Here is a 144,179-nt window from a genome sequence, read left to right on the forward strand (position 1 = left end):
AGGTGGGCACAAGTCCAAAGTACACTTTTTCTTTCATGAGAAGGCCTAATATTTAGAAACAAAGTACCCTCACCAACCTTTGCCCGAAATGTTATGCCCTACTTTAGGAGCCCGGTCGATTTTCAAGCTCTGTTCTGTATACTGGATTATTAATCCGGGATTACAATTGCCAAAATAAAAACTTGGAGTGGATAAACAAATCACCCGTGGAACTGAAAAATGCTCTAGCTCTGCTCATGGGGGGACAGCGCCAGAGCACACAAAATAATTGTAAACGTGGTAGTCTAAAAGTGAAACAGATTATCATAATTAGGCTTCCAGAAACACCATGTAACTGGAAAAAAATGCCATTTTTGGACTTTTAATGCGAAATCTAATAATTCTTGGTGTCACACAATTGATTCACTTCAATAGAATCTGGAGTACCAGATTACCAAAAGATGTAAAAATCAAAGCTCTGGACTGGAGCATGCTGTCTCTGATGACAAGAAACATGGTATCACTTTAGCTATCCTTTGTAGCTGAAAAATGTAATGCCAGCATTTTTCAAATCTGCATAAACTGCAGTTAATGGTCAGAAACTTTGGGAGCAAGAGGTGGTCTTGTGCTTCAATTTTTCCGTGCTGGCTACAAATCATACTTTTTCTATTTTTAGGTCTTGTTTTGTTATGTTATACAGATTTATAAAGCGCTTGGCTACCCGGAGGCCTACCAGCGCTAATGACAGAACACTTAGAGTTTGCAGAAAGTTAAGCTTTAAACATCCAGGTTTTAAGAGCCTTCCTAAAGGATAGTTCATGGTTGATAGTGCGAAGGCTAGGTGGCAATAGATTCCAGAATTTGGCCCCTTGGTATGCCAGAGAGCTTCCACCCCATCTAGACTTCTTAACCCTAGGGATCACAGCTAGACAAGCCGTGGATGACCTAAGTTGTCTAGTAGGTATTTAAAAGGAGGCCAATGTTCTGAGAAGATGAGGGCCTCTCTTGTGTAAAGCTCTGTGAATGTAGCACAGGGTCTTAAATTCTATCCGTCGTGCCACAGGAAGCCAATGAAGAGAAGAGATTGCTGCTTTTACGGAAATCATACCTAGGTATATTAAGAAGCAGACAAGCCACAGCATTCTGTACCACCTGCAAAGTTTTAATCACAAACCTGGGGGATCCAATGTAAAGAGCATTTTCGTAGTTCAACCATGAGCTAATCATGGCCTGTATAATGAGTCTTTTAGCAGTAAGAGGAAGGATTTTAAAAACCTTTCTCAAAAGCCTAAGCAAGCCAAACGAGGTAGCGGCGATTTTGTTGAGCCATAGTAAGTTGGGGGTCAAGCCAGACACCCAGACCTTTAATAAGCATTTTAAGAGGGGAAGATTTCCCAGACCTTCCAGCACCAAAGGATTAGATCTAGGCTGTGCCTGATGTCAAGGATCATAACTTCGGTCTTATTATCATTAAGTTTCAGCTTACTTTGTGACATCCAAGCTGCCACCGCTTGAAGGCAGGCAGCAAGTGTCGAGCCGTTGCCATTGGGATTTGTCGAAAATGATACTACCAACTGTGTATCATCCGCATAGGAAACTAAGGACATCCCAAATGGCTTGAGGACTTCCGCCAGAGGTAGCATATAGATATTAAACAGTGTGGGGCTGAGAGCAGAGTCCTGTGGCACACCGCAACTGTTCATGACAGGAGATGAAAAGTAGGACCTGTCCAGTACCTGGTAGGATCTATCTTTTATAAAAGAGGTGATCCAATCAGGGCAGATGATGATATTCCAACATCTCGTACTCTACCAAGTAGTATAGCTGGGTCTACAGTGTCAAATGCCGCACTGAGATCCAAGAGAATAATCGCTTGCAGTGTTGCAGTACCAGTTGCCGCCCATGTGTGGTGCTGCACTTACTCCAGCTCTAAGATGGAATACATTCATTACTGGTTTTGGTCATTTTTGCTTGTTATAACCTAGCAGTGCAATTTGTGACTAGTAGGGGGCATTCTCGTTTGTGGGTGGGTGCATGTCCCTCCCTGAACCCTTTCGGAATCCTCCCTAAACTTCTATTCACTCCTTCCTTAACCTCTCCCATTTAGTCCTAAGTATTCCCCATTTTCCAGCCACTTCCTCTTGGCCCTCTCACAGTTACTGCTAATACGTATACCTACATGTGCAGAGACCTGTGCAGTCGGGGAGGACATCTTCACACATAAAATATAGTAAAAGAGGAAGCACAGAGCTCCGTAAGTAGGTTAGTGAATAGCATTTTGTAGTATGTTTGTAGTACTACCACAGTATGCAGTATGTGAATAGGCCTCTTACTGTGTAAATACTAGTACTTCAATTGGGCTTTGGGTCAGCCCAGTTCTTAACATTAGTTGGCTAGATTGTCATACTCATTTGCTTGCTTCTTAATCAATGGACTACCTACATCTTGTTTGTGTTTCTCTCCTGGAACATTGCTTCTTTACCATTCTTTTGCTTAGATGACCTAAATCCTCCTCCCGCTTAAGGTCTGGGAACTACTTTTTTCTTTTTCTTTTATTATTACACATGAGTTTGTGTTTTCTTTCTTTCTGTCTCTCTTCCCCTTCACATCATGTGTCTTGCATGCTCTGTCTTACTTCCCTACACCCAATCTCCTCTGGCTTTCTCCAACCAGTGCTTTTTTATTAATACACCACTTCTCCATGCTCCCCCACCCCTCTCTGCCATTCATCAGTGGCGCTGACTTACTTTACTGGTTCCTCCCAATTTTTTTTTTTTTTTTTTTTTTTTTTGCTATTTCAGAGAGTCCAGTAGCTTCAATTTGCTGCCAAAGCCGGTAATTTTAATGCATTCCGTTTTGCACATATTCTGCATTTTTGTATTTGCTGTTCCAGGAGCTGGGCACGGCCATTATCAAATAGGTCCTGGGAAAAGGAAAAGTGATGTCACTTCCTGTGCAGATGGATGATGGTAAATCCAATTTTGCCCCTTCCTGTGCAGATGGAGTAGGAGAAACCACTGCTATCCATTCCTGTGCTGATCGATGATGGGAAATCCATTGATGTCAGTTTCTGTGCAGACTGTGCAGCTGGATGGTGTAAAATCCAATGATGCCACTTCCTGTAAGAATGGATGATGAAAATATATCTTCTTGTTTGGCTTTTTCTTTTAAAAACACTTTTTTTCAGGAAACCAGTGATGTCTCTACCTGTGCAGATGGATGATAGGAAATCCATTGATGTCACTTCTTGTGCAAATATATGGGAAAAGATAAATTCAGAGGTAATTCTGCACCTACCAATTGTGGTAACACTGTTATAGCCTTAGATTTAGTGTGGGAATCTACATGGTCTTGTTGGTACGCAGGCATGGGCCAGACTGGAAATCAAAAGCACCCCAGGAAGAATTCATAATATTGGCCACATACTGCATGCACAGTGCGCATGTCAGTACGCAGTGCAATTTGGGAGAATGTGCTTTCACACAGCTAAAAAAAAATGGATGGTATCAAATGTTCATTTTTGCTTCAGCTATTGTTATTGTACTCAGGAGCAACAGGGTATTAATGCTCTGCAACAGTTAAACCGGCACACACTGTAGCAGCCCACTGGAAACCTCACCTCGCCTTGAGTTCAGGAATACCCTCCCCATGTGTTCAAGGAAACAAAGCAAGGGTTCAGGCAGCCTACCTCTAATATGTGGGCACAACAAGAACATGTCCCTTTTTCAGTGGTCAACCCCTTATTTTCATGACTGTTATTGCTCATGTTTAGACTAGTTGCCGCATTCCTTGACCTGTCGGACTATATTTAGCCCGATGTAGGCAACGCACAGCGGAGGACACAGTGTGAGTAGACAGTTGGCCACAATGCCAGGTTTTTTAAAAATAGTTTCTTGATCTGCCATATTTTTAACTCTGAAAATCTTTACTGCTTTTATTGATGTACTTATACTTAGCACTTTATTTAACACTCGTCTAGGCTAAATCGCTTGTTTTTTTTGCTCCCCCCCCACCCCGTGTTCAGTGGCTTTGGGGGCTGGGTGTATTTGTCTTGGCCTCTTTCTGCCTGTCCTCTCCTCTTGGGGGTTATTGGCAGTTCCTGTATTAACACGGGTTTTTCACCCGTGGAGAGTGCCATTTTTTTCTCCCCCATAATAGCATGTTGCTGGCCGCCATTTTGTGTCAGTTAGCAGTCTAGTTGCCAATTTCTTTGACCTGTCGGACTATATTTAGCCCAATGCAGGCAAAGCGCAGCGGAGGACACGGTGTGAGTAGACAGTTGACCACCCTGCCAATGTTTTTTTTAAACAGTTTTTCTTAATCTGCCATCTTTTTAATTCTGAAAATGTTTACTGCTTTTATTGGTGTACTTACATTCAGTGCTTTATTTAACGCTTGTCTAGGCTATTTCGTTTTTTTGTTTTTTTTCTTTTGCTCCTTTCCCCCGGCCCGTGTTCAATGGCTTTGGGGGCTGGGTGTATTTGTCTTGGCCTCTTTCTGCCTGCCCTCTCCTCTAGGGGGTTATTGGCAGTTTCTGGAATAACACAAGAGAGTGCTATTTTTTCTCCCCCATAATAGCACATTGCTGGCCGCCATTTTGTGTCAGTTAGCAGACTAGTTGCCACTTTCCTTGGCCTGTCGGACTATAATTAGCCCGATGCAGGCAATGCGCATCGGACGCGCGCCTAAGGCAAGCCTGTCTGCACCCGTCTGCGCCAGGTCGGGCCTGCATTTAAAGAAGAAAGGAATTGTGTACTCTTCTGACTTTCTCCATGCCTTGAGGCCAGTTCCTCTGAGTACTTGCTCTCACAATTTTGACCCAATAGCCAACTTGGACTATTGCACTGAATGTTGCTGGTCTCCTTGACCAAATTTAGAAAATAAGAATCCTATGATCCAAGAGGAAAATAAGTGTACTTTCCTCTTGGCAAACTGTAGCTCTCTGGCAGTGCATAAATTAGATATACATCTGCTTTTGGGTCAGCATTCCCCTACGGTCCTCTTTCTCACTGAGTCTTGGCTTCATGCGGGATCTGCTCCTGATATTGCTTTGGCCTTACCTCAAGGGTATTTAATAAGTAGGCTTGATAGAGGTTTTGCCAGAGGTGGGGGCATTGCGATTATTTACAGAGATAACATAATTGTCAATCCACATCCCATGCAGTTAATAGGGTGTGAAAGCATGTACTTTTCGATTACCCTGAACGTCCAGTTAACCTTTTCAGGTGCTCTGATTTATCCCCCCGGTCCACCTGAAAACTTTATACACTCTCTTTCAGACTATATTGCGGAGCTAATGTGTTCTAAACCTAATTTCAGGCTGCTTGGTGATTTTAATATTCATACAGAGGATACAGATAGTTCTACCACTAGATCACTACTTTTGGATATGGATGCTCTAAACCTGGCACAATTGATCAAGGGCCCTACGCATGTGAAGGGACACACCATTGCTTTAGTTTTTTCAAATATGGTGGAGTTGACTCCTATGTCTCCCCTCCCTCTGGCCTGGTCTGATCATTCTTTGACAACCCTCAAATTAGCCATTCCCACTCCTAGAAAACTTCCACATGACCTAGTTTTACCTTACCGACGCTGGCATAACCTTAAGGCCAATGAATGGATTAATACTTTGGAGAGGCTGAAACCCCCCATTAAGGACAATAGTATGGACATGCTAGAAACTTTTAATAGCTGGATTACTAGTAGCCTAGATGTGCTTCTGCTCTGCTCTACTAAAGCCAGAGGATGTCGCAGGAAGGGCGCACCTTGGTTTTCCCCGCATATTCTCCAGCTCAAACGAGAATGTAGAAAATTGCAAAGAAGTCTTATGATGACTCTCTAAAACTAGGATACAGAATAGCCATTAGGTCCTATCATTCAGAAATCAAAATAGCACAATCTATCTATTATGCGTCCCAAAGTGAGTTGGCATCAAACTCCCCTAAGGAGATTTTTCGTATACTTAACAAGATTACCCAGTCACAAGAAAAGTCGGTGCTCAGGACGTGTCCCAAGAACATGGAAATAACCTTGTAACTTACTTTCAGCAAAATGTTCTAGACATTTATTCGACCCTCCCTACAGTTACTGCTCAGACCTTGGAGGGGATAGGTCAGAATTCCTTCTGTTCTGCCACCTTCTCAGAATTTTCTCATATAACAGAAGACTCGGTGCTGAAATCTCTCACCACTCTTAAGTCAGGTTCCCCCCTTGATCCAGCTCCTCCTCAGGTGCTGGCTTTAGGTGCCTCAGTGATAGCCCCTGTTATCACTGATCTTCTGAATTCATCACTATCTTGGAGCACAGTACCGGAAAAATGGAAACATGCCATTGTCAAACCTCTGTTGGCAAAAACCTAACTTAGATGCTACATTACTCAGTAATTACAGACCTATATCATTGTTGCCTGCTCTGTCCAAAATAATTGAAAGGCACGTCAATACTCAACTGTCCTGTTTCTTGGAGGATAACAATGTCCCCCATTCTACTCAGATGGGTTTTAGACCCCGCCAAAGCAGTGAGTCAGCTCTGATTGTAGTTACTGAAGAGGCGAGAAGGTGCCTGGATCAGGGCTTTGTTACAGCTATCATTCTTTTGGACCTCAGTGCTGCATTTGACGTGGTGAACCCTGATATATTACTTGGTAAAATACGAGAGATCGGAATATCATCATCTGCCCTTCACTTGATCACATCTTTTATAAAGGGCAGATCGTATCAGGTATTGGACAGGTCCTACTTTTCATCTCCTGTCATGAATAGTTGTGGAGTGCCACAGGGTTCCACTGTCAGCCCCACACTGTTTAATATTTATATGATACCTCTGGCAGAAGTTGTCAAGTCATTTGGGATGTCCCTAGTTTCGTATGTGGATGATACACAGCTGGTAGTATCACTGTCCACGACCTCCAGTGTCAACGGCTCACCACTTGCCCCTAGCCTTCAAGCTGTGGCAGCATGGATGTCACAAAGTAGGCTGAAACTTAACGATAATAAAACTGAAGTGATGATACTTGGACATCACTCACAGCTTAGATCTAATCCTTTTGTCCTGGAAGGCTTGGGAAAACGTCCGCCTCCTAAAGTGCTTATTAAAAGTCTGGTTGTCTGGCTTGACCCCGAACTCACTATGGCTCAACAGGTCAATAAAATCTCTGCCTCCTCTTTTGGTTTGCTTAGGCTTTTGAGGAAGGTTTTTAGAATCCTTCCCTTTGCTGCTAAAAGACTCATTATACAGGCCATGATGAGTTCACTGTTGGATTATGGAAATGCTCTGTACATTGGATCTCCCAGATTTGTGATTAAAAAGCTGCAGATGGTACAGAATGCCTTGGCTCGTCTGATTCTTAATATATCAAGGTATGAACCTGTAAAGGCAGCAATTTAGTCTCTTCATTGGCTTCCTGTGGCTCGCCGTATAGAATTTAAGTCCATGTACTATATTCACAGAGCTCTGCACAGGAGAGGCCCCCCCTTGCTTAGAACATTGGGCTCTTTTTACACACCTCTTCTACGGCATTTCTAGCCGTGGTTCCCAGAGTAAAAAAGTCTAGATGGGGTGGAAGCTCTCTCGCATACCGAGGGGCCACGTTAGGGGGACTGATTACCACTGTGAGAGTGTGAATTTTCTAATATGTTTATTTATGATTTTATTTTTATATTAAAATGTGTAATGAATTAACGTGGAAAAACAAGTAACTTTTATACAATAGTTATTAATGCTGATTTTCTGTCCCTAACGGAGCACAATTCCAACTAGAGTCAGATGAAGCAGGAGGCTAACAAGTGTTCCTGTATCAGAGGAGGGTTTAGCTATCGATTAGGCCCAAATTCCGAAGACACAACTGATGGTGCCCACTGGCTGATGTAGACTGCTTGTTGATGTTACTAATAATTGAGTAAAGTATAATATTGAGATGTTATGTGTTTTTTATATTGTTTTTCAGGTACCAGCTGCAATATGTGATATGACTGCTGCATAATAACAATAATAATATTTTTTCCCTTACGTTAATCCAGGATAAGAGTTTTTCTAAATTTGTCTTACTAAATTCTTTTCACATGAAGCTCATGATTTATCTTGAAATCATTTCTATGCTAAACTAATGTATACTTTGCCATTATTACTGGTTTTTGTATTATTAATAAGTGTGATTCTTTTGGAGATAATTTGTCTGATTGTCCTAATTAGATTGAGATTTGTAAAACGCTTTAATCAACCACTATTGGTCTTATAAGACTATCATTTGTGTTTGAGAGTTATATTTGTGACATTAGTATTGTTAATATAGGGAAATAAATTCATAGTTCTTCTCAATAAACTGGTGTGATTGAGTGTGCTTAGTAATATTGATTGTAATTGTTTATTATTGTTGCTCACCTCACACATTGATGACATCCCCTCAAACCTATGTCACTTCGATCCATCGTCCTCAAGTGCAGAATCCACTATTCAGTGTAAATAATAGCTAGGATTTCGTGGCGCTGCAGCATTTTGTGGTAGCAGATTACGGTTACGCCATTGTTTTGATGATGTCATAATGTGGTTGTGAGGTTCTCTGGTAAAAATAACATTGAGATTTGTTGTTTTTTTTCTTTCCTAAATGATATAAAAAGGTAGCAAAATTAGTTGCTAGTTGCCTTAAGTGACTTTCCCCGGTTCTTGGAGACCCCTAGGCAAAAGGGTGTGTTCTTAGCGGTGTTCAAATGTGTTGCGTAAAAGTGATTTGCGCTTGCACAGCTTTACCTAATTTGCAGACGATTGAATTGAAAGTGAGTTTAGAAGAATATAAAGTAGTTTTAGATGGAGTGGGCGTACTACTATAGATAGGTATGAGAGTAGGGAAGCGGCGTTCTTCCTTTGAGTGTGGCGCTTGATGCCGGAAAATTATCCCCGTGGTTGTTAATTACAGACCCGAGGAGAGAGGTCTGGGACTCAGGAGTATATTGACAAGTGTAGAGAGACACTTGATATGTGTTGTAATTCATTCATTTAATAGACCGATCTGATGTGATTGGTATCAAGTTTGCGAAAAATTGGTGCGAATGAAAGTATACTGAAGACTTGACGAGTACTAAGTGCACTAGACAATAATCCAAGGAACAGTGGAGAAGTGAAGTTTTGCGGGTCGAATTTTACTCACGTTTGTAGGAACTGTGAAAAAGGAGTAAGCGAAAGCTGAAGGTTACTTTGGAAAGTTCGGAAGCGTTTGTGTTACCCTACCTGTAGTAAATGAGCAAATTTGTTTTCTTATTTTTAAGTTAGCTCACAAATTAATATTGCATTGATTTTGTGTGTGGGTTGTGAAAGATTTGGTACAACAGAATTTGTCAGCGTCTCAGTGAAAGGGGGATGAATGTGTTGGTGTGACGTAGTTGGTGCTGCACTGGGATTGGCCGAGAGTAGGAAAGAGTTGCGCACGGATTTGTGAATCAGTCCGACATTAGAGTAACGCGATTGGAAGGTGAGGGGATTGAAGAGAATTGTGGGATCATAGTCACTTTTCATGATTGATTATTCTTACTTTATTTTTATTTATTATTTGTATTTGCTTAGTTTAATTGAGTTCAATATTATTATTTTTTGTGGATGCAGAGTTGGAACATTAATGAGTGCGAATGTAATTACTGTACCTGTACAATGGGTCCAGTAACTCCATTATATGCCCACATAGACAATAGTGGAGAAAATTCACTAATAAATGTGCAGAATAGATGGGGACCGAGTTCGAATGAGACAAATTTTTTGATTGACTTGTCTCCTGTTGAGAATTCTGGAACCATGTTTTATAATAATCAGGGACAGAGAACAATGGTTCCACAGCAATGTGCGAGTTCCTGACAAGAAACAGGTTCACAGGCAAATTAAGTTTCATTGAAGGGTTTATCAGCGCAAGAGATAACAAGATGGTTGGAAGACCTGAGTAGTTTGAAATCACAGGGGAATAAAGATAAGGAGGAAGGAAAAATGAATAAAGTGAGATTGAACATGGAAGGGAGCGAACTCTTAGAAGGAATAATGGGGGTGAACAGACTTGAATCCTATACTGAAGGGCAGTTGAGATACTTATGTAAGATCATTACAAAGGGAGCAGATTTATCAACAGTTACAAGATGTAGCAGATGACTTTGACATTGACTTGTCAAAAATGAAAACACTGAAAACAAGGTACAAATTAAGTTTGGAGGATGAAGATTTTACTCACATGAGATCTGCATGTATGACAACACATCCTAAAGAATTACTTGAGAAAGTGCAGATTTGGAGGGCATTAGACAAATGGGAGAGCAGATGGGACAGGAAAAGAGAAAGATCAAAAAAAGATAATGTGACACAGACAGGAGATTCAGTGAAAATGCTACCGATGAGGGAAACACCAGGAGGGAATTTTATACATGTACCTTGGAATATGAGTGATATCATAAGTTTTACAAATGATTATCCACGATTGAGCGAGAAACCAATGGAGTGCTACCAGCAGACATATAGGTTTATGAAACTTTTAAAGTGTCTATGGGAAGATTTGAATACGCTTTTTGACATTGTGGTTCCAGCAGATTTATGGATTTAATGCAAGAGGAGTATTGATTGGACGACGAGTGAACCGCAAAGGGATTTAAAAACTGGTGCACCATCTCCTGAGGTAATGAAACATTACTATAAAGTCATTGAGTTTCTGAAAACAAGAATTTCGCCGAAAAATGTTGATTGGCAGCACACAGATAGAACATCACAGGAAGGTAAAGAAGAAGTTCATGCATATTATGGAACATTGTTAAAAGTGTTCAAACAATTCAGTGGTGTAGAAACAATTGAAAAGGAGATCATGAATCATCTAGTGTTCAGATTTTTTTAAGGGTTGAAACCAGAAGTAAGACAAATGATCAAGAATCATTTCATCTGCTGACAAGCAAAGCCGATCGATGAAGTTTTGCACTATGCTAAATACTGTAGATATGAAATTGAGTTGAAGCAGAAAAAGCTGAAAGAGAAATCAATGGTGATGCAGATTAAGGCTGCATGGACAGGATTGCAAGGAAACCTTCAACAGCTGCCACAGGGAAATGGTTTGTTTCCGAGTCAAGGTCGAGGCAGAGGTCGAGGTGGAATTATGCTTCTGGCAGTCAATAGAAATGTAGATTTGAGTTCAGTGGTGAGGCAATATGAGCAGCAGAGGTAAAAGGTGTTACCTTGTCACATTTGTGGATTGGTGGGACATTGGAAAAGACAGTGTCCGATGTTGAACCAGGGAGGAATGGTTCAGCAAACAAATAGTGTCAATTCAATTCAGGGCATGAGAGGAATTAGAATGGGAGGTCAAAATCAAATTTTCCAGAACAATGTGAATAATAAGCAAGGTTTTCAGCCTTTCCAGCCTATGCAACAGGTGCAAAATGTACAACCTCAGGTACAACAAGAACAAATGCCACAAATACAACAAATGCAGCCACAGGTGCAGATGGTGCCTGTACAACAAATGCACATACGGAGGCAGGTTCAAATGATACAGAGCCCAATAGAACAGCAACAGGTTATGCTTTTGCAAGTGGTGCCAAATCAGAGTAAAAACAAAAGTGCATAAGCAGTTGAACAATTTCCTGTACACAGTGAGAGTGAAATAAACGCTGAATGGCCGTTGGACAGCTCAGATGAGGGGTATATGATGGCCGCATCATTAGAAGTGGATTAGAGAGGTCCTTATGTACAGAGTGAAGTACATGGTCATAAGGTTAACTTTCTGATTGATACAAGAGCGACACGCTTAACAATAAGACCTGTGGAAGTTCCAGACATACCTGTTTCAGAAAGGACAGTGCAGATAGTAAGAGTTGCAAATAAACATTTGGTTAACACTCTTACAGAACCAGTTCTTGTGAAAATTGGAAACTTTAGGGATTATCATAGTTTTGTTGTTTGTGATTCCAGTCCAGTATCACTATTGGGAAGAGACTTGCTGTGCAAGATAAATTGCTCGATTTTGTGTTTAATTAAGGGAATTAGAATAGAGACCAACAGTGATGATGAGAAAGATTTGTCAGTTAATGAAGGAAGAAGGGCGATGTCTTGCGAAATAGCTTTGCTAGGTGTTGAGGATGATCAAAAGATGACAATGAGCAGGTAAATGAAGAACACAATTTGGAAGACTTAATTATTTTCTTTCCAGTCTTTGAAAGAAAAGATTTGCCGTTCGATTTGCAGGAAAGAGTTAGACCAAACGTTTGGGATTTTTCAGGAAAGGACATTGGTTTGATCAAAGGAGTTGAAGGAGTCAAAGTGGCAGTGAAAGAGAATGTGGTGTTTCCGATGACAAATGAAATAATTGAAGGGATAAGACCATTGATAGAACAATATTTGGAGCAGGGATTTTTGAAATAAGTGTTGAGCAGTCTGTGTAACTCACCAATAATGGGCTTGAAAAAGCCGAATGGGAAGATTCGTCTGGTCCAGGATTTGAGAAAAATAAATGACGTAGTGGTGAAGTGTTGTCCAGTTGTGCCAAATCCAGCAACGATAATGTTTCAGATTCCATATGATGCAGAATGGTTTACAGTCATTGGTTTGTGCCAAGCTTTCTTTTCAGTACCTCTACATGAGGACAGTAGCTATCTCTTTTGTTTCAAATTTTTGATCAGAGTCTACTGTTGGTGTAGAATTCCTCAATGGTTTTCAGAATCACATTGATTTTCAATCAGATCTTGAAAAAGAACCTGGAGTCATTGGTAATGCCTTACCAATTTACTTTAGTACAGTACATTGATGATTTGTTGATTGCATCAAAGACAAAAGAAGGCTATAAAGAGGATATGATTGCATTGTTGAATTTTCTGGGAGACAATGGTTATAAAGTTTCTCCTGCTAAATTACAATACTGTCAACAAGAGGTGAAATATTTGGGACATTTGATTGAGAAAGGGTCAAGGAGAATTTCAAGAGAAAGAGTAGCAACAATAATGAAAATGAAAACACCAGGTTCACAGAAAGAGCTGATAATGTTTCTGGGAATGGTGGGTTATTGTCGCCAATGGATTCTAAATTTTTCAACCATTTCAAAGCCACTGCAGAGATTAACACATAAGGATGTTTCAGATCCCATAATGATGGATGGGGAATGCATGAGAGCATTTACTGAGCTCAGAGATTCTTTGTGTCAAGCACCAGCTTTAGGTATGCCTGATTACACAAAACCTTTCCTATTGTTTTGTCATGAGAGAGATGGATGTTCTTTGTCTGTTTTGACACAAACACATGGTGGTGTCAATCGTCCAGTAGCATATTTTTCAGCTACTTTGGATAATGTTGCAGCAGCTTTACCAGGTTGCTTATGAGCAGTTGCAGCCGTTGAGCAGAGTATAACTCAAAGTGAAAACATTGTAATGGGTTATCCTCTGACAGTGATGGTACCTCATTCAATAGAAATTCTGTTGACCTGGTCAAAGACACAATACCTGACAAATGCGAGGTTAACGAGATATGAAACAGTGATTTTGGGAGCACCAAATGTGACAATTAAAAGGTGAACAGTGCTTAACCCGGCAACACTATTACCAAATGAAGAGGAAAATTGAAATAGAATTGATGATGGTGAACATGATTGTTTGGAGGTGACAGAATTTTGTACCAAACCAAGAGGTGACATGAAAGATACCTGTTTGGAAGGCAACGATCAAATCCTTTTTGTCGATGGCTCTTGTTTAAGAGATAACAGAGGTGCCTTAAGATCAGGATATGCAGTGTGTACAGTCACTGGAATTCTGGAAGCCTCATGGCTTAAAGGAGTGATTTCTGCACAAATTGCAGAATTGGTGGCTCTTACTAGAGCTTGTCTATTATCAGATCAAATGAAGGTGACAATTTATACTGATAGTCAGTATGAATCTGGCATTGTACATGATTTTGGGCAAATTTGGTCACAAAGAGGTTTCCTGACCTCTTCAGGATCACCTGTGAGAACTGGAGAAAGAATACATGACTTGCTACGAGCTGTATAAAAGCCTGAGAAAATTGCCGTGGTTAAATGCAGCGCACACCAGAGAGGACAAGATTATGTAACATTGGGAAATGCTTATGCAGACCAGGTTGCAAAATGTTGTGCTCTGAATGGGTTTTCATTCAAGGGAAATTGGCAATTGATGTCTGAAATTGATAAGGTCTATGAAAATTTTACCATGCAAATAGTTGAGACGTTAGACGAGCTAAAAGCTATCCAGAATAATGAGCCAGAAGAGGAGCGTAATGATAGGTTGAGACATCATTGCATTCAAAGAGAGGATGAAATTTGAGTCACAGTAGAGGGGAAAGTGGTCTTGCCAAACAGTTTACTGACACAAATGGCCAGATTTTACCATGGTCAAACACACATAGGGAGAGATGCAATGATCAGGAGTTTCAAACAGTTTTGGTACAACTCAAAATTCAGACAAGTGGCGGAGCTGGTTTGCCATAGGTGTGTAATTTGCCAACAAATGAATGTCGGCAAAGGAACGATTGTCAACATGGGAAACATAGGTATGGCGGAGGTCCATTCAATAGAATGCAGACGGATTTCATTGAGATGCCTACTTGTGCTGGTTTGAAATACGAGTTGGTGATTGTGTGCATTTTTAGTCACTGGATTGAGGCATATCCAATAAGGAGAAATTACGGTCTTACAGTGGCTAAATTGTTCCTGCGAGAACTAATTCCATGTTTTGGTTTCCTGGTTTTAATTGAATCATATAGGGGAACTCATTTCAATAATGAGGTGATAAAGGTGCCTTTTTCAGCATTAAACATCCAGCAGAGACTACATTGTAGTTATCGCCCAGAAGCTTCAGGTCTTGTGGAGCAAATGAATGGAACATTAAAATCACGATTGGCAAAAGTATGTGCGTCAACAAATCTAAAATGGTTGGATGCTTTACCATTAGTGTTAATGTCAATGAGAAGCACTCCAGATAAGAAAACTGGGTTGTCTTCACACAAAATATTGATGGTAAGAACAATGAGGTTGCCAACAATTCCTTCAAATGCATTTGTTAACATTACAGATGATATGGTGCTCGATTACTGCAAAAGCCTGGCTGATGTAGTTCGGTCTTTTTCCCATTAGGTGTAAGCTGTAACAGTGCAACAAACACAAGGTCAAGGCCACAGTCTGAGAGCTGGTGACTGGGTGCTTATACGGAAGCATGTGCGAAAGTCTTGCCTTGAGCCACGCTGGAAGGGACCATATCAGATTGTGCTCACTTCAACCACAGCTGTGAAGTGTGCAGGTTTGCCAAATTGGGTGCACGCAAGCCATACGAGAAAAGTGCATGATCCAACAAAAAGAGAAGAAGAACTGTTGAGATTACCGACAGTTGGAAACTTTGGAAACAAACAGAAAGAAAAAGAGCAAAATGTCAACAATGACAGAAATGTACCTACTCCTATAACAGACGAAAAAGAGCAAAACACTGAAGAAGCAGTCTGTAAAAGGGGTAGAGGAGTCAGTCCGAGAAGAGGAGAAGACTGATTCTGATCTGAGGAGGGTGTCCTCAACTGAGAGTGAATCACAAGAATCATCAGAAGAAAAATCTGCACAGAGGAGGGTATCCTCAGAGGCAGGTGGTTTGACATACCAAACTGAAGAGAAGACAGACCCCATTGGGTAAAGAATCAAGAATAGTCCCCCCCAAGTGGATTATACTCTTCCTGAAGCAGTAGCGGGAACATCAGAAGAGAGAGGTCCAAAGGCAAGTGAAGAATCAATATTGAGAAAATTGTTAAAGAAAAAGACACTGAAAGGGGACAACTGGCCAGAAAGAGATTCAAAGGGTGGAAAAGCTGATGTGATTCCACTGATACAGGAGGAAAGAGAATTAAACAAAGGAGAACATACTACTGGAGAAGAAAGTGAAAGTAGCAGAAGACCGAAAAGAAAAAGAGTTGCGAACAAAAGATATTCAGGACCAGAATGGGCATACTTAACTACAAATAAATATCAAGAAGAATTTTTGAACTACTGTTTTGACAGAGACATTGACGTTTTTTTATTTTGGTACGTGAAAATCACAAAGAAAAGAATTGGGGAAAAGAAAGTCGTACTGCTGTGCTTAAAGAGAATGTTATAAAAATAAATTGCTGAAATGAACAACTAAATAACTGGATTTGACAAAGTTGCTATACTAAACTGACAAAGGGACTGTCAAGAGTGAATGAATTTTTGAAAAAAAATAAAGAAAAACAAATTTTTAGGAGGTGTTGTTTGTTTTGAATTTTTGAAATGTTAAGATTTTTTTTTTGGTCCTTAATATAGAAAACATTTGTAACTCATATAACCCAAACAGTAGGATTAGTTGTTGCAAAGTGTTTAGTATCGGTTTGGTGGTACTGAGTGGGTTAATATGTTTATTACTGTTCATAGGAGTGTCTGTTTACAAGATGGATGGAGCCATCCAGACTAGGAAAATTGATAGTACTTTAGATTTAACTGATACATCACTAACAAAAGATAAATTCAGCTTAGATGTCAAATACATACATGAAGAGAAAGAGCTTTCCTCTAATGTCTTCTATCGCTTATTGCATGAGTATATTGAAGTGATGGACGCAAAGGATTGTTATGTGTGCACACAGATTCTTACTTCAGTGGAAGGAGGAACTACATATCATAGCTTACCAGTGGCGTATGCTATAAGTTGCAGTCTTTTGCTAATGCGTTTCTATAATTAAGAGTATATTCAATATTTTTATTCAAACTATGACATGGTATTGTCATTCGTACCTATCATAGGTTATTTGAATAGAATAGCCAAAGAAAATAACATAAATTATGAAAGATTTCTTTGAGCCTTCTTTAACCTTTGGTACAGCTTTTCCTCGTAGAAATAACCTACCTTGTTTATTAACACCAGTAGAGAAAAAGTTCTTAGATAACACAGAAGACAGAAGAAGAGAAATAAAGGCAAAGATAGATAAGGGAATTATAAGTAGAAAGCCTGGAATAGATTATGCCTATACTGATATTACTAAAGAGGGAAAACTACCGATAGATGCTGAGCATGTAGGAAAACTTCGTATATATAGACCTTGGAGTAAAAATGACAGAGTGTTGTTGGAAAGAGTGAATGTAGACATGCTTTTATGTTTAGGAGTAAGTGGGATTTTATGATGAATGGACAGGACCCTCCAGTACCTGGGATTTATTATATTTGTGGAAGAAATGCATATGACCGTCTTCCTAGAGGATGGTATGGGACATGTTATTTTGGAATAGCCTTTCCAAAAATCTATCGGTTGGAAGACTTGAGTAAGATTCCTGAATCAATGAAATTTCAAACAAGAAACAAGCGAGAATCAATTTCTAGCATTGTCGGTGACATTTTTGGGGCTATAATTCCTTCAGTGGGAGTAGTTCTAAATTCAATTAAGATTCAGAAGTTGTCTACAATAGTGGACAACATGTTGACAATTTATCCTGGAGCTATCATTCTTCTGGATACAGAATTGGCTGCTACAAGAGCTATGGCACTTCAGAATCGCCTTGTGTTAGACATTCCTTTGGCGAAGGAGGGCAGAGTTTGTAAATTATTGGTTTCTAATCATTGCTGTTCTTATATACCTGATAATTCAGGTAAAGTTAAAAAGTTGATTAAAAATGTGACGAGTACTAATACTGAGGATTTAAAAGAACTAACAGAAACTACGGTTTAAGAAAAAGCTGGAAAAGGGATCAAAGCTGTGGGAAATTGGTTTAGCAATGTGGGAAGGAATATTATTCTGACAATAGCAAAATGGGTATCAATAACTGTATTTTGTATAATTGGCATTTGGGGAACATAAAAAGTGATAAAATGTTTTAAGAGAAGAAAAGCAGAAAGGAACAGAAAATGCAAAAATAAATGAGACAAAATTTTGAGATCAATGATAAATGAATTTATTATTGGTTGATGTGATGACGTAAATAGTCATCAGAGGAGGGATTGTGAGAATGTGAATTTTCTAATATGTATATTAATGATTTTTATAATAAAACTTGTAATTAATTAACGTGGAAAAACGAGTAAGTTTTAAACAATAGTTATTAATATTGATTTTCTGTCCTTATCGGAACAAACTTCCAACTAAATGCTGTGGTTATTTCCCATAATTCAGAGCTTACATAAAAGTGTTTTAGAAGTTCGTGTAGATGTGCCCACAGCTACCTCTAGCGGGGTGCTGCATCTTACAAGGTCATGTTTTAACCGAGCATTGCATACGTTGAAATGTCTTATTGTTTGAGAATGTTACTAATATCTGGTCTTTCCTCGAGGATGGAAGTAAAACAGCTACAGTAAAAGTTTCTTCCTGAGAAGAGGTGACCGAACGGAGATGGGACAATGGAGCTACAGACGAGTCAGAAAAGGAAAAGTTATATAGAGAAAAATGTTTCAGTCAATGTAGAATTGTGGTACTTTAGGTTATCAGTTCAGTTGTTGATTCGCTAGAGCATAACCACCCCAAGTACTAACCAATCATAAGCTTTCTAGATTTTAGTATTATAAGTTAGAGAGGAGAGAAGGAGTTTCAGGAGAGCGTTTTGATGAGGAGAGTCAGATGAAGCAGGAGGCTAACAAGTGTTCCTGTATCAGAGGAGGGTTTAGCTATCGATTAGGCCCAAATTCTGAAGGCATAACTGATAGTGTCCACTGGCTGAAGTAGACTGCTTGTTGATGTTACTAATAATTGGGTAAAGTATAATATTGAGATATTATGTGTTTTTATTTTGTTTTTCAGGTACCTGCTGCAATATGTGATATGACTGCTGCATAGTAACAATAATAATATTTGTTTCCCTTACATTAATCCAGGATAAGAGTTTTTCTAAATTTGTCTTACTAAATTCTTTTCACATGAAGCCCAACATGTTGATGCTAATTTGTGGTTAGAAAGGTACCTAATTTGAAATGCTCATGATTTATCTTGAAATCATTTCTATGCTGAACTAATGTATACTTTGCCATTATTACCGGTTTTTGTATTATTAATAAGTGTGATTCATTTGGAGATAATTTGTCTGATTGTCTTAATTAGATTGTGATTTGTAAGATGATTTAATCAACCACTATTGGTCTTATACACCTATTATTTATGTTTGAGAGTTATATTTGTGACATTAGCATTGTTAATAAGGGAAATAAATTCATAATTCTTCTCAATAAACTGTTGTGATTATTGAGTGTGCTTAGTAATATTGATTGTAATTGTTTATTATTGTTGCTCACCTCACACATTGATGACATCCCCTCAAACCTATGTCGCTTCGATCCATCGCCCTCTAGCGCAGAATCCACTATTGAGTGTAAATAATAGCTAGGATTTTGTGGCGCTGCAGCACCACCTAGCCTTCGCCTGATCAGCTATGAACTATCCTTCCAGAAGGCTCTTAAAACCTGGCTGTTTAAAGCATAATTTTCTGTTGACTCCAAGTGTCTCGCTGTTAGCGCTGGAAGGCCTTCGGGTAGCCATGCGCTCTATAAATCTGCATAACATAACTCTGCACACTGTGCCATGAATGTCCAGTGTCCAGTTCATGTGTAGCGTGAATGCTGCAGTTTAAAGCTGCAGTCCAGCCTGTCACAATAATTATTTTTATATTAATAGGCCATCTCTATGTAGACCTTGTAGAGCACAAGGTAAAGTGCAAGGCATTTGAAGGTGGGACATGTAGAAATGTAAGTGTACAATGTCCGTTCAGTGACAACCCCCGCAAACGTTATTTTGACTGTGCAATGCTTTGTCTGTCTTATGAGAAACCTAGAGTACAAGCTAAGATATTAAATCTGCTATGTCAGGGTTAGGAATAGCTAGCAAAAATGATTCATCAACAATTTCTAATTGTCATTCAAAATTAATTTCAATTGTGAAGTTAGATTTTGAATAAATATTTAAGTAATGTAACTTTTAGAAAGTAACCCTTTCTTGCCTACAGCTCCCAGTGGCTAATTTGCATTAGCCTGACAGCACCTGTCCTGGCAGTGCTTGACCTTAATGACGTATGATAACTACTCCCGGAGCAGAAACAATGGCCTGGGTGTGGGGATGTCTTTTAATTACTCTTGCAGGATGGCCAGTTAGTATGGGCCCACCCAGTAACTTCATCAACTTGTAAAGGGCCTTTCCCATTCACAAGTAAATTTATGGTGAGGCCCGTGAAAGGGAAACCTTAGTTCCCCCAGCCAGGCTGGCTCTAAACACATTGGGAGGAAAGCTTCCCCCAGAACCAGTTTTGAGTGGCCACAAAGGAGAGGGTTACCTTTTTCTCTCTGCACACCTCAGGGTGGACACACAGGCTCTTTGCAAGGGAATAAGGGTTTCCCCATATTGTATTTTAGGACTAAAGTGCACTGTGGGATTGTTTGAAGTTGGGCGAACAGGAACTGCAATAAACAAAGGTAGAGTTGCCCCTGTGAACTTTTACCTTATTGGTTATGGAGGAGCAAGTGGTCACCGCCACCCACTAGCTAGTGCTAGCCATAAATGTGGCACCCTCCTTATATCATTTTTGCCACCTGTAAAAGGATAGAAGATGGACATCGTTTGCTGATGAGACCTGAGGAGAGTACCTGCTCTTTGAGACCTGGGAAGAAAACCTGAGGGCAGTACCTGTTACCAGTAGTACCCCAGTCAAAGAAGTGGAAACCAAAGGTCAGCTGGCTGACATGCTGTGTTGCTCTGGTGAAGCAACAAGCTCCAAGAGGGCTTTTTCCTGAAGTGGCTAGTCACCAGTTGCAACTGGATAAGGACTGGACCCTTCTGTAGGCCCCTGCTGAAGTAAATGCTGTGCCTGAGGTCCTGGACACCTTAGCGGTGTCCAGAAGGACTTATTCTGAAATCTGAAAAATTGGGACTTAGACAACATTTGGATCTCTAGACCTGAACTGGTCCCGGAGGACCGGGACCAAACACCCAAGTCAATCTGCCCAAGGAGGGCCGTTACCGGGCAAGAAAATCAGGTTGTGCCCACTCTGAGCTTTTTGCTACCTGATAATCCAGTTCAGCAGACACTTGCAGCAAGCCTATCCAACATCGGTGTGACCTTCCTGCACACCACTTGTTGCATTTCAGCACTAGAGGAATCGAGCTAAAAAATGAGACCAAATCCAAAGGTAGAAATATTGAACATTTAAAAGTGCTGCCTGAAGAAAGGTTTTCCCTGAGCGTGAAATGTGACTTTTCCCACTCTCACATTTTTTCCACTAAAACCAATGGCTTCAGTAAGCTCTAGTTCAAAGCCTATTTTACTTTGAAGGGACTTTACCAAATACAGACTGTCCTTTCTGCCCAATGGAGGATTGTGACTTACAAATTTTGAGAGACTAAGGGCCTGATTTACAGTTTGGCGGACAGGTTACTCATTCACAAACCTGACAGATATCCCGTCAGCCATACTACGATTTCCATAGGATATTATGGAATTGTAAGATGGCGGACGTGATATCCGTCACGTTTGTGCTGGGGTAACCTCATCCCTCAAACTCTAAATCAGGCCCTAAATCAGGTAAAATCTTTGACTGTGACAAATCTGCTTGGCGTGTCCCACGCTTCCAAGCTACATCGTGATTGGCCTGAAATCAAGCCTAATGCCCCGTCACTCACTAACAGTGATTATTGATTGGCACGTTATTTTTTCTTGGTGCTTTTTCTCTTAAATCTTTAAAAATTCTTAAATCTGGTTCCTCTTATTGAATTTTCGTTATTTTGGTGCCATTTTGTTTATTTACATTTGTCTCTTTCTTATTGAGTGGTATATTTATTGTACTGTGTTTTTACTTTTAACTGTTTTGGTAATTCTAAATGTTTTTTTCCGCCTGCTGCTCTGCGCTATATCTACCAGGGGTTAAGCTCAGTTTAAAATTATTAGAACCTTTGTCTGGAGTGGTCAGTGCAGGTTAGTGACTTTATTACTGGTGGAGTACTACTATCCACTTTTGTTAATAATTCACTGTAGAAAGTTGGCTCTGTGTGCACTATTTCAAAGTAAGGAATAGTATGCACAGAGTCCAAGGGTTCCCCTTAGAGGTAAGATAGTGGCAAAAAGAGATAATACTAATGCTCTATTTTGTGGTAGTGTGGTTGAGCAGTAGGCTTATCAAAGGAGTAGTGTTAAGCATTTGTTGTACATACACACAGGCAATAAATGAGGAACACACACAGAAACAATTCCAGACCAATAGGTTTTTGTTATAGAAAAATATATTTTCTTAGTTTATTTTAAGAACCACAGGTTCAAATTCTACATGTAATATCTCATTTGAAAGGTATTGCAGGTAAGTACTCTAGGAACTTTGAATAATCACAATAGCATATATACTTTTTACACAAAACACATTTAGCTGTTTTAAAAGTGGACACACTGCAATTTTCACAGTTCCTAGGGGAGGTAAAGTAATGTTAGTTCTTGCAGGTAAGTAAACCACCTACGGGGTTCAAATTGGGGTCCAAGGTAGCCCACCGTTGGGGGTTCAGAGCAACCCCAAAGTTACCACACCAGCAGCTCAGGGCCGGTCAGGTGCAGAGTTCAAAGTGGTGCCCAAAACGCATAGGCTTCAATGGAGAAGGGGGTGCCCCGGTTCCAGTCTGCCAGCAGGTAAGTACCCGCGTCTTCGGAGGGCAGACCAGGGGGGTTTTGTAGGGCACCAGGGGGGACACAAGTCCACATAAAAAGTACACCCTCAGCAGCGCGGGGGCGGCCGGGTGCAGTGTGCAAGCAAGCGTCGGGTTTCCAGTAGATTTCAATGGGAGACCAAGGGGTCTCTTCAGCGGTGCAGGCAGGCAAGGGGGGGGGGGGTCCTTGGGGTAGCCACCACCTGGGCAAGGGAGAGGGCCTCCTGGGGGTCACTCCTGCACTGGAGTTCCGATCCTTCAGGTCCTCGGGGCTGCGGGTGCAGGGTCTTTTCCAGGCGTCGGGATTTCAGAGTCAGGCAGTCGCGGTCAGGGGGAGCCTCGGGATTCCCTCTGCAGGCGTCGCTGTGGGGGCTCAGGGGGGACAACTTTGGTTACTCACAGTCTCGGAGTCGCCGGAGGGCCCTCCCTGAGGTGTTGTTTCTTCACCAGTCAAGTCGGGGGTCGCCGGGTGCAGTGTTGCAAGTCTCACGCTTCTTGCGGGGATTGCAGGGGTCTTTAAATCTGCTCCTCTGGATACAAAGTTGCAGTCTTTGTTGAACAGGGCCGCTGTTCTCTGGAGTTTCTTGGTCTTTTGGAAGCAGGGCAGTCCTCTGAGGATTCAGAGGTCGCTGGTCCCGGGGAAAGCGTCGCTGGAGCAGTTTTCTTCTGAAGGAGGGAGACAGGCCGGTAGGGCTGGGGCCAAAGCAGTTGGTGTCTTCTTCTTCTCTGCAGGGTTTTTCAGCTCAGCAGTCCTCTTCTTCTTTAAGTTGCAGGAATCTAAATTCTTGGGTTCAGGGAAGCCCTTAAATACTAAATTTAAGGGCGTGTTTAGGTCTGGGGGGTTAGTAGCCAATGGCTACTAGCCCTGAGAGTGGGTACACCATCTTTGTGCCTCCTCCCAAGGGGAGGGGGTCACATTCCTATCCCTATTGGGGGAATCCTCCATCTGCAAGATGGAGGATTTCTAAAAGTTAGAGTCACTTCAACTCAGGACACCTTAGGGGCTGTCCTGACTGGCCAGTGACTCCTCCTTGTTTTTCTCATTAATTCCTCCGGCCTTGCCGCCAAAAGTGGGGCCGTGGCCGGAGGGGGCGGGCAACTCCACTAGCTGGAGTGCCCTGTGGTGCTGGAACAAAGGGGGTGAGCCTTTGAGGCTCACCGCCAGGTGTTACAGCTCCTGCCTGGGGGAGGTGATAGCATCTCCACCCAGTGCAGGCTTTGTTACTGGCCACAGAGTGACAAAGGCACTCTCCCCATGTGGCCAGCAACATGTCTCGAGTGTGGCAGGCTGCTAAAACCAGTCAGCCTACACGGGTAGTTGGTTAAGGTTTCAGGGGGCACCTCTAAGGTGCCCTCTGGGGTGTATTTCACAATAAAATGTACACTGGCATCAGTGTGCATTTATTATGCTGAGAAGTTACCAAAGATACCAAACTTCCCAGTTTTCAGTGTAGCCATTATGGTGCTGTGGAGTTCGTGTTTGACAGACTCCCAGACCATATACTCTTATGGCTACTCTGCGCTTACAATGTCTAAGGTTTTGCTTAGACACTGTAGGGGCACAGTGCTCGTGCACTGGTGCCCTCACCTATGGTATAGTGCACCCTGCCTTAGGGCTGTAAGGCCTGCTAGAGGGGTGACTTATCTATACTGCATAGGCAGTGTGAGGTTGGCATGGCACCCTGAGGGGAGTGCCATGTCGACTTACTCGTTTTGTCCTCACCAGCACACACAAGCTGGCAAGCAGTGTGTCTGTGCTGAGTGAGGGGTCCCCAGGGTGGCATAAGATATGCTGCAGCCCTTAGAGACCTTCCCTGGCATCAGGGCCCTTGGTACCAGGGGTACCAGTTACAAGGGACTTACCTGGAAGCCAGGGTGTGCCAATTGTGTAAAACAAAAGTACAGGTTAGGGAAAGAACACTGGTGCTGGGGCCTGGTTAGCAGGCCTCAGCACACTTTCAATTCAAAACATAGCATCAGCAAAGGCAAGAAGTCAGGGGGTAACCATGCCAAGGAGGCATTTCCTTACATTCACCTTCTTACAGACACCCCCCTATCCCCAGAGATTGTCTCAAGCTAGTGGTGACTGCTGAGATCACCTGAGGAAGTGGGGCACCACCTTGAGTTCACAAAGTCCTCATTGTGCTCATGGGAACTACCTCAAGATGAGGACAAATTCTCAGAGTTCAGAGACCTCATCTGTATTGTGCCGCTCACACTGGGTTGATTGAGACACTTTAGAGGTGAGTGAGACCAGCGGCGTAATGGGGATACCATGGGTCCTAATGCAAGCAAGGCCAGTGGGCTCCCATTCTACAGCTTTATTGGTAAAAGTATATATATATATGTATATATATATATAATTTAGATGCGTTGGGCTCCTCTGGCTCTGGGTGCCACTGCACCTACTGCACTTTCGGTAGTAACGGCCCAGAGTGAAACCCCTTCGAATTCGGCGAGTCCTCTTCAAGAAGAGGGAAACCACTGCGATTTCGGGGTGACTACTTGCAGCTCACGGACATCTTAACCAGTTCACTGCCAGAGCATCACCCCAAGCCCCCCAGGGTTCAGGGCGAATGTCGGAGGTCAGATAAACCACCTCCAGTTCAGGAAGCCTTCCCCAAAGGGCAGGATATCAGAGCGAGCTCGAGGAGACCAGTGCAGCTCACCGGCCTCGCACTGAGACCCCTTAGAGGCCAGGGAGGCTCCCTTGAGTGCGGAAAGACCCCCGTCTAGGCGAGGGCGGCTCGCACTGCTCGGCATACGCGCCGACGGACGCAGCCGGCAGTCAGTGGGCCGTCTGCAGGCACCGTCCGCCCACACGAGGAAGTGGTTACGTTTCTGGCAGAGGAAAGGGGAAGCGAGGCTCCCGGACAGACAGAAGTGAGCTCCACTGCAGACGGACGCCGGGCTGGGTTCGTGTCGACTGCTCAGAGTCCACGAACTGACGCTTCCCTCGGAACCATTCCCGCCTTCGCCGTGTGACCAGACTGCGCCCCCAGCCTTCAGGTGAGTGCGCTCCCCTCAGGCTCACAAGGCGCTTTATACAGCACCAGAGCAGGGGGGTCCGTCCAAAGAGTTTTATCTAGCGCCGGTGGAAATCCAAAGACCGCTCAACGGGCGGTGCTTGTGAAAGGCTGGCAGGGCTGGGACAGATTAGTGGCACATAGAGGTGTCCATATGAAGTGGGTGGTGCCGTCGAAAAGCTCGCAGGGATGGGACGGAATCAGTGAAATGTGAAAATCTTAAGGTTTGACGACAGGCGGGTCTAAATAGCTCTTGGGGTCTTGCCGTGACGTTTGCGAGTGACACGATTTCACTATAGGCTTGTGTCCCTGAAGGGCTGGGACAGAGTCAGTCACGAGTCTTACGATCTGATGATAGCATAGGTTCACGTAAAGCCCAGTTATGTATTCACATATTGTAAAGACATTAATATTCCGTGCAACAAGTATTTCGTTTCTGGTAGCGCTCAGTCTGAGGTGAATGACCTCTAGGAGTTAAAAAGCACCAGGCGAGTACTGGGTTGCCAGCACGACTGAAATGCCTTTGTATAACGGGCCAGCGCCCACAGCCTCCGGCAGGGTGGGGGTATCCTGGCGCAGGGAGTGGAACTGAGATACGCCCCTTTCCATGTGGCGCTGTGTGCAAGACTTCCGTATCTAAAAACCCGGAAGACGGTGCCCGCCCAGACAATGTGCCTAAAATGCGGCGAGGATGCTTTTTAAAGACCAGTTGAAGAGCGTTAAACATCCAATGTCATCGGAGACGTTTTAAGCATGGGCGAAGTGAGCAACTTCCTCTCCCCCCATTCAATGCCCCCATCCCCCAGAAAAGTGACCTTTGTCTCACCTCTGTTTCTTAAACCCATTCTCCAACTCTCTGCCCTTTTTCTCTCTGTAACAGGTGTCATCCGAAGGATTTTTGGGACACTAGGCAGAACATATTTCAGCTTTTTTGTGAGACCCCCCATCTATGAATGTTTAGGTATGATTGGATATTACTTGGCATCAGGTGGGCTTGCAGTTGCAGAAATGTGTACTAAAATTCAAAGTTGTTCTGAACAGGGGCACCAAAATATGTCTTGCATGGGGCACCAAAGTCCCTATGGTGTTGTATGTAATTTATTATACATAGAGCCTATTTTGCTGTTTTGTTCTACTGACCCTTGACTTTCTGTTATTTGCAAATGTTGTATTGCTTGTGATCAGTATGAGACAACAGGCCAAGTCCCTGCAGCGTCCCAAGATTGTTCACCACATTCTGAAGGGGCGCCCATCATTTTCTGTTACGCCACCGGGACAGCAATACTAAGCTATTGGCTTTCATGAGTTTTCTCATGATTTGCCATTGCTTGGATGGGATGTCTATTAAGGCCCTTACATTCTGCAGATAGATACATTTTCCTGTTTGTGTTCCCACAGGCTTTTGACGATGGAGCATTACATTGTCCAATGAAACTGCAGATATGTCATTATTTAATGTTTGCTTGCAATTTCAAGCCTGTGTGTTCTTTGATGTATTTACGTTGCTGACACATCAGCATTTTAATTGCTGATATTTGTCTTTTTGTTTAAGAACTATTTGCTTTTTGGATGATATAGCTTGTTACAAATGGTGCTATTTACTATTCACTCTTGTATTTTCATTTGTTTTACTTTGCTGTTTTTTCTCAAAAGTAAAGAAGGCTTTCTGAAACTTGCAATGGCCATTTCTAAAACGTATCTATTATAAAACGTTTTCTTCAGAAGGTAGCACAACCATTACCAAAGGCTTCCCTAACAAAAATCCAGACCTATTGGTTTTACCAATGCTTGTTTCAAATAGAAGTGTATTGAAAATGTGAACCATTAAGTTTTTGAATATTATTCAGTAACATTTAAGGCTGTCATTGTCACCTCTCCCCCCAGACCTTTTTGTACTCAGGTCTAGGTAATGAGGCATTTTGCTAAAGTTGGCGATCAAATGACCCACTCTTACATTCATGTGTTTTCATGATGAAAGAAAATATGTGCTCAATTGCTTTCTATTTTCATTAGGCTGCACAATAGCTTCCTGTTTTTCAGGTTCATGCATAAGTGTCTAATTCAGCTAATTTTTAGGTTTTGCCGAAAGTGCTCATGCGCTGTCTGCGAAAGGTATTTTTCCTAAAAGGGGCTCTGAGCCTGTACAATACTCATCTCCGCTTACCATTGGTTGGCCCTCATGTCACAGATTTCTGAGGCCAGTGTTCTTCCACTGGCCGCGGGCGCCTGCAGGTACTCTTTTTTTTTAACTTTTGGACATCAACTCTTATTGAGTGCATGTCTAAAAGTAACTCTGCTTCATCCTGCCTGTGTTTTCCCACCTCCCGCGCCCTTCATTGTTTTTCACACACGCCCTCCTCCCGCTTTCAAATGTTTTGTCATCCCCACACTTTTTTAAGTGTTGCACAGCAGCATGTGCTGCTGTGCAACATGGCTTAAAGAAACAAAACATTATGACGGGGCCAACGCTGACTGCGTTATAAAGCCTTTCTGTTTCTTACTTTAAGTGTTGTTGCACATTTAAGCTGCTGTGCAACATGCAAACAAAATTGACAAAGCCAATAGATTTCACATAGGCGAAACCTATTGGCTTCGCCAATGCTTGTTAGGCCTGGTCTTAGCAAACGGCTTTTGGTTTTACTAAAATTATATATACTATAGTTAATTAAAGGGTTTTCATTCAGACCTACTATCTTTTGGTCTGTTGTTGCGTCATTTACATTTTTCATTTGCCCCCTACAGTATGCATCAGTCGGAGCGCCCACTTCTCCCACTGGATATTTTTACCATGAATTACGGCATTATCCTCTTTCACAAGGCGCACATCCACACACTGAGACATTCCCTTCAGTGCCACTGGCTACTATGACAACGCGTGCTTTTTGAGGCCACAAATCGTTTTGCTTTTAGCCAATTATAGGGCATCACTATGGTATGTGCTGCATGAGGCCTGTAATGGCCTGTGGACATGTGGTTGATAAACAACATTGGGGACCGCTGCAAAAGAGGCAGATAGTAGTGGTTTAACAAAGGCCCCTGCAGCAGTGGATGGGGGGGATACCTGGAATTTACCTAAGGTCCAAGCGTGAACGACCATTCATCCTGGTTTTTCCTCTGTATTCTGGGACTTACAATCCCAAGTTTATAATGGGATACAGAAGCCTCCAACGGCCGCACTGCAAGGGGCTGATCATTGGCAAAGGCACAGATGTCCTGGTTTTATCATGGCTTGTTTTTTGGTTTTGCTTTTTGTAAAAATGTATAAGTGGTAATTGGCCCCCTGAAGTCTGAAAAAGTCAACATAACTGATTAATATAACATTTCCCGCCTCAGCTAAGGTGTACTGGAGACAGTACGTTTTGTAGGAGGATAAACGCCACACATGTCACCGGGATAATTTTCCTGCCTGAAAAGATACAGGAAACGTGCATGATCTATGGGCGTGGTGTCGTTATAAATTAGATATCTCTTTCACGACACTGCTTTCAATGAGTTCCGCCCTTAATTTAGAAATGACTGAAACCGCCTCTGTCTGTCCACCAGATGCGAAGCCTGCAAAAGAAACAGGGCGTTACAAGAACCTTGCGTAATACCGGGCGCTGGTTTCAAAGTCCCTTAGATGATGCATGCCTCTGAAATGTATTAAAAACAACATCTTTCCCATGGCGCTGGAAACGCTGGCCATTGCACAACTGATGGATAAACCGTGTTTATCCGCCCAGCAAGTCGAAGCCTGAATCTGGCCTTATTGGACCTGCTGTTGACAATTCTTCAACATATACTGAGAGTGTGCATTGGGTTTCTCAAGATAGTTCTCTATCACCTCATATCATTGGATGTTTGGTGCACCATTGTCCCCTCCATGGAGTGCCATAACCACACAGCAGGAGGGAATATTTGACATGCCAAAAGTGCAGTAAAGAATGACACAAGATTTTTTTTATCTCAAACCGTGTTTTAGGCAAAAAAAAGTTTAGTTTTGCTTGTTCATTGCAGTAGTTTTTTTGTAATATTTTAATTGTGGCAGCTCAGACTATTGGCCTGGCCGATGTTTGTTTAATATTATCTTATGACAAGTTTGCCTTCCATCTTTGAAAAATGGAACTTCCTTGCTCTGCTTTTGTCTTCTGGAACCCCGCAACCCATCCAAAGAATCAGTACTGATATTGAAAACACATCCTCTTCTGTATCCGAAAAATTCATGTATTCATTCGTTCGTTATCTCCAAACACTTTCTATGTTGGCATTCTCTTGCTGTTCTACGGTTATAAAATGTTCAGGAATAAATGTAATGACTTTCTCTACTGGTCACAGTCACTGATTATTGAAATTTTAGAATGACAATGTTCTTGAAATATGTGGGTTTGGCAGAGCACTTTTGTCTAGCAATGACTGGTGAGATGGGTCAGGTCCTGGGGGAGGCCTGAATTAAATGCCAGACACGCGATAAAGGTGACACATCTTGCTTTATTTGTCACTCCGTTCACACTGCCTTCGCGCCCTTTCCTCACCTCCCTTGTCACCTCCCCTTACCTCGTCACCGCCCAGTCCATCCTGACCTGGCCAGAGGGGTGGTATGGCCTTACCACTCTTGTGTTCCCCTGGTGGTGCAATCCTGCACCAGTGACGACATCACATCCCTCCCCAACGGGGAAGGGAATCTTTTAACATGAACATCAAAACTGAAACTGGAAACTGTTTACTGTGCCGGTGTGGCTTTCTCTGTTGAAACCGTTCTGGGCTCTCCGGGTGGGTGCCCTGGGGTCGGTCAATCATCGGCATAGTTCTCGTATCTCCGGGATGGGCCTGGATTGTGCCTCAGCAGGTACCTTCCCGTCTTGGACCGGTCTGATACTTGGCTCTCTTCTGCTCTTCCGTCGGATGTCATTTCTCCGCTGGGTTGTCCTCGTCTTTGCTCTGCCGTAGGCTGTGTTCTGCTGTGTTCCGGAGCATATCTCACTTCTCTACTTGTTGGTACTGGTTCGTCGGCGTCCCTGTTCAGGTCCGACCATTCTTCTGTGATCTCCTCATCTCGTTCGCCTCTCGTCGCACAGGGTATGTGTTTGAACAGTGCTGCGTTGCGTGTTACTGTCTTTGGCCCTCGCCGAGCCGTTACCATGGTACCTTTCATCGCCGTTACGGTCCATGGTTGTGCTTCGAATGGGAGGCGGAACTTTCCTCCTGGGTGGGCGGTCTTTTACCAGGACGGTGTCCCCGACTCGTATCGTCGTTTCACGGGCTCTCCGTCTCTTGGATGCTGGTGTGTGTGTGGGGCGGTGCCCCGCCTGCTGCACGTCTCTCAATGTGCAGTCGCACTCGCGCGAAGGAGCGCGTGCCTCTTCTTTCGGGAAGTGGTGCCCCGCCTGCTGCACGTCTCTCGCTGTGTGCAGCAGGGACAGGACACGCCTGCACCAGCGACCGTGTATGCTGCTGGAGATGGGGAGCGCCCGTGTCCAGATGCGATAGCTTACCGGCCGTTCTCCCGTCGCGTTGACTGGTAGGTGGGGGTGTCTTTCTTTTTCCTTGAGGCTGCCGTCGGCGTGCGCCTCCTTGTCTTGATCTGATGCGGTTTGTCTGGCGCCTGCGTGGGTGTGTCACTACCAGGGGTGGTAGGGCCAATATTCGTCTCTAATTGTCAGGTCCTGGGGGAGGCCTGAATTAAATGCCAGACACGCGATAAAGGTGACACATCTTGCTTTATTCGTCACTCCGTTCACACTGCCTTCGCGCCCTTTCCTCACCTCCCTTGTCACCTCCCCTTACCTCGTCACCGCCCAGTCGATCCTGACCTGGCCAGAGGGGTGGTATGGCCTCACCACTCTCATGTTCCCCTGGTGGTGCAGTCCTGCACCAGTGACGACATCACAAGATGCTTTCTGTCTCATGCCTATCTCATGTAAAAAAAACAAAAAACATGATATACATACAGAAGCTTTCGGCCATTGTTCTGCTCAAGTGTCATTCAGACACCTGGCGCTGCATACAGCAGCCCTCATGACCCAGTGGATGTCTTGCACTGTGAGAGATGGCATTTTTCCTTATTACCCGTGCACAACCCCAGAATAGGAGTTTACCTCAGTTTTAAGGCCAGTGTTTCTACTTTGCTGGACTAACACTTTATTTCTTTCGTTTTTGGCATTGTTTTCCTACTGCATATGTTTGCAAAAATAGAATAAAAAGATAGCATGCTCGCCAATGCCAGACCTCTTAGCGTTCACCAGTGCATGTTTATTTCATGTATTTCATACATAGCTCCAGCGAGTCAGGAAGTGCTGCACACGCTGAAGGCGGGATTTACATCACAGACACAATGAAGTGGGAGGCTAAACTAAGACTCGGTTACACATGTGGCAAGAGACCCCTAGAAACCTCTGTGTTCCGCTGCTTCAGTGTGGACTCCTCATTTGGTACAAGGACAACTTGGCATTTCACCTGTTTAACGCTTTGAGAGATGCTTGTGAAGTGCACCATGAAAACGTGGATTTTTTTTACATACTATGCACCCTGTAGGATAGGGCTGCAGTTACCATCATCACCATCTGTTTTTTAAAGTTCCAACAAACTTGCAAAAGGCCTCAAAATGCTCAAGGCAGTGTGACAGGAAGAGAATGAGCCAGAAAAGATGGACTTAGAAAGGTTGCTAGATGTTAGAAAGCTAGATGTGAAATGCAGAGCCACGGTCTGAGAATTCCAAATGTGCTGACCTGATGGACAAAAGACTTACTATATGAACAGGCACTTTTCTCCCAGGGTTAATGTTCCATCCAGACAGGAGACTTACTGGAGACTGCGGACTATTGGCGGATCTTTGCATCCCTGGAACAAAAGTCTGCTCTACGCTGTCAATGTGCCGTGAGATGTCTTCTTCAGTGTTGCTCCTGTATGGTCAGCATGTTTGCAGGGGCTTTCGCCTTCAGTGGTGGTGCTACGCATCCTGTATAGAGTATTGTTTAAGAGGGTTGAAGGCAGAGCTTGGAGGAGAAAAATAATGTCAAATGGAGGGGTTATCCCTGCTTGCTTGAAAGGCAACATTCCAGAGAAGAAGGGGCGCCGCGAGCCTTAAGGTTAATCTCATCCAAGACAGTTGTCTTCCCAGTATTTGTTGCCTGAAGTTCCCAAATAAAGATGATGCTAAGGTTTTCCCTATAAAGTCATCTCCTGCTTTGACCATATATAAGGAGTCCTAGTCTTGAGGTGGATGTGTTTCAGAGCATTCCCTCCCCAGTTTTTCGTCAGGCTCATCATATACGTGTTGGCCTTTTTGTCCAGTATTTGCTGTACATTTTAGCTGGCTATCTGGCTGGAGTTCTAGATCTGAAAGACCTACTCTGAGGTATTTCTCGGCCCTTATCACTATGGTTTTTAATGCTTTAATCAGTGCTTTAAATGGAAAAATAGAAGTGCAGGTACTCTGTAATAGAGTACCTGCTTGTTTCTGAGAAGTGCCGGTACTATCCAATTAAAAGTATTACGTTTTTCCTGAGATATGCCGGTACTCTCCCTCTCAAAATAAAGAAGTGCCGGTACTCAGTACCGGAGAGTACCGGCCCATTTAAAGCACTGGCTTTAATGAAAAAAATCACTGATTAATTCCAGTCGAGAAATTTCCAGTTTGCCAGCAGGAGTTTTTTTATGCCTGTTGTGGCTTATTCCTCCTAACTGGGGCCCTCTTAAAGAGACACTCAACACCTTCTATGTGTAAACTAAGTGCAGGATGGATTGGTCACTTCTAGGAGTGAATAGCCCCTCCTAAGGCAATCAAGAAGGAGATTTGAGAGACCATCACAGTACTCAGGCCTTGACAGATTGCAACACCAATAGCTCCAGAGGTTTGTTAACTGCAGCAACTGTGTCTTGAGACTTCTGCTCTAAAACAATCTGTAGCATTAAGGTCTACTGACACCCCTGTAGTTCCTTCAGGGTCCCCACTGAAGTGCAGAGAATTTTTATATACTCTTGATACTGCATTTTATTTTTTGGCCTACTCATTTTATTCAAAACCATACAATTAATGAGTTTACCTGCTGCACCAGCTTTGGCTTGGACAACAGCTTTAGCAACAAATTTAGAAATGTATTTGGATAGTTATGCTACCTTCTTATTTACATTTAGGAAGATGTTTGAACGCCCTGATTTGGAACATTCTGCTGAGTAAGAATTATGTGAGATCTAGGAAGGTGGAATTAGTGTATTGAGTATTATGACTCTCCTTCGTCAATTGACAACAGAGACTATTTGGGTTGATAGAACTCAAATTATGATGTTTTCTATTGAATTAAATGAAGAGATTAAGGGTGCTTTAGTTCATTCTGTCCGTCATGAATCTTTTGTTGAGATTATACTGTTTTGCTTTGTTAAAAGAATGCATCTACAGGCTAGACAATGAAACAAGTCGTGAGTCGTAACACTGAGAGTGAAAAGTGTCCACAACATAAGGCTAGGTTATGTCTGTTCTAGTCATTGTGGGAACAAGACTCATGTCTGCTCTGTACATACAGATTTGAATATCCTTCAAGCATCCGAGAAAGTGAGGAGAGAAGCTATGCATTAGCTCCCTTATATTGGATCTTCCACGAGGGGGTCAATGACCCGATTGTTTGCCTTGTGTATTGTTTTGAAGATTTGAAGAGGGAAGACTATTTGTGTTCCAGCAGCATAAGACTGCAGTGCATGTGGAATGTTTGTTGATCCTGAATGGATCCCAAAAATAATATTCCCACGAGGGCTAAAAGAAGATTATAACTGTTAGCTTCAGACATAGTAAGATAGGTTTCTCAACCATTATGGGTCTCATTTGGAGATCATACTGAAGTGCTTTATTTTTTATGTAATGTCCTCTCCTAATTCTGCTATGATTTTTGGAATTCTCTGGTTAAAGAGACATAATCTGTATCTCAGTTGAGCTATTAAGACAATCTCATTATCATCACAGTTTTGTCTTGATCATGTTATACTTACCAAGGTTATTTGTCACCAATTGAGGAGATGGAAAATTATTTCCCAAATTGTGTGCAACACTTACCACTCTGTGTGTAGATGTCAGCTCCACAAAACTCCCTAGCTGGTGCATGCTGCTGCATCTGTTGGATCAGCCTGATGGCTCCGTATGGCACTACTGCAGCATCTCTTTTAAAGTGAGTATTATCCATCTACTGATATTGACTGATCAAGATTAATGCCTCTTTACCATCCACTAAATCTGCTGGTCTACTGTGACTTGTCGTAAAAGAATCTGCTAAATCGTCATACTGGGAGCCAGTAAAATGGAAGTGAAAAAGAACCTTAATAGGTTAGAAATCTGAACTTCTGATTTGTGTATGCATATTAGGTTAACATAAGTTCCTCATTCTTCATATGAGACATTAAATCAATAGAGAGTTCCTGCTAAAGTTTGCTATTTAGAGTAAGGTAATTGTCCTGCACAACATCTTACACAGACATCCAGTTTTTCATAACTGTGTTCTTCCTTGCTGTCCCACATTAATAAAATTAAGAACGTATGGCTTATTTGAAAGTAGTACCCTCAATGTTAGACTGAGTATAAAGGAACAAATATAAAAAAGGAAGGCCCCAGGAACATCTGCATTCCCTCTGACCCGCCCTTTGCCAAGAGGTTTGTTAGAAATTGGGTCTTTAGTTGGCAGAGGTACGCTCCCTGTCCAAGTAGGGACCACAGTCCTAGTCAGAGCAAGTCAATAACATGAAATAAATTAGCCTGTGCTCACCCTCTGGTAGCTTAGCACAGAGCAGGCCGGCCTAACTTAGAAAGCAATGTGTAAAGCGCTTATGCAAAACACACAATAACCCCAGGAAATACACCACAGAAAAACACTTCACACAGATATAGAAAAATAAAGCTTGCTTATCTGGTTACTTTTCAGACTCACTACCATACAGATCCAATTCACAAATAGCAAAGTATTGGCTTTGCAGATTCAGAGATGAAGCAAGGTTGATGAGCAACTGTAGAAATCAAAAAGGGGTGGTGTCGGGGACTCCTTGGCACAGGTGTGCGATGTCCTGATGGACTCCGGTTCTGACCTAACTTTGCTTCTCTCGGTGAGTAGTGTGCAGCTAAGCTGGGCAGAGACGTCTGGGATGTCTTGAGAGTAGCAAGGGGCAAAGGAAAGCAGTGCCATTCTGGGCAGTTCACACATGCGAGCAGCAAAGCTGACGAAGCTGCTCGGGTTGAGTTTGAAAGTGGCAAGCGGTGAAGGAAAGCAGGGCTACTCCGGGCAGCTCACAGATATGAATGGTAAAGTTTGGCAAAAGCCACTCGGGTTGAAGTTGAAAGTTGCGAGCGGCACAGGAAAGCAGGGCCACTCTGGGCAGTTCACAGATGCAAGCGGAGAAATTTGGCAAAAGCCACTCAGGGTAAAATTGAAAGCGAGCGGTGAAGAAAAGCGGGGGCACTCCTGGCAGTTTACAGATGTGAGCGGTACAGTTTGGCAAAAGCCGCTTGGGTTGAAATTGAAAGCAAGCGGCAAATGAAAGCTGGGCTGTTTCGGGTATGTCACAGATGCAAGTGGGGAAGTTTGGCAAAAGCAACTCGGTTTGAAGTTGAAAGTAAAGAGCGGCAGAGGAAAGCAGAAGCCGCTCAGAGACACTCTGGGTTTGGAGGATGATTCTTGGGCCACTGGGCAGAGATCAGCAGGCAGCAGGGCAGCACAGCAAAGAAGGGCAGTAGTTCCTGAGAGCAGTCAATACTGGCAGAGTGGCAATCCTAGCACACAGCAGTCTTTACTCCAGCAACATTTTATTGAGTATAGAAGTGTACAGATTTTAGGGGGCCAGGGACCCAGTACTTATACTAGAAAGTGCCTTTAATGTGTGTGGGAGGGTTGACCACAAAGGGTTCTTATGAAGTCCACAGGTCCCCTTTTCAGGTCAGCCTCAGCCCCAGACTATCAGTAAGAGGTAATCAGCCCTTTTCTGTGGACTCTAGACACTACCCTTTGAGGTGTAAGTGTGAGCCCTTCTCAATCTCCCCTCCACGAATACCAATCAGTATGCAGATGCAGCTGGGTATCCTGTGTTGTGGGTGGATGAAGGGAATGCACAAGTGTAGATGCCACCTAGCCAAAGGCAGACGAGTACCGGAGATAGGCTGTGAGCACACAGGGCAGTGAGCGCAGATAAATGGCTACTTTCTGAAAGTGGCATTTCTGAAATAGTAATAATAAATCTAACTTTACCAGTAAAGAGGATTTATTATTACCATTCCAATGGTACTAAACATGATGCACTTACTCCTCTCAGATCAGGAATTACAGCTTAAAGGTTTTATAAGGAATTTCCAATACTGGTCTATGAGGAGGGCAGGCCTCACAGTAATAAAAAACAACTTTGGGGAGTTTTTCATTACTAGAGCATGAATACTTAAAAGTATATCTCCTGCCGTTTGTTTACATGGCACTCTGGCCTGTGGACTACGTAGGGCTTTCTTTAGAGGTGACTTATATATAGGAAAAGGGGAGTTCTGGGCTGTGGCAATATGCTGCAGACCTTAACCAAAGCATGACTGGCAGTGTCTTCTAGGGAAGTAAATACATTTCCACCAATTCGCCTTAAGTCCAGAGTCTTCCGTGTACATCTGTAGTGTACAAGGTTGAGTAGGGACTGATATGACCAGTTGTTTGATGTATATTAACATATCATTAGCATATAAATACACCCTATCCTTGGGACCAAAACCCCACTGAAATCCCTCTAGCTGTAGGTCTCACCAGACCCATTCAGCAAGTGGCTCATTCACCCGCGCGAAGGAGGGGAGGGAGTGAGCATCCCTAGTGGGCGCCTCTCTCCACTGCAAAGGAAGAAGACAAGACTCCATTTATTCTAACTTGGGTGGGTGGTTAATTAAAGTAGTAAGATGCTGACATTCTCATGCTTCTAATGATTTTGATATCTGCACTGCAAGCTCCCACTTGGAATTGGTTGGTGCAGATGTCATCAGCCAGTAGGTATAGTAGAAAGGACATTCTGTGTTCTAGCTGGCAAACAACACTTGTTTTCTAATGACTGGAATACTTTTATCTGGATTTGTGTGATTAATTATTTTATATGACTCTACTGTATACCAAAATAGGGAACATAAAGTAATTTTTTCGTCATTTACATTGATACCTTGCCCCCTCCACAGGTCTTGTTAGTGCTATGCAATCCAAAGTTCGTATTTAAAAATTATATTCCCGCCTTATGTTATGCGGTATATTTGCTTTCTTATACATTTTCTGACTGATAAGCGTTTTCATAAACCTTGATTCTATGTCTTGTTCTGATGTTGAAGTAAAACATATATGAAAAATACCTTATGTCGAGGAAACAGTTTATTGATGTGCAAAAACTTCACAGAAACGTACCTACAAATGTACTTTTTTAGGCTTTATTCTACCAGCTTTAAAGTCAATCGACAATAAAATAAAAGTGCGCGCTAAGTGGAAAAAAGAGCAACTGAGAGCTAAAATAGATGGTTTTCCTTTTTTTTAACCTCTTGATTAACCAGAGGTGGCTGGAAGGCATTAGTCACTGTTTGTGCTGGGCTCAGAGACACAGTCAGCTATTCTTAAACCTGTAGCCTGGCTGCTGCAGCGCCTTCAGCACAGGAAACCGCTTGACCACAAGAGGCTTGATATTTTGAAATGAGCTGAACATGCTCGGTTTGCATCTTTAAGTTAGCAGCTAATCTTTCGCAAGAAGCCTCTCAAGAGAAGTTACAGCATTTTCTGGCCTAGGCCACCTTCTAGGGTGGTGCATTGGAGGAAATACTAGAAGTGGATGTTGGAGCAGAAGGAAACATCCAAACAGTAGGGGACCGAGCCCTTCTTATATTGGTAATGTATTTTCTGTTACATTTATGATTAGTTTGAAAGAGGGCCATGTCTTTTATGTGAAACCATCTCTGTTCATCCTCCATAGCAGGAGCGTGTCCCCCCCCCACCCCCGGCAGCAGCTGCAGAACTTTTATTTGTAAAAACACAACAAACTCTGTTATGTTTTTCCTTAAAACGTTATTGGGGCCCCGGGCGTGACGGGACAGAGGGGGAGTGCAATGCACTCCCCCTCTGTACGCAGGCATGTTTGGCCGGCCGTCTCAGGCCAGCCAAACATACATGCGCAATAGACTGACCAACCTGGCAACGCAGTGCCAGATTGGACAGAGCAGGCAGAGGCTCCCACTCTGCCTCGGAGGGCCGTGGCTGGGGCTCCGTCCAGTCCTACCGCTGCTTTCATGCTGCCAGCAGTGTGAAAGCAGCGGTATGATTGGACGCAGGGCAGGCTGAGAGCTTTTGCCTGCAACGACGGAGCAGAGCGGATTGAGCGGCGTGACGTGGAAAAAGGGTACGTTTTAATTTTTTCTTTTTTTTGTGTGCCCCCCCCCACCCTCCCCGACACGTGCAGCGTCGCCCTGCCCTTTTTCCCTCCCGTGAGCCGCACCTGCTCCATAGCACACCGGTTTAGAAAGTCAAGCAACACATACCATGCTGGTGGAAATTAATGAAACCTAAGCAGGCTTAATATTTCAGCAGCAGAGCTAAAACATGTGCTGTTGTCTTGGGCCCTCTTCAGGGAGGTAAATCTACCTGTGGAGGAGATTTACACCTATGCCCCAAGGTAAATCTCTAGTTAATACTTCAGCAACTCGTTGGAGATTTACACTAGGTAGTAGGAGTATGTGCCCATACCCCTTAATAAAATACTACTGTAAAATTACTGCTGATAGCTTCACAGTCATGTTTTAGATTTAAGTCCTCCAAATGCGACTTTGTATAGTCCATGCAGCAACCTCCATCTACGCTATGTAAGATCTCTGCCTATGCTATGTAGAACTACAAATTGAAAACAATAGGGAAACAGGTGGGAGTGCAAATAAAGAGCCCTTACCTGTGCCAGATGTGAGATGCATTATGTTTTTTGAAAAGTCTTTACAAATCACATATTTTATGTATAAGTATGTGATGTAATAGTACAGGAGTACTGCTATATATACATGCCCAAACCTATTTGGTGAATAGGCGCGCTAAAGTCTAAATGGATGGATGGAAAGCTTGAATTAACCAAAAAGTGGTAATTACTTGGTTGCATCCTACTCCATCGTTAGTTATCCATTACTTTTTTGTATACTTCAGTGAGATGCCCTAAGTGGGACGGGTATGCCCACACGTGGGTTCTGTGCACACTGTGCCACTGGAATCAAGCTATACCCTACTGATGAGCCCTAATAAGGGGGCAACCAGTCTTGGGTTGCTTGTGTTCACGTTCAGGGAGGACCTGGCCAGGCAGTTGGGCTGGGCTGTTCTTATTGGTGCAGAGTCAAGACCGGTTTGCATGGCTAGGTCCAAACTGAGTTGGCACAGTGGACGAACTAATGATGGACTGAAATGCAGCCCGTGTAATTGCCAGTGGCTAAGATAGATTTAAACATCCCATCCTTTGAATACATGAAGGATTTGTTTTGCAGCAAGACATTTTTACAAGGATAATTTGCATTTAGGTTTCACAATAAAATTCTGCAGTGCAGTTGTCATTTTTAAAAAGGTCTAATCAGCAAGTTTGACTGAATTCTGAAAGGGAATGTGAATTGGAGCAGAGAAGTTTTTTTATTGCTTGTTTCCATTTGGAAGTGTATTTCCACAACAGAATGCCCTGGGGGATGAAATATACCTGTGATCAGGGCAAATGAGCATTTGTCAGAAAAATAGGGATGAGTGTACTGGGCCAGTGCATTTACAGAGAAGGGTGTGATGTCACTTCCAGTACTCCAGGCATTATGATGAATCAGTGCCCATGGGGGCACAGCGTGTGTGTTGAGACCCCCTGATATCCGCCATTTCAAAATCTCCTCCCATCCTGGAGGGACATGTCACCACCGCCAAGCTCCTATCAGCTTCACTGCTGGTAGTGACGGACAGACTGGATAGTGGGGTGGATGTAGAGCTAGAAATGGACTTGGTAGGAAAGGAATTTGTGGTCACTGACTCTGTCAAGAGTCTCACTATGTTTACAGAGCCGGTGGAATACACTGGTTTTGCCTTTTCCTGTTAGAGCAGGACTGACTTTGATTTGCATAAGATGATCCCTTTCTGAAGTGGCATAGTGGGTGAAAAAGGCTTGACATGCGGGTAGCCTAAACACTTGCAATGGCTGAGACTTTTGCAAACATTTTACCAATTTCCTCCGTGTTTTCCTGTATGAAATACAGTAAAAAAGTATTTGTCTCTATTAGTCGTGCTCGCCTGTTTTCCAGCAAGGTATGAACCCCTTAAAGCTGACCACCTTAATGTGGAGATTAACTTTCTTTATGTCTCTAAATTTCACCTGTGAGAGCACAAAAGTTTGTGAATTTGTGCCTTTCACTGTAGGGAGTTCAACACTTGTACTGCAGAACAACTTGGAAACATTACAGAGGCGAGGTCTGGTGCACTTTAAGTTGCAATTCACCCCATTATACGAAGAACAAAGCCACAGAACATGCAAAACTTGTTTCCACAATCCACAGGAGTTCCAAATACCCCTACAGGGGGTCATATTGCATTTTAAAGATACGATGTTGGCATTCATCAAGGAGGGAACAACATACTTCAGGTACAGCCAGAACCCAACCCAAGAGCATCCTTGGGGCGCTCCAGTAAAGCAAGTTGGAACATGTACCTACCACCTGCGCTGTAAAGCAGAGGCTCACCAAGCCATCGTCGAAGCAGGCCAGCCCTAACTCAAGAGCAGCTCTTCTGAAATGGCGTGTGCAATCGTGTGTGGTTTGTGCCATCTAGGCATGTTGTATGCCTAAACCAAAATGGTCTCATTTATGTTTTCTCTATTTTGGGAATTTATTTCATCAAATCCTAGAGGAATGCTCTTCAAACGTTTAATGCTGCTACCCCCAACTCTTGTGTAAAAATAGAATTAATTGTGACCCCCTCTGAAATTACAAGTATATTTTCTCACAAGTATTGCATACAATGTGCAGACATGAACTTATTTAACTAGCTAAACATTGCAGTTATGTTCAGTTACCCCTTTTAAAAATGTAGTCAACTGCATGATTGTCAACATTCTGTTGTGTCTGAACACTTTAAAGTATCCATAGTGTGATCTTTTTCAGAAATATGGGTTAGGGACTTTGATCCCCACAGTTTGACACCTACTTCAGCCAGGACGTGAGTGACAAAATAATTAAATGACGACCCACTATAGAGTTGCACACTGCTACTCTGTTTTGCTTTACTAAACACAGAGCATCGTTTGCACCACGGTGTTTGTCTCTGTTCTCCATCGGTGTAATAAATGCTCCTCTGGGCTGCAGCATGCCGCCTCCCCTCATATTATTTGATGCTTCCCTAGGGAGACACATCACACGTTCGAAAAGTTCTGCATTGGAGTATCTCTTATTGGGCTTCTGGTACACCTCTGACTTGATTATTCCTTGTCCATGTTACCTCATATGTATGTGTGTTTTTACTGATGTGGGCGTAGCAGTGGGTTCTATTCACTAGGAAGAGTCTTAGTAAAACCCTGGACATTATTGATTTTATATATTTTAAATGCCTTTCTAGTTTCAAGGTTGGACTTGGAAATAAATGCAGCCCCAGAAACTGTAGTAATTCAAGGCTCTTATTGCACTACATGAGTTTCAACTTCTTAAGATGGGTTTTGGAGAAGTGGTGAGAGGAGTATGATCCATTGCCCATTCTGACTATTGGAATTTGAAGGAATGTGGCATAGCGCTGGATCATTAAGTTAAGATCTGCCTGAGTACCAGGAAGCATTATTGCTCTAGGGCATGGGTACTCACAAACTTTTTCTCGGGGGCCAAAATTGCAGTATGGTTTGCGGCCGAGGGCCGCACTGAAGTGACAGCGGGGGGCGGGGCTTAGAGGGGGCGGGGCTTAGAGGGGGAACAACCACCCCACCCCCTTTTTCAAAACAATGCCCCTACCCCAGTAACGCACACAGCGCGCACACATACAGCGCCATCTGCTCTCACCCCTACCCCAGTAACACACACAGCGCGCACACATACAGCGCCATCTGCTCTCACCCCTACCCCAGTAACACACACTGCGCGCACACACACAGCGCCATCTGCTCTCACCCCTACCCCAGTAACACACACAGCGCCATCTGCTCTCACCCCTGCCCCAGTAACACACACTGCGCCATCTGCACACAGCGCCATCTGCTCCCACCCCTACCCCAGTAACACACACAGCGCCATCTGCTCTCACCCCTACCCCAGTAACACACACTGCGCCATCTGCACACAGCGCCATCTGCTCCCACCCCTACCCCAGTAACACACACAGCGCCATCTGCACACAGCGCCATCTGCTCTCACCCCTACCCCAGTAACACACACTGCGCCATCTGCTCTCACCCCTACCCCAGTAACACACACTGCGCCATCTGCACACAGCGCCATCTGCTCCCACCCCTACCCCAGTAACACACACAGCGCACACACACACAGCGCCATCTGCTCTCACCCCTACCCCAGTAACACACACAGCGCGCACACATACAGCGCCATCTGCTCTCACCCCTACCCCAGTAACACACACACACAGCGCACACACACAGCGCAATCTGCACTCACGCCTACCCCAGTAACACACACTACATTAAAAACAAATAAATAAATAACCAAAGAGCCTTACCTGACTCAAAGCACTGTAAAGATGCCACAAATGTGGAACAGCAGGCAGGCAGGCGGGCAGCAGACGTGGAGCCGGTGACAGGAAGCAGACGACCAAAGCCCCATAAAAGTTAGCTGCAAGCGCTGACTTTTATGGGGCTTTGGCTTCCAGGATCGTCAGGGCAACGCCATAAACAATGGCCGCCGTATGTAAACATAGAGGAGGGCCGCGGGAGCATGCTCCCGCGGCCCTCTTCTATGTTTACATACTGCTGCCATTATGATGTGGCGTTTGGTGTGCGTCTCGCGGGCCGCCAAGCTAGGTCCGTGGGGCCGCTGGCGGCCCGCGGGCCGTACTTTGAGTACCGTTGCTCTAGGGCTTCAAAAGTAGCCTACCTTGTTTCAGTGATGAGCGCCATGGCTGTGCTCCACTGGACCACCCCTTGTGATAAACGGATATTGAGAATGGAGGTTGCTATATGTACCTTACATTCATAGATTCAACTGTGCCATCACATAGTACACTTCCTTAATGATGTTATAAAAAAGGAGCCCAGTTCTTAGTTCTCTTTGTGTGAGGGGTGGTATCTTGGTATATCCTGTTCTAAGCCCGAGTAGACATCTACTGACAGCCAAGACCTTCCTCCTTCCAGTGGTTTAGCAAGAACACAAAAAAAGTAGATGCCTCCTCTCACTTCTGCAAATGTACTTACAGTCTGAGTGTGCGTATGGAAGGATGTGACCTACACAGTGTCAACATAACCACACATCACCGGAGCAATGTATAGACTTTTGCTTATTATTGGTCACTACAAAACAACTGCTTAGCCGGAGTGCACAGCCCTGTCACTATCATTTTATATTATTCTGAGTAACGTAAGTCAGAATTGTCAGCTGCCCAGACTGCAGCGAGATGCGAGTGTTGTATTGGTGGTACAGGGTCGCATTTTGCATGACAAATATATCTCAACCACTCTATCGACCAAACCACTACATTGCATGTTAGATCTAGTGTAAATGGATGGGGAGTTAAGGATAGTAAGTATATGCCTGGCCAGTGATGATGTTGTAGAAGACATTTTTGTAGGTTTATTTTGTCTACCTTGATTTAGTGATGTGCAGTCTCGTCAGTGATGTTTAACTGTATCTATAAGTATTTTAAGACATAAAAACTGGAAGATTTTAGGGTGGGAAGCGAGATGCCTGAATCTCTTCTTCATATGCACTGAAATTGAAAAATGACGTTTTTTTTGGGTGGCGAAAGAATGCCTAAGTGCAGGCCTAATTCCTAGATGACCGTCCTGAGAGGTAAGCCAGCCTCGGTTTTGCTGCCACAACTCTCTACAAAATTACCACAGGTGATGAGGAAATAAAATGTGTTTTTTATTGTACATCACTCACAGAGCCAATTTGATGTGCACTAAAAAAAAAAACCACAAGGGCTTTGTGATTTGTACAAAAAATGATGAAAATGTGGGCCATAAGCAAAAAACTAGGGAGTGCAGACATTTTCCACGGACTGTGCAGGCTAGGAGATGAGTGATGAGCGGTAGAAAGCCGGCTTCTTCCAAACCAACCCTATTGCCTGGCACATCTGACAACTCTTAAGGAAGCTGGTCTAGTAAGTAGTCTAGTCCTGGACACCATGCTTTACCTAAAATATGTGTTTCCACGAGTGATGCGAGCTTTACCGCGGCAGCTCATGATATGGATAAATTGGACACTCTTTAATTTTAGGGTTCCTACTTCCATTTTACATCCGGCTTGATAACTTGGTTTCCTGTAAGAGTATAGTTACCAGTCCTTTAAAATATACGTAATGCGGGCCTTGGCTTCCGCAAGAGGAGAAACGCTCTCTAACCTCCTGCCATTGGCTGCTTCGTGAATCATTCCGCCTCCTTTGGAGTGCCTGCGATACAGTTCATGAGCCTGACCCTCCGTAGGCCTCTGCGGGTAGGTTTTGTATCTGACGCCCAGCAAATGTGTCAAGACCTGAACACAGGAGGGGACAGGTGTCCTCTCTAAAACCAGGACTTGGGGCTCATGAAGCCACTCTGACTTGTGCGGAAATGTGAAGACAAGTGGCTGTGGACAAATGGGTGTATTGTTGTTAGGAGTTAAGTTTTTGGCTAAAGATGAAGTAATGCAGCAGGCGCACAAGTGAAGGGTTATTGTACACCTTACAGGAGCCCCGCACTGTTCTCTTACAGAAAGTGCACAAACACTAGGGCGTTGCCTGCTTGGAGCTTCAGAGCAGTGCTCACAAGGGGTGGGCGAGCCAGCAAATGAACAGGGAGGGGGAAGGGAGCACAGGGTCTGCTGGGCTCGACGAGCCTGCGCACGAGCCGATCCCGGAACGTATTTGGCGTACAGCACACATCTTGTAAAAATACAATAACGTTTTTTTTAGAATTCAAGAAAATTATTTTATTTGAGGAAGGATTTCATCTGAGTACATCTGATTATATCACTACAGCGAGAGGCATTTATTAAAAGTGCTAGTTTTTCAACTTTCCTGCCAACAACGCCGTTGGTGAACTAAGGTACAAGTCACTTGTCCTGTGTACGCCATAATATGCGACCTAGGCCCATTTTTATACTTTTTTAGCGCCGCATTTGCGTCGCTTTTTAACATAAAAGCGGCGCAAACTTACAGTTGTATTTTGTAAGTGTGCGCCGCTTTTGCGTCAAAAAATGACGCAAACGCGACGCTAAAAAAGTATAACTATGGGCCCTAGATTCTTAGACGAGACAACATTGTAATCTGCTGAATGGAGCGCAAAAAGTTTTCGTACAGCACACAACCCTAGAATTGCACATTTGATGGTGGTCTCATATGTGATGACTAAAAAAAGGGATGTTCGGTAAAATAAAATATTTGTCAAGGGTCATACAATTTTATGACGCAAGGTAGCCGGGATTGAACCCAGGCTTTCTAGTTCCATATCACACAATTCAGCCACTATGAGAGTTTTGCTTTCGCTCGCCAATTTCACATCAAATGTTACACCTTTGCCTATAATTCTTGGTGCTCAGGGCGGAGCACAGGTGGCAGACAGACGCCACATGCAATTGAGCTCGGTACTCTTTAGCTTCGAGGGCCCAAGAGGTGAGCAACAGCCGGGCATAGAGCTTCCAGTGGCTCGCCCAGCCCTTGTGCTTTTCTATTTTGTAAGTTTGCGCCGTTTTTGCGTCAAAAAGCGGCACGAAAGCGGCGCTAAAAAAGTATAAATATGGGCCTAAAAGCCTTGATTCCACCTCAAGCCTCCTCCATCCCACATACAATAACGTTTTTTTAGAATTCAAGAAAATTATTTTATTTGAGGAAGGATTTCATCTGAGTACATCTGATTATATCACTACAGCGAGAGGCATTTATTAAAAGTGCTAGTTTTTCAACTTTCCTGCCAACAACGCCGTTGGTGAACTAAGGTACAAGTCACTATATGCGACCTAGGCCCATTTTTATACTTTTTTAGCGCCGCATTTGCGTCGCATTTTGACATAAAAGCGGCGCAAACTTACAGTTGTATTTTGTATGTGTGCGCCCCTACAAGTCCCACCCCTTCCCTGATTTCTCCCTCAGACAGTTCTCCCGACCTTCTTGTGATGTTCGCGTGTAACAGGCCTGATGCCTCACAGACCTACCCCGCAGCCCTCCAAGTAGTGCCCTTCCAGACACTAGTGGTAGATAGTTACTGTGCCCAGCACCGCTCCCCCCACCCCCCCAGCGGCATAGAAATCTTCAATTGTTCCGTTGGCCTGTGCCCGGCCCTCGGGATGTATGTTGGCTACAGAGTATAGTCTCCCCTGTTGTGGGTCACAGTCTGAAGAAAAATAAGGCCGGGTCCACAAAAATTAGTCACTGGCTGAAATTTAACATTGATTTAGAAACACACACATAAAACAGAGCCCTGATATCTTAATCGCTTTATCAGACGTATTTGAAAAATGTTATGAAGGAGGCAAAAGAAAACTTAAAAAACTCATGCCCATATTTATAATTTTTTAGTGCCGTATTTGCGTCATTTTTTGACGCAAAAACGGCGCAAACTTGCAAAATACAATTGTATTTTGTAAGCTTGAGCCGTTTTTTCGTCGAAAAGAGGCGCAAATGCGGCGCTAAAAAAGTATAAATATGGGCCTATTGTATTTTGTAAGCTTGCGCCGTTTTTGCGTCAAAAAGAGGCGCAAATGCGGCGCAAAAAAAGTATAAATAAAAGTGTTTCCGGGAGTATCCCGCTTTCACTCGGGTAAACAAGCCAGTCTTCAGGGGAGGGGGGGAGGGCAGGGGCAGATTTAGGGCCTTCGCTCTATTTACATTCTCGCGAGGTATCAAAGTTTAAATCTTGAAAACTCCTCGAACAATATCGTGCTCAGCAGTGCTGCTCCGTGATAGCTGAGCAAAGCAAACAACTTTCTCCCGGGAGATTGAGAATTTTATTTGCAAAACAATTTCGTGTTTATAATTAAGATTTGTATTTGAGAGCAATGCCTTGCCTTGGCCTCGCCTAAGCTACACCCAGAACGCTTAGAATGCAATAAATAGCTCATCGAAGCTCAATAGCTTACCGAAAGGTGATGAATATGTGTTTTATTGTGCAGATTCACGGTACTCCATGTTCTCCATGTTCTGGCACAGGCCCTGAAAAAGGGCGGCTTTCAGATTTCTGCAAGTTAGGACTCAGTCCAGTTTATTAGGGTGCACAAGCGAGACCGCCTTCAAAGGAGCTTTCAGAGTAAATTCTTTAAATTATACACAAATCCTGGCTTGGGGCAGACCTGGTAATCAGCGCCTCAAGTATCAATGTATGGAACAGACGCACTGGGACGTAACATAGGTTGGCCAAGATTACACAGTAGATCAATGGGCAGAGCCGGGATTGAAACAGAGACATCCTAGCCACAGAGTCAGGACATTCGCCAACAAATCACGCATCCCATCCTCCATTCAAAAGTCATGTCCCAGTGCATTTATGGATAGATTCACGTAGCGCCTATTTCAAAACAGGGTGCCGAGCAGGTGTTGGGACACATCCAAAGATTTGCTCCTTGCTAGTGAATCTCGCTCTCAGGAGGTAGCCTCACCACTGTTGGGTCCTTAATCGCCTCTGTGTCTTCGACAAATTGCCACACTTGTGAGTGAGCGCTTTAGACAGAAAATGTTATGCTTTGGGGCAACACATTTAAATGCTAGCCTTTGACCTCTCTAAAACAGCGGTTCCCAACCTTTTGACTTCTGTGGACCCCCACTTTATCATTACTGGGACCCGGGGACCCCCACTGAATCATTACTGGAATCCGGGGACCCCCCATTAAGTCAATACTGAAAGCTGGGGACCTAACCTATTATTATTACTTAATTTTCTAAGTAGTCGCGGACCCCCTGAGGAGGCTTTGTGGACCTCCAGGGGTCCCCGGACCACAGTTTGGGAACCACTGCTCTAAAACGTGTGGTGAGAAATCACTGTCAGAGTATGTACAGAAAAGACGAGCAAAGAAAGCCACTGTTTAAGAAATATAAAGTTAAAATATATAATTTCTCAATAAAGAATAAAGGAACCAAAAAAATAAAAGTAAATATGTAGAAAAATGAAATATTTTAGTTAAAATAATAAAGAAAACAATAAATCAGTTTTCAATGCCTTCTTAGTTATTTAAATGCCAGGCCTTCGTCCATGTGTCATATTAAAGAGGCACGTTTAAAAAAAAGTGAAAAAGACTGCAGACCTGGGGCCAGATGTAGCAAAAAGAAAATTTGCGAGTTGCAAATTGCAAGTCCATGCGACTCGCAATTTGCAACTCGCAAATTGGTATGCAGTACGGTGTCTCAGACGTCTGCGAGTCGCTATGGGGTCGTAATGACCCACCTCATTAATATTAATGAGGTGGGTCGCAAATTGCGGCCCCATAGCGAGTCTAGGCACTCGCAAACATGGAGGCCTGCTGTCGTCAGCAGACCTCCATGTTCGTGACTGCTTTCTCAATAAAGCAGTTTTTTTTTTTAAGTGTAGCCCGTTTTCCTTAAAGGAAAACGAGCTGCACTTAAAAAAAAAACCGAAACCTTTAGTTTCGGTATTTTTTCAGGGCAGGTAGTGGTCCCTTGGACCACTACCTGCCCTGAAAAAATAGTATTGGGTCCATTCGCAAAGGGGAAGGGGTCCCATGGGGACCCCTTCCAATTTGCAAGTGGGTTACCATCCACTTGAAGTGGATGGTAGCTGCGACACCCTTTGCGACCGCATATGCGGTCGCAAATGGTATTGCATGCCACTCCGAATCGCAAATAGGAAGGGAACACCCCTTCCTATTTGCGATTCTGAAATGCATATTGTGAGTCGGTCCCGACTCGCAATATGCATTTCTGCATAGCAAAGAGGCATTTGCGCCTCACAAACGGCGATTTTCGCCGTTTGCGACGTGCAAATCCTTTGCTACATCTGGCCCCTAGTTCTAAGTAGCTGTGGAGGGATTTGCTTAGAGCATTTTTATTGTGGCATGAACATTGTGAACATGAAGTGGTGTGCTTAAGACAGTGTAGCACGTGACATTCAATGGAGACGGGATTACTGAACCAGAATGTAGTGGAGAAGCGAGAGACATATTATGGGGACAACATATACAGCAATCCACACATGTTCCTTCTGTTTAGACATACTTACATCTTGAGGCACACACAGGCAAAGTAATTTAACTTGACACACAATGTTTAGGTTTAGTGCAAACACCCGACCTTCATTACATAAAGTGCCTTGGGGACCGATGGGCATTTGTGCCCATTTTTTGCACTTTTAAGACTCTTTAGTATTATACAATGGCCCGCAGACACTTGTGCAGGCCTTTTTGTAAACTGGATCATGCTGAGGCAGTGCTTAATTTGAGACGGTGGTTGCCGGTGGGTGGGGGGGAAGGCACTGGCACTTATTTTTGAGGGGTGGCACTTATTTTTCTGTATGAGGCAATTTCTGCGAGCAAAAGACAGATATGGGACAGATGGAGGAAGAGAAAGACAGAAAAACGTCACAAAGGGAGAAAGCAGAAAGCTGCAAGATTGAGTTGAAGGGGCAAGGAGTGGTTGCAAATGGATTAAAGAGGCCCAAAATGGCTTTAGGGCTAGGCTGCCTCAGTATTCTGTGCTCACACATTTAAATGCGGCAGCCGAGTGTTTCAGAGGACAGCTTTAGGCACCGGCACGTTTTTAGGTCAAGCACGCAAGAGCTTTGTTCAGTTGTAAGCATTGTGGGCTTTTAACCTCACCCACCTCACTCCCATCACTTTCACTCATTCGTGGGCTTGCCTTTCAAAAATCCTTTGTTATCATTGGTAAATGCTTTACGTTTGTCCCTCCTTAGGGCGGTTTTGTTACCGCCTTGCAGACTGCCCCTGTTACATGGATAATTGCACGATTGCCGATACGTATGAATGCAAGCAAACTTTTTTCTTTTTTTGTCTTTCCTTCGCGCTCATGCTCATGGTGGCCATGGCACTTTGAATTGGCTTGCTTATGTCAAATGTTTTACTTTTCATTTTCAATTTAAGTGGCGAGAAAAGTCCAGTTAGGAATATACAATGCTTATAGCTCTAACTAGAGAAAACGCGAGACCCATTGCATTGCAAATGCTTGTTATTTACAAATTAACCACTGTGCTCAGGGCAGGGGTGTAGCTAACAGTGCAGTAGGTGCAGTGGCACTGGTGCACAGAGATCTTAGGAGCCCACTGCACGCCAGTTATAGCTGATTTCTACCTGCAAGATCAAGGAATGAAGGCCAATTTTCCTTGCTTGCATTAGGGTCTATGGCACCCTTTCTATGCCAGTGATACTGCTGCGCACGTTTGTCTCTCAGTGACAATACAGTGGTGTTCCCTCAATCACATGGGGGCGTGGCCTCATTAATGTGTAAACACCATTAATGCCTGTGCTGTATTAGAGAAGCAGAGGCAAATAGGCGCACTAATTGTGTGTCACATGTAAAATGGTGTTACAATGTCCCAGGGACCCCTAAGAATTGCCACACATGCAATGCAGTCACACACGTCACTCCCCAGTGGGGTGATCCCTGCCCCCTCCTCGAAGTGCTGCAGATCCTTTGCTTTGAAAAATGAGGCGGTTTAACAACTGCTGGTCTGTGTTTCATGTGAGGGTGTGTCTGTACTTGGCACAGCACATTATTATTCAGTATGGCACACTGCCCCTGCCTGGCTGCGTGTACCCAATTAAGAGTTCTCCAGGTGCAGACAGGGATATGCAACCTTTTACATAACACAGCACCTAGATTAAACCAAGGTTAACGTTTGTCAGTAACTTCGTTGCTAGGTCACATCTTTTCCTTTTGTTTAATCAGCAGTGCTGAGATCCAAATTCAACTTTAGTTTGTTTCCTAAAAGGAGCACCCTATTAAAGTTGATGGAACAAAAACAATTTATGTTGACAATGTAATGGCCTTCCAAAATCACAGGTGTCCAAGGTAGTTCCATGCTGCCAGAGACCATGGCAGATTTTCAGGCAAACAGTGTCTGTTTAAATGTTTTATATTTAGCTTATTTGTGTGTACATTTATGTTAGGTGGATATCTTGAAAATATGGCATGGATGGTCAACCTGGAGCAGCATAAGATGCCTCTGTCTTTGGTGTTGAAATTAACAGTTCGTTTCATCTGTACACTTCGTGTAAATACTGATCGGCTCGTGTAAAAATAAAGTGTGCAACACTCATTGCAGCCTTGCCCTCTAGAGAAGCCATAGAGGTTTCACTAGCCAGTGAGCTTGGGCCATGTGCAATGACCTAGCTCAGTGGTCCCCAAAATTTTGACTTCTATGGATCCCAACTTTATCATTACTGGAGCCTGGAGACCCCTACTGTATGTTTTTTGGATTATGGGGACCACCCCCCACTGAGTCATTACTGAAAGCTTGGGACCTAATCTGTTAATATTATTTAATTTTGTAAGCAGTCGTGGACCCTGTGAGGAGGATTCGCGGACCCCAAAGGTCCCCGGACCACAGGTTGGGAACCACTGATCTAGCTAATAGTTACTTATTTTGAAGTTTTCCATGAACCTGTATGTCGGGGTTGAGCCACTTCTAGGTACTGAGAACTTTAACAGAATTTGAAAGGTCTTGGAATCTATAGTCCTATTGAGAATAGTAGAGACCCCTCTTCATCCCTGACTCCTATCATGAGAAGAGTTGAGTGGGAAGCATGGTTAGATGCTCAGTTTTCAGCCATTCATCAGCACTTGTAGATCATTTCTGCATTCATTCCTGGGTTCCGGGCATTCACACATCCACCGTTTATGGCCCTGGCCTTACTCCCATGTTTCAGATGTTTGAATACACGTTGGGTGATTCGATGTGCAGCCTCTCTTTGGCACGATGTGAGATGACAATTGACGTAGGTAAATTGGAGTTCTGCCAGAGGGACATTCTGTACGGTGTAGATAACTTCTCGACTAAATCCTTGCACCTTCCTGAGGTCTGTGGCTCTCATTAAGGGCTACGTTTACAGTTAAAAGTGCATTCTGCCCACTGCTCTTGTAATCATCGCAACCTCTCGTCTTTACGTGTGCCATCACCCACGGCTGTGTTCGCTTCCAACCGATAGTAGCATAGAGTTCGAAAATTCTTCAGCCCAATATATATATCCTTGGTATATCTCTGCCAGTTTGAAAGCTCATGCCCAGTACTTTTTTAACCCAGAAAAAAGATTGGAACCTGAATCAGCTACGCCCTTCTACATCATGAATTATAATCTTTTGAAATCATGTTTTGTAGTTGCAGCCATTCTCCATGTCACAAGAGTAAGGACATTTTGATGTGAGTTCCCCATTAATCTGTAGTGCTCTCTCACTTCCTTTGTGAAACCTGTTGTGTCGTGTGCACTTGCTGACCCTGCACCTTCTCCGCAGAGGCCTCTGCTGTGGCGTGCTGGCCTAAGAAAGCTGCTATGTGTTACACATTACTTCCAGAGAGAGACGCTCCTAAATCCACAGGCATTGCATCTATATGGTGAAGGTCTTTAGAGACAGACACTGTCCTAGAGACGATCCAAATTTTTCCCTAGTCACCCAGGCTCTAGCTTCTTGGCATCCGCTGCTGATTCCAGGAGGATCTTGACTCCAGCACACCATCTTGTATGCAAACCAGACTGTTATTGTCTATTTCAGTTTTGAACCCCGAATGGAATGGACCGGTTCCTTCTAATCCATCTTCTCCCTTTCTGGAGCCTTAATATCTGCCAGGGCCCCAGTTTCTCCTTCCTCCATTGGGACCGGTCTGCTGTGTCATCTGCAGGGTCCTGGCCCCCAGAACTCACCCTGGCTCACAGTCGTTGCTGGGAACCAGTCTGCTTCTCCTGATTCTTTCAGTCTTGCAAGGATTCAGTCACTGCTATGGCCCGAAAATGTATCACCTAACCTTGATCCATCTTTTATCTCAGGAACTATGGAGGGAACAGAGTAATTTGCAGTTGCTGGTGTAACTTACTGCACTGTTGCAGGAACCATTGGTCACACACAGAGGAAGACAATCCATCCTGTTGTTTGACACATGCTTTCTCGATTTGGTTTGTCCCATATGCCTTGCTCCAGCCTTTCATTTTCCGGTGTGTACCAGGTCAGTTGCTGTTTTTCCTTTCAGGTGTCTACCAGCTCGTTTGGCCTTGGCTTGTCCATCTCTCTCTCTAGGTACATTGCCTTTGCAATGATGCCAACTTTCCTCACACATTCAGTGCCAAAGGTGAGACTCCTGCAGAAACTACAGGAGCAGCTAGGCTTTCTGCTCTTTCTCAAGTTATCCCCAGTGTGGTAGAGCTGCAGAGGGATCTTTTTGCCCCTGAGCGCCCTGAAACCCGCTAACAAGAGGATAAGAGGGAATCCATTTGCAGAAAGAAAATTGTTCATATGCTTTGATCACCGATGTGTATAGTTGTATGGAGCAGGAAGGGCAGGCCCGCCAGCTCAGTTTGGATTCCTTGAAACATCTTAGACAGGCGCTAACAACGTTATTTGATTTTCTGGAGGAGAGGTAACAGAGTCGGCCCTGGTTTCGGCGCTGGGTGCACCAGGCGACTGAGACATCATCACTCTCGGTCCTCTCTGATACTGTTGGATTTATCAGCAGCGTTCAGCACTGTTAAACATTCAGGCCCATATTTATACTTTTTTAGCACTGCATTTGCACCGCTTTTTAACGCAAAAGCGGCGCAACCTTACAAAATACAATTGTATTTTGTGAGTTTGCGCCAAGCCATGACGCAAATGCGGTTCTATAAATTATAAATTTGGGCCTCAGTGCTGCTGGCCTGTCTGCGCAGAGCAAGGGGCCTGGGGTGAGCACTGATCTGGATTTACTCTTTTCGCCAACAGTTTCCAGTGCATTGCTATGCTTAGGTTTGACTGACTAAGAAGTGAAGTTTCACGTAGTGCTGCACAAAGCTCGACCTGTCCCCATTGTCAGTCCCATTTGGAAAACATGAGCCACTATTAAGACCTTTTCTTACCTATGTGTGCCAGTGACAAAACCAGGTTCTCCTCTGAAAGGATGGAAATGTAAAGAGGCGCTAAACAGTCTACAGCTCCTAAAGGGTGACGGTGAATAACTGGGTGAATATTAGGCTAAAATCAACCCCATCAAAATGTATGTGTACGTGAATACCCATGAAGTTGGAATAGTATTTTTACGTGGCACTTGTCAGCGCTGTCTTGCAGTTTAAGAGTTGTGTAAAATATCAGGTGCCTTCCCCAAATCAGTGATGCTCCTTTTATCCATCTCGGTGGATGACAAGGACATTTGACTCTATTGCCTTCTTACTGCATAAAAAGCTTTGCAGCAGGAACATTAACGGATCCTAATGGCTATATATCAAGTGTTTATAGTGCAGCTGAGTGAGTTAAAGTGCCTAGAGCATGTATCTGTGTTTATAAAGCTTAATTCAAACTTTGGTAATACCTTAAGAAACATACATTTCATAAAATGTCCTTTGCATAGACACGCGGTTTATTTTGCCTAATTTACAGTCTCAACACAGCATATATTTCAGCTAATCTTATTGTCTCTCGTTGCTGTTCTTTACAACTCTTTTCCCCCTCTTCTTTAGGAAATGTATTGCCTTCACATAGAGCTTGAGAAAGTGTATGTTTTTCATGATTCAGGATCTGATTTAGAACTCGGAGGATGGTTTACTCCTCACAACCGTGATGGATATCCCGTCCGCCAATATTCAACTACCATAGCATATAATGGGATTTAGATTTCAGCGGATGGGACATCTGTCACCGTTGTGACGAAGTAACCTGTCCGCTAAGTTCTAAATCAGGCCCTTCGTTACCTCTTACAGTCGTATTAAGTGAGAGGACCCAGAATTGCATTTTTAGACATCCCAAGAGGATTTAGGTGTTGCGCTCTAGACCGAGATTATGAAAAAGACCTTAATTTAACAACCAAATATGACACCTTTTCTGCTCTAAGCATCTGAAATAAGGAGGGCGCTTGCTAATAGTCAAAAGTCCACACTGCGGTAGGTTTCCAGTGGAGCCTGTGAGTAAGTAAATAGCCCTTTTGCAAACTCTCTATATCAATTTCTGTCTGTGGAAATCTTCAGTTTTAGACTAGATGTAAAGTTCCTCAATAAGTAACCATTAAATGCACTTTGTATTGTATTGCAGCATTTATATAGCTCTTACTAGCCCTGACACGGAACACTGAAGCGCATGCCAACAAGCACACAGCCTATGGATGGGTATTGTCTTTGTTTTGTGATCCTATGTGGAAAGTGTTTCCATGTCATGTGTGATGACCACCTGGGTGCACTTATTGTGTTATGGGGCAAAGTGCTTAGCAGTGTGATGAATGACTGATTGTGAGTGAGAGACGCACAGTTTGTTTTCAGTAGAATGGCAGCTTAGAACAGCTCAAGCACTTCACATTAAGCTAGAGGTTTCCATGCTTTAATGTCCGTTTTCACAGTTAGCAATTTTCTTTGTGCAAATTTGGGACCATCAAGCGCTATCTGATTAATCAAACTTCACAAGTGAGGCTAGACATAAATCAATACATTTAAATAAATTGAATCTTCACACGGAAAACAGAGTGATTATCTTTTCAAGTCACATAGGCTTATTAAATGTTAAAATATTTACAGAAGGCAAACATCATCCCATTATTGTCAAGCAATCATCAGTATATGAATGCATTAGTTAATATGAAGGTAGAATCTATTAAAGTGCTATGAGGACAAACTATCATAAAGTCGCCTCAAAGGAATAGTTTAGTAAAATTAATTCTCCCATAAAGAGAGTACCTTACTCTGTTCTTAAAAAGTGGAAAGGCATATTTGAACTATAACCCACTCTGCACCAGCTTAAATCACACAGTTCTAACCGTTGCTACATCTCTACATTGTTCCCATGATGCGATCCAGTCATGTTGAAGTAAACAATATTATCTTGAGCTCGTTCGTTTCTCTGGACCACCACAATACAGTTTCTCTAAGCGTCCTTCAAACTATATTTATCTGCAACAAAACAAGATACCTAAGACTAGCTTAGATGTTGTACCGTTGCCATCAATTAGGACATTCTAGGGCCATAGCTTAAAAGAAAACATTTCACACGTGAAAAAAAGCAAATGCACATCACCTCTACGAATTTGGATTTTGGTTCGAAGCGTCCTTCAAACTTCTGATTATCTGCAACAAAATGAGATATGTAGGAATAGCTTATATGCTGTACTGTTGCCATCAAGTCGTACATTCTGTGGCTATTGTTTAAAAGATAACATTTCACATGGGAAAAAAAGCAAATGCACATCGCCTCTATGGATTTGGATTTTAGCTTCTCCTAGAAATAAATGCACACATATCATGAATGGTAACTAAACGTTAACCACATTAAATACAGGCCTATATATAGGTATGGTGCATCTAAATGCAAATAATGCACAATTAATAAAATGTGCATGTTTACATGTTAATGTCGATAGAATGCAAAAAACCTTTTTTTGCAGTTTTATGCAGTTCAAACTTGACCTGAAAGTATTGGAGCTCTTTACACAAGCACCGGTTACATTACACATGGACATTCATTTAATGTGAAAATCCCTTGCAGCCCATTGACAGCATTGAAAGGCTCAGTGCTATATTTAATAAGAATCATTTGCCTCACAGCTTTAAAAGAATTGTACATATATGGGCTACTCTTAAACAGTCCTGGTTAACCCCGCCTCTGGGGAGATTTCTAAGTAGCCAAATGAAGCGACATTAAAAAAACTGTCTGAAAAGCCATGTCCAGCAGACTTGTTAGCATTCTTCACATTCCATGCTGTGTTCGTGGTGCAGTGCCCAGTATAAAGTATTGTATTGTATGACGAGGCGTAGAAGCACTTTTGGCGAGTAGCACGCTACTCCGGAACCCAAAAGGAATTCATGTAGGCAGAATGTGTGTGTGTGTGTGTGTGGTGCAGTGCCCAGCAGAATGCATGTGTGGTACAGTGCCCAGCAGAATGTATGTATGGTGCAGTGCACAGCCAAATGTATGTATGGTGCAGTGCCCAGCAGAATGTATGTATGGTGCAGAGGACAGCCAAATGTATGTATGGTGCAGTGCGCAGCCAAATGTATGTATGGTGCAGTGCACAGCCAAATGTATGTATGGTGCAGTGGCCAGCAGAATGTATGTATGTATGGTGCAGTGCCCAGCAGAATGCATGTATGGTACAGTGCCCAGCAGAATGTTTATGGTGCAGTGCACAGCCAAATGTATGTATGGTGCAGTGCCCAGCAGAATGTCTGTATGGTGCAGTGCACAGCCAAATGTATGTATGGTGCAGTGCCCAGCAGAATGTATGTATGGTGCAGTGCACAGCCAAGTGTATGTATGGTGCAGTGCACAGCCAAATGTATGTATGGTGCAGTGGCCAGCAGAATGTATGTATGGTGCAATGCCCAGCAGAATGCATGTATGGTACAGTGCCCAGCAGAATGTATGTATGGTGCAGTGCACAGCCAAATGTATGTATGGTGCAGTGCACTGCCAAATGTTTGTATGGTGCAGTGGCCAGCAGAATGTATGTATGGTGCAGTGCCCAGCAGAATGCATGTATGGTACAGTGCCCAGCAGAATGTATGTATGGTGCAGTGCACAGCCAAATGTATGTATGGTGCAGTGCACAGCCAAATGTATGTATGGTGCAGTGGCCAGCAGAATGTATCTATGGTGCAGTGCACAGCCAAATGTATGTATGGTGCAGTGCCCAGCAGAATGTATGTATGGTACAGTGCCCAGCAGAATGTATGTATGGTACAGTGCCCAGCAGAATGGATGTATGGTGCAGTGCACAGCCAAATTTATGTATGGCGCAGTGCACAGCAGAATGTATGTATGGTGCGGTGCCCAGCAGAATGCATGAATGGTGCAGTGCACAGCCAAATGTATGCATGGTGCAGTGCCCAGCAGAATGTATGTATGGTGCAATGGCCAGCAGAATGTATGTATGGTACAGTGACCAGTATAATGTAGGCATGCTGCAGTGCCCAACAGAATGTATGTGTGGTGCAGTGTCCAGCAGAATGTACGTATGGTTCGGTGCCCAGCAGAATGTATGTATGGTACAGTGACCAGTATAATGTAGGCATGCTGCAGTGCCCGACAGAACGTATGTATGGTGCAGTGTCCAGCAGAATGTATGTATGGTGCAGTGCCCAGCAGAATGCTGTGTATGGTTCAGTGCCCAGCAGAATGTATGGTAAAATGCCCAGCAGAATGTATGTATGGTGCAGTGACCAGTATAATTTATGGATGGTGCAATGCCCAGCAGAATGTATGTATGGTGAGGTGACCAGTATAATGTAGGCACGCTTCAGTGCCCGACAGAATGTATGTATGGTGCAGTGCCCGACAGAATGTATGTATGGTGCAGTGTCGAGCAGAATATATGTTTGGTGCAATGTCCAGTCGAATGTATGTATGGTGCAGTGCCCAGCAGAATGAATGTATGGTGCAATGCCCAGCTAAATGTATATATGGTGCAGTGCCCAGCAGAATGTATGTATGGTGCAATGCCCAGCAGGATGTATGTATGGTGCAGTGCCCAGAAGCATGCATGTATGGTGCAATGGCCAGCAGAATGTATGTATGGTGGAATGCCCAGCAGAATGTATGTATGGTACAGTGACCAGTATAATTTAGGCACACTGCAGTGCCCAACAGAATGTATGTATGGTGCAATCCCCAGCAGAATGTATGTTTGGTGCAGTGCCCTGCAGAATGCATGTATGGTGCAGTGCCCAGTATAATATAGGCATGTTGCAGTGCTCAGCAGAATGTATGAATGGTGCAGTGTCCAGCAGAATGTATGTATGGTGCAGTGCCCAGGAGAATGAATTTATGGTGCAGTGCCCTGCAGAATGTATGTATGGTACAGTGCCCAGTGTAATGTAGGCATGCTGCAGTATCCAGCGGAACGTATGCATGGTGAAGTGCCTAGCAGAATGTATGTGTGGTACTGTGCCCAGCAAAATGCATGTGTGGTGTAGTGCCCAGCAGAATGTATGTATGGTACAATACCCAGAAGAATGCATGAATGGTGCAGTACCCTGCAGAATGTATGTATGGTACAGTGCTCAGCAGAATGTGTATATGGCGCAGTGCCCATCAGATTGCATGTGTGGTACATTGTCCAGCAGAATTTATGTTTGGTGCAGTGCCCAACAGAATGTATGTATGGTACAAAACCCAACAGAATGTATGGTGTGGTGCAGTGCACAGCTGAATTCATGTATAGTACAGTGTCCAGCAGAATGTATGTATGGTGCTGTGTCCAGCAGAATGCAGTTATGCTGAAGTGTCCAGCAGAATGGCTGTATGGTTCAATACCCAGCAGAATGCATGTATGGTGCAGTGTCCAGCAGAATGTATGTATGGTGCAATGCCCAGCAGAATGTATGTATGGTGCAGTGTCCAGCTGTATGCATGTATGGTACATAGCCCAGCAGAATCTATGCATGGTGCAGTGCCCAGCAGAATGCATTTATGGTGCAGTGCCCAGCAGAATGCATGTGTGGTGCAGTGCCTAGCAGAATGTATGTATGGTGCAATGCCCAGCAGAATGTATGTATGGTGCAGTGCACAGCCAAATGTATGTATGGTGCAGTGCCCAGCAGAATCTATGTATGGTGCAGTGTCCAGCAGAATGCATGGTATGGTGCAGTGTCCAGCAGAATCTATGTATGGTGCAGTGTCCAGCAGAATCTATGTATGGTGCAGTGTCCAGCAGAATCTATGTATAGTGCAGTGTCCAGCAGAATCTATGTATGGTGCAGTGTCCAGCAGAATCTATGTATGGTGCAGTGTCCAGCAGAAAGCTAGTGGCCGTACAGCCGGAGCAAGGGGGTGCAAGGGTTGAAAGCACATTGAGGGGAGTTGTTCCCCAGTCCTTACTCAGCACCACCTTCTCACCTCCAGCATTCTTAAAAAAATGGTTCCAGACGGGCCACTTCCGCCAGCCTATTTCCTTCATCCGTTTCTGCTCATGAACGACTGGAAAGCGCTTGAAACTGTCCACGGTGGCAATGCAAACATTTAACAAAATACTTGAAACATCAGCATAGTAATTATTTATTCCAAAGCAACAACTACTAACCTGTGAGCCCTAAGCAAGCTGGACTGTATTTCGTTTAAAAACAATTAAAATGGATTCTTGAAGAAGAATTCTCATTTTAATCGTTACAACCCTTCCCTCACCCTCCTAGACTCAGGCTTAATAACCACGTTGTGTAAGGTGTCCATTTCCGGTCTGGTGCTAGAAACAGACACACAGTAGTGCTGCAACACCCACACCAGAAGACTCCTCTCTAGAGGATGATGCCGAATATGTTAAAACTGCACACAAAATAAAAATATAGACTACCAAAAAATCAAAGACCACAAAAATCTGTAAATTAATAAAAAACAAGTATGTATAAAATGAGTAACATACTTATATCAGCACATTATTTTGAAAATTAAACAAGCACCTATATAATGCAAACTTCCTTAAACCGGAATCAGTGCCTAATTTGTTAAAAAATTAAGGGCCAGACTTAAGAAAAGTGACGCTACTTTTCTTGCGGCCCCTTGCGCCCTCTATCTCCATCACGTGTCCGTCATACTTAAAATACGGCGCGCCATGGTGCAGAGTAAGGGGCACAAGCATCAGAATTTATGACACTATTGATGTACTGTTCAAGGTTAGAGCCAAAATGTTAGTGCTAACCCTGAACAGTACATAGGTGCCCATTAAAAACAATGGCATGCCCCTTTTAACGCCTGCTCTGAGCAGGCAATAAACATGCAGAAAAAAATGATACAAACAAATCTTAAGGATTTCTCTGCGCCATCTTTACAGTGGGAACGCCGACTTGCATACATTATGCCTGATGAAGGCATAATGTGGCGCAAGGGGTTACAAAGTGGCGCAATGCATGCATTGGGCAACTTTGTAAATATTATGTGGCGATTTTGGCCTTGTTGGGCCACATTAGTGTAAAAAAAATGACACTAATGTGATGAAAAGAGGTGCTAAGGGCTCTTAAATATGCCATTAAGTGCCAGGGCCCAAGGTATTTCACATGGGTCCACTGAATTCGGCACAACACACATCACTTTAAACTTCACTCTATATTAATCTGGGTTTTAGAATTTTTTAAGGTGTCTTAAAAAGTTAAATGCTTCCCTAGCGAACTTCTCTTAAAAATTACACACACAACCCCATCATGTGGTAGATTCTCATTAGTGGTCTTGACAAGTAGGTACTGGTGCAGAGCAACAGAAAACGCTGGCACAAATGAAGCACTGACTGCAATCCATTTTATTTGTGCCAAAAAAATGCATAACTACAATATTCAAGATATTGGGCATATTTACAAGGAGCTAGCACCGCCGTTGCGTCATTTTGTTTTACATATTGGTAGTGCATTTTTTAGTGTATACTGCTCCATATTTATAAAATTATGCCTTAGGCCCAATGCATTAGTTATTGTAGGCCTGTATCAAAAAATACCTGTGCTGGAACCGTCTGTGCCATGCAGTTTATAATGTATGCAGGATAGGCGTTCCTCCGTAAAAAGTCACTTAGGACTGATGCAGTGATATTTACAAGTTTCTAATGTGTTAGACCATCTTTGAGATGCATCGCGCTAAGTCTGTTATGCGTCAAAATTCCAACACCTTTTTAACCTAGGTGTAGGAAATGAAGCAGTGTTTTTTAATAGGAATTTGAGCAGCTGAAGTCACTTTACACACACTAATAACTTTTAAATTCACATCCCCTCAACCAGTAGTAGGCCTACACATGTAACATTCATGTTGTAGGACCCCATGACCAACCTAGGATTATAGCACCTGACATATTAACTTCCACTGCAAAAATGCAATGTGACACTGTACACCATGAAAGGGACAGGCCAGGATTGCTACATCTCCATATAGGAATGGGACCCCAAGTCCAGCCAAACGTACTCTAACGCACAACAGGTCAGTACAGACATAAGGTAGGTAACACATTATTTGCCACTTCACATTACAATATACACTTGTATTCACTCACATTGCACTGTCACTCAGTATGTCACACATACTTAGGTAACTACATGAATATAAATAGACTATGCCCACTGTAATGTAATACATAGCCATACTCCATCCTTGCCTGTATTACATCCAGGACCAGTGTAATACAGTAAAAGGTGAGTTTTCCACCATTTCGTAATATTTTTCATTTGTCCCGACTCATAAGGATATTTCCAACAATCAAAACTGATGCATCTCCTATGTGTTTTTGACACATTGCTGAAGTTGCCCTAGTTCTAAGCCCAATTTCAGCAATGCATCACTTTCTGGGCAGATGCACTGCAGCATCCTTTCTTCAGCTGCATCTGTATTTCTGACGCATCCTTGGGACCCTACCCCACGGTGCAGCGTATTGTAAAAACGACCCATCCATGGCATCAAAAGCTGTTTTGACGCGGTTAAATAGAGATGACAAAAACATGGTGTGAATTAAGAAGTAGCTTTCAGAGGACCTTTGTTATTTTTAGGGTGATTTTGTCCTGATGAATGCAGCCAGGGATATCTGACAGCAGTTGCCAGGGTCGGATTGGTAAAGCGGGCATTCGGGCATCGGCCGGTAGGCCAGTGCCTGGGGCCCAATTCTGGTCCGATTTTTTTGCTGCAATTAGGATGTCCGTTTTGAAGGGTTTTGGGATTAGCTGTGTTGTCTGGCATTGCAGAGGCGGAGACTCTGTGGAGGCTAGTTGCCCTCTCTGGAAGCCTGCAGCAGGGACAGACGGTCTCCTCCCCATCTCCTGTGTCATTGTCCCTACCTGTCCCTTGCTGGGTGTGCCATATAGTGTGTGAGGGTGGTTTGGTCCGGCTATGGCCACACTTAATGAGTGAAAATTGATTCATGTGAGGGAAGAGAGGAACAGCTGCCTCACTGGAGCACAGGAGTGAAGAGAATTATCACCCCTCACCTCTCTGTAGGAGGCCGGCAGTGTCCTACATCTGACCTCCCCCTGCCAAGCTCCACATGAAGGGCATTGTGGTGGAGGGGCGGATGGTCCTGAGCAGCCTCGCTGGAGCCTGGGTGAGGTGGGCCATTTCACGCTGTCACCTTCCCACACGAAACTGGCTTTGTACTGCCCTGATCCCTGCCTGCCAGGTTCTATACACTTGCAGGACGGAGGGAGGGGGATGGGGGGCAGTGTTGTTTGTCCCTGCAAAGCCATGCACATAGTGACTCCCTGGAGGAAGGCAGATGGAGGGAGACGTACAAGTGATGGGGCGAAGAAAGGGTAGAGGACAAGCTGAAGGGGGAGAGTTAGACAGGCAGATGGATTGAGCTATGGAATAGATGGGAAAGAGACAGAACTATGGAAAGAGTAAGAGAGGCAAAGAAAGACAGGAAGATTGTATATTAGAAAAAAAAAAAGTGATGTGTGGGGAGGCGGTTTAGCTGTGCTACAGGAGGAGGAAAAAGTTACGGAAGAAAGAGAAACTGAAGTGAGTGGAAGAGGGATCGAAAGATTAGAGACAGTGAAAGAGAAGAATGAGAAGTTGAGAGATAGAGTGTGTGAGAGGTAGAGAATTCGGTATGCATAGAAATATAGATGGGCACCCTCCGCACTCTCCTCCCTATGGCTGGGCACCCTCCACACTCTCCTCCCTATGGCTGGGCACCTTCTTCTCTCTCCTCCCTATGGCTGGGCACCTTCTTCTCTCTCCTCCCTATGGCTGGGCACCTTCTTCTATCTCCTCCCTATGGCTGGGCACCTTCCTCTCTCTCCTCCCTATAACTGGGCACCTTCCTCTCCTCACTATAGCTGGGCACCATGCGCACTCTCACAGTAGCTGGGCACCTTCGCACTCTCCTCCCTATCGCTGGACACCTTCCTCTCTCTCCTCCCTATGACTGGGCACCTTTGACACTGTATTGCATTTTCATTGTGGGCAGTTACAAAGGCCCACACCTCCCAAGGTCCTCCTGATAAAATGACCTCTTACTCTCTTTTTCCGCACCTTTCACTTATAGCAACTGCTCTCTGTGTTTCTCTTCCTGTCTCACCACTTGCTACCTTTTTTTTCTCTCACCCATCATTTTTTATAGCATCTCTCACTATGTAATATCATCCTTCTTTACTGACCTGTCTTCTTTTTTGTCTACCTCGTTTTCACACTTCACCTCATCTGCCTCTAATTACCTCACCTCACCTCTCTCTCTCTCTCCCTTCTCTTTGTACTTTGCCTTTGCTACTTCATCTCTTTCTACCTATGTTTTTGTGCCTCATTTCTTTCTACTTCACCGGTCAACAAACCCTGCTAAAAATCACCCACTTTCTCTGCCTACCTCAACACCTTATGGCTCTCTGCCTCTTTCTCTGCCTCACCTGTCTTTCTGTTTCAGATCTCTTCCCTTTGTTCTTCTACCTAAAACCTTTACTTTCCCTCTCTCTTCACTGATATCTAGACGTTATGTACCTACCCTGATCTCTATTTCAGCCCTTTCAACCATATTTCTGTCCACCACACCTCTTTCTTCCTAATACACCTCTCTGAATCCCATATGTCTCTACCTCTGTCCCCTAGTCTGTCTAACTCCACACCCTCCCTACCCCGTTGCTACCTCAGTCCTTTTCTCAGCACCTGGCAGTCCTTTTCATATTACTGCACTGCCTTTCTCCTCCACCTGCTTTGCCCCTCTCTCTCTCTCTACCTCACCTATTTTATCTATTTCTTTACCGCCCCACTCTATATATATGTCTCATCGCTACCTTTCTCACCTATATCTCACTCTCTACTTCACATTTCATACACTAACTCATCTTTTCCCCACACATTTCTCCCTCTCTCACAATTCCCAACCCCTCAATATCTATCATTTAGACACTCCCTCTCCTCACCTCTCCACTTCTTTCTAGCTCTAATCCCCACAGGTTTGCTTCTCTCACAACCTTACTCTTTCATCACTATTTCTTTATCTCTAGCCATCTTTTTAAACTATCATTGGTTTTCTCTCTGTCATCCATCTCTTTATCTCGGGTCCACCTTTAAACACACCTACTGTGCTTCACATCTTTGGCTCTTTCTTTTTATCCATCTACTTCACCTCTTTGGCTCTTCTTCACACTTTCACTCTTTATCTATCTCAATTCCCACTCTTTTTCTCCACCTCACCGCTGTCTCCACTTCTTTTTGTTACAAATATTCTCCTTTTCTTACATTCACCCTTCTCAATCTACCTTTCTTTCTATCTAACAGCCTACTTTACCTAAACAATCTTTCTGTACCTTAATTATCATTCTGCCCCCCAACTCACAGCTGCCTCCATCTTAGATTTCGGTATATTTCTGCCTCATATTTTTACCTGGGTAATCCTGCAGCAACCCTCTTCCTACATTACCTTTGCCTCTATTTCACCCCTTTGTGTCCCCCAACCTCTTACTTACATTTCATTATTCTTGGCTCCCTCTATATGTATCTACCTCTCTACCCCACTCCAAAATATTATCTATCACTCTACATCCCTTTTCCTATCTACCTCTTCCTATCTCTCCATATCTTTTCTTTGGGCCTCCCTATCATTCTCTTCCTACCTGTGTGTCCTCATCTCACCCATCTATATCATCTCAGTTTTACCTCCCTTCTTCCTCTACATCTCACTGGAACATTCTCATTACTTCTCTGTCCTTTCAATTTTGCTTACTCAGCAGAGGAGGAGCTTACTGTCAAACCAGAGAAAGAACGGAGGGACAAGACAGGGGATGAGAATTAAGCAGATTTTTTTTTTATTTCACCCAATATAACAGTGAACATTCTCAGAGTAGTACTGTGCTTTTCATGACTGCAGCAAGAGGGAAAGTGGAGAAGAGAGATGTGTGTAAGATTGGATATATTCACCAATCAAAGTTACAATCTGAAGCACTATGTGCATATGTTTTAATGTTATGCACTGATCCACTGAGCATCCACCAACCCACTCTTACTGTGTCTTTCCTAGAATAGGAGAAACTGCTGGGTTAGGTAGAGATTTGTACATCAAGTATTGTTTTTGCTTGACAAAACCATTTCTTTTTGAAGTTGGGTCTAAATATTTTGTCAGTGCTTGTTCAAGCTTTATTTTGGTACTATTTGGCTGGCAGATGCAGGGCAGCTCCAGCTTTTGGCTGTTTTTGTGTGCCCCCGTTTCTGAAAGGAAAGGTTATCATATAATATAGTGTTGTTTGACATGATGAGGGCTTACATCACCTGAAAACTGATTTTAAAAAAATCACAGCTCTTCTGAAAAGGTGCCCCAAAATTGGTATTGCCTGAGATCCCAGAAATCCTTAAGATGGCACTGAAAATACGAAACCTGTAGGGAGGTTCCGTGTCCAGGCTGTCCCCCCACTCCGTACTCACCCAGTCAGCAAAGTGGGGTTACTGTAGAGAAGGGGGTGGGGGGATAATTAAAGATTTCCTTCCTGCCTTCTAATTTCCATGCCTGGTTTTGCCAGGCAAGAGCAATAAAGCATCTGGATTCTACAATTCCCACTACCAGCATCATTTAATCAAAACATTGCAAAAGGAGGACTAAGAAAAGAGCTAACCAGACCTGCAGGTCGACAGGAGAACCTGCTTCAATAGACTGTGTTTCTCACCATTGCTTTAACTCCTTATGTCCAGTCATCTCCTCCCTAAGAGGAAGGAATCCTGGCCTGAGCCAAGGCCTTCAGTGGCCCACTCCAGTTCCTGAGGCCCAGGCCAGGACTCACGCATCCAGAACTACTCAGGCTCACCTGGCCTTTTGTTTTCTGTAACTCTGTCAAGCCAGGAGGACCACATGTCACCAAACCCAGAGGACAATCAAATTCACCGGTCAACCCCCCACTCTGGTACCCAGAGGATTGACCAATCCAAGCTGGCTTAAATCTTAGCTTTGAGCTAGATTTCTATGATTGAGACTGCAAGTATATATTCAGCTTTTAAAGCTACAGTATTTCTTGTCTTGATCAATGTTGCTACCCCCTACGAGCTTAAAATTTACCACACATATTTGCAAAAATATTAATCCAGCAGTGTTTCGGGAAGCTGAATACTCGAATGTGGGCCACCATTTTTGGGGTGCCGGGCTTATTTTTTACGTCAATCCGATCCTGGCAGTTGCAAAATTCTTTTAGGCAGTATTAGTATTTAGAAAAAGAGAACTTGTACACCACGATCGAGTTACCATTTTTACACGGAAACGCTTACCACATTTTCACATCACGTAGTTTGCTTTTCGTTCCTCTTTCTATCCTTGCATAGAAAACCAGAATTGATCGCGCAGTGATACCGGTTGAGTGTCCGTGCCTGCATTATATCGATGTGTGCAAGCATTTTAAGGGAACCAGAAAACTGAATCCTTTTTTTAATAATCACGTTGTATTCGTTTAATAGTAGGCAGCAGCATCCACCAACAATCAAGGAATAACATACACTCGTCAAAAAATTGATTCTAAAATGTTGTTATCTGGGAACAAAAGCATTTCGCCAACTACTTTCTCGCACATTAGAAGGATGCAAACCTTTCTTTGTGGCAGATTGCTATAGAATCTGAAAAAACCTGGCTATTATCTGTGGAAAAGGTGAAATCTAAGTGTAAGCACATTTTGTTATTCGTTCTGTTAAACATTATTGACAATACTGCTGCTTCCCTTGTACACAGGTAATAATTAGAAGTCGTGTACTGCAAACATGTATTAAAATCTATTACAATAAATTAAAAAAAATCTAATTTAGGGTTTGCGGAAATCCCCAAGTAGCTCTGAACAGGAGGTAGTTCCTAAAATGTCAGGTCTCCGGCTTATGTATGGATTCAGTTACAATTTCTGGTTATTCAATCTTTTAACAGTTTTTGTACATACATAACCGGGTGCTAGCCATCTAAACAACCCCTTGTGTGTTACTGTATATTTTTGTCAGTAGTCGTTCAATGAGATGGATTTCAAACTCATTTGGTGACTGTGTTGTATATTTTCTCACGATGTCGTATTGAAGGTGTTATCATGGTGGAAACATTTGTTGCCTGTCTGATTACCTTCTTGTCTCTTCCCTGTTCTCTTTCCCAGCCATGAGCTACCACAGCTTTCTTCTGGAGCCTATCAGCTGCCATTCCTGGAACAAGGACAGAACACGTGAGTCCGTGAGCAGATAAAGACATTCAAAACAGGAAACTGAGTAGAGCAGGGTGAACAAAGTTCAGAATGATAAGGGTGCGAGGGGGAGAGGGAAAAGTTCAGGTTTATAGGGGTACTGGAGGGATGAGAACAACATTTAGAATCACAGGGGTGGCAGAATGATAGGGATACCAGATGGGTCAGAAGAAAAGTTCTGAATGATAGGGGCGCATGATGGTCAGAATAAAGTTCAGAACTGAAAGTGTGTCAGATGGGTGGGATTTAAGTTATGAACGACAGAGGTACTAGATAGATGGGAATTAAGTTCAGAATGATAGGGGTGCCACATGGGTCAGAATGTAGTTAAGAATGAAGTGGATGCCAATGTGGTACGGATAAAGTTCATATTGTTGGGGGTGCTGAATGGGCCATAATACCGTTCAGAATGATAAGGGTGCAAAGAATGGGAATAAAGGTCAGAATGCTAAGTGTGCTGGATGGATGGGTCGGTAGGTTTTGCAAAGTGTTACACTTCTGTAGGTAACCGGTGCATGACCTTTCCAATTGAGTTGTTTTTTAATTGTTTTTCTTATTTTGCAATGGTACAAAAGTGGAGTATTATGTGCTGAGGGGGTTAGTCTTCACCATGTAATACTCTCACAATACCCCAAAGATGGTCCTTGGATTCACACTAGTAAATCCCTAGCTCATTCCTGGTAGTGTGTCAAAGAGCAGTCAGGCTTTACTTAGAGGAACATGTCTTAAGCATTTCAGAGTACCAACATGGACGATAAGTAATTGACATGACTCAAAAGAAATCTGACACCAATTTATAAAAACAGAGCTTATTTGTATCTTAATTTAGACACCAGAACATGAATATAACCGGGGTTATAGATTTTTGAAGCAAAATTCAATCAAAGCAAAAATGGCACTTAAACGTTGCATTGAAGTCAATTGAGAGAAAAAAACACTAGTAGAAAAAGACCACTTAGAGGTAGAGTTACGTGGAACCCTTGCAGGGTTAAAGTTGTGCAGGTCCTGGGACCACGCCACGACAGTCAGTTCAGTTTTACCTGGCCCATGGCATCCAGGTGCAGAGTTATCCTGGCTGTCCGTGGTGCTGAGAGGGACTTGTGCTGGTGTTGATTTGACTGCCTACACGACAATGCAGTGAAGAAGATGCAAAATCTTACCTGGGGCTGGGTTGGCGATGTTGGATGGAGGTTGCACGATGTGCCCTGCAGTTGCAGCGTTGAGTGTGGGGTCAGCGGATTGGCAACTAACAAGCCTTTGCAGCTGTTGCCTAAAACACTTTTGGTGTTGGCAGAGAATGTGTTTCAAAGAAAGAACATGTGATTGAACTTCTAGCACTTGACGTATGCAAAATGACCCCAGCAGTGTCAGTTTGTCCCACAGTGGGTGCTGCCCTTTCTGTCACACATGACTATCATAGCTCACCATTGATCAGCAAGGGTGGACTGGCTCCTAACAAGGGTCTGATCTGGACCAGCTTCGCTATGCGGGGTCTTCTCCGGGGCGGGGCTTCAGCATACTGTACAGGTTGCGTAATGAGCTCAAGTTGAGCGCCTCACATTTTGTCACTAGTCACATCATGACCTGCCGACACAAAATACTGAAAAAAGGCAGTGTCGTCACAGCTCCCATTTTGCCACTGCTGCAAGCAGTAATACCCAGCACGTAAAGAAACAAAGACAAGCTTTTAAGAATTTCAGAAAGCACTAATTTTCATTGTATAACTACTGTGTATGCAAGAGATTTGATGTGGTTCTATAGACCAACCCTTGTTCCTTCTCACTATTCTCTTACGCACATGTTCGTCACTGCACAGTGATTTGTTGCGTAGTACATCCCTCTCCCAGAACAACCTCCAGATGTCGGACAGGGGTTCGCTGAGTAATTCTCAGCCACCACCTTCTTTGTATAGCTCTAAACTCTTTTCAACCCTCCTTTCCTGGTATGTGGCATTGTCTCCCGGCATATTAATTTCCACCAGACATTCTTAGGGGTCTGAAAGCCAGTACTCCAAATCAGGTTGACCCCGATAAAGCACAGTGAAGTAAGACTTCAAAATGCTATGTCCTACAGGTAGGAGGATTCAGATATAGGAAAATATGTCTGTAAATGACATATGGCATGGGTGCCTACTGACAGCCTGCAAGGCCTTATGGTCAGACGAGCATTTAACATTAACACAGTTAGTCATACTATGATGAATATATGTACGATGCGTCTTATTGAGTGTCATTTGTCTATCTTTGCGTTATTCTGAAAATCTGTAGGGTGGCACTCAAGGACTGTGGTGAGCATCCATGCTAAAAGAGAAAATTAAGCACTGACCACCTGTTTTTTTAAAACCTATAAGTAATTCTATGGCTGCGTTGGCGTAAATTAATTTAGCTATTCTAGTTAAAACCTTCATTTGTCTTCTCTCTGCTGCTCCTACATAAAGGCAACCTTTGCTGTCTGTATTGGCCTTTCCCCACATGTTGTGTATTTCCCACATCTCAGAGTGGTAAATCAGCGATGTTGGGTTACATGGACGTTAAACTGAGCAACAGAAATGGATGCCACAAGCCCCCGTTGGACCATAAAGATCAGGTCGACAGATTCTCTTTCCAGGGCAGAGGAAACACCTGGCCTTATTGACCAGAATCCTTCTCAAGTTTGCAGAAACTCGTTATACCTAAAATGAGCCAAGTGAACATCTGGATTTTGCTTAAGGTGACCAGATTTTGTACACCAAAAACCGGGACATTCCGCAAACATAGAATTAGGACAACAGTTTTGCATCAACCCAGGGGCATATAATAACTTCATTGACAACACTGACCAGTACAGAAATCACAAACAGTGAAGCACTAAGGGTAATTAAATTCAACTTTAACACCTCTTTGTTTATGAAACTGATGCCTGCTTGGGAGTGCTGACTAATTCTACACTTATCCTGTCCGTCTCTCTCTCTGTGCTCTGACCTTCCTTAAACCGGGACATGTGATTAATTCACAGAAATCTGCCAGGACAGACAGTGAAAAACAGGAACTATCGCTGCAAATCTGGGACGCCTGGTCACACTAATTCTACCTGGTGTCCGACTAAAAGTAAATATGCGAATAAATACAATTGGAGAATAGGACTTAGAATATTGTTCCATCTCATAGTCGTCGTGGCCCATTACCTGGAATCATTGAAGTATTACATTATTAATAGATATAGATTACATCTATTCATAATGTAACAGCATTCCCGGTAACCAGAAATTGGTCCTCCAGTCTGTGCTTTGTGTCGGCCCTGGCATGGCACAGAGCCGTGGTTCCCAACCGGTTTACTTCTGTTAACCCCCACTTTATCATTAGTGAACCCAGGGACCCCGACTGATTCATTACTGGAATCTGGGGACCTCGACTGAGTCATTAACTGGAAGCTGGGGATCCAGGCCTAAAAATTGTTGATGATTTGAACTGCAAAACAATACTAAAAAATACAGAAACAAGCATTCCATCAAATACATATACAAATGATAACACATTTGATTTAATTTGCAAACAAATAACATAAAGAAATATTTTTTTAATTGAAATAGGAAGGTTGGACCTTTTCTAAATTCAGTTGAAGCCACACAGCGTCCAGGCTATATTCTGTTTGATGCACCTGTACTGCTCCCACAAATACATCTGAGGATACTAATTTAATTTTTTGCCTCCAATTTCAAATTCCTTGACATTTACAGTACATTTTAAAATGTTCAGTTGTACATTTAGCCCCTTTATTTATATACATTTTATGAATCTGTTAATACTAGTTCATTTCTTAGCAGTCACTGACCCCTTAGGAGGCTTCGCGGACCCCCAAGGGTCGCAGAACCACAGGTTGGGAACCACTGGCATAGAGTGATGTACAAATAATAAACGTAATATAATAATCTGAGTGTTAGCAGTGGTGCACCTCTTTATCCTATACGGCCTCATTATGTGTTGCCTGATTAAATGACGTGGGAATACTGCACCTGGAATTACTAAACCTACAGTGCTCGGAAATTTGCACTTGATGTGTTCATGAAGGATTGCAAATTTGCTCTCTTAAAATGAAGACAAAAAAAACTGCAGAAATTGGTGTTTGGTCACCAATTTCTGAATTTTTTCTCTTATTTCAGACACTTTAACGTGTTGACATTTCCTCAGGTTTTTCTGCTGAAATTTGGGACAGAATATCACGTGTAGGTTTTCCGCTGAACTCGTAATCATGATTCAGCAAAAGAAATTCTGTTTATTTTCCAAGCACCTTGTATTGAGGCTCTCCATTTAGGTGCAGAGGGCCTTGAAAGAATAGTGTTTCCCTTCTGCCTTCCTGTGCTGGGAATCGTTTGAGATATCGTAGACCTGCCTACTACGTCCCAGCTTCTGACCGTCCAATGGGAAGTGAAGACAGAATTTGATGTGCTTTGTGGTGCCGTTTGCACATGGGTGTTTTCAATGTAAATTAGATTTAGTAGGATCCATTTGTAACTGGTCCTCTGGTATAGTCACCATGGACACTAGAACACCATGAACATGATAGAAAGATACTTACCCTTGAACTCGTATTCTCTGTGGGGATCAGAGGCCAGTCAGACATTTCTTTTTACCTCCATGAATTATTTTTTCCTTTCCAGTGGTTAGTTATCCACTCAGTTGTTTTTGATACAAAGTATTTTGATGTAGTGTAAAGTTTCCTTGGAACACTTGGAGTGATGAGTACACTGCAGTGTTTGCTTGTCAGTACTGTCGATACCACTCTTGTTGAAGGGCTCACCACATAGACTTTCAAAGCTTGGCTCATGTATTTCCAATTGACTGTAACACAGGAAGGACTCACGGCAGACAGCTTCAATGTTTGCGGGACATATCTGTTCAAACTGGTGTATTCCTGGAAGGACTCACTGCAGAGGCCGACAGTGTTTGCTTGGCATACCTGTTCAATCTGGTGTATTACTGGAAGAACTCGCTGCAGAGGTCTTCAGTGTTTGCATGATATACCTGTTCATTCTGGTGCATTGCTGAAAGGACTCACTGCAGAGGCCTTCAGTGTTTGCATGATATACCTGTTCATTCTGGTGCATTGCTGAAAGGACTCACTGCAGAGGCCTTTAATGTTTGCATGAAATATCTGTTCAGTCTGGTGCATTGCTGGAAGGTCTCGCTGTATAGACCCTCAGTGTTTGCATGATATACCTGTTCAATCAGGTGTATTGTTAGAAGGACTCGCTCATAGAATCTCAGTGTTTGCATGACTATCTGTTCAATCAGATGTATTGCTGGAAGGACTCACTGCAGAGGCCTTCAGTGTTTGCGTGACATACCTGTTCAGTCTGGGGTATTGCAGGAAGGACTCACTGTATGGACCCTCAATGTTTGCATGATATACCTGTTCAATCTGGTGCATTCCTAGAAGGACTCACAGTTTAGACCCTCAGTGTTTGCATGATATACCTGTTCAATCTGGTGCATTCCTGGAAGGACTCACAGTTTAGACCCTCAGTGTTTGCATGATATACCTGTTCAATCTGGTGCATTGCTGGAAGGACTCACAGTTTAGACCCTCAATGTTTGCATGATATACCTGTTCAATCTGGTGCATTGCTGGAAGGTCTCACAGTTTAGACCCTCAGTGTTTGCATGATATACCTGTTCAATCAGGTGTATTGCTGGAAGGACTCACAGTTTAGACCCTCAGTGTTTGCATGATATACCTGTTCAATCAGGTGTATTGCTGGAAGGACTCACAGTTTAGACCCTCAGTGTTTGCATGATATACCTGTTCAATCAGGTGTATTGCTGGAAGGACTCGCTGCAGAGGCCTTTGATGTTTGCACGACCCTTGAGCCTCAGTGATTGGTATTGCTGGAGAGCATCACTGCAGCTGCCTTGAACGTTTGCATGACATGCTGTCAGATCAGTTGTATTGGCAGAGGAACTATCTTCAGTGATTTATAATATTTGCATTACTTTTCTCTATAATCTGTTCGATTCATGGAGGGTCTAACTGTAGAGCTCTTGATTGAATGATGTACTGCCCTGTCGAGTGTGCGGCAGGAAGACCCACCATAGTGGCTTTAAATGCTTGCATAGTAGTATGGGACAATGTTCTGTATTACTAGACCTTCAATATTTCTGTTCCTTGGAAGACTTCCCATAGAGGTATTCAATGTCTGCATGAACGTACTGTGCGATGGGTTTTATTAAAGGTGAAACCCACATCAGAGGCCTTCAGTATTTGCAAGCCAATACTGTGCAATTGTTGTAATGCCACATGACTCACAGCATACATCTTTGATGTAGTCAAATTTTAGAAATTCAACATGTTTATTTTTCTGCAGAAATTGCCTTCTGCCCGAACAGCCACGATGTCCACATCTACAAGAAGGATGGCACCAAGTGGACCAAGGTTCATGAACTGAAGGAGCATAACGGAGAGGTTACAGGTGAGAAGACTTTGAGAAAACCCATACGTGGCGACTCATTTAGAGTTCCATTTAAGCAGGCTCAGAGAAGCCCTGGGTCTCAAGTTTTATGTTACTTTACTCTGTACTGTCGGCTTTAGAGTTATTACTGTTATCAAGTGCATTGTTATTGTTTGTAGGCTCTTCCGTGTGTTCACAGTAGTTTTCCTGAAAAAATATTTCATAATGTTTTAACATAGACACCCAATCAGTCTCAACACAACAATTCGTCCAGTGGTCTACTGCTGAGACACTTTTTTCCATTTGAGGAGTTTTTGTGTCCCTTCTCTTGTGTATCCTTCACCCACCTTTGCTCCACGGTACACATTCACATTCTTAAGCTTGTCCGAGCAGGGCTTGTGTTTAAAACAAACAAATTGTGGTCGCTATTTTGGGTTGACTCCAGTGTATCTGTAGCCTCATTGCCCGATGCATACTCTTGAACAAATGAATTTATTTAATTATGTATTGTTGTAAGTATGTATTGTCTGGTATAGTGCAAATGCCATCCAGATTGATTTCAGAATGCTGACTGTCAGGGGACAGGTTTACAGTGGCACCAGGTATACACGTAACAGAAGCAGCAAAGGTGGAAATAACAGGCAGTGTGCAAGGCTAGACATATTTCATTATGTAAGAGTAAAAACATGCACTATAGTCATAATAGGTCAAACAAAATACATAGGTATGGGTCAAGAGCAGCAGAATTATAAAATAATATTTTGACATTTTGGCCAAGTTAGCTGCGTGTGAAGCAGAGTTACAAGGCATCGAACAGGCAATGCCAATAGTGCAAAAAAGTCAATATTGTTCTCACAGATCAATGAAAAGTCCAAATGTAAGAGTAGCAGATGGTAAATTTTAAAATCTCTTTTCTGATAGAAAACAAAATCGGTAAGTACCTGTTGTGAATGCCAGCAGGAAGTATGATAACCGGTCTTTATTCCTAAGGGATGATGTAAAACCAAGTTATAAAATCTGATCAGTCATTTGGGCATCCAATGTGTTTTATCACAGGCGCCAAGAGTTGTGCACCGGATCCATTTTTGGGACTGGGGCTTATTTTTGATCATCAGACTTTGACCCAGAGCAAGAAGAAAGGAAGAGTATGAGTTGGAAAGGAAAACAGCGACAAAGGGAGAAAGCATGGATGAAAAAGGGCCTACAGTAGTAAGCTAAAGTGTCAGGAAGTGGAGGGTGGTGGAAGAAAGAGGCAGTGAGTTAATCCCGGATTCACGCCTTCATAGCACACCATGGGCCTGATTCTAACTTTGGAGGACGGTGTTAAACCGTCCCAAAAGTGGCGGATATACCACCTACCGTATTACGAGTTCCATAGGATATAATGGACTCGTAATACGGTAAGTGGTATATCCGCCACTTTTGGGACGGTTTAACACCGTCCTCCAAAGTTAGAATCAGGCCCCATATCTCCTATCGTCCAAGCAGTGCAGATCAGGGATTAGCAGCCCACAGGTAGGAAGTTGCCCTTTTCGGATTTTGACTACAAAAAAGGATTCTGCAGGTCTACAGGTAACATGTAAAGTTTTTTTATGGACTACAGCTTCCATGTGAGGAAACCACAGCACCTTCTAAGACCTAGAATAGTGTGCTTGGACTGTCATAACTAATCTGATAGTTAAACGAATATCATATTAGGGAACCAGAAGCTGAGCATGCTGAAGAACACAGAAGTACAATATGCATGAGAGAGAATTTGGTAGAACTGTCACGGCTAACACTGGGGCTGGTGAAGTTCTGTGTGGGAGGTGGTGTCTGCAACAGAACAAAGGTCAGTTACGTTAGCCATGGTGGCTTTGTGCGCAAGCGGAAAGTCTGATGTGAAGGAGGGGTCTGGAAGACTGAGAAGGAAGGTATGGCACTGCTAGATAGAACAAGAAATTTGCCAGTTTCTTCTTCTGCAACTGTTGTCTGGTACTGAGGGAGGAGCCATTATCAAAGGAAGCATACGGTCAAAGCCAACAAACAAAGATTTTGCATTAATTGAATTGAGAAATTCTGAGATCTAAAACTTTAAATGTTTGAACTGAGAAACCCTAAGATCCTAAAGTATGAACACAAAAAAGGCACAGTCACAAGAATTTGGTGGTGTTACTATCTTTCTATGTTAGAACGAGTGAGGTGGTGGTAGGATTGCTTCGGAAAATGCCAGAATAAATGCGCTAATAGCAGAAAACTATTATTTAAAAAATAAACACACAGGTTGGGAGCAAGGAATGGAAGCAGCCCATTTCCAGCTATAGAAAAGATACAAGGTGGGCATGGGTCACTATCTTAGAAGTAAACACAGACCCATCTTAAAACTTCAGGGAGTTCTATAACTTCACAGAAAATTTGGAGAACCCGTTTTAGTTTCATCACCAACACACTGTGAAATAATTGCTTTCCCGCCCCACCCGGAGAGGATCTGTTGCAGCTGTTTTGCCTTTCTCATGCACCACAGGGCTTCCCCCTTCCAATACAGGATCCTCCCCAGTTTCCATACCCCCACACTCCTATTTTCTTTTCTTTCCATTGAAGGGTGGTTTCCTGTTTTTTTTATTCCTCCATGCTCGTTCACAAGTTCAGCTGACTCTGTGCCTAATATACATAATTTATTTTCTCACTGTGTACAGTACGCCTTACCACCTCTAGGCACTATGGGGCTTATTTACAAGCTCCTTGCGTCGCCGTAGCCTCACTTTTGTGTGAAGCTGTAGCGGCGCAAGCAGTCCCCTACAGTGCACCACATTTACAAACTGGCGCAATGGGACCATTGTGTCAGTTTGTACAGCCCTGCGCCACTTCGTACCTGCACCAGGTATAATGTATGCAGGGGGGGCGTTCCCACGTTAAAAGCCACGCAGAGAAACTTACTACATTTCACTGCACTATTCTGCGCCTTCACAGCGTCACTTTTTTAATGCCTGTTTAGGGCAGGCGTTAAAGTAACACTGGGCTTTTTAACATGGGACCCTCCTCGCATTGCTGGAGTGGCATCAGATCACCGATGCTACTCCAGCACTGCGCCACTTTTGCGCCAACAGATGCACCAGATTTTCTGTTGCATCTGTGGGATTGTACACCATGGAGCTCTGTATCATAAATACCGTGCTACCATGGCGCCGGTAAGGGGTCAAGGGTTGACGCAAGAAAACTGGTGCATCGATGCCGATGCGCCAGTTTGTTGTAAATGAGGATCTATATTTCCATTATATACTAACTGTGATGTTAACCTCGACGTCCATACAATATGAATGTAAGCACCTGTGACTTACAGGACCATTGCTGGTTGTATATCTTACTCTTTTTTTTGGAACAATTAATACAGTCCTTTCGAAATTTACAGCTGCATTGTTTACTCATTACAACTTCTGGGCTGGATTACGGGATGCTTGGAATTGCAACTAGAAGATCCTGGGCCAAATTACCGAGTTAGGCTCGAATGCAAAATAAATGGTGAACCTGGTATTATAGGATCAATAAATATCCACATGCGATCCCTATTCTGGGCTGAATAACGGATTGTACTCTTGAATATCGGGGCACATTGATATTGTGGACAAAATATGGAGGCATAAAATATTGAAAGGTAAGTGCAGAGGGAAGTATAGATTTACTATTCTCAACTCCACATCTATGTACAATGACATTGTCTATCATTAAGGTACCCAGATGTAGAGTTAGGTACAGAATTTCTATACTTTCTTAACTTTCGATATTTTGTCCCTCGATTTTTTTATCCACGCTATTAATTTCCTACGATACTGTGGATGCGATATTCAGGAGCCACACCCCAATAATGGGCCTGCTTCTGATCCCATTTACCACATTTTCTGAACAGAGCTAGTGAAGGTTATTGAATGGTGGACAAAGAGAGGCAGAGCATAAGAAGCAAGGCTTGCTCCTTTGCTGCTGGGGAAGCTTTGTACATCCCTCTCATGGTGTTGGAGGAGATCGTTGGACCACCTATCACAGTGCCCACAGCCCCTGATAGAGCTGTCAGTTTTATTGTGTGATCTACACCTGGTAATACCAAAGTGTTCCCACACTTAGTAATAACGTGCAACTCGTAGACTGTGGGAGCGGGAGCGGTGCTGTCCTACCATACATCTAAGAGGCCTTTGTGTTGTGTTAATTGAAGGACTGGTCGTATTGCTCTCTGCCATTGGTATTATGATGGGCTGAAGTCCAGTCCTTGGTTTATTTTGCCCATCATGCGACTCTAGACACAGTACAGCCATGTGCACATTAGTCAGTCCATTGAGAGACCAACCATATGAAAATCAGATTGCCCAATAGGAACAAAGCAGTGACAATAACTACGCCAGAAGTTGACAGGGAAGGGCATTTAACTTTCTCTATTCCAACCACTACATTTACGTGTGGTTCAAGATTTTACTCGTCGGCACATTACTTCCCCATTGTAGCAACTAGAAAATACATCATTACATCAGTGTTCAAACGGCCAGTATTCTGAGCAGAATATTGGTAATGTTTCTCAAAAATAATTTTCCGTCACAGAAGGAATATAGTTAATTATTTGAAAATGATTCAGGCAGAGTATAAATATGAAAAATCGTATAATGATTGGTGTGGTCAAACTGGAAATATCGGAAAATATTGTATAAAAATACAGGCAAGAACGAAATACATTGAAATATAAAATAGCGATGCAGGCAAAGCTGAACTGTAACGGAATGTCAGATGATGAAGCAGAAAACTTAGAAAAATAGAGAAATAATATATGGTAATGTGGGCATGGGACATATAGATAATGCAGAATTAGATGGTGAAAAATAAGTTGGTGATACAGGCAAAGGATTAATATAGGGAAATAGGAGGTTAAAAAAGTGAATGAGAAGTATAAGATGGTGAAGAAAGCAAATTAGGGAAAAGAATAAGTAAATATCAGACAGTGATCGGAACAAAGGAGATACATAATTAAATGAGTGCAATGAAAATGTGAGGTGCAGTATAATAGAATGATGCGGAAAAAATTGTAATGTGTTAATAGATTTTGAAGGCAAAAGAGAAACAGTGGGAACAGCAGATGGTGAAAGTTAAGAAGGATGAAATATTGAAAAGTGCTGGCAAATCAGTCATATAATGAATATCGGATGATAATGTGGACAAAACAGAAATATAGGGTAAAATCTGGCAGTGATATAAGCAGAACAGAAGTATAATGAAATACCTTCTGATGGCACAGGCAAAGAGAATATCAGTGAATTATTAAATATTGATCTAGAAGAGGAGAAATGTGTGGAAATCTCTAATGATGATTCAGTGAAAGCAGAAATTTAGTGAAACAGTGGATTATGAGGCTGGAGAAGCAGACATATGGTGATCTACAAAATGATAATGCAAGCAAATGCTTGAAAAGTAATACATTAGAAATGGCTCGAACAGAGAACAATATATGACGACGTTAGGTGCTCATGCAGGCACCACAGACAAACAGTAAAATATCAGATGATGACCCTGGGCAAAGCTTCTGTGGGCTTAATTTCCTAGTCACTTCCTATTCTCGTCTTTGCCCTCGCATCGCTTCCTACGACATGACAGTGCTTATTCCGTTTGCTCAGACTCTATAGGTGAGAGCAAAAACATCTTGTTTTGGGGGCCTGAGAGGTCATCCATCGCCAGGTGCAAACTCGGTAACAGGTACCTTCTGAGTGTACCAAATACTTAGTGGTGTTCCTATATTTGTTATAATTTGATGATTGTAAAGTGAATTATCTGCAACTTGAATGACCATTTTGGTGCTGAGGTTCATCAAGGAGACACATGTCTTATTCGGGGTGCATCTACAACCAAATGTCCAACATTATTGCTGCAGACAGGTTAAGCCATCTCGTCTTGCCCAGATTTACTACAGAAACATGGTCCTTTTCCACCACTTTTTTCGAACTCCCTCCTGTAGCACTTCTGAATTACATGCGCAGGTCTAACATACTAGGATGATACTCCTTTTGAGCCATTATGTCTCTTCCCCGCCTTTGTAGAAGAGTTTTTTACAATGTTACAATCACATTCAGTACTAGTAACACCCGTTATTTACTGTGGGTTGCAATGGCACTAACCAGCTCATATAAAAAGGTATTTTTATCATTAGTACATACACTATCTGGATGTGGGATGTGGTATTTATTTTACACAGGATACGCAAGGACTCCTACAGTTTTAGGAAATAGCACCAATATTCTTAAATGTGAGGTGTTCTTTTTCCAGACTGGGTGGGATGGTCACCATTTAAGTAGTGCGATTGTCACAATCAACCTCGGAACATCTCTAATCAGAGTCTAAAAGGTTTGTCCTTGCTACATTGTGACCTTATTGTTTCTATTTCAGGAATTGACTGGGCTCCCGAAAGCAATCGCATTGTGACCTGTGGCACTGACCGCAATGCCTATGTTTGGACCCTTAAGGGAAATACCTGGAAGCCCACCTTGGTCATTCTGAGGATCAACCGTGCTGCCCGTTGCGTGAAGTGGTCCCCAAAGGAGAACAAGTTTGCCGTGGGTAGCGGGTCCAGGGTTATCTCCATCTGCTATTTTGAGCAGGAGAATGACTGGTTAGTCCTTTGTTAGAATTCAGCTTCCTAAAGTGCTGTATGGATAAACAGACAACTGTTCAAGACAAGATTGTAAGGCCATCATAACAAGTGTCCCCTTATCCGGATGGGGCCAGCAACAGGAGTTAACTACCCCATCTGGATTACATGATGAGGTGTTTCACTCAGAGATCTGCTGGTAACATCTAAAACCTTTGGGTGAACCTCAAAGGGAAAACACACAGAAATTGCAGTGTAAATACTGATTTCAAAATGTTAGTCCTCAAAATATAATCCTCTGATACTGATGCCTTAAGTATTTGCTGTCATGGGGTCGGGGGCATGAGTAATAGCAGGCTGTAATCTGCCTGACATGGAATCCCATCCAAAGTATGGGACGTATGGGAATGTAGAGGTGGGTGGTACTACGTCTGAACTATGCAATGCTATTATTAATAGGGTTGTGTAAAGAACAAAACAATCCACAAAAATCCCAAATCAAAAGCATAATGCAAAAGATTTCTGTTTAAATATCTGACAACTACATAAAAATACAAAGTGGATGTCGGTTAGCCTTTCTTTGTTAAAAATAGAAATTAAAACACGTGTTCTTTTCCAAACACCCCCAAAAACTACATTCAATAAAAACATTAAATTGAAAAGCTATGTCACTCCATTTTGTAGCCATGTTCTGCTCATGTTAAGGAACAGCAGCTTTTTGTCTATCCTCTGGCAGCTTGTCTCAATCCTTTTAGAAGTAAATCATCATTTGCTTCAACGCTTGAGGTATACCAGGTATAACACACAGTGTACAATTTTCATGATATCTTATTTTAAGATAATCATAATATTATTACAATGATATAATAGAAGTGATATATCTTAAGTTCATTACTATTAATGTATATTACTATTATAAAATAATTAAGTATATATCACAGAACGTTATGATTAATAGCCTACATTTATAGGAAAATATTACTATGCTGCATTGTAATATCTTAAATTATTTTAAGGCGTATGTAATCATTCAGTGCTATATTACTGGGAATATGTAAAATTATGCATGGGCTAGAGGATCACCAACCCTTTGTTTTTAGAATTCTGCATATTGGCATATTGTAGATGCACTCCTTGATAATAGTCCTGAAGGTAATTCACTATATATTTTTTGCAAAGTGAGTACATCATTTGTAATAAATGGGAAACATCTTCTTCCCTTTCTCTTGGATACCTGGTGTTATGCTCCATCTTTTGAAGGTGATCTACCAAGTCCAGATATGTCGACAACATATTAAATATATACTATAGAGTTAAAGACCAATATGCAGACCGTAATTTGTGGCTAGCAAATGTTTCAGAAATTCAAGGACTTTCTTTCCAGTCCTGTTCTCCAGCACTGTTATGACTTAACAAATAACCTTCTGAGCTAATACATCTCTATCAAGGGAGATCTCATTTGCTATCAATAAGAACCTCTGAGATCAGCTTCTGGAAAGTCTGAATGATGAAGAGAGGTCGCCATCTTTCCCCATCAGTCCTCTTTATGTTCACCATGTCATCTTTCTCCCTCTACCCTTTTTTATATGCATTGCCCTGAATCAATCCACTTTCACTATCCTATCTCTTGCTCAGCTGACTGGTGATCTTTGTGTCTGGATTCAGTGTACAAGGGTAATATCTGCACATGTCGAAGCTGTTTAAGAATATGTTTTACATTGTCCCCTCTTTGTCTCTCTGCAGGTGGGTTTGTAAACATATCAAGAAACCAATTCGCTCAACTGTGTTGAGTCTGGACTGGCACCCTAACAATATCCTGCTAGCTTCTGGGTCTTGTGACTTCAAGAGCAGGTGAATTGAAACTAAGAGTGGAACAGCGTTTACTAAATCTAACTGGGACAATCTCACTTTATTTTGAGAAAAGTCACATTGGTTTTCAAGAAATCTAACAAATGTTTATTGAGATCATAGTTTGATGGCTGGGCTTGACACAACTATTTTTCAAATAGTGGTCTGGTCCTCAGGCAGAAATGTGGAGTGGCTGAATGTCTATGTATGGTCACTGATAAGATGCCACAGACGGTTAATGCACATTTTCCAGCGATCAGGCTTCAATTTATGAGTCCTATATTGAAATACTACTAGATTTTGTCTTCTATCTGAAAGCATCAACACAAACCTGTCTTACGTTGAGTAATAGTAACAACTATTCTTATGTCAGTAGTAAAAGTGGAGAGTCTAGTTTCATTCTGCAGAGTGCTGCAAGGTGGCAGTCTCCCTCGTCTAGGAATTCTGCATTTGGTACCAATATCCCACCACCACAGATTGAATTTTGCAAGTACGGCTTTCGGAAGTGTTCTGACAGTGTTTTGTGTTCAGATATTGGGTCAATTTAATTTGATGAATCACCTGAACCAAAAAGAAATTGTGTAATGATCTTCACTGCACATCCTGTGAATATTGTTTTAATGGTACAGCGTATAACAGGCATGATGGATTTGTGAATGAAAAAACATTCATTCAATCTTGAGGTACATTCCAGTTGATGGACACTTTTGTCTAATCAGTGACAGCACATTTGGGGAGAATAGGGGCCCGACTACTTACATTTCACTGGTGGAAAGCAATTTTATGCTAGATTGAGACAACTTTGCACAGTCCTAGCAAATTTGTAATGATGATCAATGAAAACATGACTTTTGCTCTGAATGATCAGTGCAGTTACAGTTTGATCAGTTGATTATTGTACATGTTGGTTCAGAACTGGTGAAAAATTGTTGTGTGGGTACCCAGCACCAACTGTATACATATATATGTATGTGTATATATATATATATATATATATATATATATATATATATATATATATATATATGGAAAATGTCACTTACCCAGTGTACATCTGTTCGTGGCATGAGTCGCTGCAGATTCACATGCTGTGCACAGTCCGCCGTCTGGTGCTGGGCTCGGAGTGTTACAAGTTGTTTTTCTTCGAAGAAGTCTTTTCGAGTCACAAGACCGAGGGACTCCTCCCCTTTCGGTTCCATTGCGCATGGGCGTCGACTCCATCTTAGATTGTTTTTTTTCCGCCATCGGGTTCGGACGTGTTCCTTTTCGCTCCGTGTTTCGGGTCGGAAAGTTAGTTAGAATCTCGGAAAAAATAGTCGGTATTGTTTCGTTCGGTATCGGGTTAGTTAGAACAAATCGACAACGAATCTTGAAGAGCTCCGGTGGCCCTTCGGGGTAATTTCGATCCCCCGTCGGGGCCTGGTCGGCCCGACCGCATGCAACTTCAAGACTGATGGAACGGACCCCGTTCCGCTTCTGTCCTAAATGCCATCACAAATATCCGTATACGGATCAGCATCTGGTCTGTAACTTGTGCTCTCACAGTCCCAGCTGATCAGTTTTGCTTGGGCTAAACAGCCCATGAGCCCTCTTAAGGCATTTGTTACAATATTAACCGACTCAAGGTGAGAAAAGATGCTTTGATTATTATAAATTGTTGTAACATCTAATGACATCCATCTGGTGTTATGGTCATTTAGCCAAAGTTCACGCTCTGAATGCTTTTAGGATCAGGATAATACTGCTTTGAGAAAACTCTTCTGCTGATTTGCTGGAGCAAACCATGTTTTGGTTGTGGCACTGAAGATTTAAATCAATAAATGAACACACAATCTACAACAAGTGGATGAACCGGTCTTCCTTTTGTTTTTAAACATATGAAGTGGATGTGGAGGTGTGTGTCAGTTTTCATATTACACTTAATTCTAAGTGATCATGATGGGTAAGAGAAGCGATCCAAAATGAGGCAAAGCTGTTTGCTAAGGATCAAACAATTTTGTCCAAGTGGTGATACCTGGACCAGAGCTCGTAGACCATATCATACAAACTTTCCCAGTAATAGACTGTTTTGCAATGGTGCCTGTCAGATTTGTGCTAGTACCAAGCAAATCCTAATTGTATAACAGAGTATGAAAGTAAGGGAAATTTACTTTTACATATTTCATGGTAACATAGAAGTTATTCTCTCCCTAAGAATTTTCTCGGCCTACATTAAAGAAGTGGAGGAACGGCCTGCACCCACGCCCTGGGGTTCCAAGATGCCTTTCGGGGAGCTGATGTTTGAGTCAGGCAGCAGCTGTGGATGGGTACACAGTGTGTGCTTCTCGGACAGCGGCAACCGCATGGCCTGGGTTAGCCATGACAGCACTGTCTGCATCGCCGATGCCAACAAGAAAATGGCGTAAGTTAATTTATTCATATATTTATTTTTGAAATGAGAGAAAGTGGAGGAGCTATGAGTCCATCGCTTTTTGCTACTTGCCATCTCGAGAGAGGAGCTGGATTTACAGGAAAACGTATGCCAGAATATGCGGCGTTAAAACGTTTGATAAAAAAAAGATTTAGGATTATTTCTGGTTTATGGTGTTTTTACTGTGGCCTGAATTCAGAACTCTACCGATAGGGAAATCTGACAAATATCCACAGCTGGTCCCTTGTTTGCATAAGTAATGTTATGTAGGGAAATTCGAATTTTATGTTTTCGTGGTTTCAAAATATGTAGCCTGCAAAACTGTCGCCATTAACATCAGTGTGATCTGCATGTCACTAGGTACATTGCAAGGCGATATGTGTACCTATGATTATTCCTATTCCTCATGACCCAAAACCCATTTAATTGCCTTTACACAAACAGACCATCTTTGTTAGGAACAGAAACTTGCATTTTTCCTTCCTGGACTACCTTGCGTTTCTAAATACTCTTTACATGCTATTGTGTGCTGTGAAAAGAAGCCGGTGATGGCCTTAGTGCTCTGAAATCGGCCTAATGCAGGATTTCTTATGAAGTGGAGGGCACATTGTGCCCCCTGACACTTCACCCAGGACAGGACTACTGATGTGGACAGCGGTAGGCGGCCTCTGTTGCACTCGCGTCCATGCGCCTGGGCCAAGCCCAAGATCTACAGGTCCTGTATTACCGCTTACACCACTTTGTGGTTACTCACCCTTCCTTACCACCATCATTACTGTGCCACACATGCCACATTAAATTGATACACGCCAACAGTCATTCACCCACTCAACCTGTCGTCCTTGTTGCTCTCTAAATAGCCAGAGCTGTTGCTCTGTTGGCTGAAAGGCAGAGCATGAGGCAAATACCAGTTTTTAATTGTAATTTTAAAACTTAAGTCTCACTTTTACTCACATCACAATAAAATTCCATGAAATAAATCACCTCTTAATATCAGCCATCTTTATCATCCTAATTGCTAATACAAATTAATACTACCATAAACTCTACAAACATCTAACTTGTACAGAGGAAAACGGCTGCTCTTTGCAAAGACAAAGAGAGCACTCCAACTCACTCTCAATTCTTCCTGTACAGAAAAAACACTACTGCGTTTCTCTTCTAAAGAGCCACGAATCAAACCCTACCCACTCTAAACAATGTGTACAGAAAAAATACTGCTGCTGTCCCCATCTATAGAACCACCTCCTCTAAAAATAAGGCATTACTGAAAGAAATACTTCTTCATGTTTCCCTTCCTTGGAATTGTGCAATAAAGACATCAACGTGAAGAAAGTTTATTGCACTCAGACCAAAGACGGTACAAGAAATAAAGAGCATGACCATTGTACTCACCTTGAGATTAAAACTCGAATATCTCCAAGATCAGAGCAAAGAAAGATTTTCCCACTTTACAACCTGGCACAAATGAACTTTATGTTCCCCAAGATGACTCAAATCTTATATATTCCTGATAACCGACTCTCATTTCTTTACTCTGATTGCCTAACTTCTTAAATCATCAAGGTTTGAGCAAATTTTATGGGCACATAGTCCTAGCTTTACACAGTGGACCGTACAACACGAATTTCCTTCTAGAACATCTGGGTACAACTTGCCCTAACTCACACAAGATCACCAGCTGCCCCCAACCTTTTAAAGACAGCCACAAATAATTGTAAACACAAGGTACATCCATCCCACTGTTAAGGTTTCCCAATAACATGATAGAAGAGTAGAGGAGTGAGAGGCAGACCAACTGTTCTAAAAATAGATGAATTGATTTTGTGTTCTAAACGGGTGGACAATAACAAAGTATACAAATCAACTTTTTCTGACAGGAGAAACAACAGACCAGATCCAAGCATTCACAACTAGGGCAGGAAAAGTGGGAACCCAGACATGTGTTAGCAAGGGAAGATGTAAAGATAACTCTTTCTCCGCCCAATCCCATCTACTATGTCCTGATGGAATAAAGAGCAGGGGTGGCTCCTCCGCTATGGCGAAGGAGCGTCGCCCCTGCCTGCAGCAACCACTGCAAATCTTTTACAACTAAAGGATAATAAACTATGTTTATTATCCTTTCATTGTCAAAGGGGCAGGGCCATGGGGGATGACGCAGACAAGGGGAATCCAATGTGCGCTCCCCTCAGTGCGCATGTATGTTTGGCAGGCCGTCTTGGGCCGGCTAAACACACATGCGCCCTGTGCTCTCTCTCCACCCTGGCACTGTGTTGCCGGGCTGAAGAGAACAGACACAGGCTCCCAGTCTGCCTGGGAGCAGCCTGGCTGGGCGCTCCTAGCCAATCCTAACGGTGATCTGAGCAGTGTCTGGATTGGCCGCAGGGCAGGCTGGGAGCCTGTGCCTGGAGTGACGAGGGAAAGAGGAGCGGCACGGCGGCAACAGAGCAGGTACTTTTTTTTTTAATTTTTTTAATTAAATGTCTCCCCCAACCCGCTCCACCCCCCCCCCCAGCGCGTGCACAACCCCCGGCCCTTCAGGGCTCAGCGAGCCACGACTGATAAAGAGTAGTTTTGGGGATCAAGTCTGGATATTGAGCTAGGTTTCAGAGACAAACAAATCAGGTAGAAGTTATGAGGTGGTAAATCCCCCAATGTTTGTAATAATATGAACTAACAGTCACTTGTGGCTCTTTCTTCTAGGGTCGCCTCTTTGAACACTGAGATTCTGCCTCTGCTGACTGTAACCTTCATCACCGAGAACAGTATTGTGGCAGCTGTAAGTACTAACAATTTACCTTCTGGAGGTTGGAGGTCTATACTTAGTACTAGGCTATGTGAACCAGTGTATTTCTTACCTCTGGAACATTCATGTTTGTTGGTACATCTTTGTTTTCCTCCTACTTATCTCTACATCAGCTCTTGTTTTGATACTTATAATTACATATCTAATGGGACAATGCAATTGAATGACCACGTTTACGCCCTATAAATATTACTAATGGCTCCCCCAGTCTAGCGTATGTGTTATTTAGACAGCCATTTCAAGTATCACCTATTACCTACCTGAGTTAGCCAACAGAAAAACAACAAAATATCCTTAATATAAGATGAAACAAGCAAAATTAATGATGGGCATAGGTCGAAATAGGAACATTCTGCAGTAGTGCGTGGAGTACCAACATGTTACTTTAATGCTCACTGGAGATGGGTGTGGTGTAAAATTTCAGATCTATTCATGCACCACTAATGAGGAGGCGGGCACCACTAAGCCAACATGACTCACGAGTGTGGTTGTGCAATTCAGAGAAATATCTGTGCTGGAAAGCTACTGGATTAATGTATCCGTGGTAAAATGGCTTCTGTAGGGATAGCCAAGCCAGTCAACTCTGTTATGCCATATGGTTACTTGTACAACTACTATACTACCCAAATTACTTTAGGAAAGAAAAGAGGACAGGAGAAAAGAAGCGGGGGTCTGAGAGAACATAAAAGAGGGATAAATTACAAGAGAGGGAAGATAGATGTCATGTTGTCCGCTTATGCAGTTTTTATCCTTCACAAAAGTTGCTTCAAGGCTCTATGGAGAAACAGGCAGGGAAAGGCTTGGACATATGAGGGAATGGAGGGAGAGAAGGAAAGACGTTAAATAATGTTATTTGTTACTCACGGACTAGGAAAAATGTAACATTGGCTGGTCAAATTAATTGTTGTAATTGCATTGAAATAATATGTATTGCGACTAGGGTGGTATCTAGTTAGGTACAGAAGACAGAGGGACGTGTTTCCTTATCAATGGCTCATAGGTCTCCAGAGAGAGATACATTTTTAGCTCCTTCTTGAAGAATGAACCCTAATCTTTGATGCAATATTGTTCCATAACGATGGTGCATTACTTGAGGCGTGTTTGCTTGTGTTTTCTACTTTATCTGTTCATTACGAGACTGGCGATGCAGTGGCTTTGTGCATTGTATTGGCGTTCTAGGGTGTTACATTTTCATCCAAATATGTTAGAGTGTTTGTTGTTAATGTCCTGATGGTGATTCTGCACTGTCTCCAGGTGCAGCGTCACAGGGGTAGTCAGGTAACTTCCTACAGGGTTGGGGCAATCTAGTCATATTTCTTAAATCTTTGCGTAGTCATGCGGTGGTGTATAGAACACTTTTCGGGAGCCAAGTGAATGGGACATAAGCGAATGGAGTGTTAGTGCCGCCCTCGGAGGAAACTGTCCCTGAAAATGCTTAATCTCACTCTTATTTAATTTGAAAATCCATGTTCCAGTATTGCAAAAAAAGTGCATTCATCTTTCAATTTCAACAGAACTATTAGTAGTACATTTTTAGTTGTAGGTTATATGTGCCCATACTTGATGCCCAAATCATATTTCTTGTTTACAATGCTTTTTTTAAATTAAAAAATGTGATAAATCAAGCAGCTCCCAAAAAACAGCATGTGACACAATACCCTTATTCTTTGCCACCAGTTTCTTCAATTTACAACATGCAAACGTTTTTTTTGTGCCTATTTGGTACTCTTCACGCATTTTTGAACCATGAGTCTAAGTAAATGTTAAAAATTAATTTATAAATATATCACACAGGGTTCAAGCTTGATGGCAGCCCTATTGCGTTTCTCCTTACTCCCCTCTGAACCTATGGAGCATCATTGTTTCGTCCTCCGTCACGTGATCAAGCAGAGGCTTGGCGGAGGTCATCTGCTGTAGTCCAGTCAAGTATTGCGAACCACAACTTCCTACCTACAATCAGACTCCTCGTTCTCCACTGTTAGCATTTGTGCTTCAACTACTCACTCTCAGAAGGAGTAGCTGGTTCACCCGGGCACCAATGCACCGATCCCAGTGTCATCCTCCATTTGACCCACTCAAGACCCTCTAACAATCTCCTTAACTATCTCACCTGTGATGTATGATGGAACAATGCATGCGCCAACCATGCATGCAGGTCGGAACGACTGCCTTGTTTCCACGAATGCCTTTACAATGCATGCCTTTACAACAATTTTTCAATGTAAATGCATGCCTAGTAAAGGCATGTGTGGAACGGAATGCATGATTTTTGCATGCCATCCACCCCACTTGCCCTAAAAATACAAATACCCCAACCCCCCACCCACCCCTAAAAACTACCCCGATATCCCCTACCCACCCTGAGCCCTAAAACCTACCCCGACCCCCACCTGCCCTAAAAACAACTGACCCCCATCCCAAAAATAAAACTACCCCACCCCTAACACCAAAGTTACCCTGACCTGTGGAGAAGTGTGGCACAATGGTTAGAGCGGCAGACCCTGATGCAGTGATCTGGCCCGGAACCAGGGTTCAATTCCCACCCCGGCAGCTCTTGGGCTCAACTCCCTTGGACCAGATAATTCTCGCCTTGGTGCCTAATCTAATTAATGGGTCCCACTCTGTAACTCTGGGCAATAGCTTGCTTAATCTCCACAGCGGCCCTCACAGTGCTTGGATGCCTGGCTTCACCCTGGGGCTGTCCAGGAGTGGGCGCCTCACAGGGAAAAGCCAGGAGGGGTTCCACAGCAGTATGCGTACAGCGCCTTGAGACCCTAACGGGTGAGTAGTGCGCTATACAAGTGCGAAGTTTACAGTTTAACCCGTCAGCCTGCCCTAAACATAAATACCCAACACACCCACCTTCCATAAAAATAAAACTACCCCAAACCCCCACCGGCAAAATAAAACTACCCTTACCCCCCACCCGCTCCAAAAATAAAACTACCCCGACACCACCACCCACCCCTAAAAACTACCCCTATACTCCCACCCACCCTTAGCCCTAAAACCTACCCCCAACCACTCACCCTCCCTAAAAACAACCGACCCCACTCCCAAAAATAAAACTGCCGCACCCCTAAAAACAAAATTACCCCAACCCCCCCTTAAAACCTGTCCAAAATAAATAATTACCCCGACCCCCCCACCTCCGCCCCTAAAAACAAAATTACCCCGACCCCCCACCTCTGCCCTAAACACAATAGTACCCTAACGGCTCAACCTCGCCCCTTACAAAGAATAATAATAATAACCCAACCATCCCACCCTTAAAAACTACCCCAACCCTCTCCCAGCCCCACTTACCTGACCGCGTCCTACCCCGACCCTAAATACAAAATTACCACACCCCCAACCCGCTCTAAATACTAATTTACCCCAACCCTCCACCACACCCCTAAAAACAAAATTACCCGACCCCTGCCCCTAAAAACCCACCCCCACCCGCCCAAACACAAAACTATCCCACTTAACTAACCGCGTCCTCTCCCAATGCTGACTCCCTTTTTCTCTGCCCTAACCACACGTGTGCGTTGTTCAGCACACGCGTGGTTACGCTTGCATTAACAACGACGTCGTGGTTCTGGCGTTGTTGTTCAGGATGCTTACCTCTCACTTGTAGTCTGACTCATGAGTGTACAGACATTCCTTGCTCACCTTCTCATATTTACCACTTGCTCTGCCCAGGTAGGCTAGACACTATCCTCCACCCGTTCCTTCCACCACCTTGTAAAGCCCAGGAGTGACTGGGAAGAGACAACAGTGATAACAGGAAGCTGGTGAGAGCATACAGCGAGTAACTGGAAGGCATTACTAACAAATTAGCCCTGTTCACACTGGGAATGAGAAAAAGACTAGATTTTTTCATGAAGTAGTTTGTTCTAACTTGTACAGCCTGAGCAGTAACCTATTAAGGCTGATGAACAATCGATTGAAAGCAAATGAAGAGTAGCAAAGACAGAGGCCCTCATTACAACATTGGCGGTAACTACCGCCTACCGCCACGGCGACGGGCGCCAACGTACCGCCGCTGTGGCTACCAGCCATCTACGCGTATCATGACCGCCAATGGTATACCGCCAGAATGCTGGCGGAACACTGCCGACAGTCATGGTGGCAAGGCGGCGATGCTGACAGCAGCACCGCCACGCCAGCAAAACACCACCGACCGTATCATGACCAATGATACGGGCTGGCGGTGTTTTGCTGGCGGACACTGCTGCTGACAGCAGCGCAGCGGACCGTCTCCAGCCGGAGGACCCCCTGCAAGCAGGTAAGTCGGGTTCTCTCCGACAGGAGAGGGTGTTGTGTGTATGTGGGGGGGCACGAAAACCATGGCGGTAGGCCGGGTCATAATCCCGAGGGTGTAGAATCAACATCAGTGAAACCAGAAAGAGCCTGTCAATTATCCATTAGCCTGTCAACACAGCTAGTGAGTAATTTTATTTGCACTTCAACTAAAATCAATATTAAGCGGAGAAACTGAAAATGTTTTATTTGGCTTGCAAAATCATACCTTTTCATATATGACATGATGTCTGTGTACTAGGAAGCTACATTGCCTATAAGCAAAGCTACTCTTTAGTAATGAAGGACACATCATCAGATTGATGCTCCTCATTTGTTGCTCTACAATAACCCATATGTCCTCTGCAAGTCGTTCATTATGGAAAAACATGGCACACTATGCATGCTCTCTCAATATCAAAATGCCAACCCTGTTTCAAAGTATGTGTGACTGGATGTACCTTAGAGTCCTGCATTAACTGAGTCCTCAGAGATTTTATTCAGTACGCGGGGTGACAAGAGGTGTACAGCTGTATGGGCAAGTGGTGCGTATCTCTAAGGTAACTCGCAGATGATAGCTTCATCTCTTCTGAAATTAAGATAATGTAACTATACGATAAATTATATAATTGTAACTATTTTTTATAACTTCACAGATATAATTTATACTCACATGTTCTTGCACTCATGGGGCTGATACGTAGCCCTGGGTAAGATGACCGCCTTGACTGACTTTACACAAATAAGTATTTTTGCTCACATGTAGCGGTGAAGGATGCCGTGGATAATGTAATCAGAAGGGCTAAAAAAAATCCATGACCAATATTGATTCAAGCTTTTTCTTATCTTTTCTTCATGTATAAATTCAAAACTGTAGTTACAGTAGAATATTTTTTTAAATCAACATGTTCTTTTTAAACTTACTACAGTCATTTCTTATAGGTTCATAACACAATTTACATGTTCCTTCATTTACTCAGTGTCCGTGTCTTAGACTGTAGTAACAACAAGGTATGGGTCTCCTCTCTTTTTTTGTCCAGACAAATGTCCCCAATCCTTAGTGCCACAACTCATAGGATGGGACATGTTGACCATAAATAGACATAGTAGGGTCCCTATATCCCCAGAATCATCACTGCAGTGTATTTAATCTTGTGATAGGGAGATGAGATAATAAAAAATCTTCCTCTACACAATTTTAGACTCATTGACCATTTTTGTGACCATACATAAGATAGAGTAAATGTTTAACAGCTGGAGGCTCAGTGTGGACCATCGGCACATCTGTTTGTGAAACTCCTCAATGCTCTCCACAGTAACCACACTTATCATTGTTCTTTGTGTGAGTTGCTACAAACCATGGCAGTTACACAGATATCCTTTATTCCACCTTACTGATGACCATTGGTGATCACAGGTTCAACAAAAACCAACAATTGCTACAGCCATATAAAACTGAAGCTATTTATTTTATGATATTTTTCTTGTTTGCATTAACACCCATGTAATAAAAATCCCCAAGCATCTTAAAGTGAAGGACACCAGCCTTAGTTAATGTGCCTGGTCTTCTGTCTGAAAAAAACTATTTAATTGTTAGTATGTGACAGGATACTGTGCTCTTTCTTCAAAACATTATGGGTTGTCAGAGCATTAAAATAATTATTAGAGGAGAAGAGCATCCTCATGCTTGGGACCTAAATTCTAGAAGTTACTGACCCTGTATAAGGCTCAAACACGCAGTACTAACATTTAGGTGTTTTGGAACATGCCTGTTTTAGTTGAGTTTTATGCTGTTTATCCAAACCTATAGGGTTCTAGCTCCATGATTCCGTTAATGTGAACTAGAAATATATATCACTTAAGGTGTGGTTTTTGAGGCAGGTGCATGAGATAGGAGGATTACAGGTCCTTTACAGATTTTCAGTACAAAAACAGAAACAATGGCACAGGTTTAGAGCCCATCCGTTGCTTACCATCAGTTGGCTTTCCTGTCACTCCCACTTCCTTACTTCTTACTCATGCCCCAGCTTGTAAATCTTGTATTTCTCCCTCCCATGGACCATACCCCCTTTACCATCTCTTTCCTTTGAAATGCTAGCTTCTATGTTTCCACCGCTGGCTTTTCAATGACTACTTTTTTTCTTTTGGGTTAAGCATTCCATGAGAGTGGATGTTTTTTCCAGCTCCCTTCCTTGTGTCCTTCTCTCCCACTGAATTCTGTGCTGCCCTCTGGTATAGGTATGCTTCTCTCCACCTGTCACCATGTTGTGTTCATCCTTGTGTTCTTCCCCCTCCTTGTTGCTTTCTCTCCCATGTACTTCACACCTGCCCTCCCCATGTTGCTCTCTCATTCTTTGTTCACCTCACTACCTCCGCCCTCCTTGTTGCTTCCCCCATCTGTATCCTTCTTTTCTCACCCGTTGCTTCTCCGCTCTACACCCCTCCATGTTGTTTGTCCCTCCATGTTTCTTCCCCCACCCATAGTTCATTTTTTATACTTTGTTTTTGTTCGTTTTGCAGCACAGCATCAGAATGCTCTACGCCAAGGCTATAAACCATTAGCAAAGCTAGTAGGTCACCAATGCATGAAATTTTGGCTTTGCCAAAACTTAGTTTTATTTATTCTTTTGAAATGAATCTATTGGCAAACCATTTGACCTCAGCATCTTTCAATGCTTTAGTTGAACTTTGGGCAGCATTATAATTAAGTAAATGTTGAGTGCTACCTGCTCTTATACATTCCGCACTAGGTATTGTTTTCTCTTGCATACTTATTTTCATTGTGCAGGTGTAGATCAGTCTTTTCCTACCTGGTTTCCAGCCAGTCCACATCCCGGCCTGATAGCTGGGCTTTGGATTCACATTTGTCCATAGAAGGCTATTACTGATGTATTTCTTTGATGATCTTTCCTATGTGCCGTCACACTGCCCTATATAATCACTCCTCCAGGAACATCGAGTTAAAGGGCAGAGAGGTTAAGGACACCTACCTGTGGCATCTGTGTGTTTCTCATCTGCTATGTCTAGGTGGATTTCAGAACGTTGGCTACACTCCTCATCACTCAGATGATCCTTGCCCCTCAGAAGTCCCCAGAGAGCATATAATACTGTACATTCCTCTCATGTGCTCCTCTGCTCTCCTCGAGGGACCTCTATATAATAGGCACAGAATGCTGGTTCACCCTATTGCTCCTGGATAGACCACCAAAGCATATACAAAGACTGTTTGTTTAATGGCTATTGCTATAGGTTGCTCCTTTGCCACTCCTGTATGAGTCATTGCGGTTGGCGCATTCTCAGCACAAGTGCAACAGTTCATTATTTAGCAGTTCATGAACGCATACAGATAAACATTCACATAGGAACTTTAAACAAAATAATGTATTTAGTTGGCATTTGCAGTTACAGCTTGGCTTCTGAAAGAAAAGTGCACAACAGCCAAAGGAATACTTAATGTTATCATAAATTATTTAAACTGATGCCTACATTAACTACATTAACTATGGTCAACTCAAGCTGTGAAAAATCACAATTTATATTAAATGTATGTGGGGAAGATTAATACAACGTTGCGCAAAGCATAAAATAATGACAGTGTCACCATGGAAATAGTTTAAGCATTCTCTGTGCCATACACGTAGCACCTGAAAAAACTTTCACATAGGCCAAACTGCACTCACTCTCTATTACCCATACATCAGCATCTAATGCTGATGCACAGTATCCGTCACTTATATTGGCTTTAATTTTATGTCTACAGGGAGCAACAAAACAAAAGAAGAATTCACCAATCGTCCTCGCTCACAGATTGAAAACACTACCCCTGGGTTGTATAACGGAACCCCGTAGGCATTTCCCGTATGCCTTTACAATGCAGTCTCTACCATGGCTGTGACGTTACCAAGCATTACTTTACCACTCAAGTCGTTACAACTCGCTGGACTTTGGAATAGAATAAATTACTATTCTAACTCCAGTCTACGCAACAGTAAGGAAGATGGTGGACTTTATAATCCAACACCAGTCCAACAACGTGCCCCCTAAGGCAAGTCGTTGTAATGACTTGTGTGGTAAAGTAATGCATGGTAATGTCATAGTCGTGGTAGTGACTGCATTGTAAAGGCAGGTCGTGGTTCTGACTGCGTGGTAAAAGATGTTTCCCCTACCCATGTAGGACACATGACAGACACATGCACACTCTTCTGTCAAGAGCACTCCCAGTGATTAGCATGCTACCAGCCATACACAAGCTCTGGTGCCTTGTCACAGGAATGAGACACTGGGTTATTGCAACTACATTGTGAAAGGAAGACGACACTGGGTAGGAGAGTTTTCTCTTTATTCCTCTTTATCCGGGCAATAACTGATGTTATTCCACCGCCCCCCACGGTTCCACATTCCACGCAGGCCCACCATTCTACATGATATCCTATCACACTCCCTTCCTTCACAATAATAGAATGAAAACTGTGAACAAAAAAATAGCTTAAATCAACATATATACACAGATACACATGTAATTGGCGCATACCCACTAATACATGCTATAGTCTTTGAATTTCATAAGACAAGACTTCACTCTTCCTGACACTCTCCTGTCCATACTACCATCCATGTAACCTTCTCTTGTTTGTACACCCATCCTTCTGCCAACATAGCCCATTTTAGATTCCGGTACAATGGAAAGAAAAGATTGGTTCAATTTTTCCCATTTTCTAACACAACCACGCAATTTAGAACCTTGCTCACCTTTGCAGGAGAAGAAAACCTAGACAACCCCTTTCCCACAAAACCCAGTCTCTTAATCCTCACCTAGTCTCCTTCCTGAACAGCCAATAACCTGCAGATTTAACATTCATCACATTTCCCAACTTATCCATATCAACATTCTTCCTAGCCATCCATTCCTTATTTAACTTCAAACCAGCTACTCTACCTCTTAGTAATGTGAATGGGGATATCCCTGTGCTAATATGGGGTGCTGTCCTAATCCCCCACAGTAAGTTTTCAATAGCTTCTTTCTACTGTAGCCCACTTACAAGTGCCAACTGCAAATAGTCTTTTATGACACAGTTCAACCTTTCCACCAACCCGTTGCTACGAGGATGATAAAGGGATGTTAGAATGTGCTTTATTCCCAAGCCAACTAAGAAATCTGCCATCTCTTTTGAAACTAGTTGTGTCCCATTATCAGTTACAATCTCTTCCGGGAAACCTTCCCTCAGGAACACTCCTTTAAAAAATATAATGCCAGAATCAGTGTTTACGTGATCCACAAATTTCACTTCAGGCCATTTGGCCATGTAGCACACCATTACTAGGGCATACTTTAGTGCACTTCCAATTACCCCAAATGGTCCTGAGATATCAAATGCCATCTGAGACCATGGCATATTTTTAACCTCAATCAGGTTCACCGGGGAAGGATACGTCACCTGAAATTTATCATTCAATACACATATACAACAGTCCCACACATAGTGTTCAATTGCTCTATCTAACTCCAGGCCACCAGAAATCCTCTCTAACTCTATGCTTCATAGCACAAATCCCAAGATGCCCCTCGTATGCCAAGTCTACACTTTTTTCCTCAAACTGTCAGGGAGTATCAACTGACTACCTCTGTGCATTATATTCCGACAATGGATAACTCCTCTTCAACTCTTTTGTAGGAAATTAAAGCTTCTAGGGTGTTTTTCATGCGAGGCCATCGGCTTGTGATACAACTCTTAACTTCCTGCAACTCTTCATCATTCAAATATGCATTTACCCACTCCTGCTCCGGCAATGCTCCCTTAGAGACTTCACCAACAGAACTCTCCTCACACACAATTTCCAATTCATGTACCATGTCTGATTCATCTTCACACCCTGTCAAAGGTAATCTTGACAGACAATCACCCACCCGATTCTTCACACCCGGCATATACTCTAGTTTGTAGTTGAATTCCTGTAGTCTATATTGCCACTTTGCAATGCGAGAAGTGGCCCTGCCTCCTCCCTTTGTGGTAAAAAGATCTACCAATGGCTTATGGTCTGTTCTTAAAATAAATTATTTTCCCCACAGGAAATTTCTAAAACGTTCTACACTTCCCCCAAATGGCTAAGGATTGTTTTTCAATTGTAGAGTACGTAGATTCCGCCCCCTCAAGGTTCTCGAAGCACTTGCATCAGTTGAAATAATACATGTCATTAATATCAAAAGCCTTGCAGGGATGCACATCAGCTATACTCTTTTTGATTAACTCGAATCTTTTGTCACACTCCTTGTCCCATGTAAACTTGTCATTTCTCTTTAAAAGATTATGTAAACATGCTGCTATGTCTAAGTAATGATGCACAAGCTTCGCATAGTTATCTACTAAGCCAGACGTAGTTGGCCTTTGTCTGCAGGTGTAGGTGCAAGTCGAATCGCATCCAATATTTTCATCTTGGGTTCAACACCCTTTTCTGATATGTGGTGTCCCGAATAATCTCCGCCTTCCTTCATAAACTTGTGTTTGTCTTTCCTTAAAGTCATCCCACTCGACCTAATAACTTCCAACACATCCTTTACTCTTTCATTGTGCATTTCAACAGTTTCTCCAAGTATCAAGATATCGTCTTGAAAATACATGACTCCTTTTTTGTTATCAAACAACTTGTTCATCAAACGCTGAAATACTGCAGATGCCGATTCCAGTCCAAACGGCATACAGACATATCTATATGCACCTTCAGGAGTCACAAATGCTGTGTAGTGTCTAGAATCCCTACTTAACTCTACCTGATGGTATGCAGAGGATCTGTCAAGTGAGGTGTTTTTTTTTTGTTTTGCTTCTTTCAAAGTTGCCAACATTTCATTAATGTTTGGTAGTGGCTGACGATCAACCCAAATATTGGCATTTAAGTCTCTCAAATCCATACAAAGTCTTAAGGATTTGTCTGCCTTACATGCCAAAACTATGGGAGCCAACCATTCTGACCCTTCAATAGGCTCAATTATGCCCAATGAACACATTTTTTCCAATTCCTGCTTTAACTCAGCACATCTTGCGCATCTTGTGAGCCACAGCCCTGGCACCTTGTTTCAATATAATGCGATGCTGGAACCTTTTGAGCTTTTCTAAGTCCTCTGTAAATACTTCTGGGTAATCATTGATCCAATCCTTAATCACCCCGTACCAATCTTGTAAATACCACTACTTTTTGACAACACCATATCTAGGTGATTCGGGTCCAGTACGATTCCTAACTCCCCTTGTTCATCCCAACCCAACAAATTTGCACTCTCCTTAACAACATACACAGTTCGTACTGCACATTTCCCATCGAATTTCAAATTAGCTTAAAATTTTTCAAACCACGTCTACTTGCTTTCCACCGTAAGCGAACCTTTTTATGTGGGATTCATGCACTACCATATTGTCAGTGTCCTTATAATCTGTCACTTGACTTAATGTAAATGGAGAGCCTGAATCCGCTAGAAACCTCACATTCCTATTGTTCACAGAAACCACGCAAGATGGCGGTCTTCTCTTCTGCATCGCCATCATGGTTGATATCTCTACAGTCCTGTTGTCTTCCTGACTCTCAGATGAGAGAATGAGGATAACATTCTCTTCTTCATCTGACTCCACATAGCTCTTTTCAGTAATTTTGTCTGGCCCGTATTCTTTGTGATAGTGCGTGCCTTGCATACCCGGGCAAAGTGACCTCTTTTCCTGCACTTGAAACATAATTGATTCACGGCTACACAGGCTTTTGAATAGCCCATGTGAGATCTACTTCCACACCAGTAGTATGACATTTCACTTTTCTCCTTTTGGTTCCTAGACAATAAAAATTCTTGTTCGCCATATTAGTTTGCTTTATTACCTCTTGCGGTTGTTTTTGCAACTTATTTCACTTTTTTTGTCTTATCTCTGTAGACTTGACATTTTTATTCATTGCCCTCATGCAAAGTTGTGAATGTTCTATACTCCTAGCCAACTTCAAAGCAGTTTCTAAATCTGGGTCTTCTGTGGTTAATAGTGAATTGCAACTTGTTGCAAGTGTACAGAGAGCTGCTACAAAATCATCTATTGACTCTCCCGGAATCTGGGTGCGCTGAAGGAATTTATGCCTCTCAATAACTATTTTTTTGCTAGGGTTGAATAACTTTTCCAATGTGCTAATTATAGAAGCATAGTCATCTACCGTGGACGTTGATTCAATTCCTTCATCCGCTGCTGTCAAGATATTCACTGCTTCGATGGGCAATGTTTTTAATATATTCCTGCCTTCTGTACCTATATTAAATATTAAAAAGAAGTAAATGTGTCACCATCTATGGCCTCTAGGTATGCCTCAAATGTCTCTTTCCACATTTGCCAGCCAACCGGAGGTGTTCCTGACACCTGTAAAAATGGTGCAGGTGCCAGTTTCCTTTCTATCTTTAGTTTTGCATTTTCACCTTCAAAATTGTGTGCTTTCCGATTAGTTATAATGCTCCTTTTTAGTTGAATTACAGGCTCTCTAAACATTCCGATGTTCCTTTATTCCTATTCCAATAAAAATCAAATATATCATTGTGTGTTCTTAAATTATTTCCTTTCGATTTTCTGCGCATTTGTCTTTTCTTTTTCTTTTACAGTTGGTTGGGCACATTGTTTAAAATCCTCCTGAACCTGCCAATATGGCCGCCAGACATGCGCAGTACATCACCTCCAACTGGTCCAAAGTCCCTTCTCTATGTCCTTTTATTTTTTCCATAATCAATATGGCCGCCAAACATGTGCGGTCTTGGTTCCACACCTCCACCGTTCACTCAACTCTGTGAGCAGCTGCTGTCATGCCACAATCGATGTGCTCACCATACTCCACAACAGTTCACTGCCATTTTGGAACTGCTTAGCGTCTTCCGCCGCATCCATCCCCTAAGCAATGAGCCTCTTCACGCTCGCTGCATGCACCGGAATTGTGCTTCACAGTATGACCGTAAGCATGTTCTGACACTCACCTCGCCGCCTGGATTGCTTCACCCACTCGTCGCCACTGAAAGGAAGACGACACTGGGTGGGAGAGTTTTCTCTTTTTTCCTTTTCATCTCCCGTCCCGGCAATAACTGCCATTATTCCACCGCCCCCCAAGATTCCACATTCCACGCAGGGAATTGGAACCACACAGCCCCACCATTCTACACGACATCCCATCACATTGCAAAACATAACACATGCGGAATAGCTGTTTGCAAATGTGCAAGCGGTATCCCCTAACCACCTGGAGTGTGGTGAACTCCAGTAGTCACACAACATTTTAGAGTACAGTGTTTTAAGAAACCCAAAGAAAACGGTTTAATGGATGGATCTGGTAACCATTATTTGGCATTAATAATAGGATATCCCTTTTTATCTATATTGAATTCGATCACGTCAGACAGCCCAGCTGGGTAGACACAGCTCCTAACTTCAGTGAATACTTGTCCTAGAACAGTTCTGTTTTCATACGTTAGATCAGCAAGCTAATGAACCTTGAGTCTTTTCAATTGGTGTATTCCAGGGTCATGATTGCTACCCAATCCTGTATACCTACGATGAGGGAAAGGGAACCCTCTCCTTGGGGGGCAGGCTTGATGTACCCAAGCAGAACGCACAGCGTGGACTTACAGCTCGCGAGCGCTTCCAGAACATGGATAAAAAAGCCAGCTCCGAAACGGACAATGCCACCCTGGACTCATTGCACAAAAATAGCATCAGGTAAGAACAGTGTTTCGCATGAAGAGGAATGCATGTGTAGACTGCTCTTCAAAGCCAGTTGGAGGACTCTGTGATGCTGTGCTTGTTTTGATAAAGGGGGGGCCGAGATCAAATAGATGTTTTCTCCTTGTTGTAGTCTGATTGAATGAGTTTCTGTTTTCATGTGGAAACTTGCATGCACTGTAACATAACTTGTCTTAGATAATTAAATCCTTATGCACTTTCCACATGGAAAGTATTACTTAATTATTTTACTGGATTTTTTTCATCTCTTATATCTTTCATCTTCATTTTCTATTTTCCTTCCTATTTTCAAGTTATTAAAAGTTGAGTGAGGAGTTTAGACTTATTAGTAGTTAACTTTGGCATATTTCAATTATTTATGTGGTGAATATACTTTTTATGCTTGTTGCCACAAAGTATATTGTCGATTTCAAAAAGTAACCTACATTTTAAATTTAACAAAGAAGGGAAAGACGGAGTTTATCTGCTGTGTGATTCATAAATGGTGAACACTTCTGGCAACTATATGAAGTTTGCATCAGAACCTGAATGGACCCCATCAAAACATCCCTGTGGCATGAAATGTCACTTCATGGCTTGTATCTTTCATGAAAAATGAACCAAAAAAACTTGAAATGTGATTGAAAAATACATATTTGATATATATTTGCGTTATTTCAAACACATAATATCATACTGTTATCCCTGTCAGCTCTTGGCGTGGTTTCCCCTGTCTTTTTGCGATGGCGGCTAAGTGTCAATGGAGGTGGTATATAAAAAAAAAAATAATAATAATTTTAAAACTTACTTTTTATATTGGGAGAGACGGTTCTGTCTCTCTCTTTGCTGACTCCTGGAAGCACACAGGCTTCCAGACTGCCCTCCAATTACAACGCTGCTGTCATGCTTCGTGATTGGTCTGAGCGGCCTGCTTCGGCGCGCAAATAGTGAGTAGAGCCCTGTGCACTTTCTCATCCCAGCTGTTCAATTCAGCCGGGAGGAGAAATGCAAAGTGCTCATGACTGTTTAGCCGGCCCAACACGGCCAGCCAAAGCGCATTGCGCGCTTATGTGAACAAACTACTCTTCCAGCCATCCTCTTCCAGCACAGCCCACCCTGATCTAACCCAGCTCCAGAGAAAAAAATAAAATTATAACAATATTGCATTTTTCCCTTCCCTTCACTGAATAAAGCAGTGAGGCAATGCTCCCCCGCCTTAGCAGAGGAGCAGCCACTGTCTTATTGGCTTCTGACCACCCGTTTTGATCTTGGGCTGAATTTAATTTTTGCTGGCTTTAGGACTCTGGGCACTTTACCACTGCTGACCAGGGGTAAAGTGCAAGTGTTCTCTGTCTAAATTGTATTGTTGATTGGTTTATCCATGATTGACATATCTGATTTACTTGTAAGTCCCTAATATAGTGCACCATGTGTGCCCAGGGCCTGTTAATCAAATGCAGCCACTGGGCCTGGAGCACTGATTGTGCCACCCACATGACTAGCCCTGTACATATGCCTCAGACCTGCCACTGCAGTGTCTGTGTGAGCAGTTTTAAACTGACATTTCGACCTGGCAAGTGCACCCACTTGCCACGCCCAAACTTCCCTTTTATTACATGTAAGTCACCCTAAGGTACGCCAGAGGCAGCCTCATGGGTCAGGTGCCATGTATTTAAAAGATAGGACATGTGCTGGTGTGTTCTACGTGTCCTGAAAGTGAAATACTGCTAAATTGGGTTTTCACTATTGCAAGGCCTATCCCTCTCATAGGTTAACATGGGGATTGCCTTGAAATATCTTTTAAGTGTAATTTCCCATTGGGAGCAGATAGAGATGTGGAGTTTGGGATCTCTGAACTCAAGATTTAAAAATACTTCTTTTGGTGAAGTTGTTTTTTAAATTGTAAGTTTGAAAATGACACTTTTAGAAAATGTGCATTTTCTTGCTTAACCATTCTGTGCCTCTGCCTGGTTGTGGAACACACGTCTGGGTCAGGACGACAATTGGGCTGTTTGTGAATTCACTCTAGACAGTCACACAAAGGGAGCTGAGGTGTGCCCAGCATCTCCTGATGGGTCTTCCTGGGCTGGAGTGGTGGGAGAACTGACACTTGAACCTGAAGAGGGCTGTGCCTGTCCTTACACAAAGCAGTCTCCAGCCCCCGGGACTGTGTCTGGGGCCAGGGCAGGAAGGTCAGGGTCATATGTGCACTACAAAGACTTTCCTTTGAGGTTTGCCTACTTCAAAGGCAGAAATGGGTATAAGTATTCTGCCTCTGAGCCCACAAGTTTAGAATCCTTCTGGTCTGAAGAAGAGCAAGATGCTGTAGGAGGAACTGCCACTCTGCCTGTTGCTTTGCTGTGCTGGCCTGCTGCTTGCTGCTTCTGTCCTGTGAGTGAAAGGACTGGACGTAGCTTTCTACATCCTGCTTCCAAACGTTCTCCAAGGGCTTGGACTGAGCTTGCCGCCTGTTAGAAGTCTCAGGGACATTAGAGACCTCATCAGCCAGCAGCTGGGCTCTCTTGCTGAGAGTCCCGACCCTGGTGCCAAATCCAGTTCCAGGGTCCTTGGGAGTGAGTTCTGGTGTAACCAAGAAGAAACCCAGTACATCGACTCCAGAGAGACTTCAGAAACAGTACGCTGTCAGACTCCACGGTGCTGCCTGCACCTGCTGAGTGCAGCGACCAACGCCGCAGGCCCGACACTGCCTCAGCGGCTCTGAAATCCTGCTACAGCGCGAGTCCCAAGTGCTGTATCAAGGACATCCGTGACACCTGACTCCGCTGCAGCACATGTGGCCCCGTGGGGAATTATCGCGACACCGTGAAGCTGATGACTCGCGTTTTGACCTGCTGGATTTATTGACCAAGCTGGATCATAAGAAATCAATGCCTCGCCACAGATGCCGCATCACCTCCCATGCAACCATAAGGAACCGACGGCTCACCTCCCCTGCCTAGTAGTAAGGAACTGACGCCTTACCTCTCTGGTAGCAGTAAGGAACCAACACCGCACTGGCTCTAGCGACGTCTCACCTCCCTGACTCTGTGTAACATCTTTGTTTCCTCATCGTTTTCCAAGGTACTGTACCTGGGGTCCGTGCAACTCTGTGACCGGCCCGCACTCTCTGGCGAGTGGCATCAGACTGTTGAGAACGACTCCATTCAGACGTCATGATAGCCCCGGAGGAGCTATTGTGTTTCTAAGTACTTTATTGAGATTTAATCTTTAACAATTCGTATTTTTGCTTGTGCCTGTTGGATTTTAGTTGTTCTGGTCTTGTTTTGCTCAGATAAATATTGACTATTTTTCTAAAATGTGTGAAGTACTTTTGCGGTGTTTTCACTGTGTTACTGTGGGTGGGTGTGTGTGTGTGTGTGTGTACACATACTTTATACCATACTTCTGAGATAAGCCTGACTGCTTGAGCCAAGCAACCAATGGGTGAGAAGGAGTTATCTTAGCTGTGTGACTCCCTTATCCTGACTAGAGCGATGGTCCCTACTTGAACAGGATGCAAACCACTGCCAACTATAGACCCCATTTCTAACATACTTTCTGGTGACAAATCATCCTGGTGTTGAGACTGAAGAAAGAGTTTTAAACTGGGATGCTCTGAGATGACAATCTTACCAAAAATCTTAAATGTAATGCAGATGGTGCTTGATAAACTACAGTCCCTTATTTCGGATTTCAGGGGGAAAAGGCACAGATGTCTAAGTAACAAGCATACCACTCACAGAGAGAGGGAGGCCTGGGTGTCCCTAACCTACAATGTTATTACCAGACAGCACAGCTATGCTACATGGTAGAATGGTCCCGGGCCATAACCAAAAAGTACTGGTGCTTTATTGACCAGATGGTAGGGGTCATTCTGATCATGAAGGTACACTGGCTGCCAAAACCACATCACCCTTTGGGAGTGTACGTCTCCCCGGTGGTGCGCTCTATTTCGGGAGTGTGGGATAAGGTGCAACTTCGACCGGGACTTTCCACCCTGTTATCCCTGCAGACACCAACAATAGGAAACAGGGACTTCCCCCTGGCACAAAGCAACTCTGCTTTCATGGCCTGGCAAAAGGCCGACTGCAAGCAGATAGATGAACTGCTTGACGAGTCTGGCCTTATGGACTTTCCAGAGCTTCAGTCGGTCTTTGCGATCCCCTCAACAGCCCGTTGGCAATACCTGGCTATTTGCCACTGGTTGATGCAACCTTGGCTTCTCCCCCATGCTAGCCAACCCTTTGCCCCATTTGAAAATCGGCTCCTTACATGCTCCTCTGAAAAGCCTCCACCTGTCCAATATGTATGCCTTCCTTACTACCATACAAAAGCCTGTAAAGTCACCTATGAGGCGTCTTTGGGAGGGGGAATGTGAACGCACCTTTACAGACAGATTGAAGTGATATCCTTCACCGTGCCCGTGCCTCGGCTTGTAACACCATGAGCAAAGAGATGTTTTTTAAAGATCACCCATTACTGATACTTGACAACAGCCAGGATTGCCCAACGGAATATGAGAAAGACAGTGCATGTTGGCACCACTGTGGGCAAATAGGCACCCTCATCCACCTGCTGTCGCAATGCCCTAAACTTAGCTAATTTTGGAATTAGGTGATGGCTGCAGTGAATGACATGTTTGACACGGGCATCCCATGATTCCCCAGCTATGTTCTATTAGGCCTTCCTGATCCCCTGATACACCCTCTGAAGTCCATAAGGGGTTGGGAGATCACTTAGGCGTTGGGAGCTGCGAAACAGGTCTCCTATATAAGTGGGATACCAATGAAATTCTTTTGGATCTAGATTGGCTGCGCAAGCTCTTGTGGCTGCTGGGAAAATCGACTGCTGCAGTGACCCACACCTTACCCTTCTTTGTAAGACCTGGGGCCCTTTTATCTGTTATCTCTCTGATAAATTCCGAGAAGTGTCGTGCCTGCTATACCTGCGGATTCTCTACCTGACCCACCCAGATCAAGACTCCTCTGGTCCTCTGAAATGATGGTCTCCTCTGCCCCTACACTTTCCAGCCACTATGGCTTTGAGACTGGTGTCTACTTCCCCCTCCTCCTTCATGCTACCTTTCCCTTTCTCCCCTCTGTTCTTCCTGGTCTTGCCCACTGCCCCTCCTGGTTGTGAATTTAACTTGTTCCTCTTTCTAGCCCATGGATTTTTACAGTACAGGTTTTCTAACTGGCCGGTGGATGTAGGTGGGCTATTGTTCTACTCTTGTTACCTTGCTGAAACTAATAAAACAGATCTTAAACCAAAACAGGGATGCTCCGCTTATTTCCCAGCAAGAACATGATAAACTCATAATTTCATATAATGCCAGAAGAAAGTACATTTCAGGATTCGGATTCAAATCATAGAGTTAAAACTGGTACAGTCCCCCACAGGATCCAGTTGACAATTCATCACAAAACAGCTTCAAAACACATCTTTGAGGCAGCATATTGACAAAATGTTGATTAGACACTTACACAGTAAAATGCCTTTTGATAAAGCGTTAGAGCAACACTCATCCTTGTCCAAGACGATGCATGGATCTAATTAAACTCTACAGTCCAACATTGTCTAAACCACTTTGTTTGTCCAGTTCCTGTCCACCAATGAGACATGAAGGAGAGTTGGCTAGGCAAATCTATTGTGATCTGGTGGTACAAGGAGTAAGAGGGCATACAGTAACAACCAAAGTTTAACATTTTGATAAGTTAAAGTTGTCCTTTTCTATAAATAAGTAATACTATTTTCCCTTGTCTCTTATTCTGCAGTCAAATATCCGTTCTAGATGGTGGAAAGGCAAAGTGCTCCAAATTCTGCACCACTGGCATGGATGGAGGCATGTGCATCTGGGATGTCAAAGTAAGTATGTTTTTGTCTGAAACATTGTAGTGAATAGGTGGCAGCTTGTCACTTTTGGTACAACTCCTGTGAGTTATTTTTCTAATTTTGCAGCCTTTGGCACATACTAAAAAAAATAGCCACAAACTAATGAAAGTAAAAGTAGACCCTACATTGGGTGATGTTTCCTCAGTACACTTTTATAGGCAGATATGGTCCAGGATGCTTTGCTACAATCATTAATGCACCTGCTGCTGAAATATTAGAAGGTTCCTCAATACACCATGACCCACACTGTCATTCAACTAGTATTGACACTATCACTATGTGGCTGAAACTAACCATGCAGGTGCACTTGTCACAGACTGCGGTCATGTTAGCTTGGCCAGAGCGAGAACTCTGCTACCATCTCTCAGTGGGCCATGCAGGGCACTCATCTCTCAGAACTGCGCTCAATAACGAAGTTGCATGTGCTAACAAATTTGAAAGGGACAATAGGGTACTGTTCAACTAACAAGGATAAAGAACGGAGCAGTGAGAAGCCTGTACTAACCTGAAGGAAGTATACGCAATTTGTTCAGACCTGATTGGCTATCCACTATTTTAGAAATCCCCAATAGAGAGTGCCAGTGACTATTCTTGACATTTACACTATAAGTACAACTGACTGTTGTTCCATAGGAGCACCCTAAGCGTTCTCCCAAGCAACCGTTTAGAGTATTACAGAAAAATAGAGTAAACACAGTTGGCCTCTGGTATGTATGCACATTATTGCGCTGAGTGTGGATAGTAAAGTTCTCACTTTATTAAAAAATTAAGCACTGACTGGACATTGATTTAAAAACGACTACTGGACAGTTTTTTGGGTCCTGGGTCTTTAACATCATACCATATCCTTGAGTAAACCTTTGACAGCTCAACTACATTGCTACACAGAGTGACAAGTGCTAAAAAGGTGTATTTGATGCTCAGTTTTTGACTGACTGGTATGGTTAAGCCCCTGGACATCAGTGGTCAATGTTCTGGTTATCACAATCTAAGCCCTGTAGCCAATGATTGCCTTGAACCAGAAAAACACTTCTGCATGTGGGATTAATGCACATAAACACAAAGGATTTTTTTGTGATACTTTTCATTGATGTAGTTTTAGCATACTTGTCTGAGGAAATAATATGATTGAAATTTTCATATAAGTAAATCAGTTTTAATTGAAAATATGCCTTCAAAGCTCAAAGAGCCACATGGGCCTTCCTCTAAAAGGCAATACTGTCTACATTTGGAGAAGCTCCCAAGTCAGAAAAAAGTGTGTCTCCTGACTGAATGGGCTTCGACCATTACTAAGCTCCACCTTCCTCTTGTACAACAAGCCGTGATTGTCGTTCATGGTACCTCTGTTTCATACAAAGAGACCCACCCTTTCTACATAGAAACATTATCTATCAGCAGCTACAATTAACGTGATTAATCTGTGATCTTCTTCACGTTGCAGAGCCTGGAGTCCAGCCTGAAAGATCTGAAGATCAAGTGATGGAGCCCCTGCCTTCTGCTCCTTGCTTCTGAATGCTTGCTACAAAGGCTGATGCCAGTACTGCTTACCAATTGAGTTTATAACTGAAACAGTTGCCAAAAAATGTAAAACAGGAAACAATAATTGTAGTATAATAATAAGGAAAGCTTTATGGGGGTTGAATTACTATTAAAAAGTTTGCAGTAGCACCTTCTAGAGTATCCGCTGTTGGAGTTCTGGGAGTATTTTCTAATTTGTGACTAAATATGCAGGTCATACATTGCTTTAAAATAGTCTCTTAAAAAATAAAGTGCAATATTTTCATTTTACACAATGGCTGATGAAGTTTTGTAACAATTCCGGTGAACCTTTATACATAAGACGACACCCTTGCTATAACCACAGGTGAGAAGCATCTAGCGTATAGAACCAAAGGTTAGTCAATGCCGTTCGAGTTGAGGAAAGCAAAAGGTGGCAATGTAGAGTCTATCCTCAATAGCACTTTTAAAATCTAAATTAAGATAGAATAATTATGAAATCAATAATCTACGTTTGAAGAGTGATTATACTTTAGATGTAAGTAATTACGTTTTAATGAAGACTCATATCTATTTGGAAAAAAATGCTGAAATATAACTTTTGCTTGCCCTAATGAATTGTAGGGAGCAACTCCACAGACAGTACATGGACTACCAACAGCAGTGGTGCAGAAAATAAATAAAGGTTATTGTTAGCGATCCTGCTCTTCCCAGTTTCTATTGTCTGTCCAAGATCTTGTTGACAAGGTGCATGGATTGCCTGCCAATTAGTGGGAAACATGACATCAACTCTAACAGGGTTTTTAAAGCCTATGGTAACAGTGATCACCCTTTGTATTGCCATCAGTATGAGGAAACATGACATTGCAACTATTGAGTATTTAACTTTCCATTTCCTTGAGGATTACTTTTTTTAGTATTTGTTGAAAATTCAAAGCTGTAGAGGCAGTTAATTATCCTTGGAAGATATGTCTTGGTCTTCTGAAAGATGGACGCAGGAATTACAAAACTAGTAATTTGTAGAACAATATGTAAGTCCAAACTTCTTGGTGGCAAAGCGAGGCATTTAATCAACACTCATGAGGGAAATCAATCAGGTTGAAGTTCCTAAATCACCTAAAATTATTTCGATAAACATCTATAGACAAATATGTGGCCTCCAGGCACTCGAATCACCAAATGGATTTTTGTTGGATTTTTGTTGGAGCTTTGGAATTATTTCCTACTAATATTCCGTCCTGAATTTTCACCTTTGTAGAAAGTTGTTCAAAGCCCATATGTCGAGTACATACTCCTAAATATTTCTGGAACAGGAAAATCATGACTATGACTATGTACTGTGTTTGTAGAGAGAGAGTCCACAGCTGAATTATCTAGGATATCTAGTTATTTTGCACTGCACAAACAACGATTATTATGGCAGCGTACTCCCCATCATGGTGACTTTTCGTACAGATCTGGGAAGGCAAGCCATCGACCTCAAGGTAGCATAGATTAATAGTGTATATTGTGTTGGTGGTGGTTAGTAGAAAGTTTGTTGAGCTGTAGTTTCAAAACGGTGTGTGTGTCTTCGCATGATAGAGTGAGATTGATTTGGAAGATCTTTGTGCTTTTTTATGTGTGCGCCAAAAGACATTTCCATTTTTGCCTTAATGAGGGTATGATTGTACACTGCTTGACTCGAACTTGTGGTTATCTAAATCCAGATTGATGTCTCATGATGCAAATTTATAGTAGTTTCATGTGTGTTCCTAAGGTGTAGGTTGTTGTGGTATGCTGATGGTGTGTGGTGTTGTTGGATACACTATGCTGTTAGATGTCAAAGCAAGCTGAAATATGTTATTTTATATGGGTCTTGAATGTACTTTAAGCACTGTTTAATGTACTTTTTGAGCTGACACACAATGAGTCTTTGGTTAGGTTCTATTTACCACCTCCGATGAGCATGTTTGATTCCATCCATTATGGGAGAGTTTTTTTACATTTTCTATTACTTGTCTTTTTAATGTGATATTAAGGCCCATATTTATACTTTTTGATGCAAAACTGCGCCGGCGCAGTTTTGCGTCAAAAATATTACCGCCGGCTAACGCCATTTTGGTGCGCCGTACGGGCATCAGACTTATACTTTGACGCACGGCGGCGAAACAACAGATGGGAGTAATTATTTTTGACGCACACCGCGGCATCAAGTCGTAAAGGAAAACGACGTTAACGCGGCGGAAATGCCTGTGGGTCGATTTACGACACCGCAAACCGGATAGTAGCCGTTTTTTTTGACGCAATAAAAAAACACAGCGAACACAGCCATTTCACCTGAGGAGAGCCAAAATGGATCCCAGATGCCACTACAGACCCCAGGAAGATGACAGCAGACCAGGAACCAGCCAGGAGGATCCACACAAGAACCAGGACACTTTTAAGAAGAAAATAAAGTGTTGCTTCAGTGCAGAGGAGCAGGGAAATCCTGGTTAAAGAGGTGACGGAACACCAGCACCAATTGTTTGTCACATCAAAGTTGCCAATCAGTAGGAGAGAGGCTATATGGCAACAAATTGTCGACAAGATTAACAGTGTGGCTGAAGTACGCAGAACAGTCATCGAGTGCAAGAAACGCTGGCATGACTGCAAACGCAGGACAAAGGAAAAGATGGCCAGGAACAGGAAGGCAGCACTGCAGACTGGAGGTTGGAGTCCAGCACACCAGGAGCCCCTGGACCACATGGAGGAGATGGTCGCAGCCGTCATCCCTGAGGAGATCGTCACAGGGATTCAAGGACAGGACAGCGCAGACTACCAGGAGACAACGCACATGCAGGGTAAGTCGAATGGAGAATTAAAAAGCACTAATGTCAACTGCAACCGGGGGGGAAATACCTACTACACATTGCATGTAAGTCATCATATACATGGAGTGGCATGGGTAAAGGGGCACGGCAGGGGGGCATGGCCCGTTCTGAGAAGACCTGGGGCACACCATTACACAACACCAACAACAGTCCCATGGGGGCATGCTGTCATGCCAACGATGGAGCAAAGGGAAAGCCACGACAGGAGGGAAGGCCACCACATCAAACTGACATCCTGGCACTCGTCAGCCAACATACCTCCTACATTAACTAGGGCCCTATTAGCAATCCTCTAGCCAAACCGACAACTGCAATGTAACTGCGACAACAGTTGCCACTACCACCTCTGATCTGTGTGCAGCTCAAGTAGCCAATGGCAGTAACCTCCCCATGGAACATACATACCTAAATTAGGGGGTGAGGATGACATCTGCAACAATCTCCTGAAACAAGACAAAGGCCCCAGTACACTCAAATGTCAATGCCCATAGTTGTCACAAACATCAGCCAAAGTAAACAACAATAGGAGCGACACAGCACTAAGGACACACCCATGCTGCATATGTCAGGGTCCATCCTGTGCCTGGGTAACAAGGCAACATCCCAAATGTCATACTGCTCAGACAACAGCATTGAGGAGGGGACACATGTAACTGGTCACTGAAATACACCTGCACAGTCAGAGGACGAACTTACGACTATCAGGGCAATCCAATGTAACACACATTACCCAACATCAGCAGGACACATTAACAATGTCAACATCTATATCAGATCATAACATAGCCATGCATAGGATATGCAACATGTCAATTACATTTAAGCCGATGTGAACAATCAGGGATTAGGGCAGGTCCTGATAGTTAAGTGTGCTGCCAGGGCCATGAGAACACCCACAGCCAGTGAAAGGTCTCAACATGAGAATGGATATACACGGAGGGTCGAGTAGGACAAGAAGGTGGCAATTCTCGACTTGGCATAAACCAACACCTAGAGGCGATGAGGCTGACAAGTCTGATAACTCAATAACATACATGTGACACACAGGTGGGCCATAGGCCTGAAACAATGCCCATCTAAAGGACTGCAGATATTAATACAAAACAAGATCACAAAGTGAATTCATCAAAAGGCAGGCATGTCACGTCAAAATTGTCACAACACAGACACACTAATTGTACCCTGTTTCATTGCAGAGGAAGATGGATCTTCTACCGATATGCCTGTCCCAGATTTCCCTGATGACATGGATGACGAGCCGATAAACATTCCCCAGGAGACTATCCAAAAGGTCCTTGAAACCCTCCAGACACCACCTTCTGTCACAAGGAGGAGCACACAACAAGCAGCCATCGCAGAGGACCCACCCACCACCCCAATTGTAAGACCTGCCAGCTCCAATACAGCTGAGGACTCAGACGACACTTGCACCAGATTTGAGAGAACTGTAGTTGGAGTACAGCGGGAGCTGGCCAAGGAGGTGCGGGTAGGGATGCAAAATATAGCAGCCAGCCTTGAGGGGGTGCGTTCGTGCATGATGTCATCTGCAGATCAGGCAGCAGTTATGCAAGCCCTAACATCTATCTTGCAGGAACTGCAGAAAATCCAGAAGGAAATCAGCACAGCTGTAATACAGTTGACCCAACACCTACAACAGCAATCCTGTCAACGCGTGCACCAATGCAACATTGAACCCCTCAGGGCCGACCTGGCTGCCTACCATCGTGATGTGTAACTTGCCAGTCTTGCAACAACTGTACTCAAGCACTGTTCTGCAAACCACTGTATATCTTGTCACCCAGCCCAGTGATTGTCTCTCTCCTACTCATTGGCTAAGTCTGTCCCTTTGCACTGTCTGAAACAGCAACCCCAGCATGACAAAAGCATTTTGGTAAACCCTTGTGTTGGATCACTGTAGGAAGTTGGCTCTGTATGCACTGTTTCAAAGTAAGGAATAGTATGCACAGAGTCCAAGGGTTCCCCTTAGAGGTAAGATAGTGGCAAAAAGAGATAATACTAATGCTCTATTTTGTGGTAGTGTGGTCGAGCAGTAGGCTTATCAAAGGAGTAGTGTTAAGCATTTGTTGTACACACACAGGCAATAAATGAGGAACACACACTCAGAGACAATTCCAGGCCAATAGGTTGTTGTATAGAAACATATATTTTCTTAGTTTATTTTAAGAACCACAGGTTCAAATTTTACATGTAATACTTCAAATGAAAGGTATTGCAGGTAGGTACTTTAGGAACTTTGAATAATCAAAATAGCATACACAGTTTTCAAATAAATCACATATAGCTATTTTAAAACTAGACACAGTGCAATTTTCAACAGTTCCTGGGGGGAGTAAGAGTTAGTTAGTTTTTGCAGGTAAGTAAACCACCTACGGGGTTCAGGTTTGTGTCCAAGGTAGCCCACCGTTGGGGGTTCAGAGCAACCCCAAAGTTACCACACCAGCAGCTCAGGGCCGGTCAGGTGCAGAGGTCAAAGTGGTGCCCAAAACGCATAGGCTTCAATGGAGAAGGGGGTGCCCCGGTTCCAGTCTGCCAGCAGGTAAGTAGCCGCGTCTTCGGAGGGCAGACCAGGGGGGTTTTGTAGGGCACCGGGGGGGGGGACACAAGTTAGCACAGAAAGTACACCCTCAGCAGTACGGGGGAGGCCGGGTGCAGTGTGCAAACACGCGTCGGGTTTGTCGTTGAAATCAATGGGAGACCAAGGGGTCTCTTCAGCGATGCAGGCAGGCAAGGGGGGGGGGCTCCTCGGGGTAGCCACCACCTGGGCAAGGGAGAGGGCCTTCTGGGGGTCACTCCTGTGCTGGAGTTCCGATCTTTCAGGTCCTGGGGGCTGCGGGTGCAGAGTCTTTACCAGGCGTCGGGATCTGGGAGTCAGGCAGTCGCGGTCAGGGGGAGCCTCGGGATCCCCTCTGCAGGTGTCGCTGTGGGGGCTCAGGGGGGGAAACTCTGGCTACTCACGGTCTCGCAGTTGCCGGTGAGTCCTCCCTGAAGTGTTGTTTCTCCACAAGTCGAGCCGGGGGCGTCGGGTGTAGAGTAGCAAGTCTCACGCTTCCGGCGGGAAACGCAGTTGTTTTAAAGTTGCTCCTTTGAAACAAAGTTGCAGTCTTGGGTGAACAGAGCCGCTGTCCTCTGGAGTTTCTTGGTCCTTCTAGAGCAGGGCAGTCCTCTGAGGATTCAGAGGTCGCTGGTCCCAGGGAGAGCGTTGCTGGAGCAGTGTCTTTAGAAGTGGGGAGACAGGCCAGTAGAGCTGGGGCCAAAGCAGTTGGTGTCTCCGTCTTCTCTGCAGGGTTTTCCAGCTTAGCAGTCCTCTTCTTCTTAGGTTGCAGGAATCTGAGTTCTTAGGTTCTGGGGAGCCCTTAAATATTAAATTTAAGGGCGTGTTTAGGTCTAGGGGGTTAGTAGCCAATGGCTACTAGCCCTGAGGGTGGGTACACCCTCTTTGTGCCTCCTCCCAAGGGGAGGGGGTCACATTCCTATCCCTATTGGGGGAATCCTCCATCTGCAAGATGGAGGATTTCTAAAAGTCAGAGTCACCTCAGCTCAGGACACCTTAGGGGCTGTCCTGACTGGCCAGTGACTCCTCCTTGTTTTTCTCATTATCTCCTCCGGCCTTGCTGCCAAAAGTGGGGCCGTGGCCGGGGGGGGCGGGCAACTCCACTAGCTGGAGTGCCCTGTGGTGCTGTAACAAAGGGGGTGAGCCTTTGAGGCTCGCCGCCAGGTGTTACAGCTCCTGCAAGGGGGAGGTGATAAGCATCTCCACCCAGTGCAGGCTTTGTTACTAGCAATAGAGTGACAAAGGCACTCTCCCCATGTGGCCAGCAACATGTCTCGAGTGTGGCAGGCTGCTAAAACCAGTCAGCCTACACAGGTAGTTGGTTAAGGTTTCAGGGGGCACCTCTAAGGTGCCCTCTGGGGTGTATGTTACCATAAAATGTACACTGGCATCAGTGTGCATTTATTGTGCTGAGAAGTTTGATACTAAACTTCCCAGTTTTCAGTGTAGCCATTATGGTGCTGTGGAGTTCGTGTATGACAGACTCCCAGATCATATAATCTTATGGCTACCCTGCACTTACAATGTCTAAGCTTTTGCTTAGACACTGTAGGGGCACAGTGCTCATGCACTGGTGCCCTCACCTATGGTATAGTGCACCCTGCCTTAGGGCTGTAAGTCCTGCTAGAGGGGTGACTAATCTATACTGCATAGGCAGTGTGAGGTTGGCATGGCACCCTGAGGGGAGTGCCATGTCGACTTACTCGTTTTGTCCTCACCAGCACTGGCAAGCAGTGTGTCTGTGCTGATTGAGGGGTCCCCAGGGTGGCATAAGACATGCTGCATCCCTTAGAGACCTTCCCTGGCATCAGGGCCCTTGGTACCAGGGGTACCAGTTACAAGGGACTTACCTGGATGCCAGGGTGTGCCAATTGTGAAAACAAAAGTACAGGTTAGGGAAAGAACACTGGTGCTGGGGCCTGGTTAGCAGGCCTCAGCACACTTTCAAATCAAAACTTAGCATCAGCAAAGGCAAAAAGTCTGGGGTAACCATGCCAAGGAGGCATTTCCTTACCATCACAATGTAAGATGTCACTATAATGGACTCACAATCATGGACAATGTACAGATAGCACTACAGCACTTTTCAATAAATAGCACTTACACAACAAATCTGTCTCTGGGTAACACCATGCTGTGTTGGACAGAAGAATGCTTCCTCGGGGGATAACTAAGTCATCAAATAGTGCCCGCTAAATGTTGTCAACATGCAAAAATAACACAATAAACATGCCACACTAATCTAAGTAAATACAAAAAAACCTGCACAAATGAAGGTGCCGGAGTTAACGTACAAATAGGTAATCATGCCGAACTGTGTCACAAATGATGTATGAGGGTCATGAAGAAAAGAATACAAGATTTCCAATGAGAACTCATCTTATAAGGGTGTGCATGATCATCACACTGCAGTCAGACCTAAAACTGTTTTCCCAATATCAAGTCTGGAAGCACTGTTAGTGACTTTGAAAACACACTTATCAACAGAAACACATTGGGAACCATATTAACTGTGATTGGTGGTTGCAACAAAGGGTAGACACTTTGCAAGGTAGCTCTGGGTTAGCTGCCAATCGTACAGCTCAGTTGGGATTTGTTTGTAGCATTGGACACAGATGTTACAGTACAAAAGAGATGTACACGGAATCCAAACCCACAATCAAGTACCATTCAACACATACTATTAAGGGGTAACCAAATATTTATTAAAAGCTAACCATAGATGAGGAAACTGAGGGACAAATCTTACCTACCCTAATCTACCCTGACTACTCATTACCCACAACTGTCCCTAACTAACCTAAGCTACATTTATTTATCACATGTAACAAAACGTTCTAAACATCTACCCCGACCCCCCTTATGAGACGGGACACATTTAGGACAACACATACTAACCTAAACACATACTATACTATCCTAAACTTTGGTAAAACATTTTTTTATGTTTTATGCTTTTTTTTTTTTTTACACACAAGAACCCCAACACAGCCCCCCACCCACCCACACGTGTAATAAGTCAAAAAAGAAACAAGCAGGACCCCCTACCCCCCACCCACTAACACTTACTAAACTAACAGCCTATACTAACCTAACACTAAGCCCACTGAGTATAAGAACAAGGAAAGAGGAGGGAGCACTTTGTCCATCTTGTTTTCAAGTCTATTGAAGCCTGCAGGGTCAACAGCTGGAGCAGTGGCAGTCTGGGTACCGGTGGAGGAGGTCTGTGTGGGCTGTCCTGCACCGGTGGCAAGGCTGGGGCCAGGAAGTCCAGCAGATGTTGAATCAACAGAGCCAGCTGTGGGTGGGGCCACCTGGCTCTGACTGGTGGTTGTTTCTGTGGTGGCTGCAGTAGGCCCACCCTGTGGGAAGGCTCGCTATGCCCCGGAGGCACGTTCATGGTGATATCGCCGGGCCATCCTCCGGAACCCCGACTCCACCAGCAGGATGTGCTGGTATCGCATGGCCCGACGCTGAAATTCACGGATCTGGTCAGGAGTCATGTTAGCTGCTGTGAAGACAAATGCAGATATGCCACATTAGTAACTGCATTGTGTGAAACAGCACAGCAAGTTAATCAGACAATACATCTACTGTACTTCTAACAGCTCATAACACAATACAGAGCATCGAATGTTCCTGAGGAAGTACATGGCAGGCCAGACAACAAAGGTCACATCACACAAAGCACATTCATAACCCACAAGATGGGTAACAACTGGCCTTGACTTGCAATCTGACTTCTGACAGTTAACATCTAAGAATCATGCTGCATATCCTCCACCAAGAGCTGGGCTACAAATGTCAGTGTACGGAAAGCAAAACTAAAGCCACATTGTCTGCAAGTTGTAACTGGACTTTCCAGTATGGTACCAAGTGCCAAACCTGGGTGTGTATACTAGTATGCAACCAAACCGTCACTTCTTCACAGGTATGTGTAACATACTGGTAGCATCAATACTAGGTACCCCATTCACAAACCCATGGCCGTGTTTGAGGGGGGGCGGTGGATATACAACTATAATTTGCCAACAACATGTACACCGAGGAGTGTATAGGCTAATCCACACATGTTTGTCTCTACAGACACACCACAGGTAAGGTCTAACTACAATTTGGAGTCAGCAAACCCTAGAGCACTCAAAGGGTCAGACATGTCAGGAAAATCAGAACTTAGTACACAGCATATACTTCCAGTGAGGCCTGACTTACATCAGACACAGAGTTGCTAGAACACCCATGATCATGAATTGCATGCACACCTAGGCCATTACACTCAGGTTCCACAGACTTGATGCACTACATGTGGAAGTACATGATGCTAGGAGGTTCTACCTACTGTTTCAAAATTACGTAGGTAAATAGTGAAGCAGATGTCTATTGGGAAGCTATTAGCTCCACCAATCTTTGAGAATGTGGGTCTGACAGGCTGACATAATAGGGGCTGACTTCCATTGCGACTCTTGGTGATACAAGTGTCAGACACATGACTATCCCCTGTACTCACAGTGGGGCCTACAGGGATGTCCTACAATCCCTACATGATACCACTGGATACGCATTGCCTAACTCAAAACATGTGAAAACTGCATTCCCACTCATGGAACAAGTGAAAAACTTGCCCGCAGCATCACACCTTGCTATGCGTCCAACTCACACGAGTCCATAACCAGCAAACACAACAAATAACAGACATATCAACACTTACTGTAGTGGTCCGGGTCCTCAAATGTCGCCACCTCTCCCACCTTGTAGGGCGCCGGTCCACGTGTAAGGTATGGAAGGAAGAAATGTGCTCAAAATCTGTGCACAGTGCAACATTTTCAGTGTCATTTACAATGTGTAGGCTGAATAAGTAAATGGCAGCCATTCAGACATGATGGTACTGCATCTGATATTTCACGGCCAACTTGTACATTGCATGGGTCTCCTGTGACAGTTACACACATATCTGCACACATACATTGGCCCTAACTATCATGTGGTTGCAAACTTGCCCCATAATTGGTGAGCACTAAAAAATATGGAGTGTAATCGTCTCATCATGTGCATCCAAGAGAGACATCCAAAGCCTGGTTACTTGAGGACTGCATTACCATTCAAACATGCCTTGTGGCCATGACACATTTAGTGCACATAGGCCCAATGTACAGAGAAGGGGCAGGGACTCCTGTAAGCCATCCTGTTGTTACCGTATAGTCAATTGATGTGGCCCAGCTATGGTGATTTGCACCAACCATGGAGATGTAAAGCCATGTGCATACACTTAGACTGCCATCCATATTTGGATTGTGGCTCAACTGATTCCAACAAACATCTTACGATGTTAGCTGAGGGCATCTTACACCTTTACACAATGTATTCAATTCATGAACTGACATTTATCCTAAAAGATTAAGAAACACAATAATCCCACACATTCATAGTACTTCTGTGAACGCTTTCCTTCCACACTCACCAGACTCACGAGACCAATGTTTGAGCCACTTTGCTATCATAAATTGTCGTGAAGGCAGCACTCATTTTCAGCATCATGTAGTGATTCTAAAGTCAGTCTAGCAATTGCGTCAACATAGTTGGCCTAAATGTTGATACATCTGTACTTCTCTGTCAATAATACCCTATATAGGCATGATTGGCTCCTATTTTGCTAGCTGTGCTGACAGAAAGGCCGCACCAATTTCCTTCATGGTAAAGTTACCTGTAAGTTTGCAGAGCACGTGCTACCTGACAGCTAGCAATTGTGATCCTTGCCATAGTGCATCAATGATCCCCTTATATGTCCCCAAAATTACACACAGTCATCAAGTTAGCTGGCAGACATTGCACTAATCCACTGATGTCACTACAGAGCATTTAATTGTGCACAATAACAATAGTCGTACTCACCAACAGTGCCACCAATCATGATTCCCAGGTGGTCCAAGAGATCCTGCTCCCTGGTGATGAGGTCAGCCCACGGTGCTTCAGCTGGTGGTCACTCCTCTGGCTGGCATACACACGCTGCAGGTGATGCAGCACCTTTCCCCACCGGATTCTGCGCGCCTCTGTCGGGTACCCCTGTATGACCCTGCCTGGATCATGAGCAGCAAGAAATGTGTCACCAGCCAGATGAAGTCCCCCAACTCCTCTTCCCCCATCCTGCCAAGACGTGGCCTACCAGACATACTTATAATTGAAGAGAAGGAATAGGGGTAAAAAAAAATAGAAAGGGGAAATGGGTGAAAGTAGGGGTAAAAAGACAGATAAAAGGTAAACCTAAACACTAAAAGAGCCCAACTATCCCCAAATTAACACTACCCACAACAGACTCCCACAAACAATAAATCGACAAGATAAATGGACAAATGTAGACAAAACACAGTACTACAATATACACAAACAAAATTTGTTTCACAAAAGGACTTTACAGATAGCACACAGGACAAATACAGCACAAAATCTCTGGACAACACTCTACACAGCCACACAGTCTAGAAGGATCATAGACTGCAAAGTGAAAGTGAAAGTACACCCACTGTACATGATCTGTAAACAGGATATCCTATTACATCACTTCCTGAATGAAAAGTCCTGCCTTTTTCGCGTTATGCGTCATTTTTTGTTGCACAAAACTGTATTTGCGTCATTTTTTTTGAAGCACAGACGTGAATATTAACCCGCATCCACATAATGATACATGGACTGTACAAATATCTGGATGCGGGCTATATTTCACTCCTGTGCGTCAAAAAAAATGACGCAAATACAGTTTTGTGCAACAAAAAATGACGCACACCGCTAGGGACGTCAAAATTACAGTGCATTAATTGGTTTGGGCATTTTTACTTGTTTTTTGGTTATTTTACATTTGGAACACATCAGAGATTGGCTAATTGAAGACAGTAGGGTGTTGATGGTGTATGTTCACATGTGTGACATCATACTGCAGCGGAACATCATCCACTACACCCTTCACAGTATGTTTACAGTTGGCTGACGTCATAGATGGTCATAAGTGTGGCCTACATATATGTGTGGCACAAATTGTGCATGTTCGCCATAAGGACAGGATAGCAATGTGACGCACATATGTACAATACCTAATTGCCTTTGGCTCGAAGTGTGTGCTTTGACAACTAATTTGTTGGTTGACCAGGTGTGTGTGTACATCACATGAAGCATTATTGTACATTTGGTTGTATGAATGTGACGTCCATGTGTCCAACCCTAAGATGCAAGTAAAAATTGGAATGAGCAAGGGCATGTGTTAGTCATACATGTAACAACACCACAAAGTATACTTCCAAGTTTTAGGGTCACGTAGACACCACATGTGACATAGCATGCACCAGATGGATGGCAGACACATGTTCATGTCAAAGGTCCACAATTTCTACATCCTATGTCCTAAAGTATTGGTAAGAGCTTCCTAGGCACTAGTTGATGAATCCCACAGTGAGTCATACACATGTGTTGAGGAAGTGGGTACCATGTTGGTTGCACAGACAGACAAGGGTCAATCTCATATGTATGACGACACCGCAGTTGAGGCCAAAGAAGTAAGCCCCAACTATCAAGTGGCTGTGGTGGACCAGCATACAAGACAGCACGTGTCCACATATTTCCAGTGATCATTTGCACATAGGTGTCTTGTTCATGTGTGTGGTCCAATGATGATCCTGTACATTTTTTGGGATGTCATTTGTCACAGTTCGGACCAGGACTCATCATGAGTCAGTGGCAGCTATTCCTGTAACTACTGAGTATCCTTTGTTGATCAATGTGAGTAAAGTAGATGTGGACATGTGAAACAACATGTAGATGGTCCCACCCTGTCACTAAAGACGTGTAATGAGACAGTCAACAGGGCAACCTTGGTGTGCTGAGTGAGATAATGTCTCAATTGTCATGTTCCGGCAGGTGTCATTACAACATTTGTACACAGGTTGGCCTCTGCACTTCCCACTGCATCTGGGAACATCATAGCCTCTGTGCTGTTTATTCTCGCAGCTATTCACCACACACAGCCCATCACTATGTTGTGCGCACTGTGATGCTGTGTGTGAACTGTCATGGTTCTGACATTTGTGTATTATTCATGTACATTATCAGAGGTTGCTGGTTGTGCTGAAAGCCCCGTACCCATGCCCTGCCTATGACCCTGGGACACTGCCACACTTTGTCATTCATGCATAAATGCAACCCAGAAAAGGGATTGGGCATGAATTTTGCATTTCCAAGAGGATTTAACTCAAATGGTACAGTTAAAAGGCAGATGATGCTATACAATGTATTTGTGTATGCATGGTAGAAGCCCATGCCCAATGCCCTCTGATGAATGGCAGGTTTGATAACGCAAGTGTGGTACATATGTAGACACAGGGATACTTTGGTGTGACGCACAGACAGTTGCCAGTCAGACTGACAGAATGCAAGATGATTCAGGAGCCAGCTACTGGACAAGTTACATAATCAGTGGTCTGACTGAGACTGTTTGGAGGATAAACTAGACAGTTGACATGTCAATCTGTGTATGTCCTGTGTTTTTGAAGGTGACAAATGAACCCAAGGGCTGTGTTACACGGCTTAATTACTATCAATGGTTGACGATGTATTTGACATAATGGCAACTCCTATGCTGTTCCAGGCATCATCAGGGGCAGTGCTTTTTGTAATGGGTGTTGTGCATGGAGGTGATCACAGGTGTGGGCTGCATCTGTTTCTCACCAGTCCTGTAGGTGAGACTTGCATTCTAAGGGCCAACAGACATTTTCACAAGGGGAAGCAATCTACATGTGCTAACAGGGCTTTGAAATTAGAAGAAGTGTATAAATTGACCTGACATCCTTGCAGTCAGATGTTCTTTGACAATGGCATACCTTAGGAAAGGGTGTAGCACACTGGGTTGCTAATGTTGGTCTGTGTTTGTAGAGGAGGTATTATCAGGGTACACATCTTAGTATTCCAGGGACCTCTTCCGACATGTGGGTTGTGACCAGGTGCATGGGTGTGTCAGGAGTTAGGAAATGGCCTGACATGTTCATGGAATGTCATGTGCGCAATGCATGTCATATGTGTGGCACTTGTGCTGTCTATGTTCTGCTTCTATGGAACTCTAGTCACAGATATTCCTTGCAAATATTGGATGCAGTTGGACTAACTGCTGTCAAGGGTCTTGTCAGACATTCCTGTTAGTGATGCCAAAGCACGTTGACTGCCTCATGTATGAGGCTTGTTTTCCCCTTATTGAGTGATGGTGTCTTAGTTGTGTGCCATATGCTGCGTTGGACCTTGCTTTCAACATGTATGTGTGAAATAGTTGTGGTCCTCTGCTATAGGCCTTCAAAGGAGATATGTACATGATATATGTCATTTAGAGTGTGTGTGTATGTGACCATTGTATGTTAGGCATCACATAAGCTCTGGGATGTTCTGTGTCCTACTCAGTATCTCAGCAATGCTCCATGAGGCAACACTCTTATTCTGATAAGTAGAGATGAAGGTGTGTAAAAAGGAATAGCCAGACCATGATATGGTGATTATAATAGGTGTTTATTTACATTAGTTAACTAAAGTGGTGATGGTGATCATATTCAGAAGAAATTATTTACAATCTGTTGCCGCCTGCGTATACCAGCAGCTGTGTTCTGTAGTTCCCCCTCCTGTTGCAGGCCAGCATCCTCCTCTTCCTCCTCTTCAGGCATGTGTGGCTCTGGTTCCAGGAGGGGAATGTTTCTTTTGATACAAATGTTGTGCAATATTGCACATGTGAGGATGATCCTACAGACCATCTTGGGGCAATATAGGAGGCTACCACCAGTGATGTCGAGGCAGCGGAACCTTGACTTGAGGATGCCGAAGGTCCTCTCGACAATGCTGCGTGTCCTCCTATGGGCCTCGTTGTATGCACGCTCTGCAGCTGTACTCGGGTTGCCAAATGGTGTCATAATCCATGGCTGGATGCCATACCCCTGATCAGCTGCAAGATAAAATGAATGGGATCATGTTAATGTAGATGGCACTATTGAAAAGACCTTCAATGGCAGTAGTTGTCTTGTGTTGTCTGTGACTCTTTTGTGTACTAATGTGACATCCTATGCTTGTAGGCTATACCATCTGCATTGTGTTGTTTCCTTGGCTGAACAGGTGTTTGTCTGCTAACCGTTTGTCAGCAGTATGTTTTGGGATTTTCAGTTCAGTGTGCCCTCCCTAGCATTGTGACTTTTGATACAGGTGTCCGTGTGTCTTCAATGGGGGTGAGATGATAGTTCCACGCACAGTTACAATTGAAAGTGTTGTTAACACGTTCATATGAAAGTACCCTGGACATCCCATACCTTTAGACTTAGGCAATGTATTAATGTAAAGGTCATTGGGACACTTACAATTTGCAAGGTGACATTTAGGCAACCACACTCATTGACGTCTTCACATTAGGCTGTACAGTAAATTCCGATGTGTGACAGGTTCAATGGTGACTTAAGAAACATGGCTAGCGATGTCACGACCTCAGTGTGTTGCTGTTGACATGTTGCTGTTGTGGTGTATGTGTTGTGTGTCCTAGAGGGTTGCTGTGCAGTGTATATATATGTAGGTTTTCGTACTTACCAACAAGTAGTCCATTGCCATACCGTCCATCCTGGAAGTGTTGATTGATGGTGCAGTGACTGAAGATGTATGAGTCATGTACACTCCCAGGATAATTAGTGACGATGTTGGTGATCAATCCTTGGTGATCGACTATGGCCTGCACGTTGATGGAATGTGTGTGCTTCCTGTTGCGGTAGAGGTGTTCAGTTGCAGCAGGTGGCACAAGGCGTACATGTGTGCAGTCGATTGCACCAAGGACGTGTGGGAAGCCACTAATGAGGTAGAACCCCTGTTTTGTTTCCTGCTGCTTCTGCAGTGTGTTAGGGAAGCAGATGTGGCGGGGTGTCAGTCGAATGATGGCGTCCAGTACTTTGGGCAAAAAGGCGGAGAATGATGGTTGTGATATTCCGCCAACCAGGGCACCAGTTGTTTGAAAAGAGCCACTTGCCGGCATATGAAGTACGGCAAGCAGCTTTGTTTCTGTTGGGATGGTGCGGGGTGTCACCGAAGTGGGGGCCAACTGCTGTTCAATGTTTCGCAGCAGCTGCTGAATGGCCTGCCAGTTCAACCGGTACCTCTGTATGATGTCGTGTTCCCTGAGGCCCTGAAGGGTTGTTCTTGGGCGGAATATCCTCTCCTGCCTTCTGCGCTGCCTTTGGGGTTCCTGCTGGTGTTGTTGTAGCTGCTGTTGTTGTTGCTGGGCTCTGCGTCTGCGTGAATGCTGGATTAGAATCACCTCCATGTCTCCCTGTTGCTGCTCTGCTGTTTGTTCTGTGTGTTCTGATTAAATACAGGTGTGTTTGCCCTATTTTAACGCCTGCCCTGACCCAGGCGTTAATTTTTTACGCAAATCGGGCTGTGCGTCATTTTCTGGCTCCGCCTCCCGGCCGTGCGTCATTTTTGCCCAAAAGCATAAATATGACGCTTGGCAGTATAAGCCATTTTTTTGGACGGGAACGCCTACCTTGCATATAATTAACGCAAGGCGGGTTGCCACATCCAAAAAATGACGCACACGGCGGAATTTTGTCGTCCGCAGGCTCGGGCTTCAAAGTTTAAATACGGGGCAACGTTTGCACTGATTGTGCGTCAAAATTTTTTACGCACAATCGCCGCAGACGGAGTATAAATATGCCCCTAAGTACTTATGTGTCTGCCATCAGTGATTTATGTTTCTAACAACCTCAAATATATTTCTTCTCAACAATTCATAAAGATTTGTGGAAGCATTCATTAAACTGAAGCCACTTTAGGATGTTCAGCCAAGGAAATTCCCAGATCAGTTCTTGTTCTTTGAGGGTATCTCGGGTCCTACAATCAACCTCCTGTTTTAAGCCACATTAAATGGTTTGTGTTGCTTATGTTAAGATGAACACCTGTCAGTGTCTTATAATTGTGGTCATAAGCTATGAAAGGATTTTATCTAAATTAACATACATATTACTTCTTCTATATCTTTTTCCATTGTTGCTTTCTAGCACACCACCATTGAGAGGCACGTCCACAATGCAGGCCCGATCATCCAGTCAGAATTGATAGGTTTCAATTCTCTACCTTTAAAATTCTACTTTATTGTCAATTAGTCAAAACCAAAGATTTACAATACAAGAGTGACATCTACACCTGTAGCTCAATGGTAAAAATGTCAGTTTTGTCTCGAAACGATCCTACAGAGAAAGAGGGTATGCTCTGTACTGGGATTCAGATATGGGTGTACATAGCACCCTCCTTTGAGTGTGGATCCACGAAATTTTTTGTGCTATTTCCGGAGCGGGACCTCCAATAAGAGTTAGGCCTTGGACAGTAGGCTTAAGTAATATCACTGCTCTGGTCTCGGAGTGGACCCAGTGGAAGTGAAGGAACCAGATTAGGAGGCTTGTGAATATTTTTCTGGGAGTGACAGAGTTAATAATTTTTTCTGTGATTCTAACAAGAAGTTCTTCCACATTGGCAGTACAGTCCCTTCATAATCACTGTTGCCTCAAGGACAAACACATTACATTACTGCAGATTGCTCACACACCTGGAATGGCATCTACTGACAAGGTTTTTGTTTCTCAGAGACCAACTGGATAACACGGGAGTCCAAGGCACCCTTTTGCTGTGCTGGGGCTTTTCAGGAGAAAGAGCTGGACTGTTCTCTGTGGGAACCTTGAACATTTTTGCTGTACTCCTAGTTAAGCCCGCATAACTTCAGGTCTCCTGTGTACACTGCTACAGTTAGAGAAACCAAAACAATGTACAAGGCATGATTATTGTTTTTAGACTGCACCCCTCTCTCTGCTGAGTGACACTTGTCCACGAGACAGCATATTGAGTTTGGAAACAACTCCTGAGGTACAAGGTCTAAAGAAAAAAAAGTGTTGCTATTGCTCTTTTTCGGAAAGAAAGAGCAAACCCTTGTGTTCAGTCTTCTATACATCGCAGATTGATAACAAGCGTTTCAGAAAACTATGTTTAACCACTATTGATGTCAAACTCTTCTCAAGCCTTACTTGTTGATATGTCAAGGCCCCTTTTCTGCTACCGATACTGTAAATTGTAGGATGAAACCAATCAGTGCTGCAGGAGGGTCATTTTACTGAGCAAGGCACCAACCTTTGAACACCATTCTCCTGCTAGAACTTAACAATCTGGTAGAGAGGCATATCACTAGTGATAAACCTCTCACTTCCTCAAATTAATTATATGAAAAAAAATGGCTAGCCACTAAACCTCAAATTCATGCAGTAGGTTGCCATGCAACATCTTGTCCTTGTCTTCAATAGGAGATTCTCTCTTCGAAGAACTTGTGGGTAGTTGCACAGCTGAGACAGAGATGGGCCACGTACCAAAGTCACGCAGCCCAATAGGGGGTAGTCTTTAGGGTATGAGCTTTGTAACATGGTGTAGGCGATGGGTGTGGTGTAGCGGTGATAGAGGACACAAACACTGAGGTTAACTACCCTTTTCAGGGGTTTACGTGCTTTTTATTGTTCTTGGCGGCAGTAAGGGGAAAATAAACTAGAATAGTCTGTTAGTAACTCATGGTTCTGAGTTTCCTTTTCCTTTTCTTCTCTTCCTGCTCTGGTCTCTATCCGTCTCAGATGGGGTTGTTTATTTCTTCCCTTTCTTTTCCTTTCCAGATGGCGTGTTCCGGTATCCTGGCGGCAGGTTTCCTCGGAAGAACACAAACAAGGTGGCAGCCGGTAAGTGGGGAGGGTAAACACTTGTTTGTTTCTGTATATAGGGGTATGTGAGAGGAGGTGAAATACGAAAGGGGGGGGGGTGTGATGGAGGGGTTACTCTATTCTTTTAGTGGGGAGGTGAGTGGGTTTCTTTTTCCTAGTGTCAACACAGTATACGTGAATATTATGGTGCTCAGGGAACTTATCCCACCTCAGACGCTCCCCTTTTAGAAATAGTCACCCTGTCTCCCTTTCTCCCCTTTCCAATCCTCCCCTCGCTTCCTACCCTTCCCCTTCCCTGGGTTCTGCTGCGGCCCTTTACTAGAGCACGTACCTTGTCCAGCCACGACCCTCCTGGGCCGTGGCAGGCTGTCGCGTCCTTCGTCTCCTCTCGGGGTGGCTCTTAAGTCTTTTCTTCCCTCTCCCTTCCTTGGTGTCCCGGGTTGGCGCTTCTCTCCGTCTCTCCTTCTCGGTCCGGTTTGGCGCTTCTCCCCGTTTCTTCTGCGTGGTCTGGCTTGGCGTCTCTCTCCTTCTCGCGTTGGCATATGGTCTCTCCCTCTGCCTCTGTATCGCGTCCCGAGGAGAAGTCCTGTCCCGTCCCGCTGCGTCCTTCTTCAATGTCGGCAACCCGGAACTCCGGGGCCGACTTCCGTCTCCTCCCCCACGCGTCTCCATGACGACGGGGTTGGAGACCTGGCGAGGCGTTCGAGGAGCGCCAGGATTTGGACTCTTGCGGCGCCCTCCTACACATGGATTCTTGAGAATCACCTTCTGCATCAGAGTAGGGAATGAGGGAAAGCATAGTGAAGAGAATATGTCCAAGACCATACCAGTGTCGAGCAGTTCGGACTTTCTGTTCTCCCTGGAACAAAAACGTTCTATGAGAGGATGTCCCAAGGTTGGAACAAATATACATTACCTTCTGAGATGATCTGTGGCCTGCATAGGGGGACCACTGGTAATTGAATAATAAGGTATCTAGATTAACTTGACAAACCGACAGGGAGGCAAACGTCTGTCACTTAATGTGGCCGGATTCAAAGGGGACAGGTACACGCCCCACTGCAAAAACAGAACCGGGGGCAGGAATTAAAACCAGGATACCTGAAAGAGGGCTGGTTCAAGCACCACTGTAATGGTTCCATCTGGCAGTAATCAAAATGGTATTGAGATGCCATTATGCCCGGAAGAGAAACTGCTCTTGCTTTTTGATGTGAAGATGCTTCAACACTCAAAATACATCAACTATCTCTCCTTACCTAGAAAAGGCTCAAAGTTGGATGTTCTTCAGGATTTCACCTATGAGTTATAGCAGTGGCACAGGAAGAGATGGGACTTCTTGTTCAACAATCATCCAAATCTGTGTAAACTCAGATTTGTGCAGGGCAGTGTCTGCAACAAGCCTGGGGAAAGGGCTTTTCATTTTTCAAATTGTTTATTGGATTTTTAAGTAGAAAAGATAGCAGAAAAATAAACAAAAAACATATTTGCATATTAGTTGCAGCACCTACTGATCTTAAAATTCACAGAGTAGAAAATATAAATGATACATTCAAAAGGATTGCGGGCCAATCACTCTTCCACCATATGAGATATGTAGAGAGAAAAAGTATCCTCAAGAACTGGAGCATAAATGGAAACAAGAAACATGGAAATTAAACAAAACTATGATAGATCCTGAAAGAGGCACCCATTGGTCTTTTAAAACAGACTAAACTGGAGCTAGCAGCATATCCTCACTATGTGAGTGTAAAAACTCACCACAGGTTCATAAAGTATCAGGGGTAGCCTTGAAGGAGGTCATCAGGAGAGGTCACTCACAGCAACATGTCAGGAGCATAGGCCCAGCTTGTTCCACAGGGTCTTCAGCCTAAAGACGTTTAATTCACTAAGAGCCTGATTTAGGAAAAGTGGCACTGCACCCAGTGCAGTGCCACTTTCCTTGCGCCCCTTATTGCCAACGTGTGTGCGCTGTATCTAAGATTAGGGGAACTAGCATCAACATTTTTTACGGCAGTTCTGAACTTTGCAGGATTAGCATCAAAAATGTTGACGCTAATCCTTCAAAGCCCATGAGGCCCATTATATTTAATGGTGTGCCTCCTTTTACACCTGCTCTGAGCAGGAGATAAAAGCAAAAAGAAATTTCATAGATTTCTTTGTGCCATTTTTTTGTCCCCTCCCCCCCCAATGGGGGAACGCCCCCTTTGCATACATTATGCTTGGCGCATAATACGCCTCGTTGGGCCACATTAGCGTTTAAAAAACATTATGTTAATGTGGCGCAAGGAGGCGGTAGGGGCTCTTAAATCTGCCCCAAAGAGCCATGCTGCCTGCACCAAGAGTAAATCAGATCCCCATCCACCGGGTGTAAGTGGATAGGCTGTTCCCTCTATTCCATTCATATAAGCTGGCTTCAGTTCCAAAAGCAAGCAATATATTGGCAAGAAATAGGTCTGGTAAGTTAAAATAAGCTGGAAGGTATTTTTTGGAAAATACCCACACATGCATGGACAAATTCAGTGGTAAGAGGACTTGTAAGATCTTTTTCTTCATGTGACTAGATGTCAGACTAGCAGGACACATTTTTATTTCGATAGCATAAACCATAGGGGCCCTTTGGACTCAAATCTCCAGCATACACTGGAGGAATAAAAAGCCTAATTGAAATATCCTGTCTGGAGTCCAATCTGCCCTATGAATTGCCCAGTACCTAGTGTGCTAAGGTTGGGCTACTTTTGGCTGAACTTGAGAATTTCCAACTGGCTTTCCTCTGTTCGTTAAATAAGGGAGGAAGCGTTGACACAATTTGTGACTCATTCCACTTCTTTTGAGTGTTAGAAAAGGTATGATTTATCAGGTGAGAGTAATTTCAGGACCTTGGGTGCAATATGTCCAGCTTTGGGGAGCTTTCTGGTGGGCTTGGGGAAATCAGAGGGCAGTAATCGGCTTAATTTAGAAATTAAGACTTTCCGTTTTAAATTGTCATGCAAAGCGAGGTTTGAACTCCATACTTCGCTTGGATCTCTGTGAAGATAAAAGGATAATTCTGAGAGTGGAAATCTCCACCTATTAGCTAATCGCACAGTGGTCCAAAAAGAGAGATTGTGTGTTTGTGTGTGTTATGCCAGAGTAACGCTAGAGTCGATTTGTTTCTTTTAATAATTGTTTACCTAGCCGTAAGGAGCCATGCATGGTTGGTGTCTGTAAGAATGGGTTGGTATGACATACTCAATGGAGAAAGTTACCAGGAGTCTAAAGGGAAATACACGCTCACTTTCAGTAGTCGGCTATTGCGTGGATACTTTTAAATAACAATTCACAAATTAACAAGAACAAATCTTTTGCACTTACACAGTGCACCCCGTCTATGTAACTAACACACAAGTATATAGGAAAACAGTTCTGGTAGTTATGTCGGATCAAAAACAACAAAGGGACCTTAACTCCCATGTGCCCCATAAATATCCAAGTCCTCATTAATCTTATATAACGTACCCCTCATCACACCAATGGGGTGGCATTAGTCCCTTCCCTCTCGCTCTCTGCAGCCAACTGAGTTATGTCATCAAACCAGGATTATGAGCTATTCAAGTACCCTACATCTTTTCATAATTTTTTGTGCATTCTCTAGCTCTGTAAACCTCCTGCTCCACAAGAGCGCATCGGCCCATTCCACAATCCACATCCTAAGGGTCGGGCCTCCATGGAGGTCCGCAAACAGCAATGTCTAGCTTGGCCGCCTAGTATCCAACCCTAGCAATCAAAGTAGCCTGGGGTCACTCTCTTCTTCTATCTACTCAATAGAACCAGCTTAGGTTGTAGTTGAGTTGACATCTCCATCGCTGCCACTAAGGCAGCCCCTCAACTCACATCCAAAATTGTCTAATGGGTGGGTGTTTCCATTAACATACAGTCCCACACCTTTCTCAGCTGCACATCGGGTGCACCCAGGGCCAGGCTTCCTCCCCATCATCTAGTCTCACAGGAATGACATATATGCTTTAGAAGTATTGTGGTTGGACCAAGCGTAGGTGAGCAGGGAAAGCCAGCAATCTTGTGGCCATTCTGGCCCTCTCCAATCATCATCCTGCCATTCAGAGCATAGGTCCACCAGAGAGTCTGGAGCGTTCACCAACAGAGAACAGTATAGTCTGGAAATACCATGTTTCCCAGTGGGACTTAAGGTCAGCTTTTCCTCTAGCAGGTTGAATTCTGGGAGAATCTCCGAAGAGCCCCCTGACGGAACAAGCAGGCTCTTAAGCTGTAGGAACTTAAAGAACTGCGAGTTGCGAAGTTCATATTTGGCTTTGAGCCCATCGTATGATGCATTTGCTTCCCAGACCAGACATCTCACAGCCAAGAAATGCCTACAGGGTTCCAGCCTCGAAAGTCCATGGCCTTACTGGTGTTGGCCAACCTCTCTCCAACCCACGGAGGAGTCCCAGTGTAGGGGTCGTGTACGAGATTATGTATTTCAGTGCTTGCTGTCATGCCCCTAGTGTTGTTTTGATGGTATCGGGGAAGGCGGGATGGCTCTTAGTGCTGTAGTGCAATAAAGTATTCAATAAAGTGAAGGATGGAATGTTTGAATGAATCTCAACCACTGGTAATTATTCGGGGCTGCTTCCTAGTAACTTTTTTATTTTGCACACCATGCCACTTTAGTTTGGACCCAACCATATGCAAATCAGATTTGACACTGCTCCAATGGGAACAGTCCAACCCAAACTGCCAGGCCAGATCTTCCCTGAACTGGATCACAAGCAACCAAGAATCCTAGTTCATCAGCCAGGTATAGCTTGGTTCCAGTGACAGTGTGCATGTGACCCACAGTTGGGCATACCCATCCCACTTAGGGCGACACACTAAAGTTAACAAAATGGTTGAGGAATGGAATGCTTGAATTAATTTCATCCCTCTGACAGCAACCGCCCGCATTACAAAATCATGCTAGGGGATGCCAAATCAAGCTAGCACTCACCAGCTCCCATTTCTGGAGTCACACACAAAAATAATTCCACGATTGGCAGAATTTGGTTGGTACTCTGTGTAACAAGAGTAACACAGAGTTGCCAAATTCCACCAGTCCACAGGTGGAATGAAGCATTCTGCCCATCTATTGTCATGAAGCCTTACCATGCAACTCAAGGATTTGCATGACTATCACCCGATGTTGTGGGATTATGGAGGTACAGCAGTATATTGTCTTCGTAAAGTGATATGTGGTCTTCTGTCCTCTCTTTTGACTGGAAGCACTAGTACAGGGCAGTTAGCGTTCTATATTCAAAGAAATTAACAGGGGGAAAGCGGGAAGCCCCATCTAGTGCCTCTCTGGGTTGGGATTAAATAAGCCAGTGCGCTGTTCACACCTACTGATGCCCATGAGGATGCATACAGGATCTTGATGAATGTTAGGAACCGTGCCAAAAGTTAATTTTAGACAGGACCTGGAAAAGGAAGTTCTGGTACACAGAGTTGAAAGCTTTTTGAAAGTTCAAGAGGGCTCCAGGTAATTCATGGGATTGTTACTTTTCCTATTTGAGTGACTGTTGGGTCTCCTATTCCAGCTTTCTTCCCAAGACCTGGTATTCCTTTGCCGGTTCCATATGCATGGGTTTGGAAGATAATTGTTGCCCTTTGCACATAAGGAGCAGGCCCTAACCTTTTTCTCAGGAGCCCACAACTTCTTCCCACAGCAGCCATGTGCAATATTGGATGGGTGGGCATACTTTCCAAGGGGCCTCTGATCAGTCACCAGTTCTCCTGACTCTCCAGCTTGAGAGATCAACCACAAATAATGTGGAAGTTGCATGCCTGGTGGCTGGCCGGCCATGTTTTTGAGGCCACTCTTAGACATGACAAAGAATAATGCCTTGCCCTTAATACTGCTTCAGTAGAGTCAAGGTCCTCCCTCAGGGGAGCTCCTATTACAATATACGGGAGCGCCGCAGGACACAAGGAACGCAGTCCTTTTTCCTTATAATTCACGAAGTTACTTACAGGTGTGTACACACACCGATATGAGCATATATGCCAGGACTTGGACTAATGTAGCATTTATGGAACCGTGGTCCTATTCAGTTATTGTGTAAGCCCTGATGAAGTCTTTGAGAGTAATTTTCTCACAGGACGAAACACGTGTTGGCTGTTATTGCTTTAATGGATACTTCATTTCAAGAATAAATTGAACCATTGCCTATTATCCTGGTCCGACTTATGCTTGTTGACCATGAACAAGACACCAAGACACAAAACACATGGATGATTGAACTTATATTCACGAGTGCCTTGACATCTGTTGCCGCTGTGTTGTTTCTATTGCAGAAACATAGGAGGAGTGAAGAGGATCCTCCTGCCAGGAGCACTGTGCATACGTTAATGTGTTACTTTGCGAATTTGGTGATTCACTGTGAGCGCTGATTCCTATGACTATCTTCCCTTCCGTATTTCCCTCCCTCAGGGGACGTTTTCACAGCTTTGATCTGGGGAGAGCTACAGACTATGTTAAGGACAGGAAGAGGCATGAAGAGGTGGAGGTTGTGGCCCTGGAGGCCTCGGAATATACAATACAAATTATGGGTCAGATGCACCTCCTCAATGAGGCTGAACTGGCACGCATTCAGATAACCAACATTGTAACGGAAGCCTCTGGGTGGCCCCCTCAGTGACAGCTATACAAATCGGGCAATAAAGTGGGCAAGCTGCTTTTTACCTGCTTATTTCTAGGCATCAAACTACTACAGCTGTTCCTAAAATACAGAGCCCAGAGTGCCATTTGATTTCTTATGCCAAAGGCGTAGCAGAGGCCTTTGCCTTCTACTACAGGACTATGTATACCTCCCACCCAGTTCCTGTGGTAGAGTGAACAAGTCCCCTGGCTCCCGATTTACCAGTGATTCTGATAAGCCAGGAGAACCACTTGGAATTAGATCACGCCTACAAGGTGGATGAGGTAGTCTTGACAGCCATAGGGATGCTACACTCAGGCCAAGTGCGAGCCCCAATGACCTTCCAGCAGAGCTCCTTAAGAGAGCTCCTTAAGAGGCTGGCTTCAGTGGGGGCTCCCAGAAACCAGCTAAGTGGACTATGAAAGTAAGAAATTCCAAAGAGAGACTTAGAGATCTGCTCAAAGCTGCCATTGTGTGCTTACCTCTCACACTGCTAAGTGTTGCATCCCAGAACACGATAACCCCACCTCTGTGCTCCTCTGACACAACATGTCTTTTTTGAAAATCCAGAACTAGTTACCTTTCAAAGGATTACTTCAGTCACATGGTCAGACCAACAATTTGGTAGCTTTCCAACATAAAACACACCATATCAACACACCCAAGACCACCTTACATGCATTCACCTATCAACCAGAGAACAAACGCAAATTTGAATACTTAGAAGCACAACTAAAAGCCAACACAAATCTAAACGCAATAAATTCTGTTAAAAAACTTTGAGTGGCTGCAGTAATATTTCAATATCCTGACACTACTGAGAACAACAATACAGGACAAAAGAAAGCAAGCACCCTGGAGAAATACAGAGCTAAAAAAGATGAAACAACAAATCAGAAAGTTGCAACGAACGTGGCTCAAAATAAACAGCAGTCAGGACAAACTTCCCCTACGCAAACTTCTGACCCTTGTCCATCACACATTTTCAAGAACATTATTTTATCTACCTCTGCTACCACACCAGTAAGAAGAATCATCAATAATTATTTTAGTACAGGAATCTTTCCAGTATACCTAAAATAAAGGCATACATATGCCCTTTATTAAAGAAAACAAATCCTGACCCACATGACCCTAACTACTACAGATTGATTACAAATGGACTTTTCCTGGGCAAATGGATAGAAAGAGTAGAATTCGCCCAGATGTCACAATTCACTGAAGATAACTCCATACTTTCAGACTACCAAACTGGATCCCACCAAGCAAGAGGCACAGAACCTGCCCTCATCGCTATTTGGGATGACCTTAAAAACACAGTGGACCACAGTGGAGTTGCTTCACTACTTCTCTTGGACCTCTCAGCTGTCTCTGGCACAGTTCACTATAACACCCTAATACAAAGACTGTATGAAGCCGACAGAGGAGACTGCTCTCGACTGGATCACATCCTACCGTCAAAACAGAACCAATGTCATCCATACTTCTCCTTTCTTATCCAAACCGTACTTCACAAAAGCGGGGTCCTTCAAGGTTCAATCATCTTGTCTATGCATTTCAACATTGACAATAAGTCATTATCAGTAAAGCTCAATGATTTTCAGCTCACATGCTACAACTCTGCAGATGGCAAACAAATAAATCCTTAGACTAGAAAGCCCCAAAGACACTGGAAACTAAAAACTCTTCAGTGCCTTGTCGTACAAATCTTACCTTGAGGGTAAGGCTGCTGGTTTTGGGCAGCAGCACTACCAGATGTAGGTGACTGAGTCAGTCTCACACTGGCTGGGAGGTGTCAGCCTGACCTTGTTGGCTAGCTAGCTAGCAGCACCTTACCAAAACCCGAGAAGTGAAGGTAATTTGTGGTGAATCCATTTTAGTTCTTATTGGGACTCAGGAGTTTAGCTTAGCATTTTGGCTTGCAGGCCTGTGCCCCGTCACCTAGTGACATTTAATCTACTTAACTTGCTCTGTTTTATTTCATTTATTTTATTATTTGTTCTAAGATGCAGCCATTGTTTATATATTTTATAGTATTCAGTTCAGGCCGCAGTTGGCTACATCATCTATCTGGGGTCCAGAGAGCACTGAATAATCTGCCAAGACGTTCCTTGAGGGGACTCACTCCTTACAAGGTCCTCTTTGAGATACCTATGTACGTCCTAGATCTAGATGGCCCTGGAATGGTGGCAGCAGACATACCTTTTGACCTAAGTGAACGTCTCACTGCCTTACAGGAGCTTCAACAATTTGGTGATGATAATTCATCTGCCAGTGCTGCCACCTTAGGAATAAGGGATGTGCCAACAACTTCTACAGGCTGGATTCCTAAAGTTGGGGATCTGATTCGTGAGAAGATTGTTATGAAGAAGGAGTACAGCCCATCTTGCAGAGGACCTGTTTCAGTCCTGGGAATACAAGGAACCAGAAATGTCATTCTACCACTGCTGCCAGGTTCCAAAGGGAACAGATTTGTCTCCATTGACAACATCAAATTGCATCATGTGGCGATCCTGCACAGTAGACCCCGAGGTCTCTTGGGTAGTCCCGGGTCCCCTCTTACTACCCAAAAGGATCTACTATGTACCTCCATGAGAAGTGGATCCATCTACCGGTACCATGGTACCTGTTCCCCTGTTTGTACAGACTGCTTATGGTTATTTCATTGACCAAGATGACTTTTCTACAACTTCATCTACATCTACAACTGAAACTCTTTCAAAGACACCTAAGCTCTACATATGGCTTAAAAATAACTATTTGGTTTATCCATGGCATTATTTGTGGATACTACTGACATTACTTGCCTTTTTGTTATGGATTGGTTTTGTGACTGTTTTCTTTGTCTTGATAAATGGTAATTATCTTCCTGAATGCTCTTCTGTCGAGCCAGTGGATAAGGTTTCAATACTATACCTTTCCTCACATAAGGTCCGAAGAGACTTGTCCCTTGTGAACATTTCAGCAGTACCAATTCCGGATGGGATTGTTTGGGATAATGTTCCTTTTTATATATATGGGCCTACCGAGGTTATACAAATTCCTTTATGTTTCTAATGACTGGGATGTTAAAACAGTTGATTCTATGCTTGCTGAATTGCAGGATTACACTGTATTTAAAAGTGAAGATGTGTATATGAATACAGCGAATTATGGGGAAATGTTCTGTTACCATCATTGGGAACATTACTTTCTGCACCGAGCAACTAGACACAGAGCAGTATCTAAGTACACACATTGGGAAAATGGTTCAACCCCACCCGTGGGGAGCCCCAAAACATATCTAGATACATTTGCATACTTCGCTGGGCATGACACTACAAGTGCAGTGTCATATTATTTCAAATTACCACCATCTAAAATACTGAAGATTTTGTTGACCAACACCAAATTAATCCATTCAGATTCCTTTGTTCCCTGACTTGCCATTGAAGGTTATGAATACTAGAGCACTATAGCTATGAAAAAGTGTTTGGGGAACACAAGATTAACAAATACAGGGTAGGGAAGCTTTGTTCAGAGCATGTCTTATTCCTGTATAATTTGATTTTTAAACAAACATCCTGCCTAGGGTTAGCAAAAATAAAATAAATGAATCCACCCAGTATCCCCACACCAGCCAAATTCACCAATTGGCAATCATTCCTAAATGTCACAGAGGAAGAACTAAATGCTTGGGTTCAGAGTGGTACCTTTAATTCCACACTTTCAAGTCCCGGCGGGTGGTTATTGTGGCCAATAGACACAAATGGGTGTAAAGCACGTTTTGTTAATTCCTCAGGGGTTTTCAAGATTAGCCAGCCAGAACCTCACTATGTCTCGGGTCAACACTCTAGTATAGTTAATACATACAGTGTTGGTAAATTATGCCAACAATGGTTATGCACTAAGTCCTTAGCAGCAGTTAAAGAACATCTTAGTCTCCTATCAAAGGAAGTAGACTTGCAAGATTTCTTGCTAGGTCTGGGAAAACTATGCTCTAAAAGATTCCTGTATGCCATATAAAATGAGATCTGAGGCTTTTTCAAATGGAAGCTGCTGCACGTTTAAGGAAAATATGGAAAAGGCTTTAGCTGTTGTTGATAATGGTATGAATACTCTGTCCAACAGGATATGCACACTTAATAACAGTGTCTTCTGTGATTGACATCATTCAGAATAACATGTCCCTTTTACAACATGGGCAACGTCAGCTGCGTTCCATCATGCAGTTGGGTTGGACATTGCAGATTCTGAGCAATGGCTGTGTCCCATGGAAATGCATCAAAAGTAGTGACTTGTTTGCTGCTTTTAATTTTTCCAGGGACCAACAGATAATGGCTAAAAAGAAAGCAAGTTACACCGTGCTTAATACTGAAAGGTTAGACAAGCTGCCTTTCACTGTAGCAGAGACAGCATCAACAGTATGGGTCATACATGGTATTATAAATCTGCCATTCTCCACCTTTCGTTTCACAAAATGTTTGAAACATTTTGCTGTGGGCAGATTTGAGTGGCTAGGAGATAGCTATATAAAAGAAGATGGGGGTTGTCTTTCAAGTTCAAATGTCTGAACAGCGTAACAGAGGTCTTTCTGAGAAGAAACGAATGTGAGACAACTGTTAATCATTCAATGATTTGCAAATGGGTGCCACTTCATGGTTTCTTCAATGCAGGGGTTGCAAATATGTCATGCTTTCTGAAGGGTACTCCCATCCCTTTGATTCGTCCAGCATTTCCGTTGCTGGAAGAATTGGAGCATGATTAGTCATTGTCATTCCGACCAGTCCTGTGGTGCGTGCAACCTGTCTTTCATTGCATCTGGTACCTCTTCAAGTGTCTACCTTTGGTGTGTCTTGCTAGTTAGCCAGTGCCTCCTGTGGACAAGGAACTGCTGATGTTCCAGATGAGGGTTCATTCACAGTCAGCCCCATGAAACTGAGGTTGATTCTCAAGGCCACTTATGAGCCACCACTTGTGAACTATTTGACTCCTACGACATCCGACACTATGGATGGTGCTGCCTAGGACGCTCCGCTCCCTGCGCTCATCGGTTGGGTTCTGGCGATCACTGAAACTAACAACAATGGTCAGAGTGCCATTGTCCAAAATGGTCATGCTCCCCCGCCTCCTCTACTATTTCGCTAATTTACCGTATGGATCCCACCGCCGTGGTTCCGGGAATTGAACGCTTTGCTCCGGGAGATAATTTGGGACTAGGGCTGCAGGCGCACAGCACTAACAACTATATGTAGATCGTTGCGTATGGGTGGACTGGGGGTTCCTGACTTCGAGGCATATTACCTGGCGTCTCAACTGCAATGGGTGGCCGGATGGATGGTGGACAAAGGACAGATGGACTTGCTTACTTCCCACGGAATGCTGGATACAACTCGAATAATAGCACGTATGATAGAGAGGCGGGTTACCCCCCTTGGAGACAACCTAATGACCAAAGTTGCGATGACATGCTGGAAGAGATGTACAAGGGTGGGAATGGGCCCACCCTACTCTCCGGCGCTACCGCTGTCGGTCTTAGTTGTAGACCCAAATAGGATGGGTTCCGGGGGCCTGGGGCTGGGACCATGGATTGGGGCAGGAATAGGGACGGTGGGTGAGCTTTTCAAGGAAGGGGTGTTGAGAAACTTCGTTGACTTAGTGGGAAAGGGGGTCCCCCGGGGTCAATTCCCGTATTTCGGGAGACTGGTACATACTCTGAAAGGCCACTGGGATACGATTAATGCAGAGCCTATGGTCCACGAAGTGTTACACCCCCTGCTGACATTGGGTGAAGAACCCCACTTGATCGCTAAATTATATCGGCCCAGGTAGATAATGCACTGGACCCCCTGCATTCGCTGAAGGAGAGGTGGGAGAAAACGGTCGGACACGATTTATCCGAGACGGAGTGGAATAGGGCTTTGGCATATCCCCGGGGGATCTCGCGTAACACTCGCTTACAATACATCCAATATAACTATCTACATAGAACGTACCTTACTCCTCACCGACTGTTCCGTATATACGGGGGGATCCCTAGGAAATGCCCCAGATGTGGTGACAATGAGGCGGACTTTGACCACATGATGTGGAAATGCTCAGTGATACAGACTGGTTGGACTGCAATGATAGCGGTCATGACAAGATTATATGGCACGGAGCTGCCGTTAACTCCCGATATATCTTTACTGGGTCTAAAAACAAGTTCGGTATGGGGAAAGATTAGGAATCGTTTCCTAGACCTAACCGTAGCCCTCTACAAAAGGTTGATTACGAGGGGTTGGAAGGCTCCCAAACCCCCCCCCCCCCCCTCCCCCCCCCCCCCCCCAGCTGAATGGAAAAACTACATCACGAAATGGACCAGGGCCGAATTGCAGGTCCTGAAGGCGGAGGAGGCAAAAGGCATCCGACAGACTCCCACTGCCCCAAAATGGGAAGACCTAGTGATGAGCTGGGAAGACATAGTGAAAGGACCAATAGCTCCCAATGCGGAACATACAGAAATAGGGCCCTGAGAGGGTATTAAGAGGAGATACTGTTAATGCCCAATAGTTCCGCCGCTAGGGGAGGGGTAAGAAACACCAGAGAAGCAATTAGTCGAACATACCACCAGTATACAACACGACACAGGGGTCAGAACGGAGTTGGTCAATAATCAACACAAAAAACAGTAGGAGAGCGAATGAGGATGGACAGCCGCCCCCCTAATAATGGAATCCCCAATGTGAGACCTCATAGCCAACATAAATACCACCCACAAATAGCCTCCTAGTTTGTACATAGTTTAATGTAGAGTTAAAGCTGTTATGCAGACACATAAAATGAAAGGGTACCACAAAACAACAGAGAGTAGGACCCCTAAGGACAAGAGCGCTAGAACACCAGAGCTAAAGATAATGAGAATCAAAAGGAGGTCAGGACGAACAAAAAGTCAGGACACAACATATATGCGACGTCTCATATAAAGACATATATCTTCTAAGTATGGTGTATGACGGGAACAAGATGCTCCCATCAATGTATTTGTGTAATGTAAAACAGCAAATTGTTAATAAAAATATATTTAAAATATATGTATATGTATATATATATATATATATATATATATATATATATATATATATATATATATATATATATATATATATATATATAAAAATAAAAAAAGGATGGTGCTGCCTACGTGGGTGTCCTGTGTTTACAGCATCTGCAAACCTTTGCTCTGTGGATCCGTCTGCCAATCCTGTGATTGATCGGACAATGTGGAGTCCTTCCTGGACACACTCCAATTCGATGACTTCAGAGACATTCTTCAACACCATGATTATTGTCGAATGATTCGACCATTGGCCTTATTCAAAAGTTTGAATTTAATACCAAATTGTTTTATTAATTCAGCTAGCATTTGGCCTGCTGTGCTTGTTATGGTTGACATTTTACCTCTTTGTATGTTTTTAGCTTAGTTTTTAATTAGATTTTAGACATTTTAGCTCAGAGCATTTTAGCTTTGGACTCATGCACCCTCGCTAGCATCCTTGCTTCTGCAATGGGGAGGGTGTGGTGAATCTATTTTAGCTCTTATTGGGACTCAGGAGTTTAGCTTAGCCTTTTGGCTTGCAGGTCTGTGCCCCCAGTCACCTAGTGACTTTTAGCCTACGTAGCTTGCTCAGTTTTATTTCACTTATTTTATTATTTCTTCTAAGATGGCTGTCATTGTTTATATTTTATTAAGATGTTTGGATTTGCATTATCAATGCCACTCTAAGAAGGCATCATTATCAGCGTCGTGATCAGTGATGTAGGTATCGTTAATCATGTCCCTTTCTCACTTACGTGTGATAGGAACATAATGTAGACTTGTTGGGGATGGTTTATATAATTGCTGCCACAAGTCTGCCTCCTTATCAGTTGTTTAGGAACATATCTGCATCAGGGATCCTACATG

General features: G+C 43.5%; 1 protein-coding gene across 2 annotated transcripts; it reads left to right on the top strand.

Annotated features, from left to right (window-relative positions):
• The first annotated feature begins 25,456 nt into the window (after positions 1-25,456).
• ARPC1B (actin related protein 2/3 complex subunit 1B) lies at positions 25,457-110,720 on the top strand. Of its 2 annotated transcripts, XM_069210021.1 has the most exons (11): positions 25,463-25,596; positions 26,494-26,574; positions 68,863-68,928; positions 75,287-75,391; positions 81,764-81,986; positions 83,709-83,816; positions 86,008-86,214; positions 88,927-89,002; positions 102,836-103,032; positions 108,810-108,900; positions 110,369-110,720. In XM_069210021.1, exons 3-11 carry the CDS (start codon positions 68,865-68,867, stop codon positions 110,405-110,407), a joined length of 1,110 nt encoding a protein of 369 aa, XP_069066122.1. In that variant the 5' UTR covers positions 25,463-25,596; positions 26,494-26,574; positions 68,863-68,864; the 3' UTR covers positions 110,408-110,720. The 2 variants fall into 2 exon arrangements, with proteins under 2 accessions (XP_069066121.1, XP_069066122.1); XM_069210020.1 differs by lacking the exon at positions 26,494-26,574 and having other exon boundaries at positions 25,457-25,596.
• Positions 110,721-144,179: the final 33,459 nt, after the last annotated feature.

The sequence above is a fragment of the Pleurodeles waltl genome, chromosome 10, assembly GCF_031143425.1.
Source record: "Pleurodeles waltl isolate 20211129_DDA chromosome 10, aPleWal1.hap1.20221129, whole genome shotgun sequence".
Taxonomy (NCBI): Eukaryota; Metazoa; Chordata; class Amphibia; order Caudata; family Salamandridae; genus Pleurodeles; species Pleurodeles waltl.

Coding starts and splice junctions, on each gene's coding strand:
- ARPC1B (XM_069210020.1), top strand. CDS start 68,865: ATGAGCTACCACAGCTTTCTTCTGGAGCCTATCAGCTGCCATTCCTGG. Junction 89,003..102,835: donor AGAACAGTATTGTGGCAGCT/GTAAGTACTAAC, acceptor GGTGTATTCCAG/GGTCATGATTGCTACCCAAT. Junction 103,033..108,809: donor TTGCACAAAAATAGCATCAG/GTAAGAACAGTG, acceptor CTTATTCTGCAG/TCAAATATCCGTTCTAGATG.